The sequence below is a fragment of the Rhincodon typus genome, chromosome 13 (assembly GCF_021869965.1).
Source record: "Rhincodon typus isolate 14 chromosome 13, sRhiTyp1.1, whole genome shotgun sequence".
NCBI lineage: Eukaryota > Metazoa > Chordata > Chondrichthyes > Orectolobiformes > Rhincodontidae > Rhincodon > Rhincodon typus.
The window spans coordinates 34,044,288-34,188,466 of NC_063344.1; the positions used below are offsets into that span (position 1 = coordinate 34,044,288).

General features: G+C 40.4%; 3 protein-coding genes across 3 annotated transcripts; all 3 read left to right on the forward strand.

The window, feature by feature from the left end:
• Positions 1–10,550: 10,550 nt before the first annotated feature.
• On the forward strand, positions 10,551–23,494 carry polr2h (RNA polymerase II, I and III subunit H). Its single transcript, XM_020535594.2, has 5 exons — positions 10,551–10,775; positions 13,064–13,147; positions 14,043–14,136; positions 16,878–16,961; positions 23,086–23,494. The coding sequence occupies exons 1-5, from the start codon at positions 10,703–10,705 to the stop codon at positions 23,201–23,203; spliced, it is 453 nt and encodes a 150-aa protein (XP_020391183.1). The 5' UTR covers positions 10,551–10,702; the 3' UTR covers positions 23,204–23,494.
• Positions 23,495–24,901: 1,407 nt separating this feature from the next.
• Positions 24,902–97,946, forward strand: mfsd8l1 (major facilitator superfamily domain containing 8-like 1). Its single transcript, XM_048604380.1, has 13 exons — positions 24,902–25,199; positions 53,027–53,212; positions 58,767–58,829; positions 68,020–68,139; positions 70,651–70,730; positions 73,364–73,691; positions 78,080–78,153; positions 80,066–80,149; positions 80,897–81,026; positions 82,165–82,287; positions 86,229–86,359; positions 90,440–90,563; positions 97,608–97,946. The coding sequence occupies exons 1-12, from the start codon at positions 25,124–25,126 to the stop codon at positions 90,530–90,532; spliced, it is 1,488 nt and encodes a 495-aa protein (XP_048460337.1). The 5' UTR covers positions 24,902–25,123; the 3' UTR covers positions 90,533–90,563; positions 97,608–97,946.
• A 10,050-nt stretch (positions 97,947–107,996) lies between these two features.
• On the forward strand, positions 107,997–109,095 carry LOC109921599 (transmembrane epididymal protein 1A). Its single transcript, XM_020521624.2, has one exon. It carries the CDS (start codon positions 107,997–107,999, stop codon positions 108,900–108,902), a length of 906 nt encoding a protein of 301 aa, XP_020377213.1. The 3' UTR covers positions 108,903–109,095.
• The last annotated feature ends 35,084 nt before the right edge of the window (positions 109,096–144,179 follow it).

Sequence of the window (144,179 nt, forward strand, 5' to 3'; positions counted from 1 at the left end):
CCAGAGAATATTTGAAGCTTGGGTTGTGGATGAAGTTGTAGACTTGCTCTCCGAGCCAGTGTGTTTGATTGCAGATGTTTAGTCACCCTACTAGATAACATCGTCAGTGTGCCTCCAGTGAAGTGTTGGTGTTCTCTGCTGCCTGTTATTTATGTGCCTCAGTTTGCTGGGGTGGTTGGCATTACTTCCAGTTCTATTTTTCAGTGGGTTGTATATTGGGTCCAGTGCAATGTGTTTGTTGACGGAGTTATAGTTGGAATGCCAGGCCTCCAGGAATTCCCTGGCATGTCTCTGTTTGGTTTGTGCTAATATAGATGTGTTGTCCCACTCAAATTCGTGTCCTTCTTTGGTGAGAATTGCTCGTGTCTCTTGGTGGCTAGTTGGTGTTTGTGTATCCTTATTGTCAGTTTTCTTCCAGTTTGGCCTATGTAATGTTTCTCACAGTCCTTGCATGGTATTTTATATATCACATTAGTTTTATTGGTTTTGAGTATGGGATCCTTTACATTTGTCAGTAGCTGTTGCCGGGTGGTTGTTGGATTGTGAGCTACCCTGATACCTGGGGGTCAAGCAGTCTTGTGATCATCTCTGATATGTCTCTGATGTACAGTAGGGTGACTAGTGTGACCGGCTGTGTTGTGTCTTCTTGTTGTGGTCTGTCATGGAGGCAACGGCAGATTGTGCTTTTTAGTTATCCGTTCCAAACTCGGTGCAAGTGCTCCTGTTCGGCTTTAAGCACTTCCAGGTTGCTGCAGTGCGTTGTGGCCTGTTTGAATAATGTCCTGATGCAGGGTGTTGGGGTGGTTGCTGGAATAATTAAGTATCTGGTCCGTATGCGTGATCTTTCTGTATACGCTAGTCTGGAGTTCACCGTTGTTCTTACGTTCTACCATTATGTCTAGGAAGGATAGTCGGTATTGTTCTCTTCTTCTTTGTGAATTTTATGTCGGTGAGGATGCTGTTTGTTGTCAGTGGGTTTCTTCTAGTCTTGTGCGTTTGATTATCACAAAGGTGTCATTGACATAGCAGACTCTGAGTTTGGGTTGTGAAGTGGGGAATGCTGTTCATTCCAACCTTTGCATTACCTCTTCTGCAATCAGTCCTGATATTGGGGATCGCACTGTTGTTCCATTGATTTGTTTGAATAAACGGTTGTTAAAGATGAAGTGGGTTGTGAGGCACAGATCCAGCAGTTTCAGGGTCATGTCCTTGTTGATGCTGTCATGGGGCGCCTGCCTTCCTGATTCATCCGGCAGTGTGGCAATTGTCTCTTTGGCTAGGTCAATGGATGTAAATAGTGCTGTTATGTCAAAGGATATCATTATCTTGTCCTCTTCTATTCTGGTGCCCTTGATGACGTTGAGGAATTCTTGGGAGGAGTGGATGGAGTGGGTAGTGTTGTCAACTAGGTATTTCAGTCTCTTTTGTAGTTCTTTGGCTAATCTATATGTTGGCTTGCCTGTTAGTGAGACAATGGGTCTGACATCGACCCCTGGCTTGTGTACATTGAGGTGTACATAGAAGCGGAGTGTTCTGGATCATTCTGGCTTCATGTTTTGGTAGTCCGTCTTGCTGATGTTTCCTGAGTTGTGTAATTTCTTCAGGGTTGTTTTGATCCAGTTCTCTACCTGTGGTGTCGGCTCTATCACCATCCATTGGTAGGTGTCGGTAACTGCTAGAAGTGCATTAGCTTTCTCGAAGTACTGGGCTCTATTAAGGATTATTCTCATGCATCCTTTGTCTGCCGGTAAGATTACGATGTTTCTGTCTTTCTTGAGTCATTCCAGGGCTTTCGTCTCTTCTGTGTTGAATGTGTTCCACATTCCTTTTCTGCTCAGTGTTGGGACTATCGTCTGTCAGATGGTCTGTTGTATTTCCTCCGTGAGTCCATTGCTATGTAAATGACACCTTCGTGATGATTAAAGGCACAAGACTAGAATAAACCCACCAACAAATAAACAACATCCTCACTAGAATAAAATTCATAAAAGAAGAAGAGAACAATAACCGACTACCCTTCTTAGACATAATAGTAGCAGCAGTGTGTACTATCTACAAGATGCACTGCAGAAATTCACCAAAGATCCTCAGACAGCACCTTCCAAACCCACGACCACTTCCATCTGGTAGGACAAGGGCAGCAGATATATGGGAACACCACCACCTTCAAGTTCTCCTCCAAGTCACTCACCATCCTGACTTGTAAATATATCGCCATTCCTTCACTGTCGCTGGGTCAAAATCCTGGAATTCCCTCCCTAAGGGCATTGTGGGTCAAACCACAGCAGGAGGAATGCAGTGGTTCAAGAAGGCAGCTCAACACCACCTTCTCAAGGGCAACTAGGGATGGGCAAGAAATGCCAGCCAGCCAGTGACGCCCACATCCCACAAAATGAATAGAAAAAAGAATGGTAGAATATAAGAACAACGGGGAACTCCAGACTAGCATATACAGAAAGATCACACATACGGACCAGATACGCAATTACTCCAGCAACCATTCCATAAATGAAGCTGTATCAAGACGTTATTCAAATGAGCCACAACACACTGCAGCAACCCGGAAGTGCTTAAAGCCGAACAGGAGCACTTACACTGAGTTTTTAAAGGGAATGGATACTCAAAAAACACAATCCACTGTTACATTTGCGACAGACCACAACATGGCCAGACACACTAGTCACCCGACCATACATCCAAGACATATCAGAGATGACCACAAGACTACTCAGACCCCTAGGTATCAGGGTAGCCCACAAACCAACAACCACCCTGCGACAGCTACTGATGAACATGAAGGATCCCTTACCCACAACCAATAAAACTAATGTAATATATAAAATACCATGCAAGGACTGTGAGAAACATTACGTAGGCCAAACTGGAAGAAAACTGACAATAAGGATACACAAACACCAACTAGCCACCAAGAGACAAGACCAATTCTCATTGGTGTCAAAGAAGGACACGAATTTGAGTGGGACAACACATCCATAATAGCACAAGCTAAACAGAGACATGCCAGGGAATTCATGGAGGCCTGGCATTCCAACTACAACTCCATCAACAAACTCATTGAACTGGACCCGATATACAAATCACTGAAAAATAGAACAGGAAGTAATGCCAATCGCCCCAGCAAACCGAGGTATATAAATAACAAGCGGGACCCCAAAGCTTCACCAAATGCCTAGGAAAGCTAATGTCCTCTGTCCTGCACCATCTCCCCAAACACACATTCATCTTTTCTATCCTTCTATCCTTATACTGCATGACACAGAATAATGCAGAGATCACTAGCTTTGAAGTTCTACTTTTCAATTTTGTACCTAATTTTTCTTTATTGCTATGTCAATGATTCTCAGGCTTCTTGCATCCTCCCCTTTCCACTGTCTTGCATAATGTACTTTCAATTTTGACTACTGTTTGTCGAATTATTTAAGTCTATTCCCAGAGTTTAACCTGAATCCCCATGGCTTTGAACTTAATTATACCCACATTTTTTTGGAAGGCGATATTTACCACATCAAAGAAAATGAAGAACGTGGTCAATTTTGATCTTACCTGTGGAAGCGTAGGTCATTAATTACAACAAGGACCACAATATCTGGCTGTTCACCTTATTGTTCCTTGTGCCCTGCAGCCACTCTGTGACATGCTTGATGCTGGCATCCAGCAGGCAATATACCACAATGGAATGACATCTATAGCCAGAGAAGTACCCATTTGCTCACCTCACTCACAATCCCTTCCAGTGTTGCCCTTCGACAGTTTTTCCATCCTAGCCTGAGCAACTAGATCAGCCAAGGTGCCATTGCCTTGCCTCTCGAAAGGAATTGTCACTCTCAACACTTTATAATGCTGAAAAATGGTTTGCAGGTAAGATCCACTCTGGTGTTCCCTCACTATCTGCCTGGTCTCCTTCTTTTATTGATTTTGATTATTGCTATTCTGCATTGTTTTGTGTCAAATCAACTCAGACTCCTAGATATCTGTAAATCCTTACATGTATTGCTATTTTGTCATCCTATGTTTTCTCTGCACTAAATTTCATTTGTCAGTGTTCAAGATATCTTCCAATCAACCTGCTCAGAGACTGTATTACAAACCTTTGAGGCAGATGGGTCTTGAATCCAGGCCTCCTGGCTCAGAGATAGTGATCCTATTCTATCATTTATAGATTTTATCAAATCCATTCTACAATTTGTTAGCTGCTTCTTTCAATTCAACTCCACCTCCAAAACTGGAAGGAAAATATAGACCTGACAATGTTCCAATGAGTGTATAAATACAGGTAATTTATGTAAGTGTGGAAGAAAAATTTTACACCGCAAGGGTAGATGGGAGTTTAGGCCAAGACAGAAATTACATTGCAAGGATGGATGGGAATATAGGCCAAGACAGAAAAGGCAACCATGGGAGAAACTGATGGCATAGAGAAAGAATTTTAATTAGTGTAGCATGTGGGATTTTAATGAGCTTAGCAGAAGTTGGGAGGTAGTTACTCAGACAGTGTTATCACTATGTGCATGTTATCTTAGCTAGAGTTAGAGAAGGATCTTTTGATATATTGTCACTATACCAAGGTTTTAGGCTGAATTAGAGATGTCCCTTATATCCCCGTGGAGCCTAGTTATTGATAAGCTAGAGTTTCAATCAAACTGTAAGTCACTCCCTATGCCAGCTGCATGCCGAAGGTCATTTGAAGAAGCAATTATTAAGGCATCTGTAAGACAGCATTCCTGTTACGTCGAGCAGCGTCTGTTTTCTTTAAACTTACAATGAATGAATCAACAAACACAAGATGTCACGGGAACACCCTGCTCTAAAGTTAATGGTATAAATGAGATTGTTATACACTGTATTAGCAGAGTCCGGTGTCAGTGGAGATCGACACTCACAATCCTTGGTACCAAGTAAGAAAATAAACTGCTTCGAATGGGAGCTGGAGTCAAGTCTTATTATTAGTTAAGTAGAAATAAAAATTTTTACGACAGTAGGTGAGAAACAGTTGTAGCCTCTGCACTCAGTCTTGCAGTATATAATCCCTTCAGTGTGGAAGTAGGCCATTCAGCCCACTGAGTACACATCTACCCTTTGAACAGCATCCCAACCAGACACACCCCATCCGTGTAACCCTGCATTTCCCATGGCAAACCCACCAACCCAGCACACCCCTGGACACAATGGGCAATTTAGTATGGCCAATGCACCTTACCTGCACATCTTTGGACTGTGGAAGGAAACCCACGCAGAGAATGTGCAAACTCCACACAGACAATCACCCAAGAGTGGAATCGAATCCAGGTTCCCGGCAACGTGAGACACAGCTGAACAACTTCCTCATATTCTCTGATGTGGTGTTTCTCACCTTCCAAAAAATTTGGCTCATAACTAAGCAGTTCTAACCATTGAGCCACTGTACCACCCTCTGAAACAAACACACAGAACACTGGAGAAACTCAGCAAGTCTGGCAGCATCTGTACAGAAAGAAAAACAGAGTTAACATTTTGAGTCTGGTATGACTGCCCCACTCCTCATGCAAACTATATTTTCAGTTTTTCTTATTATTTACCCAATTGTTTTAATCCATTCCCAAAGTTTATCCCAAATCCCATACTTTGAGTTTAGTTATGAGCCAAATTTTTTTTGGAAGATGAAAAACACCACATCAAAGAATATGAAGAAGTTGGTCAGCTGTGATCTCCCCCCGCTCCCCGGTCTTAAGCCTTGTCGATGCTTAGTGTCAAGCAAATAATCCAAACTTGACAATCGATTACATTATAAACAATTCTGTTTCACACTAGTTCCTCTCTACTATATCTTTATAATCTTAACTTTTCAAGTGCTTTCCCTTTTTAATCTACTTCTGTCTATTTTAGAGTATAAAAATGGTTAAAAAGCAGTAACAAGGCTAGGCTGGATGAATTCTAATGTTGAAACACCAAATGAAATGGTTTTTTAAAAAAAAATTAACATTGCATCTTTCTTGCAATAGAACACTTTATAGGACTTCACAGTTTTGCCTCTAAATTGACTATGTGGTTTTGTATTTCCAAATCTTCACAGTACAGTGAATATTAGCATCATTATTTATAGATCAGTGACTCATAATCACTATTCAGTTTGTATTGGCAGATTGTGGAAATGGTATTGAATCTGTTGAAAAATTAACCATTGTAAGTAGCTTTGTTTGATCTGGCAAGTTCGTAGTTAAATAGACCCTCCAAAAAATCCAGCCAACTTCTCTGTTAATAAGTTACTGGCCTCAATGCTCCTGTATAGTTAAACCCAGAAAGATGTCCAGAGGTTGCAAACTTAAGTCAGTGCAGAAATTTTAAGTGTTTTGTACCAATGTTTCTTTGATCATTTACTATAGCCTATCTGTCTCTCCGTCTGAATCCATATCTGCTGAGGATAATAGCTCTATTCTGAAGTTACAGAGCCAGATGTGTAAATCTCTGCAATTGTTTGATGGTTCTCTTCAAATTATGACCAAATTTTCAGGTGCACAGGCAGCCACAATTACCAGTTGCAGTCTCAATCAGCAATTCCAGAAATCATTGCAGCCTGTCATGATGCACTTATTGTGAGCAAATAGTCATCACACATATGCACGGAACTGTGATGGGAAGATGCCAGATTGCAGAAGAGTGAACCTCTGGTAGGTCATGCTGACAGTGATATGTTATTTTATTAAGAAAACACTCAACGGCATTGATTCCCCTCCGGATCCTTCTTCTCCTCCCCTTCCGTCGGACTACATTCCTTCATCTAATCCCACGCTTGCTGTGTATTCACCATACCCTCTGACCTTTTGATGAAGAAATAAAGAGTTTACAGATGGATATTGATAGGCTAGGAGAATGGCCAGAATCTAGCAGATGGAGTTTAATGTGGATAAGTGCAAGGGTGTCCAAGTGGCCCAACAAATAAAAGGGCAAATTATTATTTAATTGGGAAGCACATTCAAAGTGCATCAGTGCAGAGGGATCTGGGTGTCCTTGTGTATGAACCACAGAAAGTGGGTATGCAGGTGCAGCATATAATAAGAAAAGCAAATGGAATCCCAGCAATTGCTGCAGAAGGACTAGATTATAAAAGTAAAGAAGTGTTGTTACAATTATATAAGAACACACTTGGAGTATTGTGTCCAGTTTTGGTCTTCTTACGTGAGGAAGGATGTGGTGGCACTGGAGACAGTTCAGAGGAGGTTCACCAAGTTGACTCCAGGGATGAAAGGACTGTCATACAAGGAGTGGTTGAATAGCTGCGGCTTCTTCTCACTGGAGTTCAAAAGAATGAGGGGGGATTTGATTGAGGTATATAAAATGCTAAAGGGGATTGATAAGGTGGATGTTGGATGGATGTTCCTTCTTGTGGGACAGTCTCGAACAATAAGTCATAGATATAGCGTGAGAGGAGGTAGGTTCAAGATTGAGATGGGGAGAAACTACTTCTCTCAGAGGGTTGTGAATCTGTGAAACTCATTGCTCCAGAGTGCAGTGAAGGCAGAATCAATCAACAGATTCAAGAAAAAAATAGAAATGTTTCTGATGAAAAGCGGGAGAAAGGGAACTGTGAAGCAGGCACGAAAGTGGCATTGAGACCAGGATAAGATCAGCCATGTTCATGTTAAATGGTGGAGCAGGCTTGAAGGGCTGAATTGCCTACTCGTACTCCTAATTCCTATGTTCCCCTCTCTGATGCTGAACGAACTGTGCTCAGCAAGGGACATACCCACGTTAATGAATTTCAGGCACAACATGGTGCTGAACTCTTCTTCTGTTGTCTTTGTCTCCGTGCCCATGACCTTGGACAGGAATCCTCTCTCAGCCACACAGACTCTTTCCCCTATCTCCAATGCACCCCCTCCACCTGGACTCCTCTGTCTGGTCTTTTGCAAGCTCTTCGTTTCTTCATTGAGAACTGCTGGTATGACATTGGCCACCTTAATTTCTCTAATCCCTTCACCCACTCTCATCTATCTCCTTCTGAACTTGCTGAACTCCGTTTTCTCAGGTCTTGTTATCAAACCTATCAATAACGGTTGAGTGGTTGTCATCTAACTAGTACCTGGCAGAGTGCCAACTCTCAGACATTTCCTCCTATCTCCCCCTGGATCATGACCCCACATTGATCATTGAACATCGGGCTGTAGTCTCCAGGACTATCACTGACCCCATCTCTTCCAGACATCTCCGCTCCACAGCTCCCAACTCATAGTCCCCCAGCCATGTACAACCCGCTTCTCAAAATCCACAATCAGGACTGCCCAGGCAGGCCCATCATTTCAGCCTGTTCTTACCCCACTGAACTTATTTCTTCATATTTTGACTCTATTTTTACCCTTCCTTGTTAAGTGTCTTTCAACTTTCATTCATGATTCCTCTGATGCTTTATGTTGGTTCTATAACGATGGTTCTAGCCACCTCTTCTTCACCATGGACGTTAAAGGCATTAGCAAAGCCATCCCCCATTAGGATGGTCTGAAGACTCTCCATTTTCTCCCTTGAAAAGAAGCTACTACCATCGTCCTTCACCTGGCTGAGCTTGTTCTCACTTTGAACAACTTTTCCTTTAACTCATCTGATTTTCTGCAAGTCAAAGGTGAATCTCATGGGTACCTGCATGGGTCTCGGATTTGCCCGTCTCTTTGTGTGGTGTTTGGAACCATTCCTTTTTCCAGTTGTACTCAGGCTCCCACTCACAATTCTTTCTCTGATGCATTGATGATGCCTTTGGTGCTGCTTCCTGCTCTTGTCCAGAATTAGAACAATTCATCAGTTTTACTTACAGTTCTGAAGAAAAGGCATAACCAGACTCAAAATGTTAACTCTATTTCTGTCCACAGATGCTGACAGTCCAGCTGAGTTTCTCCTGCATTCTCTGTGTTTATTTCAGATTTCCTTAATCCACAGTATTTTGCTTTTAGTGTTACTTTGTTAAGGCTGACGCTGTCAGAATCTTAGAAGTGAGAAATACCTCTTGCAGTATCCCACAAAGAGAGGACGTTTTTCTTGCTGTAGGAGAGACGGAGCATGGGTTGGCACTGATACCTGGAAAGGTAGTAGCAGCAGCATCTTGGTTGACACCAAGCACCCTTGCGTTGCATTTTGGGTCTGCAGGCACAATTCTCAGCCTGATAACTGGTAGAATGGCATTAACAAGATTGTACAACACCTCAGAAGCGACTAGGGAGAGGTTAGAAGCTACCAAATTTTGTAACCTAAGACAGCCTTCAGAGCAAAAACCTAGGCGTTCATCAAGGTAAAATGCTGACAGTTTGCTGACTGCCTCCTATTGGAGGAACTATTCATCTGCTGCATTGGCTCTCAAAGTTCCAGTATTAACTATTAACTATGTGAAGTTGGTACTAAGCATTAGGGCAGAGTTGGAGACCATTCCCACAAAAACCTGTAATCAAGCACTTTCATACTCCAAAAATTTTGCTTGAGGCTTTCAACTTTCATATCAGTCGCCAGCTCTTCAACTGTCAATGACACCTTTCACCACAGTCTCTAGGAGAAGTAGCGTATTTTCCACCTGCTCAGAACTTCCTCAATTCTTAGATACGGATTTCAGTGCTGGAGCTTTCATTTAGCTTTCAGTTGGTAATCACTTATCCCAGTGGAATGTGTCTGTACTGATACCCAAAACAGGAAAGGCAAACAACTCTGATTCTGTTTAGGCAAAGCCTGAAGCTGGAGAGCTGAAATTTTTCACCAGGAAAGACTTGAGGAGCAGTGGCAACAGTTTTTCCACTGACTCTTCAATTTGACAGCTCAGTGTGGTGAAGCTGGCAAGGAAACCAGTTATATTCATCATCTTATTACTTCATAGGATGTGAACATTGCCGTCAAGGCCAGCATTTATGGCCAGGCTAATTGCTTGAGAGCAGTCTGTGTGTTGTCAGCACACCCACAGTACAGAAGTTCTTGGATTAGCTACAGTGAAGAAACAGTGACATATTTCCTGGTTAGGATGGCGTGTGACTTGGAAGGGAAATTGTAGATTGTGATGTTCTCATACGTGCCTGTTGTCCTTGTCCTGGTGGGTCACAGGTAGAAGTTTTGGTCCAAAAAAACTTGGCAAGATGCAGTAGTACATCTTGTGGATGGTATACACTGCTTTTATTGCGTGTTGGTGGAGTGAGTGAATGTTGCAGGCGGTGGACAAATGTGGGTGGATGCTGCTTCCAGGAAGAATGCTAAGCTCAGCCTTGGATACCAGCAAAGTGGACTTGGAAGGCCCATTTGGTCCTGAAGGCCGCAGGAAGAGACAGCCCGTTAATTCATTTTCATGTATCCATAGCTGGCTAACAGACCCAGAGGGAGTTCCAAACAATTTATAAGTTTCAGATTTACAGTACCTGTCGTATTTTTCATATGTTTCCATCAATGTTTAAGAAACAGTTAAAAATGGAAAGACCTAAAAGAACTAAGCTTGTTTATTTACGTTCAGGAGAAAGAACCTTTCAGTCAACACCACGTTCTGAAATACAAAGCAGTGCCTTGATTAAAAATGGCGGAACTGCGGTCATATGCTCACACAGAGCTGCTGCCAGTCTGCTGGGAGGCAGGGCAGGTCTGCCAGTATCCCGGCATACTCCGAGAAATTCGTCGTGGCCTGTTTGGCAGTAGTTTGAAATTCTCTTGCTCGTGTTTGCTAGAAGTTAACAGTAATTTTGTTTGTACAAGGATGGCAGGAATTTTATTTGAGGATATCTTTGATGTGAAGGATATTGACCCGGAAGGTGTAAAGTTTGACAGAGGTAAGGGATAGAGATGAGCCCTGCTCCCTTTGCTTCCTGTGGTGCTCGAGTTGTCCAAATGAATGGGCTCAGGCAGCTCACCTGCAACATAGGGAAGGGAATAGAGTGATTCAGCTTTCGTCCTACACTTCTAACTAACATTTTTTGCAATCTTCCAGTGCTTCGTTTAATACTAGTATCTAGTTCATTGATTTGCTCCTACGACCAATTCCTGTAATGTTGTACATGTGTTTTCCTGCAATTGTGGAAAGTTGCAAAAGCCCCATTTCGGACGGAGCAAACCCAAACTGCTTCCACAGCAGGCAATAATTCGGATCAAATTTACACCTCCTGTTCTTACCCTTACATTTAATTTTTTATTTAACCTATTTTTCTAATCCAGCTGTTCAGGGATGTTATTACACCGACCGTTTATTCACATTTCTACATTCAGTACTCAGTCTCAACACGCATGTTCCCCCTTCCCCAGGCATGAATGTGGCTGGAATTGAATTCCCACAGCCTCGAAACAAATAAAAAAAAACTATCTTCTTTTGCATTTGGATTCCAATAATATTCCTCATGAAGAATGGTCTTTATTAATTAGATTTGTTTTTACTTACTGTAATTCAGCTTCTGCTATAGAAAATAGACACAGGACATGTACAGTTTCATTAAATTAGTGGAAACAGCTTCGAAAAACCTGCTTCACTCTTTTTAATAATTTTAAATTAATATTGTGTTGCATCAAATATGTGTTCTATCAAGCCAGTATCCAATTTTTAAATCTTTGTATTTCCTCATGGACATTAATGACTTGTTATCGCTTATATACAATGAACATTAGTACCTATTGCTTTATTTACAATATATCTTGTATACTAAAACTTAAATTTGCATTAACCTTTGCTTTTACCAATGCGCTGCTTTAATTAGCTGTGAAGCCATACTCTTACATCTTTCTGCTCTTCCTCAACAATGAAACAACTTCTGTTTGGAATATTACTATGTTTTTTAACCAGAGTGCATCACCTCACGCTTTGTGATTATCTGCCTCAACTCATCTGCATTTAAAATTCTCATTCATAACTTTGTTACCTTAGAATTTGATTACTGAGAAGGCTTCCTATTTGACTTCCCATATTCTGTCCTCTGTAGACTTGAAATCACTTCTGTTGCTTGTGGCCTAACTTGCACAGAATTCTTCTTTCACATCATCCTTGTCCTCGCTGACCTACTTTGTTTGCTGTTTCAGCAATGCCTTGATTTTTAAATTCACATCCTTCTTTTCAGATCCTTGGCCTACCCCTACTGAACACTGTAATTTTAGCCCTTTGTGATGTCTGCATTTCTTCATTTCTGGCCTCTTGAGCTTCCCTGATTTTAATCACTTCGTTTGTTGTTGCGCCTTATGTTCTGCTCTAGAGTTGTCTTACTAAATCTCTCTCAGCCTTCTATCTCTCATTTATCCTTTAGGATGCTTGCAAAACATGACTCTGACCAATCTTTTGATTGTCCAACTTACTGTCTCCTGATGTGGCTTAGTGTTAAATTTTGTTAATGCTGGAATGCTTTCCCATATTAAGAATGTTACCTAAATGCATGTTGTTGTGTTCTACCTGCCAATTTTTAGTACATTCCCCAATTTAATGACATTCCATAATATGTTCCTTTAGTCTGTTAAAAAAAATTCTATTTTTGAATTAATGTGCAAATGTGACACTCTTTTCTCTATTCCTATATCCAGTTCATTGATAAATGCAGTGAAGTTAAGTGAATCCACAGTTGTACCATGAAAAACACCACTACACCTTTCAACCATTCTGGTAAACTTCCCCAACTCCTACTGTTCTCCTCTTGACCAATTTTTTTAATCTTCTCCCCTCATTCAAAGCTCAATTATCTCCTTTAACATTCTTTCATGTGGCATCTTGTCAAATACTTCCTTAAAGTCTTTGTACACTGCACTAAATATACTGCACCTCCATGTATCCTCCCATGCTAAGTAATAATACATAAGGATTTTAAAATATGATGAACAAAATATACTCTTGCCTAAATTTGGCAGTTCTGCTTGAATTAATTTGTTGCACTTTGGGCTGGCTTGTATTTTGTGTATTTTTAATGAGGGAGAATATACTATAGTACAAAAAAATACATTAACTGACAATAAATATGCAATCTTAACAAGATATTACTCTTACAAAAAGAGTGTTTGATTGTGAATGATAGTTCTGATAAACTGATCAGTAAAATCAATATTTAGATACCTTTGGGCATATAATAGAACTTCTGTGTCATTTTTACAGTTTCTCGCTTACACTGTGAAAGCGAATCCTTTAAAATGGACCTGATTCTTGATGTAAATATACAGATTTACCCTGTTGAACTTGGTAAGAATTTCAATTAATACACATTTTTGTAGTTACTGTGTAATAAACTTCAGATTCAGTTACAATCCAGCTGAATCAACGTTGCTATTATGCACGAGTTTGCAAATGTGTATTTGACAATGTGACACCTGTAACACTGTAAAAGTAGCAAGACTGGGCAACTTTCAGTTATACTGTATGGTCTTTTTGCTTCTGCACATGGGCGTTTAAATGCATTTACATCAGGCTGTCATTACAAATAGAATTGTTAATTTTATAAAAAGATTAACAACATGTATTTGTAGTAATCGTGAAGACAATTTTATTTGTGATTACATTGGGATTCACACATCCAGCTGAGCTGTCGTCGGATTTGATAAAATTCAAACAGGTTACTCCAAAATTACCTTGGATAATTCTCTCCTTGGATTTTATGCATTGGGTTCAGTGGTATAATTTGATCATTAAGAGTGGCATGCTTGAATGTAATGAAAGTTTATTATATGAAATCTCATTTTACTTACATTGGTCTTGTGAAAATGATTAGTTTTTTAGAAGTTGAGAACCTCTGCTATAATAATGTAAGGACATTTAAAAATGCTTTGCTTGGCCAAGTGTTTTGATTTTATAACATTTATAGTATCCCTCAGATGTAATTTGACAGTTTGTACTTTTTTGATGTACATACGAGAACTGCATAGACTTAAGTAGAGAATATTAGTAAACTCATTTACACAGTTACACCGTTCTTGAAAGGAAGTAAAATAATTATACACTCGACAAAGGAAATGTGTTTTGAATTTATTCAAGTTTTGGATGGCATATAGAATAGACTACGGAATTTTTCAAGTTCTAAGACCCAATATTTATTACCCCATCGTATTGAAACTTTCTTTCTCTTAATGCTTTTCTTCAGGTGACAAATTTCGTCTTGTGATAGCAAGTACTCTTTATGAAGATGGAACGCCAGATGATGGAGAGTATAATCCCACAGATGACCGGCCATCGAGGTACTTTTAGAATAATAAACCTTACAGTACGTACAGAGGCCATTGTGACCATGCAAGTCCTATGAAACAGCTATCTACTAAGTTCTGCTGTTTTCTCATGGCCTTGCAGTCTTTAGCATTTCCAAGTATTTATTCCCTTTTTGAACATTGCCATTGAATTTTTGTTCATCATTCTTTCCAACAATGTATTCCACATCATTGTCAAGTCAAAAATCACATGACACCAGGTTATAGCCCAACGGGTTTAATTGAACATGCAAGCTTTTCGAGCATTGCCCCTTCCTCAGGTGTAAGGGGCAAGGATCCAAAACCTGTGTGTTCAATTACACCTGTTGGATTATAACCTGGTATCGCGTGATTTTTGACTTTGCCCAACACAGTTCAACAGCGGCACCTCCAGATCCCATCATTGTAACTCACTGAATAGAAACATTTTTGCTATTCTCACCTTTTTGGTGATGATGTTACATCTGTGTTTCCTGGTTACTGAACTATCTGCTATTGTGAATGGCTTATCCTTGTTTGCTGTTTCAAAACCCTTCATGATTTTGAACAGCTTGATTCCCTTGATTCTCATTGTTGCAAAGACAATAATCCCAGACAGTTGTCTATCCAGGCAGCTGAAGGTTCTCATCCATGGTACCATTCTTGTAAATCTCTACAACCTCTCCAAGGTGTTGAATTTCATCCCAGACCTTACAGATGTTTTTAATAAACCTGTTCAGACATGTTGTTACATACCTCTGGAGCATGTCAGAATTGAACCTAGGCCTCTTGGTTCAGAGGTAGGGACACTACCACTGAGCCTCCTAGAGTATAATACCCCAACTTGGGTACCTTACTCCAGCTGAGGCCCATCCAGCAATTTAGAAAGAGTTAATATCATTTCTTTGCCTTGTGTTTTAAACAAATACCAAAAGTTTTGTGAGGTCCAGCTAATAGAGACTTTATTTATAAGTGCATATTTGTGAGGCATTCTTGGAAAACTTCACCAAGGTCTCTTCCTAATGTGACGTCAGGTTGGAAATTTATAGTTTCAAATCTCCCACTTAATTATATTGTTTTACTTCTAGTCAAAGATCACTTGTGAGTGAGGAAATAATCAATGACATTACATATCCTTATCAATAAACAAGGCCACACATGCTTTACAGATTTTTTTTTTTCTGTTTGTAAGCCCCAGGTTGTTTGTTACCCCTGTGAGCCTAACAAGTCCTCCTGTCTGTTTCTTTATTCATCTGAGCTTGTTGACTCAAGTTGTGAAGGTTGTAAGTTTTACAACTAGAAATTCTTAGTTTGATGTCTTGGGACTGGTTACATATCCTATTACGCTGACAGTATTGGCTACATTACCATCATGCTTAGAGAGCATGCTTGTAGCTACATTTGGCTGCTCTAAGGTTATTAGTGCATGTTTAAATATATAATCTTACTTAATTATCTCATTGTCTCACTTCATTTGCTTTTGTACTCTGTGACTCTATTTGTAAAGCTGAGAATCCTGTTTTTTTTATTAACAGTATTAAAAAGTCATACAGCATGGAAAAAACAGGCTCTTTAGCCCAACTCGTCCATGCTGACCAGGTTTCCTAAACTGAACTAGTCTCATTTGCCTGCATTTAGTCCATATTCCTCAACTTTTCCTATCCATGTACCTGCCCAGATGTCCTTTAAATGTGGTAATTGTACCCACCTCTACCATTTCCTCTGGCGGCATGGTGGCTCAGTGGTTAGCACTGCTGCCTCGCAGCGCCAGGGACCCGGGTTCGATTCCACCCTCGGGCGACAGTCTGTGTGGAGTTTGCACATACTCTCCGTGTCTGCGTGGATTTCCTCCGGGTGATCCAGTTTCCTCCCACAGTCCAAATATGTGCAGGCTAGGTGGATTGGCCATGCTAAATTGCCTGTAGTGTTCAGGGATGTGTAGCTTAGATGGGTCATAAGGGGATGGGTCTGGGTGGGAAGCTCCAAGGGTCAGTGTGGACTTGTTGGGCCGAAGAGCCTGTTTCCACACTATAGGGATTCTGTGTCTAAATACGAACCACCCTCTGTGTGAACAAGTTGCCTCTCAGGTCTCTTTTAAATATTTCCCCTCTGAACATAAACCTATCCCCTCTAATTTTGGACTCCCCTACTCTGGGGAAAAAGACCCTGGCTATTCACCTTATCTCTGCCTCTCATGATTTGGTAAACCTCCATAAGGTCACCTGTCAACCTCGTATGGTCCAGGGAAAAAAGTCCCAGCCTAGTCTTATAATTCAAACTTTCCAACCTCGGTAACACCCTTGTAAATCTTTTTTGTACCCTTTCCATTTCAATAACATACTCCCTATAGCAAGGCAACTACCTACAAAGATTTCTGTATGCAAACTCTGTATATTTTTATTTCTGTACCCCCTTTAAAATTGCACAACGTTGAACCAGATCGGTCAATGGGAAGAAGGTGCTGGAGAACAGGTATCTAAGATTATTGTGATAAACATGGATTGTATCTGGTTCATTTTTGCCTACAATGCTGCAAAAGCTGTTTTGATCAGTTGATTGCTAAACCTTATCAATGCGCTAAACCTTATAAATGCTACTTACTCTGAATGATCAATTATGATTTCTATCATAAAATAATAGAATTTTGGATGTACTTAACTCACAATCATCTGGGTCTAATAAAGAGAGTAGATTCAGTTTCTGGGGATTTATTGTGTCATATTACTGAATTTTATTTATTTTCTATTTTCTAACAGGGCTGACCAATTTGAGTATGTGATGTATGGAAAGGTTTATAGAATAGAAGGTGATGAGAGTTCGACTGAAGCAGCCACCAGACTGTAAGTATCGAATGATGGGAACCAGAATAGAAACATAATATATAGGAGCAGAAGTAGGCCCACGAAGCCTGTTCTCCCATTCAGTATGATTATGGCTGATCATTGAACACGGTACCCAGTTTTCACTTTCTTCCCATATTCTTTGATCCCTTTAGTCCTAACAATTATATTTATATCTATCTTCAGTGTTTTGGCCTCAACAGTTTATGGTGGCAGAGCATTTTACAGGCTCACCACTCCCTTGGTGAAAAAAAGGTCAAAGAACAAAGAAAATTACAGCACAGGAACAGGCCCTTCGGCCCTCCGAGCCTGCCTATTTTCCAAGGATCTGTATCCCTCTGCTCCCTGCTCATTCATGTATCTGTCTAGATACATCTTAAATGACGCTATCACGCCCACCACTACCACCTCCGCTGGCAACGCGTTCCAGGCACCCACCACCCCCTGCGTAAAAAACTTTCCACACATATCTCCCTTAAACTTTTCTCCTCTCACCTTGAAATCGTGACCCCTAGTAATTGAGTCCCCCACTCTGGGAAAAAGCTTCTTGCTATCCACACTGTCTATACCTCTCATGATTTTGTAGACCTCAATCAGGTCCCCTCTCAACCTCCATCTTTCTAATGTAAATAATCCTAATCTACTCAACCTCTCTTCATAGCTAGCGCCCTCCATACCAGGCAACATCCTGGTGAACCACCTCTGCACCCTCTCCAAAGCATCCACATCCTTTTGGTAATGTGGCGACCAGAACTGTACGCAGTATTCCAAATGTGGTCGAACCAAAGTCCTATACAACTGTAACATGACCTGCCAACTCTTGTACTCAATACCCCGTCCGATGAATGAAAGCATGCTGTATGCCTTCTTGACCACTCTATCAACCTGTGTTGCCACCTTCAGGGTACAATGGACCTGAACACCCAGATCTGTCTGTGCATCAATTTTCCTCAGGGCTTTTCCATTTACCATATAGTTCGCTCTTGAATTGGATCTTCCAAAATGCATCACCTTGCATTTGCCTGGATTGAACTCCATCTGCCATTTCTCCACCCAACTCTCCAATCTATCTATATTCTGCTGCATTCTCCGACAGTCTCCTTCACTATCTGCTACTCCACCAATCTTAGTATCATCTGCAAACTTGCTAATCAGACCATCTATATCTTCCTCCAGATCATTTATGAATATCAAAAACAATAGTGGTCCCAACACGGATCCCTGTGGAACACCACTGGTCACAGTTCTCCATTTTGAGAAACTCCCTTCCACTACAACTCTCTGTCTCCTGTTGCCCAGCCAGTTCTCTATCCATCTAGCTAGTACACCCTGGACCCCATGCGACTTCACTATCTCCATCAGCCTACCATGGGGAACCTTATCAAACGCCTTACTGAAGTCCATGTATATGACATCTACAGCCCTTCCCTCATCTATCAACTTTGTCACTTCCTCAAAGAATTCTATCAAGTTGGTAAGATATGACCTTCTCTGCACAAAACCATGCTGCCTATCACTAATAAGCCCATTTTCTTCCAAATGTAAATGGATCATATCCCTCAGTATCTTCTCCAGCAGTTTCCCCACCACTGACGTCAGGATCACCGGTCTATAATTACCTGGATTATCCTTGCTACCCTTCTTAAACAAGGGGACAACATTAGCAATTCTCCAGTCCTTCGGGACCTCACCCGTGCTCAAGGATGCTGCAAAGATATCTGTTAAGGCCCCAGCTATTTCCTCTCTCGCTTCCCTCAGTAACCTGGGATAAATCCCATCCGGACCTGGGGACGTGTCCACCCTAATGCCTTTTAGAATACCCAACACTCCCCCCCCCCCCCCCCACCTTATGCCGACTTGACTTAGAGTAATCAAACATCTATCCCTAACCTCAACATCCGTCATGTCCCTCTCTTCAGTGAATACGGACGCAAAGTACTCATTAAGAATCTCACTCATTTTCTCTGACACCTCGCATAACTTCCCTCCTTTGTCCTTGAGTGGGCCAACCCTTTCTCTAGTTACCCTCTTGTTCCTTATGTATGAATAAAAGGCTTTGGGATTTTCCTTAACCCCGTTTGCTAAATTTCATGACCCCTTTTAGCCCTCTTAATTCCTCGTTTCAGATTGGTCCTACTTTCCCGATATTCTTCCAAAGCTTCGTCTGTTTTCAGTCGCCTAGACCTTATGTATGCTTTCTTTTTCCTCTTTGCTAGTCTCACAATTTCACCTGTCACCCATGGTTCCCTAATCTTGCCCTTTCTATCCCTCATTTTCACAGGGACATGTCTGTCCTGCACTCTGATCAACCTCTCTTTAAAAGCATCCCACATATCAAATGTGGATTTACCCTCAAACAGCTGCTCCCAATCCACTTTCCCCAGCTCCTGTTGAATTTTGCTATAGTTGGCCTTCCCCCAGTTCAGCACTCTTCCTTTAGGACCACTCTCGTCTTTGTCCATCAGTATTCTAAAACTTACGGAATTGTGATCACTATTCCCAAAGTAATCCCCTACTGAAACTTCAACCACGTGGCCGGGCTCATTCCCCAACACCAGGTCCAGTATGACCCCTTCCCGAGTTGGACTATTTACATACTGCTCTAGAAGACCCTCCTGGAAGCTCCTTACAAATTCTGCTCTATCTACACCCCTAACAGTAAGTGAATCCCAGTCAATGTTGGGAAAATTAAAATCTCCCATCACCACCACCCTGTTGCTCCTACATCTTTTCATAATCTGTCTACATATTTGTACCTTTATCTCATGCTCGCTGTTGGGAGGCCTGTAGTACAGCCCCAGGTCCTCCTCAGCTATGTCCTAAAAGGCCTACCCCTTATCCTTAGACCGTGACCTCTGGTTCTGGACTCCCCAGTCAGACACTGCATCCTTCCTCTGTCTACCCTGTGTACTCTTGTTGGAATTTCATAGGTTTCTATGAAATCCCCTCTCTCCCTGTGTGTTAGTCCTGCCATCCCAGGAATCAGTTAAGTAAACCTTCCTTGGAGTCCCTCAATAACCAGAATATTCTTCCTCAGATAAGGAGACCAAAACTGAACACCGTGTAGGTGATTTTATGTTTTATGTAAGTTTTATGTTTATTAACTGGTAAGTTGTATTACCTAAAAATAGATGTTGCACGTGGTCATGGAGATAATTTGGTAAAATCCTTTGATGCAATTATCATCCAAAATGTGGATTAGTATCAGGACAGAATGTAATTTCTAAAATTAGTCATTGTGTATTGCTGTTTGGATCAAATCTTTTCATTCCTTAATCTTCGTTTGCTGATGAGAAAGAAATCTGGGGTAAGTGATTACTACTAGAAAAGTGAGATTTTTAAAGACAAATGTACTCTCAATCAACCACTTTACTGCGAAAGTAGTTGATTTGTGATAAATAGGAAGATGTTAGAATAAACTTTGGAAATTGACACTTTATCCATATATTACATTACATTACCCATACATTGAGCAGCATGTTGGCTCAGTGGTTAGCACTGCTGCCTCACAACGCCAGGGACCCGGGTTCGATTCCACCCTCGGGCGACTGTCTGTGTGGAGTTAGCACATTCTCCCTGTGTCTGTGTGGATTTCCTCCGGGTGCTCTGGTTTCCTCCCACAGTCCAAAGTGTGCAGGCTAGGTGGATCAGCCATGCTAAATTGCCTGTAGTGTTCAGGCAATAGATTAGGTGGGTTACAGGGGGATGGGTCTGGGTGGGATGCTCTGAGGGTCAGTGTGGACTTATTGAGTTGAAGGGCCTGTTTCCACACTGTAGGGATTCTGTGATTACTGGCCAACCTAATAATTCTTATCCGTTGCAAGTTATTGGGAAGATGGTGGTGGCCTCCTGGAATTGCTGCAGTTCATGTATACCCTATTACTGTTGGATAAGGAATTTGAGGATCTTAGGTGCAGTGATGGTACAGCCCAAGTCTATAGAAGGTGATGCTGTAGTGATATTGTCACGACTAGTGATCCCAAGATCCAAATAGTGTTTTGGGTACTAGGGTTCAAATCCCACCACAACAGATTGTGGAATTTGAATTCAATAAAATCTGGAATTAGAAGTTGAACAATGGTCAAAAAATCATTGCCAATTACTATTAAAAACTCGTCTGGTTTACTAATGTCTTTTGTGTCCTTAGCTGTTCTGGCGTATGTGTGACTATAGACCCACAGGAATGTGGCTGACTCTTAATTGGCTAAGTCTCAAAATGCCATTCATACAAGTCATTCAATTATGTCAACTGCTTTAAAAAAAGGTCCTAAAAAAGGACCTATCAACCCTGCAAAATCCTCCTTATTAATATCTGGGGGTAAGTGATTAATTGGGAGAGCTGTCTTACGTACGAGTCAAGCAGAAGCCTAATATAGTCATACTCATGGAATCATAACTTACCCACAATGTCCCAGACAATACCTTTATGGGTGCAGACCTTTATGGGTATATCCTGTCCCAATAGCAGGACACACTCAGCAGAGATAACAGTACAGTGAGATACAGTTGGCTGTGCCTTTTTCCTGGGAGTCCTCAACATTATGTCCACACCCCATGAAACGTGAAGGCATGGTTAAACATGGGCAAGGAAGCTTACTGCAGATTACAACATACTCGAGGGATGCAAGTTGAACACCACTTCGATGAAGCACTAAGAGTGGTAAGGGCACAGTATGTACGTTGGCGGTATGGGGGTGTACTTTAATGTTTATCGGGTTGGAGTCCAACTTAAGCAAAGAAAGGTGGTTGTGGTTATTGGAGGTTAGTTGTCTTAGGTCGAGGATATCTCTGCAAGAGTTGCTCAGCCCAACCATGTTCAGCTGCTTCATCAGTGACCTTTCCTCAATCATAAGATCAGAAGTGGGAATGTTTGCTAATAATTGCACAGTGTTCAGCACCATTCGCAACTCCTTGGATGCTGAAGCAATCCATGTTCAAAAGCAGCAAGACTTGGACAATATCCAGCTTTGGGTTGACAAGTGGCAAGTAACATTACTTTTGCCATAAAAGTGCTCGACAATGACTATCTTTAGTAAGAGAATATCTAACCATTATTCCTTCATGTTCAGTGGCATTATTCTATTGCTGAATTCCCCCAGTATCAGCGTCCTGGTGGTTACTGTCAACCAGAAACTGAAGTGGACTAGTGATATAAATCCTGTGGCTTTAATAGCAGGTCAGAAATGAGGTATCTTGCAGCAAGTAACTCGCTTCCTGACTCACTAAAGCTTGTCCACCATGTACAAGGCACAAGCCAGACATGGGATAAGATGTGCTCACCACCTGACTGGATGAATGCAACTCCAACAACATTCAAGCTTGACACTATCCAAGACAAAGGAGCTTGATTGATTGGCGTTATGTCCATGAGCACTCCACCACCGATGCCCAATAGCAACCGTGAGAACCATATACAAGATGCACTGCAGCAACTGACTGAGACTTCTTACGCAGCACCATCTAAACCCACAACCACTGCCATCTAGAAGGACAAGGGCAGCAGATATGTGGGAATGCCACCACCTGCAAATTTCTCTTCAAACCACTCAACATGCAATTTGAAATATATTGCTGCCCCTTCAGCGTTGCTACTTAAAATCCCTCCCCAATTGTAATGTAGATGTACCCACACCAAATGGCCTGCAGCAGTTCGCAAAGTTAGCTCAATGCTACCTTCTTCTCAAAAGCAACTAAGGACGGGAAATAAATGCTGGCCAATCATGCAATGCCCACATTGTGTGATTTTTTTATTATTAAAGATAGCAGCGAACTCAGAGGCAATTGTTTGCCATTCATTTGCTGTCTTTCCCCTTCTAGATTTGGGTGTTGCATATTTTGCAGTTGTTGCTGATGAAGCCTTAATGAGTTCAGTGGTGCATCTTATGAATAGGACATGCTACAGTCACAGTACTCTGGTATGAAGATGGTGGTCATTTTGGCCATTAGATAAAAGTGCTAATCAACTGGCGATGGGTTCAATAAGATGTTTGCTTAAAATATTCCAATATTGGTACGTCAGCTTGGTGGTAAAAAAAATCCTGTTTGCTTTGAGACTGTTTGTTTTATTTAAAATTTTCGTGAAAATGTTGCAGAAATACTCATTGTGGATTTTCCCTCTTTTCAGATCAGCCTATGTATCATATGGAGGACTACTGATGAGGCTTCAAGGTGATGCAAATAACTTACATGGCTTTGAAGTAGATTCCAGAGTGTACCTGTTAATGAAGAAACTTGCTTTTTAAGATATATGGACAATAATGATGGCAATTCCAATGCTTTATCATTTGGAATCAAGTTTGTTTGTTGCTATATAATCAACAAGCATTTATTGCTCTACATTTCTAGTTTCCCCTGTTTTAAAGGAGATTATGTAAGAAAGTACCTAGCAAAGGAAAACCTTACCTCACTATATGGAACAAAAGAATATTTTATAAGCTTGCTATTAAATGAAGAAGTATCTATAGTACAAAATGGATGTAATGGTGATTGAATTTTTCATTGCAAATAAAAATGTGCTTGTGTTCAATGGTAAAGGCTTATTTTTATGCATTAGTATACCATAACCAATATTATAACCGGTTTTATTTTTCAACAAATTTGATTTGAGAAAAGGGATCAGTTGATTTAAATCAACTGTGGGGAGACAATGGACAAACTAGAATTTCTTAAGAATGCAAGGGGCAAACTGAAGACCCTGGTATTTGGTCATTTGAGCAGCAGAAATATAAGTGGGATTTTCACTGTGGGCTTTAGGACCATGCAGTAGCTTCAGCTGTGGGCTAGAAGCCACACTGCATGAGAAACAGTTATAGAAATTGTTCACTAGATTGCTTTTTGGATGTTAGAGGTTGTACTCTGAGAAAAGTTGTCTTAAAGGAGGAGTAAGGTAGGGAGGCAGAGTTTTGGGCATATGCAACTGAAAATACAATCACCAATGCTAAAGTGATCGTAACAGGGCACACTCAAGATACCAGAATTAGAGGAGTGCAGATGTCTTGGAGGAGATTCCATAGATGCAGAGAGGTGAGGCCATGAACGGGTTTAATACAAGAGCATTTTAAAAGCAAGGTAATGTTTGACAGGAAGCCAGTGTAACTCCGTGCGTGCCAAAAACAGAAATTGCTGGAGTAGCTCAGCAGGTATGGGAGCAGCTGTGGAGAGAAATCAGAGTTAATGTTTTGGGTTGAGTGACCATTCCTCAGAATGTTCTGTTTCTGTTTCTGATTTACAGCATCTGCAGTTCTTTTGGTTTTTAATTCAGGGAGTGCACTTGTCTGATAAGTGAGTCAGCATTAATGTGAGTTAGGACTGTGAAGCAATATTTTGAATGACCTGAATTATTTGGAAGGGAGAATGTTGAAGAGCATCCAGGAGTGTTTTGGCATAGTCAACCCTAGAGGTAACAAAAGTATGAACAATGATTTCAACAACACATAAACTACGAACAAGAGTAGGTCACTTGGCCCTACGGGTCTGCTCCAACATTCAATAACATGAGGCTGCTTTGATTTTAACCTCAATTCTGCATTCTGTAAATTCCTGATAATCTTTCATCCCCTGCGTGATTCTGCAAGCATCGCTATTCGATGAAGGGAATTCCAAAGATTGGTCAGTAATAAAATAGGAAGGTCGCAAGGTGGAGTTTTAATGTCCGCATCAGAAAAATAGTTACTGGTGAGGGATTCAAGGCAAAGCAAGCAGTGACCGCAAGTACCCGAGTGGAGTGGCTGGGTTTTGCAGCGGCCAGGTGAGAGTGGGCCGGCCAGGAGGTGCTGGGCGGTGCAGCATGGGAAAGGGGTCTGCAAGAATGGGGTACAGGTAGGAATGGGCGGGGTGCAGGTGGTGGGTGGAGACAGGGATTGATGGGTGGGGCCCTTAGTGGGGCAGGATGGGAAAGGGGTCTGTAAGAACGGCGTATAGGTAGGTATGGGCGGGGCGAATTTGGTGGGCGGGGCCTCAGCCGGGCACAGCTGTCTGAACGGTTGGTCGTCTGCTCGTGAGGCGAGGGGTCAGCGTCTCGCGGCCCACGTCGAGCCGTCAACTGGAGGCTGGTGCGGTTTATCCGTCCCGCTAAGAGAAGAGGGAGAATCTGCTGTGTACCACATTGTTCCCCCCGGAGTGGCTGGTAGCAGTAGAAGCAGCTAAAGCAACAAGAGCTGGCAATGGATCAGCGGACCAAGCGCAGGCTCACCAACATCACCATCGGTCTTCTCTTCCTTGTTAGCGGCATCGAGTACGGTAAGCGAGGAACAGATCCAGTCTCTCCATCCCGGCCTGCTACCGTCACATTCTTTCACAGAGGAGAGTTATTATGAATAAACACGAATGTCTGAGAAAGCTCTGAGAGGTCCCTTCTGTTTTCCAGTATGCTCCGATGTTGTTTACATTAGGTTTGTAACCTTACCTGGGTTAGAGGATAAAGTGAGATCCCACTCTGTAGATAATGTTTCCTCATTCAGATACTTCGTTTGTAATGCCATCCCATGGGTCCAGTAGCTGTGGTGTGACCACCGAGGACGAATGTATATTTTATTTTCACCGTTTACTAAAATGGACATTAATAGTTTCTTTTGGGGAGGGTGGAGGCTGACAAAAGTGGGAATTTAGAGCCTCCCACATCTTAGTGGACTGGAATACCAATCTGGTCTCTTAATTGCCTTGGCCACCTATTTGCCAATTTATCTTTCAGTGAAGACATTTGGATGAGCTATCAAGCATGAAAACACAAGTAAACTATGATGGCAGATGGGTCGAAATTGAATTTTTTAATCTATTGTAACATGCTAATAACTATATTCTTAAAAAAAGTGCTGTAAAAGCTCAGCACATCTGATAACAAGAAGCAGCGTTAATATTTCAATTCCAATCTGACTTCTTTGGAACATGGTATCATATCCTATTGTTAAACTTTAGAGACCCCTCTGTTCAGTAGTTAGATAGTGCAACTGTCATTTGAATCTCTTGTGGAAATATGAACAGCAAGTACAATGGTGCAACTGATTACACTTCCAGAAAGGGAAAAATTATTTAAAAACAAAAGTACTGGGAGACTTGTTTACTCTTAATAATTGCCTTTGGGGAATGAGTGTTTCTAGGGAAAAGAGCTTTTACTATTCTCAATGAGCTAGACCACATAATTAATATTAAGAATCTGAACTGTGCAGGCAGATCATACATCATCTATCATTGAGTCAGAGAGAGGCTACAGGAGGGAGATGAACATGAAACTGTTGAAATAAAAACAGAAAATGCTGCAGAAATTTGGTAGGCCTGGCAGCGTCTGTGGGGAGAAACGGTTTCAAGTCCAGGAAGAAAAGTTATATTGGACTTGGTTTGTTAACTTTTACTGTCTCTTCACAGATCCTGCCAAATCTGCTGATTTTCTCCAAGACATTATGTTTTTATTTCTGATTTCCAGCATCTGTAGTACTTTGCTTTAATTTGAGTATGATATTGTTGAAACTCACTGCAGATCTATGAGCACAATCAAGAGGGTGGCTTTAATCAGGTGCTGCCAATGATATGTAACATACATTAAATGGCATCAGTTAAATAGCATTATTGCATTGAGCATGAACATAATTTTCTAATTCAAAACAAGAATGTAGAATTGGATTAAATTGTCTGATTTTTCCCAGGCTACCTACAGTGGGATTCCAGACCCCAAGCATCAATAGCTAAACACCGCTCCCTCTTCTTACACAACGAGGTCTTACCCTGCCCCTCCCACAGCTTACTGACGGGTTGCAACCATTTTCAAACCTTGGAATGGAGTCACAGCGGGGAAATATATTAGGAGGCACTTATTCAGACATTCTCCAGATTTCAAATCCATCCCAAATGGTGAACCCCTTATGAAATATATTAATTTCATTCAGTAAAAATATTTCAAATTTAATACTTATTTATAAAATGTAAAGGAATATATTGAGATTTGTATGTATTTTATTTTGCATTTAAAAATGCTCTGGATGATCCATTTGGACTAACAGTTACAGGTATCTCTTGTATAATGTAGATTCTTGGTAATGGTATATCTTGTCACTTCTGAGGAAAGGTGACCTTGTCATAAAGTCATAGAGCATGGAAACAGATCCTTTCGTCCAACCAGTCCATGCTGACCATAATCCCAAACTAAACTAGTCCCACTTGCCTGCTCTTGGCCCATATCTCTTCAAACATTTCTTATTCATGTACTTAATCTAAATGTTTTCTAAACGCTGTAACTCTACCCGCGTCCTCCACTCCCTCTGGAAATTCATTCCACACATGAACCACTCTGTTTTTTAAAAAAAAAAAAGTTGCCCCTCATGTCTTTTTCAAAACTTACTCCTATCACCTTAAAAATATGCCCCCTAGTCTTGAAATCTTCCACCCTAGGGAAAAAGACACCTGCCATTTAACTCATCTATACCCCTTACGATTTTATAAACCTCTATTAGGTCACCCCTTAACCACCTCCGCTCCAGTGAAAGATGTCCCAACCTATCCAGCCTCTCCCTATAACTCAAACCCTCTGTTTATGGCAACATCCTGGTAAATCTTGTTGAACCTTCTCCAGCTTAATAATATCCTTCTTAAAACAAGGCAACCAGAACTGGAAACAGTACTCCAGAAGAGGCCTAACCAACATCCTATGAAACCTCAACCTAATGTCCCAACTCCTATACTCAAAAGTCTGAGCAAGAAGGCAACTGTGTTAAACGCCGTATTAACCATCTATATGTAATGCAGACTGAGCCCCAAGACCTTTCTGTTCTCTAACACTACCTAAGGCACTACTTTTAATTGTGTAAGGACTGCCTTTGTTTTACCAAAATGCAATACCTCGCATTTATCCAAATTGAACTTCATCTGCCACTGTTCAGCCCATTGATCCAATTGATCAAGATCTCTTTATAATCTTAGATAACCTTCTTCACAATCCACTATACCAACAATCTTGGTGTCATCTGCAAACTTACTAACCACGTCTTCTATATACTCATCTAAATCATTTCTGTAAATAACAAACAAAAATGGACCCAGCACTGAACCCTGTGCAATGCTGTTGGTCACAGGCCTCCAATCTGAAGAACAGCACTCCACCATCACTCTCTGTCTCCCATCATTAAGCCAATTTTGTATCATCTATCAATTGTCCTATAGGAGGGATGAATTGAAATGACTAGACAAGAAGTAATATTCCTTAGCAGCAAACTAATAAAAATGTAGAAAATTTACAGTTCAGAAGACCATTTGGTACATTGGACTGAATCTTACCAGAAATTGGCCAAATGTAATTTTTGTGAGTTTAATGGAGGATTTCTCTTTGAGTGGCTTATTGCGTATTCTTGTGCTATCATCAAACTCACCTAATGATCTATGAACTATGCCGGTATGGTGATCTTTTTCATGTAATCTCCTACTTGGAGGATGTACTTGCCTCTGTTGGGATATCCTAAAATCCCTAGCACTGGTCCTATGTTTGAAACCCAGCTGTGCACCTGGTCAATCAATGACAGTCTGGAATTGCCTTTTACAGGGCACATGATCAGAGAGCAACCTCAAACTGATGCTTCTCTGGGCACAGAGGTGGCGTGGCTGACATGTTATTGCACATACCAGTCCAAAGTCTCACACCTATCGCTGTTTAGAATCTGAGCCATGCAGCTCACTTGTCCTCTTACCGAACGTCCAGTGTGGTACAAATTCTTCTTGTCGTTCAACTTGGGTGTATTACATCCAGGTCCCTGAAATGTGATCCAGTGATACCCATGACTTGCTGTATCTTAGCCTCCTGACTGACAGCAGTCACCCCGCTTTGACTGAGAACTACTCCCCTGAGACTTGGAGACATAATCATTTGGTTGATGCATATGCACTGTCTTTGCGGTGTAGGCTGTTGGCACATGTTGTAGGTGTGTGATTGACAAAGCTTGGTGCCATACTGCAACAAGTCCACCTTCCTGACCGCTTCAGACAGCCATGACAAGTTTCCTGGCTTAGTATGTGCCCTAAACTCCAAGACAAGACAAAATAATTCCACAAGTGCATGACCTCAGTTATGACATGCTGCAGCTGTTCGTAGACTGCAAGGGTCTCCCAGTCTCAAAATGCTGCCTGTCTTTTACCAGGACCAGATCAGTTTATGGGACACGGCTGTGTGGCAGCTATCATTAGAAAGCCTATGCTCAGGAATCCACACCTCCACCATCACGGGTTTGAGTGGCTGGCAGAGGGGAGGACTGTGGCCATGGGGGTGACCAGAGGCAGGGGCTTGTTTTCCATTAGGGACCTGAGATCAAGGGTATTGCACGTAGCTCCTGATAACTGCAGATTGCGGCAGTTCACGGACACCCAGCCCAGTTGTTTACTTTGCAGCACTGTGGAGTACATGGACCATGTGTATATTAGTTGCAGGAGATTGCACCCCTTTTTTAGTTATTTGAAAAATCTTTTGTGTACTTTTTGTTGCATTTCAGCCCTACGCTTCTGATCTTTGGGCAATTAATGTGGAAGGGTGGGAACAGGTTGGAAGTTCTACTTGTGGTCTGCTCCTGGGCATGGCAAGGCTGGCTATTAACAGGTCCAGGCAACGGGCTGTGGAGGGGGTCGTAGCTGCCATGTGTCTGCCCCTCTTCCTATTTCATACCCGAGTGCCCTTGGATACGGAGCACAGGGTGTGATTAAGTGCTCTCGATGCCTTCAGAGAGAAGTGGACACCACGGTGATACAGTGCTTTATCTCCCGCTCCAACTCCATTTTGATTTAGCTCCTTCCCTCTCTCCTTACCTCTCCCTCACTTTTAATGGTTTGCATTGTCCATAATGGCCTTTGCTTGTAAGTACTTGAGCGGCTGCATGGGTGATTACTGGTGGTAGTTAAAAGAAAAATTGAGAAAAGAAATCATGGTGATTTTGGTTATGGGAAAGTTGCTCGGTTTGCATAATAACACTTCAGAGTATAAGAAAAAAGGATGCTGTCTTACTGGTGGTAGTTAAAAGGGAAAAAAGACAAGACAGAAACACTATGAACATTTAATCTCTGGCTGAGGTGGCATTCTGCTAAACTGCAAGGCAGTGATCCTGTGAACATCCAAGAAGGCACAAAGTGAGTGAATGCTAAGAGAGCAAGCATGCAACACTGTGAAGCACCGTGGTCTAATCCATGAGAGGACACACATGGCATCATGGCAGTAAAAGTATCAGTGGACTTTGAAGTGCAAACCTGTAATGTGAGAGGGTTGGAGATTTGCCCTGGTAATGTGGTGAGGCTGGTACATGGTGAATGCATGGATAGAGGGGTGGGGGTGGGAAGCTGCAGTGTGCGCAGTCACTGTCAATGGAGGGTGCCCGAGATGTTGCAACCTTCTGTCCAAGATGGAGGTCTGGCGGCAAGCTGGAGCCACCATTAACTGCTCTGACTTTCATGTTGCCATCTATCGTATAAGCCGACCTATTAATCAGATGAGATTAGGTTGTAATGATGTCCTAATTCATGCAACTAGGTCTATCATTGCTCAGTAGTGAGAATCTTGTCTTGCTGTTCAACACTTAGTTGGAAAATGGAGCTTTTTCTCTCAACACCATTAAGTTCCTCTCTGGCCATCTCATGGGATTTTTTTTCTCCGAACTTTTTTTGCCATGGTCCACGTCATTCGGGAGCTGGCAAGATTCTGCCCGTAGTGTTTACACTGGCTTAAAAAAATGATTACCCAGCCTAATTCCACTTAACCAGGATTGCCCATAGTCATGCAGTGTATGTTGTGATGCTGCTGTGTTTTGAGTGCTGTGCCCTGTGTTGTTTCTCTTGCAAAGAGGGGTTGCCATAGCGATGCTGAAATATCTCCTTTAGACAGACAATTGGTAAACAGTTTTTGAGATTTCCCTGGGTGTTTTATTTAGAAATGACGTGGAAAAAATCATGAGTGAGCAGGGTCAGGGCTCACACAGACCCAGGCAGGCTGTTAGTTTTGCTTTTCACTTAATGAGAAGGTTTCTGCTAGTTGGCTGTTGGACTAACAGCTAGAACTTTGTCTGCTGCTACAGTAAAAAGACAGCACACGAGAACAATATCTATTTTGCTGAATTGTATTTTTGCCAAAGGTATGTTTATGGGTATGCTGCCTATATAAACAGTTAATGATTAGTGGTTGAATAATACTTTATCTTGTTAAGTGTTTCAATAGAGTTAAAGTTATACTTTTTTTATTTTATCTGTATTGTAAGAATGAAGTGTGTTTTGATTAAAGCCTGGTGGTGGACCAATTAAATCATATCTGGAACACAGCACCTTGCACTTGTCTTTAAGTAAATATAAAAGTTAGGGGATAGGCTATCTCCTACAATACTTTGGCGGGGGAGTTGGATGGGGGCCTGGTCTGGTCCAGACCGTAACAATATTACAAGTATTTTTAAAAGTGCGAGAGATTTTTGTTCCCTACAATCGTTTCACACAATAAGTTCCACCCCCCCACAACCCTCTTTGGGGATGGAGTGGGGAAGGAAAACTTCTCCCTCTAATCTTTCCATCTATTATTTTTGGATAGCTGCCACAGTGTTATCGTCCTCTCTGCTAATGGAGATAACTCCTTTCTATCTACACTACTTAACCCCTTAATATTTTATATATCTTAATTTAGTCTCCCTGTCAGTCTCTTGTTAAGAAAGCATTGTCTATTCCAAAGAAAACCCCAGCCTCTCCAGTGTTTCTTAATAGCTAAAATTCTCAATGCTTGGAAAAACTGTTGTAAATTTTCACTTCTACCTGCTACAGTGTAATCAAATCCTATACTGTGGTGACTAGAATTGTATGTGGTACGCCAGCAGTGGTCTAGCTAGTGTTTTATGCAGTTGCATCATAACTTTCCCACTTTTGTACTTTTAGACCTTGGGAAATAAAGGAGAGTACTCTGTATGCTTTCTCAACCACCGTATCTACCTGTCCAGCTACCTTAAGGGCTCTATGTACATGCAGTCCAAGGTCCCCCTGTTCCTCCACACTTCTTGGTATTCAACCATTTATTGTGTAGTCTCCTGCCTCGTTGTCTTCCCAAAAAGTGTTACCTTGCATGTCTCTGGATTCCATTCACTTTGACATATTTCTGCCACCTGACAGTCTATTACAACTTTCTTACCCCTATCAATAATACCACCAAATTTTCACATCATTACTGAACCTGTTAATCATACCCCTGATAATTAAGTTCAAATCATTGATACGTCATAAGAAGCAAGGCATCACAGTACTTAGTCCTGAAAAATCTTATCGGAAACATCCTTTCAGTCACAAACACACCCAGTGGCCATTACAGTTTATTTCCTGCCATTATGCCAAGTTTGTATTCAGTTTGCTACTTCCCTGATTTGCAAGAGCTTTTACTCTTCTGAACTGTCTGCCATGGGGGACTTTATTGAAAACTTTGCTAAAATTCATGTTGATGAACTGTGCCACCATCAAAACCCCCCCTAATTATCTCCCCAATATATTCAACTGAGTTAGTTATTCATGATTTTCCATTGTCAAGTTCGTGTTCACTTTCCTTGATTAAGTTGTGGCTTTTTAAATGAAGATTTATACCCTCCTTTAGATTTTCCTTTCCTAATAATTTGCCCATGCAGATTAGGTTGACTTGATTTGTAATGATTTGATTTGTCTTTTTAAATAACAATATAACTTGTTCTTAAATGAGATTAATTTAATGTTATAATTTCCACCCATTATTATAATTATCCAGTAATGTTGCTTTAAATATATGACTTTAAATGTTACACAAATGCAGTCTTTAATGTAATAGGATTTTATTCAACTGTGGAGAATATTTTTATCGGTTTGGTAATGAGATGATAAAGGGAATAAATCCCGAAAAGATTTATGAAATCTTTATTCTGTTGGGAATGAATAGGTCTTTTTATATAAATGAATAGGTCTGTTGTTGAGTAAATATTTGTTCCATCACAGCCATGATCGTGAAGAATGGTGGAGCAGGCTTGAAGGGCCGTTTGGCCTCCTCCTGCTCCTATCTTCTATTTTTCTATGTTAGGTCATGTTTCTAAGAATTTAGAGCTGCTGATTTACAATGACTGAATAAGCCAAATTCTATTTTAATTAAAGGCGTTTTGGGATTTTTACTGGTTCATTGAGATAGAAGTTTGCAACTATGACCAATACTGTGTGGTAACTGGGAAGATGCCCTTTTTTACACATTGAGTCATAGTGTCATGCAGCATGGAAACAGACCCCTTGGTCCAACTTGTCCACTCCAACCAGACATCTCAATTTGACCTGGCCCTATTTGTCAGCATTTGACCCATATCCTCTAAACCCTTCCTGCTCATATACCTATCCAGATGCATTTTAAATGTTCTAATTGTACCTGCCTCCACCACTTTTTCTGGCTGCTCATTCCATTTATGTACCACCCTCTGCATGGAAAAAGTTACCCCTCAGGTCCCTTTTAAGATCTTTCCCCTCTCACCTTAAACCTATGCCTTCTAGTTTTGGACTCCCTTACCCTAGGAAAAATACCTTGTCTGTTCACCCTATTCATGCCCCTCAAGATTTTATAAACTTTGATAAGGTAACCCCTCAGCCTCCTATGCTCCAGGGAAAAAAAGTCCAAGTCTATTCAGCCTGTCTCTATTACTAAAACCCTCCAGTCCCAGCAACATCCTTGTAAATCTTTTTAACAATCTCTCGAGTTTAACATCCTCTTTCCTATAGATGAGTGACCAGAATTGTATGCAGTATTCTAAAAGTGGCCCCACCAACATCCTGTACATCCACAGCATGACGTCCAACTCCTATACTTATTGTTCTGAGCAATGAAAGCAAGCATGCCAAACACCTTCACTGCCCAGCTTACCTGCAACTCCACTTTGGAGGAAATATGCACCTGTATCTCTAGGTCGTTTTGTTTGGCAACACTGTCCGGGGCCCTACCATTAATTGTATAAGTCCTGCCCTGGTTTGCCTTACTAAAATGCAACACCTCACAGTTATCTAAATTAAACTCCATCGGGCCGTCCTCAGCCCATTGGCCCATCTGATCAATGTCCTATGGGGGTGGGTTTTGGTAGGGTGCTAGTTAGTGACAGCAAGTATTGCCATGGGGTAAGGGCAGTTTATGAAGGATAAGCAGCAAAGGAGACAGCAGGCCCCATCATAGCTGCTTCTGCCTTGCTGCATACAGAAGTTGACATTTTGGAGGGCTAGCATTCACATCCTGTGCAAAAATGTCAACTGTAAGTTAGCATGCCCAATCTGGAGCAAGATCTTCCAGCTCCAAAAAATTTTAGTTTGGGGGAAAAAAAAATCTTCAATTTCTCCCTAGGTGGAACTTAATAACTGTGCACTTAAATGCATCAGACTGGTTGGCTTCAGGAATTTGACAAGTTGAAAATGGCCTACTGGTCCACCCCTGCTCATTAACAAGATCCTAAAGGAGCTTAGCAGACCACTAATTGAAGGCAAATGGATTCCTGACAACTGCCTATTCCCACCTTTACTTTCTTTTCGGTGTCCTAAAGGCCCAGAACACTGACATTCTAATGGAAAATGCTATTTTCAAAGCATGCTTGTTCTTGTTCTAGCCCCCTTGGACAATTGAAAATCCTAGCCTTCAATTTTAAAAGCTTGTTTATTTGAGTAGAAATAAAATGACATTAAGACTTCAGCAAAGTAGGGTGGTGGATAATGCAGCGTATGTATCTGAAAAGGCAAGGTATTCAGGGTATTCAATCTAAGATTTTATTTGGTTGCCTAATTGGACTGCTCTGGAATTTTAAATTAGGAATTAATATTTTTAGTGTCTCACAAATGAATATTTCACACTTTATCATTTTTGTACCTTCCTTTCTGGCTAGCGGACAGCATAATAAACTGCTTTCAAAATACAGACAAACTAGCAGATTACAAAATATCATGTTAATTCTGTTTCAGAAATGTTGAAGTCTGTGCCTGATCTCAATCCACAGTAGAGTGAGATTTTTTAAAGAACAGAGTATGGCCGGTTGAGTCTTTGTTTATGCCCTGACCTCAACTTTGCATTACCTTTATAACTTATGATTGTTTAATTAATTTCACCATTTTGTTCTTTAAAGGCAAGCTCCAAGTTTGAAATGTTTACAAATTGATAAACAATCCTACAGTACTGAAGTCTGAGCAAATGCTTTCACCAAAAGAAAATTTATAATGCTGAATGGGAATCCATCATTGGTAGCATTTTTGTGTTACAAAAATGTTACGTCCCAAGGTTGGTTAAAATTATGTAGAAAGTCAAGAGTAGTGTTCCAGCAAAAAGTATTAGATTTCCAGTGTGTTTTAATGGTTTCTGTTTTCTCTCCAGTGTTCTTAATGGGAATTTGTGTTTAAGTTAAAAATGCCCGATTGATTTTCTGATTATGGTGACTAGTTGCCAGGATAAATCAAGGAAGTCCTAGAGATCTGCAGCACAGAGAAAGGACCTTAGGCTCAATGTGTCTTGCTGGTCAAAAATAACCACCTAAATCTCTTTTTCCAGCACTCGGTTCACAAGTGCTGGAGCCGAGCAATTGGCATCGCAAGTGACTATCTAAATATTTGTTAAATGTAATGTGGGTTTTTACCCTACTACCCTCGCAGACAGAGAGTTCCAGATTGCCACAACCCTCTGGGTGAAAAAGTTTTTCCTTGCATTTCCTCTAAACATTCTGCCCCTTGCCTTCAATCTCTGTCCCCTTGTCATTGATCACCGAGGCGAAAAGTTTCTTCCTCTCTACCCCTGATAATTTTATGTATCTCAATCATGTCCCTTCTCAATCTCCTCTGCTCTAAGGAAAACAACGACAGACTGTTCAATCTCTCTTCATAACTGAAACTCTCCAGCTCAGGCAACATCCTGGTAAATCTCCTCTGCTCCTGCTCCAGTGCTATAACTTCCCTCCATTTTTGATTCCGATTCCAGAACTGCACACAGTACTCTAGTTATGGCCTGACCAATGTTTTATACAAATCCAACACAATCTCTCCGCTCTTAAACTCTATGCCTTGACTAATAAAGGCAAATATATGATATACATTTTAATCACTTTATCCACCTGTCCTGACAACTTAAGGGAGCAGTATACATGCACATCAAGATTCCTCTGATCCTTGCTGCTTCCCACGGTCCTGTTTATCACATATTCCCTTGCCTTGTTTGTCTTGCCCAAGTGCATCACCCCACATTTATCTGGATTGAATTCTATTTGCCACTGTTCATCCCATCTATATCCGCTTGTAGTCTAAGGCTATCCTCCTCATTATTTACCACATTGGCCTCATCTACACACTGTATCACAGACCTTGCCCCTGATTTCAATACCCATATTGTGCCTCTCTCAACACCAACCCAAATAATTCACTTAGAGCCTATCTACATCCTCTGGCTCCATGCACAAATTACCCCTGTTGTCCTTAATGAGCCCTACATTTTCCTTGTTAACTTTTTACCCTTAATGTACGTTGAAATAACATAGGATTTTCCTCTATTTTTACCTGCCAGTATCCTTTTTGATATCCCTTTTTAGCTCTCCTAATCTCCCTTTTAAGTTCCCTGTTACACATCTTATACTCCTCTAAGGCTTCGTATCTTCTGAGCACTCAGTATCTACCATAAGCCTCCCCATGATCTCTTTATAAATTGCTGTATATCTCTTGATTTCCAGAGTTCACAAGATTTGATGATCCCACCCTTTCTCTTTATTGTAATATGTTGGCCTTGTACTCTCCATATTTCCTTCTTGATTCAACCCACTACTCTGAAACAGACTTACCTGAAAATATCTAGCCAAATCATACTTGATCTTCTTAAAATAAGCCTTTCCCCTGTTGAGAACTTTGATTTCAGGCCCATTCTCTTCCATAACAATCATGAATCTAATGAAGTTACGATTGCTATCTGTAAAATGCTCTCCCACTCATCCTTCAACCACTTACCCAAGTTTGTTATCTAAAATTAAGTTGAAGACCAGCTTGTGGGGCTTTCTATGTATTGGCTTAAAAACCTATTCCTATTTTATTTCAGAAAAATAAAAGTGTGGTGTACACTTTGTGATTTTCTGACCTGAGAGATTCAAGGCAAATTTTGGAGATGTAGTTTTAACTTTCATAAATTTCCTAGTCTGTTCATTGCTTTCTTGTTGGAGTTAGAAAATATTAATCGCACAATTGTCTTATAAATTCCTTCAATTACATCACTGTTTAAATGTGTTAACTTAACATTATTATTAATAAATTTGTGTAATGCTATTGAGTTATAGAACTGTTACTTTTGGTGTCTGGCTCATTACCAATCCACACTGAACCAACCCTAGTTTTCAATAATAAATGGGTCACTCATTTTTGGCTTAATTCAGAATATTATCATCTTTAGCCTGGCACTGGTTGCGTATAATAAATCCCATTATTTGTTGAGATTTTCTGCATTTTTAGCTTGATAAAAGATACAAGACTTCCTAACAAATTATTTTTATCTAAAAAATTTGATGTGAATTGTATTCTTCAATTTGATTTCGAGCCGACTAAATTACTGAATAACATGCTGCTATAAATATTGAGGAAAAGCATTATTTTGCAATAAGACTTAATATTGTCTGCACCTTGAAGGAATCCTTGATACCTTTGTTTTTGCTGGGTTTTTCTAGGAATTCATTGATATCTGAAATGTTAATGAAATAATGGAATGTGTTCTGGCAGCCAGGCATGGTTGGTTTTTTTTCCATCTGATATTCACTAATATTTTCATCTGACTGCTCATTGAAACTGTATGGTCAGCATGATTGGAACAATGAAAACATTTTTATTTTCAAAAGATCAGTTTTGTTGGTGAGCCAAGACTAATGTTTTATGGATGGCTCAATCAATATGTAAACATGCAACAACATCTCAGCTTTTAGTGATATTGAACATTAAAATATTATTTTGCACGGTTTTAATATATTGTGAAAATTATTTTCTATTGGATTTAATGTTAGAATATTCTGAATCACTGCCTCTTGCTTTTTAAATATGTTTTGAATGTACAAATTGGAGACGACCAGCAAAGTACAATACTATGCTCTGCAAAGCTAATGTTGCATTTTTGGTGTTTGGTATGGATGGTATAGCAGCAGACCACTTATAAATATTCACCAAAGTAGATAGAAAAAAAATTGAACAATTGAACATTAGGAATAAGAATGACTACTGTATAGGTGGCATGATAGCTCAGTGGTTAGTGCTGCTGCTTCATAGCACAGGGACCTGGGTTCAACTCCACCGTTGGGCAACTGTGTGGAGTTTGCATATTCTCCCTGTGTCTGTGTGGGTTTCCTCCCACAGTCCAAAGATGCACAGGTTAGGTGGATTGGCCGTGCTAAATTCCCCATAGTGCCCAGTGATGTATAGGCTAGGTAGAATAGTCATGGGAAAGTCAGTGTTACAGGGATAGGACCCACCTTGTGGGTCTGGGTGGGACGCTGTTTGAAGGGTTGGTGTGGGCCGAATGGCTTGCTCCCAAACTGTAGGGATTCTATGACTCTATATGACATTGAGCTTTAAACTGTACACCTTTGCACAGTACGTATTTATAAGTGTCGCAATTTCACCCGACTGACCATTGAATTTCCAAGTTAATAGCATTTATATTTTTAAAGCCACCGTCATGAGCTTTCATTAGTAACAACACTGTTATGTGATAAAAATGAAGTTACAAATAGCATTTTTAACCCGCAGAATAGTCATTCACGCTTTAAAGCTTCTGAAGGTGCAAAATTGTGTTAATCATTAACTATAACATTGACGTAATAAAGTAATACATTTATAAATGTGGAATGGTCTCCTCCAGTTAGGGTAAATATTAATAGCTGGTACCAAAACTGATCAGTTAAATTTTAAATGGAGATAATTTGGAATAGAAAATTTGAGTTTAAATGCCTATTTTGTCAAATCCCTATGTTTGAATACTTCAGATCTAATTGCTAGTCGATGAATGTTGGTGAAACAGGATCAAATAAATAAATTAAGTTCACTGTTGCATGCTTGTTTTAATGTAAGATGTTGTGTGGCAGGCACAGAGGAGTCATTGCAACTTGTATGGTACTGTAGTAAAGGTAGTGAGTGAGTTGGACTGTGAGTGGTGTCTCGTGTCAGCTCTAAAGTTGATACCAATTAGTTACAGATTTTGGAGAAATACCACAATACAGCTTTTTTATAAAGTAGCATCTGGATACTTTAATCAGTTTGTTGAGGGGTTTACACCATCACAATACCATCTTGAAGTCTTTTAAAGCTATCATTCTTAACTTACAAATAGTTTTGGTATGGAACCCCAATAAATTGTTGCACATGAAACTTCTATATTTCAATAAACTTCCAAAATATTTTCATAGATATTTGTTTTGATGAATGGGCCAAAGGTAATACTTTTCTTATTACGTATTATATACCTGTTATGAGCCAAACATTGCTACCTGTCTCTGCTTGCAATTTTTCTTTTGTTTCCAGTATGTTTTCTTTGCATGTAAGGGATAGAGAAGCTTTTGATCTGCTTGTCCTATTTTTCACTGTATCATGCCTTTCAATGTCTGTGCTCTTGTTTGCACACACTCTCTCGCTCTTTCTCTCTTCTCTTCCACACCCTTCTCACCTGTCTGTCCTCCCCACTTGCACTCTTGTTCATGCATTTTCTCTTCCTCTCACTGACCTGCTGTTTCTTACTCTTTCTTTCTCTCTTTTGGCCTGTTTACTTTTTTTTAGTTTCGTTCTCTATCTCCTCCTTTGATCCACTACAACAGATATTTTAACTGTGATTAATTATATGCAGGTAGTGGGCCTTAACTGGGGATATAAACACAAGTGAAAATGTGCTAATAAACCAGAATTGGAGTAGGTCTTGTATACCTAAAATGTGTAGCTCTGTAAATAAATATCAAAACGTATGAAGGTTGGCTCCAGTTGTATCTTTCACCAACTATCCTTCTGAGATACCACCTAGGAACAGAAGGTGGTTACATTGAGGTCAAGGTTGAAAACTAAGGAAATTAATTCTCAGATGGCAAACTGCCAGCTTAGTCATCAATTTGGTAACTGGCAAAAAGTAAGTGTAAATTGAAGGGTAACCCTAACAACTGGGAGAATGGAATGGATATGAGGATGTGGCCTTCCAAAAAGGAACAGAGTATGGCCTTAAGACTTGTTTCCATGAGAAGTAAAATCAGAAATAATGTAATTTGTGAGAGAAATGCCTGTTCGATAGTGATGAGGATTTGAGTTTTCTACTGGACCTCCTGAAAGAAAGTTCTGATGAAAATAATTTATCTGAAATGCTAAATCTGTTTCTCTCTCCCAAGGTGCTGCTGAATAATTGTAGTATTATTGTTTTTATGTCCATTTTCCTGCATTGATCATGCTTTGCTTTTGTATGTATGTTTGCAATTCTGAATTGTGCTCAGATGTTTCATTTGGACAGGCTGCTGATTCTAACTGGTTTAGGTTCTTGGAGAGGTTCTTGCCGAAAGTCCTGAAAACTCTGCAAAGGTCCAAAGAATAGAGGACGGAATTGCCAATTTTCTAAATGCTCCAGATACTAGGTGTAGGAGTCAATACAGTGAAAGGGTTAAATAGAAGCTGAATGAGAATGAAGCGCCTTTAGATTTGGCTATTGCAGCAGCAGACAGAGGTGAAACAGCAATAACGTGTGAATGAGTTGCAGGGATGACGTAGGAACAGTCAACAGGTGTGACTTGAAGTATCGATGTGATGAACTAGCTAAAGTGAAGAGTAAAGATTCTTGAAATGAAACATAGTAAAAAGAATTCTGAGGAACTAGGTAAAGATAATGATATATTGAATTAATTGTAATGTTCATAAGGAATTTTAATCTTATGAAGAATATATTAGATGTGGGTTTGTTTAATTACCTGGGTCCTGATCCTGTCATGGCAGAGATGGAATTTGAATTCAATAAAAATCTGGAATTAAAAGCCTAATTGATCGTTGGGGAAAAAAATCCCATCTGGCTCATTAATGTCCTTTAGGGAAGAAAACTGCCATCCTTAGCTGGTCTGGCCTACATGTGATTCCAGACCCATAGCAATGTGTTGACTCTTAACTGCCTCTGGGCAATTAGGGATGAGCAATAAATGCTGGCCCAGCCAGCGACTTTCACACGGCATGAATGAATAAACGAAAAAACGTTACGGAAGTGGCAAAGTAGATAGGTGCTGGAGTTGAGCATCATGTTTCTGATTAGCATTTTCTTTTGTTGTTATTAATGACTACTTCAGAGAGGTGTGACAACATGAACGTCATAATCATAAATACTCCACTTGAAAGTTCTTTTAGCAGTGGATTCTGAATGGGATCATGTGGCAGTTGATAAAAGGCTGCATAAGTCTTTATCTGATTAAGCAGAATTGGAATTTGGACTTGTACAGTTGTTACAAATCATTCAGTTTGGATAGTTGGCAGATATATTTCCTATCACTTGGTCTAAGAGCAGAATCTCGAAACACATTTGTGCTATGCAATATTCCTTCTGCTCTACAAGGTGCTTCAAATTGTTCCATCTTTTTCTGCACGTCTGAATGCTGTAATACCAGGGAACTGTGCTCTCCTCATCTTGGGGTCTTGGAGCAAAATTAAGAGAGACTGACGCATCATACAAGATAATCTGCGAAAGGAGCTAATTTTGGAGACTTTTTTCATTTGATTGTGCGACATAGATATTGCTGGTTCGACCAACATTTATTGCCTATCCTTAATTGCTCTTCAGGAGGTGGTCATGAACTGCTGTCTTGAACCTCTGCAGTCCATGTGGTGCTGTTGGGAGTTTTAGGGTTTTGACTCAGCAATTCTGTAAGAGAGCGTCATAGAAATGAAAGGGTCCCAATGAAGTAGTAAGTCAAATGATGGGAAGGCAGTTGTAAGATAGTTATTTCTCAATCATTTTGTCCTGATTTGGCAAAATATAATTGAATTATATTCTGTTTAACTGTAGTCAGTGAAAGACACTTGTGTCATGGAGCCATTCGGATTCAGTGCATGACTGTGTGTTAAGTGGAATCTGTCGTATGCCCTCAAGTCAAATAAGCAAGTAAAGGACATTGCTTTTACAGCCCAAGCTAAGGTAAACCCAGGCGAACAAATGTTAAATCACTTTGAAGCGAAGCCAACCTTTAGGTTTCAGGACAGGATAACATTTCAAATTGTAAACAAAAAAACAAAAGAACTGTAGATGCTGGAAATCTGAAACAAAAACAGAAATTGCTGGAAAATCTCAGCAGGTCTGGCAGCAGCTGTGGAGAGATAACATATTGGGTCCAGTAGGGTTCTGAAGAAGGGCCACTGGACCCAAAACGTTAACTCTGATTTCTGTCCACAGATGCTGCCAGACCTGCTGAGCTTTTCCAGCAACTTCTGTTTTTTGCCTTAATTTGGTTTATTTCCTAAATTAACTTGTTCAGAAGAGAAAATATTCCAGTATGTAGCTGGCATTGTTTTATAATTCAAAAGTAATTAGTTTTGCATGGTTATTTTGACCTTTATGTATTTTATTGTATCAAGTAATGGTATTTTGTAACCTCAATTTTAATATAGTTTCGTTAGTGATGAGGTGTAATTCTTGCTAATGTTATTCCAAATCTGTTTTTTTTTAAAGTAACATTAGTTAACTTAGTAATTTTTTTCAACAAATAGAAGTTTAGGTTGTAGACTTGCTGAGCCAGTGTGTTTGATTGCAGACGTTTCGTCATTGTGCTAGATAACATCGTCAGTGCGCCTCTGGTGAAGCATTGGTGTTCTGTTCTGCTTATTATTTATATACCTTGGTTTGCTGGGGTGGTTGGCATTACAACGGTTCTGTTTTTCAGTGATTTTGTGCATAGGACCCAGTTCAATGTGTTAGTTGATGAAGTTCCGGTTGGAAGGCCACACCTCCAGGAATTCCCTGGCATGTCTCTCTTTGGCTTGTGCTATTATGGATGTGTTGTCCCAGTCAAATTCATATCCTCCTTTATCCTTGTGTATTGAGACCAGTGAGAATTGGTCATGTCTCTTGGTGGCTGGTTAGTATTTGTGTATCCTTATTGTTAGTTTTCTTCCAGTTTGCCCTATGTAATGTTTCTCGCAGTCCTTGCATGATATTTTATATATTACATTAGTTTTATTGGTTGTGGGTATAGGATCCTTTACTGTCGTTAGTAGCAGTCGCAGGGTGGTTGTTGGTTTGTGGGCTACCCTGATGCCTCGGAGTTTGAGTGGTCTTGTGGTCATCTCTGATATGTCTGTGATGTACAGTAGGGTGACTAGTGTGTCTAGTCATGTTGTGTCGTCTTGTTGTGGTCTGCCACAGAGATAACAGCAAATTGTGTTTTTCGGGTATCCGTTCCTTTTAAAAACTCAGTGTAAGTGCTCCTGTCCTGCTTTGCACAATTCTGGGTTGCTGCAATGTGTTGTGGCTCATTTGAATAATGTCCTGATACAGCTCCATTTATGGATGTTGAGGTGGTTGCTGGAATTATTAAGTATCTGGTCCATATGTGTGGTCTTTCTGTATAATCCAGTCTGGAGTCCACCGTTGTTCTTACGTTCTACCATCGTGTCTGGGAAGTGTAGTCAGATATTGATCTCTTCTTCTTTTGTGAATGTTAGTCCAATGAGGATGTTGTTTATGTGTCAGTGGGTTTATTCTAGTCTTGTGTGTTTGATCATCATGAAGGTGTCATCTACATAGCAATGGACTCAGAGGAAATACAACAGACCATCCAACAGATGATAGTCCTAACACTGAGCAGAAAAGGTAAGTGGAACACATTCAACACAAGAGAAGAAAGCCCTGGAATGGCTCAAGAAAGACAGTAACATCATAATCTTACTGGTGGACAAAGTACCATGAAAATAATCCTTAATAGAGCCCAGTACATTGACAAAGCTAATGCACTACTAGCAGATACCAACACCTACGAACAGATGGCAATAGACCCAACACCACAGTTAGAGAACAGGATCAAAACAATCCGAAAGAAATTACACAACTGAGGAGGTATCAGCAAGACAGACTACTGAAAAATGATGCCACAGGGATCCAACACACCCTGCTTCTATGGACTCTCCAAGGTATACAAGTCAGAGATCCCCCTCAGACCTATTATCTTACTACCAGGCATGCCAACATACAGACTAGCCAAAGAACTACAACGGAAACTGAAATACCTAGTTGACAACTCTACCCACTCCATCCATTCCTCCCAAGAATTCCTCAATGTCATCAAGGGCAACATAATAGAAGAGGTCGAGATAATGATATCCTTCAACGTAACAGCACTATTTGCATCCATAAACATTGACATAGCCAAAGAGATAATTGCCACACTGCTGAATGAATCAGCAAGGCAGGCACCCTCTTTACCCAGAGATTGGTAAGCCTGGGGACTTCTCTGCCATAAAAAGCTGTTGAGGCCAAAGCATTGAATGTTTTCAAGAAGGAGTTAGCTATAGCCCTTAAGCTAAAGGGATCAAAGGGTATGGAGAGAAAGTGGGAACAGGATACTGAGTTTATGATCATCATGATCACGTTAAACGGCAGAGCAGGCTCAAAGGGCTGAATGGGCCTACTCTTGCTCCTGTTTTCAGTGTACCTAAAAGATGTTAATAGTTTTTGAAATTTTCAGAATGCTCAGACGTTGCAGTATTTGGGATAACGTTAAGCACAAGGGTGTGACCACCCTCTCTTGGCTAATGGCTCAGTGCACCTCCATGTTGATCAACGCTTGGAGAAAGCAATGATGCTGACAAGTATGCAGAATGTACTCTGGCTGGGGGGATTTTAGATTTCACCACCAAGAGTGGCTTGGAAACAGCACTACTGAATGAGCTGTTTGAGTGCTAAAGAGCATTGCTGCTCTACTGAGTCTATGGCAGGTGGTAAGGGAAACAAGAAAAGGGAAAAACATACTTGACCTCATTCTTAGGAATCTGCCTGCTACAGATTCAACTAACTTTGACAGTATTGATAAGAGACCTTGCAGCAATTAGGGCATGTCTTCACTTTGATAAGATCTTACGTCATGTTGTGTAGTGCTATCACCATGCTAAAGAGAACCAACTTTGAACAGGTCTAGCAACTCAAGACTGGATATTGATGAGTGACAGAATCATACCCCAGTACAAACTGCAGCTCATGGCCTAGCATAATTCCCACTGTATTATTACCATCAAGCCAAGGGATCAACCCTGGTTCAATGAAGAGTGCAGGAAGATATGCTAGGCCCAGTACCTGGCATACTTAAAAATGAGGTGCCACCTTGGTGAAACTGTAAAATGGGACTTTGCATGCCAAACAGCAGAAGTAACAAATGGTAGACAGAACTAAGAAATCCCACAACCAATGGATCAGATCTAAGCTGTGCAATCTGGCCACATTCAGTCATGAATAGTGGTGTATAATTTAAAAAAAACTCACTGCAGGAAGATGCTCCACAAATATCTCCGTTCTCAATGATGGAAGATCCCAACACATCAATACAAAAGGTAATGCTGAAGCATTCACAAAAAACATCAGCCAGAAGTGCCAAATGGGGATCCATCTCAGACTTCTCCACTGGTGTCGAGCAATTCAGATGCCAGTCTTAAGCTAATTTGATTTACTCCAAGTGGTTTCAAGAAATCATTGGAGGCACTGGATACTGCAAAGGCTATGGGCCCTAAAAAAATCCAGCAATAGTTCTGGAGACTTGTGCTTCAGAAATTGCTGCACCCTTAACCAAGCTATTCTAGTACAGCTACAACGCTGGCATCAATCTGACAATGTGGAAAATTGCCCCATGTATGTCCTGTACACAAAAAAGCAGGACAAATCCAACCTGGCCAATTCTGCCCACCAGCGTACTCTACACCATCAGTAAAGCAATAGAGGCTAGAAATCCTGCAGCAAGTAACTCGCCTCCTGACTCCCCAAAGCCTGTCTACCATCTACAAGGCACCTGTCATGAGTGTAATGAAATAATTGCCACTTACCTGGATGAGTGCAGCTCCAACAGCACTTGAGATGCTTGATACCATCCAGGACAAAGCAACCCGCTTGAATGGCATCTCATCCACAAATATCTACTCCCTCCACCGTCAATACTCAGTAGCAAAAGCAAGTATCGTCAATAAGATGCCCTGCAGAAATTCACCAAAGATCCTTAGACAGCATGTTCGAAATCCACGAACATTACCATGTGGTAGGACAAGGGCAGCAGATGTACCACAACTGTCTACAAGTTGTTGGGTTCTGGTTTGCAATCATTAATTTGTTGATTTAATTTTTCGTGATTCAAATCACCCCAGATGCCTGATTCTGACACTAGACTTATTTAAGAATGTGAAATGAAGAAAGCAGTAGACAGGTGTTTGTGGACAAAAGAATCTTTGTATTTCTTAAATATAAAAGGTAAGTAAGATACAAGAAATAGAGGCAAATGTAATAAACAGTGAAATTGACTCAATCAACTAAAAAAGAGGACAGTCATTAAATACAGTATTAAATTAAACACAGGTTAAACAATGATGGAAGCTAAACAGCCGTTTTAATCACAGAAACTTTAATTAGGCTTTCTGTCATTGGGGTCCCTGCACTGTCACTACCCACCTTCCCTTCCCTACTAGCTAGATTGGAAACTTGGGTCTCAAAAGTTCAAGCTCATCACGAGGGAAAAACGCGATTTTGAAGTACAGCTGGCTGTTCCCACTTGCCGTACCCAGTGCTTCAATGAAGACTTCGGACGGTGTAGGCCTTCAGTCTGGGTTGACTCCGCTGATATGGTAGGATGCAGTTTGGATTTATCGGGTAGCTACTTGGATTTCCTTATTGTGTGGTGGTTTTGCGGGTCGGTTTTCACCTCAGGATCTGTCTGAGGCATGGTGGCGTTGGTTGGGTTGGTGATTTTTGGAGGTTGTTGTTTTTTATGTCTGCTGGCAATGGTTGGTTGCTGTTGGCTTCCCTTGTGTGGAACAGGCCTGTGTTGGTAGGTTTCGGAATTGCTGTCAGGGTCCCTCTTCTGGAGATAGCTGTGCAGTTAGCTCTCGTGGAGTTTTGGAAGAGATCGGGGCCTGCAGTTATACTAATTACAGACCTCTTCACACCAAATCTGCACTTGCTGTTGTATTACTGGTGAAGTCAATTGGCTTCCCGTTAGTTAACAAGTATGTGTAAATGTATTTTGATTGAGGTTGAATGCGCGTTATCGTTCTGAATGAACATTGATTGAAGTTGAATGTCTAGGATCTGTATAGGTTCCTTAATGTCTAGGTTGCATAGCCCGAGGTGTAAAAGTTAGTTTCAGGCTGAAGTGTTGGGTTTGGTTTGTTGTTCTCTTAGAGTGAAGGTGTAAATTGGATTTTCAGGCTGAACAACGGTCCCAGACCGAAATCATTCTGGTTGTGTACGTATTTGTCAGATCATTATTGCCGTGTCTGCTTTTAGGGAGTTTGCCAAGCACACACTGCGTGCTATAGTTCCTGCATTGTTTGAGTCCCTGCACTTGAAATTCTTCATTAGAAATGAAGTTGTGTGGGGTATCTTGTGATCACGAAAAGCGCTGTATAATTCTTCTTACCAGAGAAAAGCTCTGTAATAATGCAGGGAAGAGGAAGCAGTCCTGTAATAGTGCAAAGTGCATATTGAGGCTGAAGCTTGAATAAATTAGACAAAGAAATGAAGGCTAAGATAGGCTTCAAACAAAACTAGAAGCAGAAGATCTCCTGTTAAATTTTGGTGGTTGCCAATAGGCCCAGGGCTAGACTAATAGAGGCGAGGCATGAGAATTAGATAATTGGAGAGAGTTGATAGTTCAGAATAAACTATCAAATCTTGGTTATGTGTTTGAATTTGTTTTGTAAAGTCCTTGCAGGTGGAACCTGTAAGTCTAGTTGCTAGGTGTTTTGAAGAGTGACTATTCATGCATGCTTTAGAATGAGGTCAACCACATCTGGAACAGTAATCTAGAGGTTTTTTTAAGCCCCGTTGATCACATATTCATAGAATTTCGATCCAAGGTAGCGGCAGGGTAGGTCTCCTCAGTCAGAGCTCATCTGCTCTGTCCACTTCTTTTCTTTTTCTCTTTTTGATTTTTCTCTTTTGTGTTTTCTTTCATCTTGGCCATGTCCTGAATTCCCAGCTTCAGTGCAGACCTGGCATGGTGATCTCTTGGCCTGTCATGGCAACCTCTTGGCCTGGTGTGGCTGTCTCCCAGCCCAGCATGGTGGCCGATTATTACCTCAGCACAGTGTTCTTCTGGCCCGGCGTGGCCTCAACATGAATGTCCAGCCTCAAGATGATTCCAGAGTGGTCTCCCAGCTGAGAGCCTTGTAGTGAAGCTCTGTGGTCTCAAATCAAGGCCCGGTGCGGATTGGAGGCTAGGAGCTGGTATGGACAGGGTTGGAAGTACTGTTATTCTGAACTCTTTACTTCTTTCTTTTTCTAATTTTTTCTTTCCGTAAGAATTTTGGATGTGAATGTAGGAGGTAGGGTTAGTAAGTTCGCATGACACCAAAATTGGTGGTGTGGACAGCAAAGAAGGTTACCTCCGAGTACAACGGGACCTTGATCAAATGGGCCAATGGGCTGAGGAGTGTCAGATGAAGTTTAATTCAGATAAATGTGAAGTGCTGCATTTTGGAAAGGCAAATCAGGGCAGGACTTAGACACTTAATGGTGAGGTTCTGGGGAGTGTTGCTGAGCAAAGAGACCTTGGAGTGAGCTGCATAGTTCCTTGAAAGTAGAGTCGCAGGTAGTTAGGATAGTGAAGGTGGTGTTTGGTATGCTTGCCTTTATTAGTCAGTGCATTAAGTATAAGAGTTGGGAGGTCATGTTGTGGCTGTTCAGGACATTGGTCAGGCCACTTTTGGAATACTGCATTCAGTTATGGTCTCCCTGTTACAGGAAGGATGTGGTGAAACTTCAACAGGTTCAGAAAAGATTTATAAGGACATTGCCAGGGTTGGAGGGCTTGATTTGTCGGGAGAAGCTGAATTGGCTGGGGCTATTTTCCTTGGAGCGTCAGAGGCTGAGGGTTGACATTATAGAAGTTTATAAAATCATGAGGGGCGTGATGGGGTGAATGGCTCTGGTCTCTTCCTCAGAGTAGGGGAGTCCAAAACTAGAGGGCATAGCTTTATGGTGAGAGCGGAAGGATTTAAAAGGGACCTAAGGAGCAACTTTTTCACACAGAGGATGGTACATGTATGGAATAAGCTGCCAGAGGAAGTGGAGGAGGCTGGTACAATTACAACATTTAAAAGGCATCTGGATGGGTATATGAATAGGATAGAGGGATATGGGCCAAATGCTGGCAAATGGGACTAGATTTATTTAGGTTATCTGGTTGACATGGATGAGTTGGACTGAAGGGACTGTTTCCATGCTGTACAGCTCTATGACTCTAATTTGTACTTAAGAATCTGTTCCTGGGTGCCTTTGTACCTAAGATAGCATTGTAAGTGGCCACTTGTAAACTTCTCACTGCACGCAAATGAGTGCATGTGACAATAAGCTAGAGTCAACACAGTGTGGAACTGGAGGAACACAGCAGGTCAGGCAGCATCGGAGGAACAGGAAAGTCGATTTCCTGTTCTGATGAAGGGTCTCAACCGAAATGTCGACTTTCCTGTTCCTCTGCCTGACCTGCTATGTTCCTCCAGCTGCACACCATGTTGACTCTGACTCCAGCATCTACAGTTCTTGCTATCTCTGATTGACAATAAAGCTAATTATAATTATAATTCAATTGCTAAAAGGCTGCCTTTCTGCAGGACAGTACATCTCTAAGAGCAGTGGTTCTTAAGCCGCCTAAAGAGGTAGCAGCTGCAGTAGGAAAACTAGATGTAAAATATTATATCTGTAACTTGAGCAACACTTTCAGCATGTGATTTTTTTTTAGTAAAATTAGTTCTGCTTAAAACAGCTTGTGTTTAAATAAAAGCAAATCCGGCAACATCTTATTAGTACCAACAGGAAAACTTTCAGGCACTTTCATGAAACTAGCTGATGATTTCTTAAGGGGTGGTGCTGCAGAATTTGAGAAGTATTAATTAGATGAGGGTAAAATTTAAACTGAAAGCAAAAATATGTTGGAAATCACAGCGGGTCAGGCAGCATCTGTGGAGAGGGAGCAAGCTCACGTTTCGAGTCTAGATGACTCTTCATCGGAGCTGATGTGAAGTGATATAAAATTTAAAACTGGGAGGTAGGCATAGGTGGTATAACAGAGTTCAGATTGGTTCTGTTGATTTGTGGAATTGTTTAGCTCTATCACTTGCTGTTTGGCACAAGAGTAGTCTTGTGTTGTACCTTCAACAGTTTGATACCACATTTTTAGGTTTACCTGATGCTACTCCTGCCCTGCTGTCCTGCAGTCTTTGAACCAGGATCGATCTTCTGACCAGATGGTAATGGTAGAGTGGGGAATATGCTGGGCCATGAGATCACTGATTGTGCTGGAGTACAATTCTGCTGCTGCTGATGATCCTTTTCACCTCATGGGTGTCCGGTCTTGAGACATTAGATATGTTTGACATCTATCCCATTTTACATGGTGGTCATGCTGCACAACATAAGCATCCTAAATGTGAAGCAGTGAGCTTGCCATCCTCATTATTTCCTCCAGTAGTGTTCAATGTTGAGGCATACTGATTCATCTTGAGGGGTTGTATATGATAATTAGCAGGAGGTTTCCTTGCCCGTATTTGACCTGAAGCCATGAGACTTCATGTGGTCTGGAGTTGTCCTTTAGCTTATGATCCAAGATGACATAAATGTTGTCTTTGGCTCTGTTGGTGTAATGGTCAGCAGTCAGTGAAGTCAGTGGCTATGACTCTTCAAAAAAGTTGAGTGATTATATTTTATAGACCATTTCAAATCATATGTAGTTAATTGTTCCTCTGAGATAATAAGTTCTTTGAAAAAGTTATTACAAGTTAACCTTGTTGGTTTGAAACAGATGCTGGTGATAATGGAAACGTCTAAAATTAGTCTGGTGGATGCATATCAGTGACTGTTTTACACAAGATATGTGACTACAAAGGAGTTCCTCAGGGCTCTAGAAGAGAGGTTTTGCATATTTATTGCTTTGTGCAGAATATGTTTTTATTGATTTAATACTTTTAAATGTTAGTTGTGAAAGTATGAACAGTTTATAATCTCTTATTTAAAGAGAGCAAAGGATCCTGTTGATGTCGTGCAGTTGGAGGACATTAACTGCTCCATTGAATAGACACTGAAAATGTCTCTTTGTGTTAAGAGGTTAGACTTGTAATATGTAACTCTAAATAAATGCTGATTAAAGATTTGCTCCAGTTCCAGTTCACAAACTGTTTTTGTGGAATTTAAAGTCCACTTTGTAATTGTGTGTGACTCTGTCTCTCCCTTTTAACTTTTTTACTCTTGCTACGTCTCTCCGAGCCTGTCTGATATTTGAAGTGATTCTTCTCTTTTACTTGCCCACTACCGTACAGATGTTATTGTTTTCTTTGATTCACGAACTCTGTTATCCATTTGCTCTTATTTTCCTCTTTCACTTTCCCTTGGGCCCCCTTTCCACATGCATGCATGTCCTGACTTTATCTACTTAACTTGGGACTTTGTCACCCATCTACCCTTCTTTCTCCTCCCCAGCACCCTCCATGCTGTTTTTCTGATATTCTGTCCATAACCTGTCTGCCTGCTCAGATTTGCCTAGTACTCTTTCTTGTTGTTCTCTTTCTTGCCTCATCTCATGCACATCTGGCTACTTTTCCTCGGTGTTGTAAGGAAGGGTCACTGGACCAGAAACGTTAACTCTTTTCTTCAGTTTTTTTCTTCACAGATGCTGCCAGACTTGCTGAGCTTTTCCAGCAACTTGTGTTTTTGTGGCTACTCTCTTGCACCTCTTTGCCCTCTTATCCATTTGTGCATGCTATCTTTAGCAATTCACCGTCTTAGATTTAAACAAAAAATGTTCGAAGTTGCAATTTGAAGAACAATTGGTTGAACTCAATCAGACTTGTCTGCAAAGGGACAGACCTTCACAATGCACCATATATGTATATTATGTATAACTTATTGAAATTATAAGGTTTAACAGAAGCAACATTATTGGAGATGCAATGGTTTTGAATTTAGAATTTATATGACTGTAGCGATAACGTAATCAGTTGTAATCCGTGTTATGACCCCATTTTTTTTCCTTGTCTCACTTCTCTTTTGACCGATAAAAGATTTTGAACTTTAAAATCAGATGTTGCATTGCCGATTTACTTGACTGTGTATTCAATATGTACCTGGCTGTGTGCAGTCTTCCAAAAAATAAGCTAGACAGACATTCTTGCATTCAACACTTAACGGAATTTTATTGCTAAAACCAAGTTGTCTAAAAGATATTTATAAATGTCAAAGATATACAAATATGTCCTACCTTACACTAGTATCCCACTAATATTCACAAACACTCATGCTCTTGAGCATGTAAATTATAACAATTTACATAATTTTGGATGCTAATTTTGGCTGAGGAAGATAAAATGCAAATAAAAGGCAGTTTTAGAAAAAACTCTAATTGTGGAAGTTTGGTGTATTCTCCTTTTTCCCTGGAAAGTGGCATTGAGTTGAAATTTGTCTTTAAAATTTGCTGGTTGTTGTGGGGCAGATTTCAGTCTGGTTTTTCAAGCCACAGTCTGGGCTTAAAGCTCTGAGAGAATTTTCAGAGTGAGATGGGGGTTATATGTAACAACAATTAACATCTGAAGGAACCATCCTCCATCTTGATGAGATTGGAAGGAACTGTTCTCATCTCCTGATGTGTCATTATTTCTCTGAGTCTTCGTAGAAGTTGACTGTTGCCTTGCAGGTGTAAGTAAGCAGTTACTTGAAGCCGGTGTCCTTTGTTTAATAAGAAGTACGCTTTTTGAAAAGTTCTCTGTATAACTAATGATAAAATTGCAATACAACCAAAGAACCACGGATGCTGGAAATCAAATAAAATTACAATTCTATGTTTAATATGCAAATCTTCATGACATGAGTTATAATTTAAGGTGCAATTAAACTTTTTTTTAAACCTTTGTTTCAGCTGTAATACTTCCAACAATCTGGGCATATCTTCAGACTCTTCATGCTGAACCTTATTTTCTCGGTTTGGGACTATCTGCATTCAGTTTTAGTGGGTTGATTGCAAGTCCCATCTTTGGACGTGTATCAGACAGCACACGGAAGACAAAAGCTATCATATTATTTGCTAATTTATTTGAAATTGCTGGTAAGTTGATATTACTCGCTCCTTTTGTACAAAGCTGGGGATTGATCCCTGACACAAGGGGCTGTTTTCCAGAAACAGGTAGAGTGTAATAGAGGGGAAAGAGCATGGGAGCCAACATCGGGAATATTTTTCCCACATCTAGCCTGTCCAGTCTCATCAGGTTTTTGTAGGTTTCTATGAAATCCCCCCCTTATACTTCTAAATTCCAGTGAGTACAAGCCCAGTCGATCCAGTCTTTCTTCATAGATCAGTCCTGCCATTCCAGAATCAGTCTGGTGAACCTTTGCTAGACTCCCTCAATAGCAAGAATGCCCTTCCTAAGACTAGAAGACCAAAACTGCACACAGTACTCAAGGTGTGGCTGCATCAAGGCCCTGTACAACTGCAACAACTCCCCCAACTCCTCCATATTCTGATCTCTAGATACCACATGCAGAAATTAGGTGTGTGATAGAAGCACTTCAACAAATCTTATTCACAAGAGCATGCATAAGAATCTCCCTAGAGCATAAGAACATAAGAACTAGGAGCAGGAGTAGGCCGTCCGGCCCTTCGAGCCTGCTCCACCATTCAATAAGATCATGGCTGATCTTTTCGTGGACTCAGATCCACTTACCCGCGTTCTCACCATATCCCTTAGTTCCTTTATTGTTCAAAAAAAATCTACCTTTTTTTAGAAACGTTTACTGAAGTAGCGTCAACTACTTCACTGGACAAGAAATTCCATAGATTAACAACCCTCTGGGTGAAGAAATTCCTTCTCAATTCAGTCCTAAATCTGCTCCCTCTAATCTTGAGTGTATACCCTCTTGTCCTAGCTTCACCTGCCAGTGGAAACATCCTCTCTACTTCTATCTTGTCTATTCCCTTCATAATTTTATATGTTTCTCCTTTGCACCCCCTCCAGTGCCATTACAATACTGTGCATGCTCCTGGTGTCAGCAAATGCAGCCTTTTAAGATCTGAACCTGGACCCAACCTGCCAACTGCTAGCTTTTCCAAGGTGGGAAGTTAAATATTTTATTGAGATGTACAGCCTCTGACCTTAATCAGTTTTTGAGGTTTTACAATGGTGGCCAGGTTTATCAGGTCTGAAGAAGCTTGACAGCTGAAGTAAGATAAGAACAAATTTGTGGAAAGGTTAAGTATTTTCTTAGGATTGCTTGTGGAAGAGGAGCACTGGGACTGCTAACCTCCCTGGCTCCCATGCTCTTTCCCCTCTATTACACTCTAACTGTTTCTGGAAAACAGCCCATTGTGTCAGAGATCAATCCCCAGCTTTCTGCATCTGATCCACTGCTCTGGAGTGTTTTCTGACTGACTGGAAGCCAAGCCTGTCATCCAGGCAGGGAGGCAAACTGTGGAGTTGAAGTTCCATTGTACGCAATTTTAATATTTAATCTTTAATCATACTTTGTGAATCTAGATCTTTTGACTCTGCAAGATCACCAAACTCTGCATTCCTGTCCATAGATGTTGCCAGAACTGTGGTGTTTCCAGCACTTACTGTTTTTAATTAAGCCAAAAATACACTTCTAGTTAGTAAATAAGAACAAAGAACAGTACAGCATAGGAACAAGCCCTTCAGCCCACGAAGACTGCATTGATACTTGATGCCTTTCTAAACTTAAAAGCCTTTAGCCTCTGCTGAATCCATATTCCTCTATTCCCTGCCTATTAATTTATCTGCCAAGATGTCACTTAAATGTTGCTATTGTATCTGCCTCTACCACTTCCTCTGGTGTGCATTCCAGTCACCTACCACCCTTTGTGTACAAAAAAAAGTTTCTTCTTCTATCTACTTTAAACTTACCCCCTTTTACCTATGTTTCCTAGTAACTGATATTTCTACCTGGGAAAAAGACTCCGACTATTCATGCCTCTCACAATTTTATAAACTTCTATCAGGTTGCCATCATCCTTTATTCAAAAGAAAACAAACCAAGTTTGTTCAATCTCTCCTCATAGTTAATACTGTCTAAACTAGGCAACATCCTGGAAAAACATTTTGGTACCCTTTCCAAAGCCTCCACGTTCTTCTGATAGTGTGGTGACCAGAACTGTACACAATATTCCAAATGTGGCCTAACTAAAGTTCTGTACAGCACCAACATGATTTGCCACTTTTTAATACTCTGTGCCCTGACTGATGGAGGCAAGTATGCTATATGCCTTCTTGACCATCTTATCCACTTGTTTGGCCACTTTCATAGAGTCATACAGCCTGGAACAGACCCTTCGGTTTCAGAGAACTATGGACGTGTACATGTAGATCTCTCTATGTTGATGCTACTAAGGGTTTTGCCATTTACTGTATACTTCCCTCCTGCATTAGATCTTCCAAAATGCATCACTTTTTGCATTTGTCCGGATTAAACTCCATCATTGTTCTGCCCAAGTCTCCAGCCTATCAATAAGCTGTCATATCCTCTGACAATCCTCCTCACTATCCACAGCTCCCCCAATCTTTGTGTCTTCCGCAAACTTAATAACCAGACCATCTATATTCTCCTTCAAGTCATATATCTATATATTAAACACCAACAGGGATTCCAGTGCTAATCACTATGGAACACCACTGGTCACAGATGTCTAGTCAGAAAAACACCCTTCCACTACTACTGTGTCTTCAATGACCAAGTCAGTTCTGTATCCATCTTACCAGCTTACTGCGGATCCCATGTGAACTTCACCTTTTGTATCAGCCTGCCGTGAGAGACCTTGTCAAAGGCCTTGCTAAAATCCATATTGACAACATCTGCTGCCCTGCCCTCATTGAGCATCTTTGTCACTTTCTCAATAAATTCAAACAAGTTTGTGAGACACAGCATTCCCTGCGCAAGCAAAAACAGAAATTGCAGGTCTGGCAGCATCTGTGGAGAGAAATCAAAGTTAATATTTTGGGTCGTGTGACCCTTCCTCAGAATTTCCCCACACAATACCATGCTGCCTATCGCTAATAAGTCCATGTTTTTCCAAATGTAAGTAAATCCTATCCCTAAGAATCTTCTCGAGTACTCTCCGCACTCTTGACATAAGGCTAACTGGCCTGTAATTTCCTGGATTATCTCTGTAGCCCTTCTTAAACAAAAGAACAATTTTGGCTATTTGCCAGTCCTCTGGAACGTCTCCTGTGACAAAAGAGGATACAAAGATTTTGTGCAAGACCCCAGTAATTTCTTAATCTGCCTCCCTCAGCATTCTAGGGTAGGTCCCATCAGGGGCTGGGACATGTCTGCCTTAATGTTTTCAAAACACCCAACACCATTCCTTTTTTGTATCGACGCACCCTAGAATATCAATATACCCCTGCTGAGGGTCACAGTTCACCATGACCTTCTCCTTTGCGAATACCAATGCAAAGTATTTGTTAAAGACCTCACCCACTCTCTTCAGCTGCCTGCATAAATTTTCTCCTTTGTCCTTGAGTGGGCCTACACTTTCCCTATCTATACCTCTTGCTTCTTATATATACATAAAGTGCACTGGGTTTTTCCATAATCTTGTTTGCGAAAGACATGTCATGGCCCCTTTTAGCCCTCCTAATTTCCTGTTTGAGTTATTTCCCGCTATGAATCTCAGAATCTTTACAGTGTGGAAGCAGGCCATTTGGCCCATTGTGTCCACACTGGCCCTCCTAAGAGTATCCCACACAGACCCATTCCCCCTACCCTATCCCTGCATTTCCCATACTTAGCCTGAACACCCCTGGACACCATAGGCAATTTAGTATGGCCAATCCACCTCAACTACACATCTTTGGTCTGGGAAGCATCCGGAGGAAACCTACGCAGACACTGGGAGAATGTATGGATTTTGCACAGACACTCGCCTGAGGCTGGAATCGAACCTGGGTCCCTGGCGCTGTGAAGCAGCAGTGCTAACCACTGAGACATCATGCCACCTCATGATACTAAGACACAAATATCTTTGTATTCTTCAAGGGCTCTGTCCGTTTTCAGTTTCCTTTACCTTATGTATGCCTCCCTTTTCTTTTAGACTCAATTTTTCTTGTCATCCAAGGTTCCTAAATGTTGCCATCCTTATCCTTCAATTTCACAGGAACTTACCGGTCCTGTACTCTAATCAACTGGCCTTTAAAAGATTCCCACATACTAGATGTAGATTTACCCCTAAACAGCTGGCCCCAATCTACATTCCCCAGTTCCTGCCTAATATTGTGATAGTTAGCCTTCCCCCAGTTTAGTACTTTCACCCGAGACGACTCTTATCCTCATTCATAAGTAACTTAAAACGTACAGAATTATTGTCACTGTTTCCGGAATGCTGTCTCGCTGAAACTTTGATCACGTGATTGGGCTCATTGCCCAATACCAGGTCTCATTCGGCCCGTAGCTGGACTATTTACATACTGTTTCAAAAAACCATCCTGGACACAGCTAACAGATTTCCCCCAATCCAAGCTCCTGCACTAGCGAGTCCCAGTCAATACACTGCACATTGAAATCACGCAACACAGCAACCCTGTTGTTTTTACATTTTCCCATAATCTGCCCACATATCTGTTCCTTTATCACCTGCTGGCTGTTGGGATGCTTTTATAGTAAAGTCCCATCAAAGTGATGGCACCCTTCCTATTCCTGAGCTCTACCCAAATGCCCTTGCTGGATGAGCCCTCCAAAGTATATTCTCTCAGTATAGCTGTGAAATTCTCCCTAATCAGTTATGCAACTCCCCTACCTCTTTTACACCACCTCTATCTCGTCTGAAACATCTAAATCCCAAATTTTAAACTGCCAGTCTTGTCCTTCTCTCACCCAATTCTTTGTAATAGATAAAACATCATTGTTATACATATTAATCCAAGCTCTAAGTTCAACTGCTTTACCTGTCGTACGCCTTGCATTAAAACAAGTACACCTCAGACTGCTCATCCTGCTGTTGTTCAGTAACTGCTCCCTATCTCTTCTTCCTCTTAGTCTTACTATCCTTAGTCTCTGACTCCTCCTTGGTCATTTTACTCGCTTAACCTATTGCTGTGTTTCCCATCTCTCTGCCACACGAGTTTAAACCTTGCAGAATGACGCTAGCAAGCTTCTCTGCCAGGATATTGGTGCCCCTCCAGTTTAGATGCGACCCAACCTTTTTGTAGAGGTCCCACACACGTTGGAAGACATCCCGATGATCCACACACCTGAAATCCTCCCTCCTGTACCCGCTTCTTACTTATGTATTTTAACTGTACTATTCTGAGTTGTTTCCTTTTCCTAGCCTCATTAACATGTAGCGCAGGAAGTAATCCCAAGATTACAGCCCTAGAGGTCCTGCTTTTCACCTGAAAGAGAATGACTTATGAACAATTTGGTTGACATTTTTCTTCCGAATGGATGTAGTTTAGGACTGGTCTTGTGTTGACAATGCTGAAAAAATTCCGCTCCAAACATTTCCTTGCTCATTTCTCTTTCTATAGCTAACTTAAATAAAGTATATATCTGGTATTGTCTTAACATTTGATGAAAACAATTTTGATGAATTGTAATTCAGGAAAAAATATTAATTGTTTTGGAATTAAAATAACTGACTTTGTTTTTAGGCAACTTTATGTACTTCATGGGATATTCAAAATGGTTACTACTTAGTAGTCGACTTGTAGCAGGTAAGTTGAATTACCAACAGCTGTATCACTGTGGAAAGAAACTTTCCTTCGTCTTTCTTTACTTTCTTGCTTTGAATTATATTCAATCATTTTATTTAATGGCACTTCTGAAGATGTCTCCTGAACTTTCTCCTGTTTTGGAGGCAGTACTAACCCTTTACTGTGCTGTTGTGGAGGTTTGTGCTTCTGTTAACAGCGATAAAAATAATATTTTGGCCGTAAAGCTCTGCTGCAATTGATTCACTATAAATCACACTGAAAGAATTGAACTTATCTTAGTGTTCAAACAAGTAAGTTATAACATTTATAAAGAACTATTGGAATTAACTTGCTAGAATGCTGGAACCTCTGGAGGATAACAGGGACATTGGTGATGTGTGCATTGGATTAAATATTGGATAGGAGGAAGTCTGATGATTCTTATTGAATGAGTCATGGGCTGATTAGGTACCCTTTAAACTTTTAAATCTTCAGAAACAAAAGTGTTGGCAAAAGCATCATTGGCACACAGACATAGAGAACTAATGTTCTGGAAATAGCAGGTATTCTTGGGGATGATAATGGACTTGAACTTAGCTCAGAGTTGAACAAAGTTTGAACATAGTTGAATTCAGCCTGAATAAGTCAACACAAATGATGGAATTGGTCCATGAAATTGAGTTTCCTGGAAATGGGGAATATTAATAAGTATACAGTATAAAATAAGTCTTTGATGTATTCTCACAATTTAATTGGGAGGAGTGTGCCAACAATCATGCTTCATTGTACCACAAGATGTCAAAAAATGGATGAAACTCAGTTATACCACCAAGACCTCATTTTGTCTGTTTGACTGACTGCTCTTCAGGGGAAAATCAATTCACACAAACACCAACAAAAAATTTATTCTATTTATCGTAGCACATTTAATTTTAAAAAACTGCAGAGAAAACAAAGGATTCCTAATCCACTACTGTGCAAATTGAATTATACCTCTTGAAAACCACAAATATCCACACACTCCTTCACAATTAAGACATGGTTTGACATATAGGGTGGAAAAAGCATATGGATAGGGGAAGCAAAATTCCAAAGATCAAGAGTCTGGATCTTGAGGGTGGGTTAAGTTATCCCTTCAGCTTTTTTATTTCAGCAGTTTTGACACTGTTATCTCTGAAGTGAAGGTTGTTTTTCACTTTGATGGTTGATCTGGTGGGGTGTGTTCTTTTGTCAGAATTCCTTTTTTCTTAGTTCTTGTATTTTTTTTTCCAAGGAGAGAGGGGGAGAGAGATGTGTTCACCTGGCAGGCTCTATGTCCTTGGCTGCCTTTGCACTTGGAGATTTGTAACAAACTGTAACTCAGCCAATCAGCGATTTGTGGTCAGGCAAAATATCCTCAACTCAAAGTCTCTCAGAGCCACTCTGTCTCAAAGTATCCATGTTATTTCTTCAACAAGTAACATTCACTTATACAATTGAAAAAGTGCACCACCTATGTCATTTTGCAAAACTCTTCAGGTATTTCAGCTGTACAGCAGACAAACTTGGTTTATAATCCTAAAAAAACTAATTATATAGTGGTTATGTTACAGGAGGGACCTCATGAGACTGAAATAGAGAAAAAAGGCTACTGATATGATACTAGGCATAAGGCACCTGAACTGTAAGAAGAAACAACAAAACTGAGTTTGTCAGTAGTCAAGAGTAGAATGAATGGGAAACACTAGAGAAACTGTTTACCTCAGTTCTATGAATAGTAATGAAGGACTAGTGGTTAAAGTTTAAGAGGCAAAATAACAAACAGATCACATTTAGCTTGGGATAAACTGCTCAGTGTGGCAATTGAAACAGACAATTGTAATATTTTTAAGAGGTTGTGAGATATTGTATTATGATTCTCTTCACAAACTCCCTCACAGATGCTCTGTTTACTATACCGCATTTCCATTCACTCAATTATAAAACCGTGTTTTTGTAATACATTTTACTGTTACAAGATAAACTAAATTAAACATCCCTTCCAATCCATTACTGGTTCTTTTACACCTTTAAAATCTTATTGGCCGCAAGCTGCAAGCAGTGTTTAGACCTGTTTCTGTATCAAAGATACCCCTGAATAAGTGTTAATACTGTAACCTACTGAGTACAATGCCTTCCACCAACGCGTCTTCATAACTCATTTAAAACAATGCAAAGATTATAATATTAATTAGCCCCATGGTAACCATCTTTTGGGATGTGAATCAGTTGCAGGACATCTATCAATTTCTTCCACTAGCATGTCCCTACAGTCTGCTGCTCTTTATCCCTTTGAAATTTTCTTATACATTACCTATTTCTATAAACATTGCACTACCTAGTCCTAACTTTTACTTAGGACAGCCTTCTTATACTAACATATGGATTTATACTTTTTAAATGCACATTAAATCGGGCCGCTACCCCCTTTAAGAAACTTACTATCCAAACAGCGCTTCCATGAAACTGCATGAATGAATGTATAAGAACTGTCTAAACCAACAATCATAAATGAAATCTCACAACCCAGCTGTGGGACATTAGTTTAATATCCTCTATACTTTTGTTTAGTACAAGTATAATTTCTCACTTATTTAGATCATATCATATAGGTCTAGTGTTTTTACTAACATTACTAACTTTAAAGACAAAAGGACTAACCCCTCTTAATTGTGCAAATTCAGACCAGAAAGACATTTTAATCCCATTTAGCAAGTGCTTAAACTACCTCCTGCTTCCCCAGGACAGATGTTGACAACATAGTGTTAAAATTTTAACTCATTTAAACAATAAAAAGTTTACACAAAGTGACAAAAATAAAAAAAATGATTTTTTTCATGTTCTTATTACCTCTTATATTAACAGGCATCCCTCTTTGAGGATCTCAGATAATTTCTTGCAGAAAACGCCTTTTTTTAAAAAGAAATTTGACACTGGTGACTTGTGTCAATTCATTTTATTTTGAATCTCTTCTTTGGAACATTTCCTTTATGCTAGCAGGCCAATTTTCAACTTTCCCTCAGCAGTACTCTTTGCCAAATGTACATTGTTCTAAAGACAGTGGGTATCCCTGTAATGTTTTATGGACGAACATTTCTCAGATTGTTCCTTGTATATGACTTTCTTTTAAGTATTGGATAAATATATCTTTATCTCTAAAGCTTCTCCTTGCACCAGCTAACATATAGTGTCATATACTAACATATATAACATTTAGTGCCAGGTTTTTTTTTGTTGGCACCTCAGATCAACAGACAACATTTATTATTTTTCCCACCCGGAGTGTGATGAACCCTGCCATACCTCAATAACTACCTGGAAGATTGGCAGGTGAAGCATTGTTAAAAAGGACTAGCTTCAAATCTTCTGGGTCACCCAGGACTGGAAATGTGTGTTTTTCTGAATTTAACGTTTTACTTGTTCTCAAGATTTCCTCCAAAGTAACATATTTCATTATAGTACTCAGATCCAGCAAGTTGTCGTTGACACAGCCAGTTTAACTGTCTGACAAATGCCTTGACTGTTTTTTTTACCTGAGTGCAAAATCATGTTTCTGTGAGGATCTTGATTGATTTATTGTCACATTCACTGAAATACAGTGAAAAGCTTTGTTTATGGGTGGTACAGACAAATCACAGCAAGCAAAGATGTACAGATCAAAAAAACTTAGAGGCATACAGGTTACATGCAGCTTAAATTTTTGAGGCCAGAGTCCATTCAACAGTCTCATAACAGCTGGAAAGAAGTTGTTCCTGAACCTGCTGGTGCGTGTGTTCAAGCTTCTGTATCTTCTGCCTGATGGAATAGTTGTAGGAGGACATTACCGGGGAGCGATGGGTCTTTGCCCATAGGATAGAATCACAGAATCTCTATAGTGTGGAAACAGGCCCTTCGGCTCAACAAGTCCACACCAAACCTCAGAGCATTCCACCCAGACCCGTCCCCTTGTAACCCACCTAATCTATACATCCCTGAACACTACGGAAAATTTAACATGGCCAATCCACCTAACCTGCACATCTTTGGACTGTGGGAGGAAACCGGAGCACCCGGAGGAAACCCACGCAGACACTGGGAGAATGTGCAAACTCCACACAGACAGTCGCCCGAGGCTGGAATCGAACCCAGGTCCCTGGCGCTGAGAGGCAGCAGTGCTAACCACAGAGGCACCATGCCGATCACCTTTCTGTGGCAGTGGGCCATGTGAATAGAGTCTGTGGATAGAAGATTGGCTTCAGTGATGGTCTGGGCTGTGCACACCACCTTCTGTAGTTTCTTATGGCCCTGGCCAGAGTATTTGTCATACCAGGCCGTTATGCACCCAGACAGTATGCTTTCACTGGTGCATCTGTAGAAGTTGGTGAGGGTCCTTGTAGACATGCCAAATTTTCTGAGCCGCCTGAGGAAGAAGAGGCGTTGTTGGGCCTTCTTGACTGTTGCATTTACGTGAAAAGTCCAGGACAAGTCGTTGGTTATCGTCAGTCTGAGGAACTTGATGCTGTTCACTCTCAACCTCAGTTCCATTGATGTGGATGGGGGGGTGTTTTCTCCTTTCTTTCTGAAATTGATGGTCAGTTCTTTAGTTTTGATGACGTTGAGAGACAGATTGTTTTCAATGCACCACGTCACCAAACCCTCTGTTTCCCTTCTGTATTTTGACTCATCATTGTTAGATATCCAACCCGACCTGGCCCGGTTTATTAGGATGCGACTTACATTTTCCTAGTAATACTGTTTATTTTAAATTACTCATGACTTATTATGCTTAATGTTTAATCCTATATGTTTAAAGGTCACAAAGCCTGATTTCCAATGCATTCCCTTTTTTTAAATCTATAACGCATTGCTCAAATTCCATAAAACTACCTTGCAGCGAGTTATCAATATACGTCATAAAGGCGCTTGCCTTTTCTGTCCATGATACCAGTTTCTGGGTCTGCTTTAAGCTGAATGCAACTTAGGTCCAGCTTGTTGAAACCAACTGAGAAGTACTGTACTTTTGCTTCATTTCACAGCTTGTTTTCTATATCATCCTTTTAAACAGTTTCAAAAATACTTCAGTCTGAAACTTTTCTCCCTGCAAAAATGTAGCTTTTACCCTGACTTATATTCCCAAGACTATGTTGCTTAAAGTGCTAAAAAGATATTCAAGGTCACTTTTCCGGCAGTGGAGAATCTACTCTGATATCCTGATCACCAAGGTTTTTTTTTGAAACCCTGAGCCATTAATCTGACTTTGGCCTGAAATATCAAATCAGGAAACACTTCTGCTGTGCATGTCTGTTTGTCTGGTAAGGCTGGCTGTCCTCTATCTGGAACCTCTGTGTATATCAAATTCTTTCCAGCTTCGAACTCTTTGTTTGGCATCCTTTATCAAATGATCTTCTAATGCGCTTGTAGCTGCTAAAATCTGTCTTTTGTGAGCCCATCTCCTCCTTGCAGTATTTCTGATTTGTTTCATAGTTCTTGTGTTTGTCAAACTATGACCTCTGCTGGATGACCCTTCTTGTTCTGGGCTGCCCCTACAAGATCTCCCACTTCCATGATCAGAATTCCTTTTCCTTGTGCAGGTTTTCAATATTTACGTTAAATTCCAGGCCCACTTTCAGAACTTGAACAGTGCTTCTGGCCTTACACATCTTTACCACATTTTGCTAATGTATGGATCTTATCTCTGTTCCTCAACTTGCATATTTAGTCAATGTTTGCATTTATGCATGGCATTCCAAATTTGCACATGAGACAAAGCTTAGTGAGAGGGTGGGCTATGAGGATGATGCAGGGATGCTAAAGTGTGATTTAGACAAGCTGAGTGGGTGGGCACATGTATGGCAGATGCAGTGTAATGTGGATAAATGTGAAGTTATCCAGTTTAGTAGTAAAAACTGGAAGGCGGATTATTATCTGGTTCTAAATTGAGAGAGGCACTCTACCATGAGACCTGGATGTCCTCATATACCAGTGCTGAAGATAAGCATGCAGGTGAAGCAGGAGGTGAAGAAGCCAGACTATATGTTGGCCTGAATAGCGAGAGAATTAGAGTTTAGGAGCTGGGGTATCTTACTGTAATTACACAGTGCCTTGGTGAGATTACACTTGGAATATTCCATGTAGTTTTGGTTTCCTTTTCTGAGGAAGGATGTTCTTGCTATAGAAGGAATGCATTGAAGGTTTATCAGACTGATTCCTGGGATGGCAGGACTGATATGAGGAGAGATTAAATTGGTTAGGATTATATTTGCTGGAGTTCAGAAGAATGAGCAGGGACATTATAAAAACCTACAGCAGACAGGGCAGATGCAGGAAGGATGTTCCTGATGGCGGAAAGTGTCCAGAACTAGGTCAGAGTTTAAGGATACAAGGTAAACCGTTAAGGACTGAGATGAGGAGAAATGTCTTCACCCAGAGTTATGAGCCTCTGCTTTCTGTGGGAGTGAATTTCAATCGAAATCAAAATCTTGTATTATTTCAAGAAGGAATTGGATATTGCTCTTGGGGGTAAAAGGATCAAAGTATATGGAGGAAAAGTAGAAACAAGCTATTGAGTTAGATATTTGGCCATGATCAAAATAAATGGCAGAGCAGGCTCAAAAGACTTACTTCCACTAATATTTTCCATGCTTTGCAGTTCTCTCAATAATAGTGCCATTGCTCTATCACTGGCTTCTTCTGGAATATATGTGACTTTGTTGCCTCTGAGGCAAGTAGCCTTTACCTGCCAAAAATCTAGTCTTTGAATTGTCTAACAAATGTGTTTGTGAATTACATGGTCATCACTTTCTTTGACTTGTTCAGAATCTGTGTATTCAGTGCCATTTTTCCTTGATGAATGCACCCTAACAATTTGGTTACCATGCTGTAAAATTACTGTTTTCCATCACAACCTTAAACTTATCAGACCTTTCTACTCTTTCTTCTTGTTAGTAAAATGCTATTTCCCCAGTTTAAAATTTATTATGATGGTCACAAATGATGTTGGAAAGCACATTAAACTTTCTCTGAAAGCTCTTTTCCTTCTGTGCAGGACATTGAAGTGCTCAGAAAAGACAGAGCTAATTGTACTCCCTTCCCAAGCTGTGAAGGAGTTTTTGGATTTCTCCCAAAAACCAATTGATATGGACTGCAGTCCCCATCCATTTGCAGTGAGTTCTTCACATGAACTGCCTGTATTGGGACAGATGTTAGTTTACTACTCATTTTGTCTGCTAAGATTTAATGAGGCATCTCATCTATTGTCCAGTGATATCTTTGACACAGTCAGTTACTGAAAAGACTTACTGCTGCCATATTTGTTGTCATAAAGTTTGTATTTCCTCACACATCTCTAAGTTAATAATTGACAAATTTCTTCTCCCCTGCCATCCCATTGTCAGTTAGGAATTTAGCTTGTGCCCTCAGTCTGGACCTTGTCCATTTCTCCATTCTTACGTCCACTGTTATTCTTTTCACAATGTGTTACTGTAAACTGACTAAATCTATTGTTATGCATGGGGTAGCAAGCTGGAAATCGAGCCCTGCTATACTCTGAATGATCACAAAAGTTTAAGACTTTTTTAAAAACTGCAAAATTCCTGAATTCACAACTTTTCGACCCACATTGACTGAAAGCACACACTAAGTTTAAATTTGTAACAAGAATTACTTCTAATATTCCAAATAATAGATTTCAGCTACAGGTAGACAACGATGAGCTGTTGATATATACTTCTAGTTAAAAGTCTGATCATTTTATAAAATCCCCCTGCACATACATACAGACAGATAGATGCACCAAAACAATTTGGTGTCATGGATGTTGGGGGGAAATCTGTGCAGGCGTTTTAATGGTCCCTGTCTGTAGGGTTTGCTGAGATGATCCTTTTGGCATGTCAGGAGCTGCTGCTCCATGACCTTGCTTCTCCAGATAGTTTCACTTGCTTGCAGGAGACACTAGTTCATACATATAAAGTCTCTGCATTATTGGTTTCGATTGTGTAAAATGTAAGTCTGCTGACTTCTCAAGAACAATTGCATTGTCATGTTCCATGAAAAAGCCATTGAGCCTTTTTCATAACCTGCGCAACAAAAAGGGTATTTCAGTTTACATTGTCTTTGATGAAGTGTTTACCCCAGCTATTTTGCAGATATCACCACTATTTTAGTGATTTCAGCATGTCGTTATCCCTGAACATGAATCAGATGGAGCTCTCAAATTTGCTAATTTTGCTTTCATTTTTATCATTTAACAGGTCTAGATAATATTTTCACCAATGCATTCCGTACAATGCAAATGTGCATTCGCTGTGTGTTATAATGCAATTGAATGAGTCTGTGACCAAAACATTCATTACTGGGCTGAGGCATTGTGTGACTTGTACAGCACAATTCCTTCTGTGTGAGCAGTATTATCATCTTCTCCTTCTGAACTATACATGTCATGCATAATTTCAAAAAAAAAAAATTGTTATTCTATTTTAGGACAGTTAATTACATGATGGAATTTTGTGTCGTACTTAAAACACCTGTTGACCATACACAGGCATTCATGGGGTTCATTCTTCTGTTATATTTTGACAGTTCATGTCATCTGTTACAGTTACCAGAGATAACTCCATTGTCACTTTTAATTGTGATTCTCCTTTTGCATTGACCCTTTCAGCTTGTTCTAGTGGTCTTGCATTCTTGCTATCATTGAATCCTCCATTCTTTGGGTTGCTGCTGAATATCTTAGTTAAACTATGAAGATGGCTGGAATAAATTATTCCTAGAACCTTTGAAGGCCTAGTGCAAAAGCATGTTTGTTTAAAAATTTAACTGCAGTTAATACTAGGAGTCTGTGTTTAATACCTTAGAAGCCAACAATTCAAAGGAAAGGACTGAATGAGAAATTTACAAATAGTTTTTTTTAACGTATCTACAATCTGAAATATTTTCTGATCGACCTGTTCAGAGACATTATTTGACATCTCTGGAGCAGATGGGACTTGAACCTGGGTCTCCTGGTCTAGACATAGGGATGCTGCCATTGCACCAGAAAAACCTCACCTCTGGAGTCTTGCAGCTCCTTCTACACCTCAATCCTCCCCATTCCCTCTTTTTTTTGCCCAGTCAATCAATTAATTACCTAAATTAAATCACCTGCTCATCTACTTGCTGTATTAACATTAAGTATTTTACTTGTCATCTGAAAAGATATGTACTTATCACTTTACAGGTATAGGTACAGGTGCAGGTGCATGCATTTTTGGATACCTTACTCGATCAACAACAACAGAAGAACGGGCGACAGTATTTGCTGTTGTCATGGCTGCACGACAGGCTGGGCTTCTGGTTGGTAAGTCAGTTTTAATGTATTGATCGTGGAGATGCCAAGACATTGAAAACCTATTTCCTTTTCAATGAAGAAGTTCTGCTGTCTTAACTAGAACTGCAAACTAAGTTGTCTTATGACACACCTATCCAAGTCTTGGATATAGACTCTCCTCTAATTCAGTTTATTTGGATTGAATTCCTTGTATGAATTCTGGAAATGCCCCTTTTAGTCATAGTTGATACGCTTCACTGTCAAAATTGCTGGAAGTGGAGTTGCAAAAATCACATTCCGAACCCAACCATTCAGTTATTTGTGTTTTCATGATTCATTGTTATGAGATCATAGAATCATAGAATCCCTACAGTGTGGAAACAGGCCCTTCGGCTCAACAAGTCCACACTGACCCTCCGAACATCCCACACAGACCCATGCCCCTAATGTACACATCCCTGAACACAATGGGCAACTTAGCATGGCCAATCCACCTAGTTTGCACATCTTTGGACTGTGGGAGGAAACTGGAGCACCCAGAGGAAACGCAAGCAGACATGGGGAGAATGTGCAAACTCCACACAGACAGCCGCCCAAGGGTGGAATTGAACCCAGGTTCCTGGTGCTGTGAGGCAGCAGTGCTAACTAGGGAGCACCGTGCCGCTCACTCTTGATTAAACCTTTGGGTTAGTATGACAGGAACTAGTATTATTTGAATTACCTGAGTACCAGAAAGGATTTCCGTTTTAAAAAAAAAACACCCAATGCACTTGGCAATGTGTGACACATTAAGTGTGGTGGGACTCTGATGGGGCAGCATCTGAGATCAAGTGACTGTTAAATAACCGATGAAAATCATTTTTTTGCCATATCAGTGCCACCAGATGGCATGCTGCTTTAATTAACTGGAGTGCAGCTAAATTCTTAGTAAGGAATAAGTAATTTAAAGGACAAGAGATTCTTCCTAAAGGAGAAGAAAATGAAAGAAGCTCTCACTTTTTAATGAATTGATAGCAGTAATCTTTAAATTCCCTATTGAATCACACTTGTGACTAAGTTGGATCTGCCACTTGAGCTGAACTGAGCAACAAAACATGATGGATTTTCAAAGCTACACACTTCAGATCACTGTTAACAGTTGTGTGGTAAACTTTGAAATTGACTTTGAAATGAACTTGAAATGAGCCATAGAAACATTCACCAGATCCACCGATCATAACAATGGAGCAAGGTACACTACTCATAGCCAACCTGAGAAATTGATAATATGACCCACTGTAGCAATTTAATGAACTGTTTGGTTTGTTATTGTAGGAGACTGCAGCTGAGGAGTTTATTCAAATTCCATTCCACCTCCCCCAACAACCCAATGAATATTTACATCATAGTTTTTCTTTTACATCTTCCTTCCTTTCTCCCCCAACATCCCATTCCCCCCCAGACAACACCCTGCTCAGCTTAGCTCTTTCTCAACTTCAAGACTTATGGAGTAGTACATAGAACATGGAACAGTGCAGCACAGTACAGGCCCTTTGGCCCACGATGTTGTGCTGAACTTTTACCCTAAACCTAAGGTCTATCTAACCTCCACCCCTACCTTGTACTATCATCCATATGCCTGTCTAATAGCCACTTAAATGCCCCTAATGAGGCCGGCTTCACTACCCTCTCCGGCAATGCATTCCACGCCCCTACCACTCCCTGAGTAAAGAACCTACCTCTGACGTCTCCCCTATATCTACCTCCACTCACTTTAAAACTACGCCCCCTCGTAATAGCTACCTCCACCCGAGGAAAAAGCCTCTGGCTGTCCACTCTATCTATAACTCTGATCATTTTGTACACCTATGTACTATGGAAGCAAAGCAAAACTGAAGTCATTGAGCGTCAATAGGAAGAACCTCCGGCCATCAGGAGACACATACAACATTGGTAATGCTTGTTGGATTCCATTAATTGTTGTCCCAGGATATAATTGTAAGACTTCATTAAGGCAGCAATATTTTGCTCAATTTTAACTAATTCATTGAAGACCTTCTCTCTGTCATAATGTCAAAGTTGAAATTGTTCAGAATCTACAGCTTTTGCTTAGCTGTAGTCACAACTCTAATAATGAAACTGGCTATGGAGGCTTCAGGAGGAATTGGATAACATTTAGGCTGCTGGGCAGTAAGTAGAACTCCTGTCATTAGTGCAGGATAATGATCACCTTAAACAAGAGAGAGGTTAGCCAGGGAATTGCGCTCTAGAGGTAAATGCTTTTTGTTTTTCAGTGCTTTGAAGATAAGGGTCAGCAATTCTTTTTTAAAATAACATTGGTCAGATCTTGCAATTTAAGCTAAAGGCACAAGCAAGCCAGCTGATGTGATAATTTCTGAAGTGTTTACAAGTTTAAAGTTTTCAATGCTGATGGCGAGGGGGCCACAAAGATGTCCATTCAGAACGAAACAATCTATTGACTATCGAAACAATTTAAATATTAAAAACTATTTGTGTATATTATGTTTATATTTAAACATGTTTTTCTGCCATTTCCTTTAGGGCCAGGATTTAATCTCTTCCTGAGGCTTTGTAACTTCAAACTGGGACCATTTGAAGTAAATAAATACACTTCACCTGGGGTAAGAATTGCTCTGTTCATCTTTTAAACATTTTTTTAAAAGTTATAACATTTATTGTACAGAATATAGTAACAGTAGCATATTCATGTTTTAGTCTCAAGAGGTTACAAATCATAGACATATAAAGATACTAGCTATCCCCAATTCATTTTGCCTAATCAAGATTTTCATGTGCTTTTCTCTTTAGTACAGTTATGGTGTTTCCAATTTTTTTAGCTTAATGTTATTTTCAGGGAGTTTTATGAAGAGTTTGTACCTAGGCCCATGGTGATCGTTCTTACGAAATCTTCTGTTTACCTTTTTAATTATTGCATTTGTAGCTACGTTAATGTCACATTTACAGAATAGCCACGTACTACATGTGCTTCAACCAGATGACAATGTCTGAAAGCCAAAAGGGAACAATCTTGAATGGAGTGAAGGGAGACTATGATCAGTCAGGGGTTGCTGCAACACTTAGTCAAAGGCATTGTCCAATTTTTGTCAAGGGGATTGGACACAGCCAGGCACTTGGTGCGACTAGGACCTAGCAATCTGTGACCTTGCAGACCAAGGATTGGCCCGTAGTTACTCCTACAAGTGAAATTCAACCAGTCCTGGGATGACGGGTAAGTTGGTGAGTTGTGAAGACATCAGACTGGGGACTGGGCTGTGATCAGAGGGGTTGTCCTCACAGGTCAGTCATGGGGAGCCTTGGTCAGTCCTGCAGGTCTCAACAGTAAACATCAAGGGGGGTTATCAGCAATGATAGTGTAGTGGTGAATGGGAAACTCAATTCTGGGAGTTTTTTGAACCCCAAGATATACTGTACTAAGTAGGCCAGAAATTTTTAAGGGGAGGTGATGGTCTAATGGTATTATTGCTGGACTGTTAATCCAGAGACCCAGACAACGTTCTGGAGTCTTGGGTTCAATTCCCACTACGGCAGATGTTGGAATTTGAATTCAATAATAAAAAATCTGGAATTAAGAGTCTAAAGATGATCATGCAACCATTGTCGATTGTCAGAAAAATCCATCTGGTTCACTAATGTCCTTTAGGAAAGGAAACTGCCATCCTTACCTGGTCTGGCCTACATGTGACTCCAGACCCACACCAATATGGTTGACTTTTAACCGCCCTCTGGGCAATTAGGGATGGACAATAAATGCTGGCCTAGCCAGTGAAGCCCTCATCTTGTCAATGAATAAAGAAACAAATTTGTGATTTCATTATAAGAAAGGAATACATCTGAATGCTTTACAGTTCAGGAGAAAAGTATTTTAATTAAGATTTCAAACCTACAGTTGCTGATGATAGAGAAAAGAGGGCCAAGAAATGTCAGTATTAGAGGCATATAGAGTATGTACAAGGACATAAGATAGAAACATATAATTTTTAACCAGTAAAGTACAGAATGGATAGCCAGTTGAGTTTACTGAGGAAATTAATGGTGAAATTATAATAGTTTCTTGTAGGCAAAGGCAAGCACTGTAACATTTTCTCAATGAGTTGAAGCTTATATGTGCTTAATTCAAGTTTTGACAATGGAAGAAAGATATGATTGATTGAAATTTTGTATGTTGTAGAAAGTTATTTTAGAATGGAGTCGATGCAAGGAAGTAAGTTGTGTGTGAGGTTGAGTTAGCTAAGTTATGCTACTTAAGATTTTGAAGTCAGAGTTGCTGAATGAGAGTTGAAATGGATGGCTAGTTCAGCTTGAGGAAAATTTGGATTATCTAATTCTGAATATTCAAGAGACCTTCCACTGACCTCGTTTGGCCAGTGGAAGAAGCAGCAAAGCATAATTGGGTTCTACCAACATGTACAAAAACAAAAATTGTTGGCGAAACTCAGCAGGTCTGGCAGCATCTGTGTGGGGGTAAACAGATTTAATGTTTCAAATGTTTCTAGGTACTATTGTCAAAGAAAGCACGTAGATGATTGAATGTACTGTTTGCCAAGAAAGAGACATTAGGTTATATTGGAGGTGACTGTGAAAGCAAGGAGAAGCACCAGCCAAAATTCAATGGGTTTCTAGCTACTACCAGATAAGTGAAACCAACTAAGGGCAGCACCACTGAAATGGGCAACAAAGGATTGACTTTGTATGATCAGCTGTGCCTAGGACTAGGGACAGGGGCAGGATGATGTACCATGGTACAGAAGATACTATTTGCAGACTTGGTTAGGTTATGAACTACAGATGTAAAGAAGACAAAATTTAAGATTTTATGAATGCTTAACAATAAACGGTAAATGTCTAGAATTCTGAACATGTTGAAGCATCAATTTTTCCTGCAAACATATTAGGATGGTGTACCACTTATAAATTGCAAGAAAGCATATGCAAAGATATTTTCGCTCCATGAAATTTCACAGAATTTAAAGATATTCAGAATTAACAACGCACAGAAGTTTCTTGGCCCAACAGGTTTATTTGAATTCACAAGCTTTCGGAGAGCTGCTTCTTTATCAGGTGAAGGAGCCTGATGAAGCAGCTCACCGAAAGCTTGTGATTTCAAATAAACCTGTTGGACTGTAACCTGGTGTCCTGTGACTTCTGACTTTGCCCACCCCAGTCCAACACCGGCACCTCCACATCAGAACTTTCTTGCACATCCTAATTTTTTTTTTGTTTCATTTTGTTACAGCTATTCATGTGTCTTATGTGGATCATTCTTCAAGTGATAATAATTTTTATGTATTATGATCTTCCATTGGTTACCAAAAACAATTCTCAAAGAACGGTAATTGAGGAGGAGGAAGAACCTTTGGTTCATGGTGATGTGAACCATGAAGCTGCCGAGAACAATCAGTATGGTAGCATTAATGAACATGAAAAATTGTGTGTTCAACCAACTGATGAACTGGATGGTGAAAATAGCAGAGTGGATGAATATCAATATATCCCTAATGGACACATTGATGAAAATTACAAAATGAATGATAATCCTTTCCACAATTTTAGTGCCACTAAAGGTGGGTATTCGCAAATTGGTTCTTGTAAAATGCTTGTACAGTTCTGCACATACAACTCATTTATGGTTCGATGAACCTTTTGTCTATGGAAACTCAATTTATCAGTGTTTAACAAAACCTAAACATCCTTATTGAACATCATTTATTTCAGAAGCGTTTTTACTGTGGATTATCTGTGCATTCTGCTTATAGGCTGCCATTTTTCTTTAAAAAATTGCACTTGATTTTTATCAGGTTTTCAAACTAAGGCAAACTTTTTCCAATATCAGGGTGGGAGGAAAGTAATGGGGAGCCGAGTCAAGAATGGCTTTGCCACCGTTGGGGGTTTTGAAATCAATGGGAAAATCCAGGGCTAAATGTCTCATCATATTCCAGATTTTGTATCCTAAGCAAAAAGTGCAAGATTTAATAATTATATAAATAATTTAATCTATTTCTGTTTATATCATCTTTTTTCCTCTCCTTTTCTCTCTTCTGCCTATTATTTGTCCTAACAATACCATGCAAGTTCTGTGGCACCAAAACGATTTCTTTTTATAGTTTTGTAATGCCTCAGTTGAGAACACATTCTCATGTTATCCTATAATGAACGTCTTCTTAAACTCAATGGAAGTAATAACCAAAATTCTGTTCTGTTGTCCTGGATGTGTAGGCACTTGCATGCAACATCCACAGGCTTTTCAGCCTGTTAGCTTGCAAATATAGTGGTATGGCATTTTCCCAAAATCTTGCTTTGCATAAATTCCTGCTGCAGTAGAGACCTGCTTACTGGACATAATTTGGAGCTTATATCTGGCTTATGTCTTAGTTTGTATAGCTCAGTATTACTCTGAAATGTATAATAAAATTCCTTTTATTAACAAACTGAAAATAAAGTAAGAACAAGTTGTTTGTTTCAAAGTTATGCAATTGCGAAAATATTGGGCCTTTAATTGCAGGTAGGGTAAGAAACGTTTCAACACTTGGTGCTGATGCAAATTGGTTGCAAATACAGGAAGGTAGATTATTATCTGAATGGTGGTAGGAAAAGATGAGATGCAATGAGACCTGCGTGTCATGGTGGGACAATCACTGAAGGTTGACATGCAAGTGCAGCAGGCAGTGAGGAAAATGAATGGCATGCTGGCTTCATAGCAAGTGGATTTAAGTATTGGAGTAAGGATGTCTTGCTGCAGTTATACAGGGCCTTGGTGAGGCCACACCTTGAGTATTGTGTGCAGCTTTGGTCTCGTAGTCTGAGTAAGGACATTCTTGCTATTGAGGGAATCCAGCGAAAATTCACCAGACCGATTCCTGGGAAGGCAGGACTGACATATGAGGAAAGACTAGATTGACTGGGCTTATATTCACTAGAATTTATAAGGATAAGGGAGATTCTCATAGAAACATCTAAAATCCTGATGGGATTGGACAGGCTAGGTGCGGGAAGAATGTTCCCGATGTTGGGGAAGTCTGGAACTAGGGGTCACAGTCTAGGAATAAGGAGTAAGTCATTCAGGACTAAGATGAAGAACAATTTCTTTCCTCAGAGTTGCGAACCTGTGGAATTCTCTCCCACAGGGAGCTATTGGGGCCAGTTCATGAGATATATTCAAGAGAGACCTAGACGTGGCCCTTGTGGCTAAAGGGCTCAAGGGGTGTATGGGGAAAGGGTGGGAATGGGATGCTGAGATTGTATGATCAGCCGAGATTGTATGATCAGCCATGATTGTATTGAATGGTGGTGCAGGCTCAATGGGCTGAATGGCCTACTCCTGCACCTATTTTCTATGTTTCAAAATACTTATAACTGTAAATAGTGTATGAATATAAACATTTCACAATGAGAAAGCTGAGACTTTCCCCAAAATTTTAAAATACTTCGTGTAGCATTGTGTTTTGATTATTTTATTTCAGCTTCGGTTACCATATTAGCACAATGATTTTAAAAAAAATCAGTGTCACACAACTAACGAGGATGTATTAAACAAACCTAAAATGCTGTTAAATCTTTAATTAGTTAGAAGATTTTAATTGATTAATATGTATAGATAAATCCCCGAATTTCTTTCAAGTCACTGTCCTGAGAGAATGAGAGATTTTACCAGTGTACAGAAGAGGTGACATTTTAGGTCAGACAATGCACATTTGGTGTGAGGTCTTGTTTAGAATCTGTTTGTGTTTTGGTTTGGAGTCTGATTGGTTTTATTTCTTAAGTAGGAATTTATAAAATGCCACATTGACTGTCTATAAATTGTATGTTTTTTTGAACAAAGTAAAATGTATCAGCAAATACAAATTCACCCCGTAGATTTGTTTGTGTGTGTGTGTGTGTGTGTGTATGTGGGGGGGGGGGGGGGAGGTGAAGGATGGGAGAGTGTGTGTGTAGAGGGGTGGGTGAGAGAGAGAGAAAGTGAGTGTGTAAGGGAGAGAGAAAGTGTATAATGTGGTGGGGTCACCTGTCATGTGACATGAGCCCAAGGCCATCCTCATGGGTACGGAACTTGGCTGCTTGCTTGGCGACCCTGCATTGTCGTGTATCCCAAAGTCCGCCTTGGATGACATTTACCCGAACATCCAAGGCCAAATATCCTTGACTGCTGAAGTGATGAAGCTTTAGCGCTGATGAAAAGTCATCTAGACTTGACGCTAGCTTGCAGTCTCTCCATGGATGCTGTCCGACCCACTGTAATCTCGAGCATTTGTTGTTTTCAATACACATTCCAGCATCTGCAGTAATTTGCTCTTAACCTTTACGTGGGTTGGCACAATACAATGTGCTATGAATGAAAAAAGAATACTGTTTAACAGAGTAGACATAATTTAAAATTTCCTTTTTCACTCTTTTGCTTTCTAATTTACTTGGGTCTAGCCCTTATTTCTTGCTGTTTAAATGCAACTCTGTCTCTCACAATATAAGCAGTTTCTTTGTTAAAATTGTTGGTTCTCTAACTGAGTTAGGTATATCGAAAAATAATTTAGTTTGGTTCTCAACATTTGTAATTTGGCAATTAGATTATTGCATTGGGAGTTCTTTGCTTACTCTAAATGTATGCTTGCATGGTATATAAAAATGATAACTTTGTGAAGAGCTACCAAGACCATTAAGAGGCAATTAAATAACTTCAGCCCAGTTAGTCCTAAAGGGTATACATCAAAGTTATATCTTTATTTCCCAGGTAAACTGGTTTAGCTATTTGCAAATATATTTGCCTTCCTTCAGATGTAAGATTAACACTAAAATGAGAAATCTCTTTTTATTCATTTTTGTATGTTAAGCATCTCAGTTGATTGTAGCCAGAGTCATTATTAAAAAGAGAGATTTTTCAGTTTCCCTAATGTCCATTGAAAATATGGAAAGAATTACATTATTATCCTAGAATGTGATTGGATAAGCTAAAACATTTTTTTGGTGTAGACTTAGTCTTTAGACTTAATGGTGCTTAATTGTACTTGTTTTATTCTTTATGGTAATTTGTTATATTCTATTGTCTTTGGGATCCTGTTGGCAGTCTCAATGCACCACCTTGTGGCAAAATTTTTCTAACTATGTGGTGAGAAATCTCCTCATTATGAATAAATAAATGATGACCATTAGTAGCAAATTTATTTTAAATTTTTTAAATTTTTGACAAAATAAAGGCATCTCATTACTTTTTTAAAGAAAATGGTATATTATCATTTAAAGTCAATTCTCAGGATATTTGCTTTAAGAATTGCACCTTATCAAATGAAAAAATACTCAATCATCTTAGCCACATAAATGAACATTGTTGTCTCCAGACTGGCCAGATAAAGTAACAGATGTGATTCAATGATTAGCTTCTTAATTCTGTCCTCATTATATGAAGTCTTATGCTGAATGATACGGCTGCAATGTTCTGAAATTCCGCCTGAGTAAAATATATTTAAAAATAAATTTCTTTAGAAGAATGCATTATTGGTTTACTTTTTACTTGGCTACAGGAACATGGAGCGAAAACAATATTTTTTTAAATTCATTTGAGATGTGGGTGTCGCTGGCTGACTGGCCAGCATTTTTAATGTTTTTCCCTAGTTGAGAAGGTTGTGGTGAGCTGCCTTCTTGAACCACTGCAGTTCATGTGCTGGAGGTAGAAGTCCATGTACTGTAGGCACTGCCTTTTATAACCTATTTGTTGGATTCAATAAAACTCTGAATTCAACCATAAAATTTATTTGAAAAACTAGTTAAGGCTCGTTCCCACCTTCCCTGCCTGAGCAAAAATTTGGTGAAGCCTATTTGTTATGGAATTCACTTCATCTTTCGTTTCTTTGAACTTATTGCCCAAATGGTGAAAATAAAAATATTTATTCCAATGTTTCCTATAATTGAAAATTTAATTTGTTTTAAATTTAGTTTATAATTAGTATGGTGTTTTCCATTTCAGAGTACCTACGAGAGGAGGTTGTGGTTGTTCTTACTGCACAGTTCATTACACTATTCAATCAAACTGCTTTAGAGGTATGCAAGTAGATTTGACTCCAGCCTCTTGATTTGGATACAACCGATTTTATTAAGTTTAATGTGACATTTGCCTTTCAAAGCTCTGCTTAGCATTGATGGATTACTCTACACGTTTCTTTATTGGTTGCTTTCGAAAGAAGATGTAGCTCAATTATTGATAATGAAGATGTTGCTGAACTGAATTTAATTCTCCGCACTTGTATTTATTAGCTACCTGTAATCAATCACTTGTTCGTTAACTTTAGAAATAGTTAATTTTAATTCCATAAAGCAATTTGATATGTGAGTCAATAGCTAGCGTTATTTTGACAGTTCCAAGAGTTTTGTTGCTGCTGGCGTTACATTAAAGGAGTGTTCTTGCAAAGGGCAGTGTGTACTTCTTGCCCTGTCCCAAAAGTTAATTTTAAACATCCTGTGTGCATTGTAAAAGTAAATCTGGCTTTTTTCTGTAAAACAACCATGCATTTGGTACATCTGTGAAACTTTTATACTATATTTTAGGTGCAATATTGCAGATGCTGTTCTAACCTTGCACCACATAAAAATCCATTTATGTCAGTTAGATTATGCACTCCTGTCCTTCTGGGCACCAATACGAAACTGATACTTTACTGGAAGCAGGAGACCTGTCTTACCTGTGGAACAGATGAAAGAAATCGTATCTTTCATTGCTTTGAGATTGTTATGTGTGAATGATCCCAAAGTAATAACATAAAAATAGTTTTTAATGTAGGAAACAAAATTCTTCAACTGGTTTGTCCACCTTGGTAAACTTCAAGGTTATTACCTCACCACTCCAATTAGATTGTTGCTGCTTATTTTCCCATGTTAGTGTTTAGTCAGTTTTGCTGTGCTTTTGTGTCGGCATTGGCTCACAATATACTTAAGAGACTACCATTGTGTGTTACTGAATGATTAATTCACTGCAAAGTTATCCAAATATTTTTAATTTAATTACTAAATTAGTAATTGAAATAAAACACTTCCAATCCCTATACTGTAATGAAAGGTGTGCTTTTTATGTATTTGGGTGTTGGTCCAGTTTTTAGAAAGGGCTTGAAAAGATCAGTTTTTCCAGAACCATGATTTTGAAACAAAATGGGTTAATAGAAGTTTGTTTATATTGTGGGTCTGTATGATAGAGAAAAATCCATTACATTTGCAGAGTCAAGGATGAGCACTTCTCTTTTTAGTTTTAGTCCACAAGTTTTCAGGAGTTTCAAGGAAATCTGACTGGAGTCAGAAGCAAATATAATTCCTCCTGCAAAAAGATGATTGTTCAGGGCAGGTCAGGAAATATTTTTCTTTAGGTCAAAGTGTACATTCTGTGAAGCTTCCAGACCAGAAGTGTTTGGATAGAATTCCACATATTATTAAAAGATCGAGAAAGTCTCTCTCGCAATTGGGCAGTTAAAGGAAAAGGCCTGACAGCTCTCAGGACCGGAACTGAGAAGAATCAGTTAAATCAAATTGATATATTTGAAAGGAAAGGAGACATTTTGGATTTTTGAAAATCTGTAATACGATGGTATTGCAAGTAGCTGGGATTTTGTCCTGTGTTTTGAAATCTTTCAAGTGGTGTTATATGTAAATAGCTTGGTTTTATTTATTTTTATTTCTGTTGTATAATAAACTTCAATTTTGTTTTTAAAACCAAATCAACAGCCTTGTGCGCTCATGTTACAACGAAAGACTGCCATGTTAAATCAAAAGAAAATATGATCTATCAGGCCAAATTTAATTCCAGAATCTGACTTGTCCAGCGGTAACATCAGCTGGGATCCTAACAATACACAACAATTTGGAACTTTTCAGGACAGCTGTTTTGAAGTTTTGTGTGTCTCAGCTCACCTTTTGGAACAAAATATGGTGAAGACGTTTAAGTTAACGTGCTGAATTTTAATTTCAGACAATGGTTACTCCTATTACACAGAAGTATTTCCACTTTGGGGAATTGGAGAACAGTTTGATGTACTGTATATGTGGAGTAGAAGTGAGTAATAATTTATGTCATGATGAAATATGGTGGACATTGCCATTGTTAATCGATTGTTAATAGTAATTTTGACAGTATATTTTGGGTGATCCGGCTGTAGAGAAAAGAGAAATAATTCCTTGGAAAAGAAGGCCTGATACCATCTAATACTTTGTCAAACAGAACATTTGTTAAATCTACCTGGAATTGATTTAAGTATGTATATGAGAGTGCTACCTTCTTAAATCAGAATTTGCACGCTCAATGCAATCTTGGATGTAATCAATTTCTTCATTACTTAGAACTTTATCTAACTCTCGTGTTCTAATTTGGTCTTTACACATAAATTGAAAGACTGAAATACTTGCAATGAGTGATAATAATGTCATTTTTATTTTTTAATTTTAATTGTTTTTAAGATTAAAAATTATCCAATAATTCAAGTTAAGCAGCATAACAATAAAATGGAATTTCAATGTTTAAAATTATTTGAATTATATGGCATCTGGATTAAACAACTTTGAATTAAGATTATGATTCTATAAAGTCCTTGATAGCAGTAGTTACATTCTTTGTGAATCATATCTGAACTAATTTACATTATCATTATCATCATTGTTTGGATGCTTAACTTAAATGTTGGTAAAAGAAACAAAACTCCAATCTAAATGCAGGTATTGTCTAATTGTGGCATTTAATATTGGACCATATTAGCAATGTAGAATTATTTTCTGGCATCACATTCTAACTTTTTGTATTTTATAGGTGATAGTTGGATTCTTTCTTGTGAGATGGTTAAGCACTAAGTTTGCTGATCGAGTAATCCTGGCAGTGGGTCTTCTTATATGCAATATTTCTTGTATTTGGTGTTTAATTTTCCTGGCAAATCCAAAAGGTAAGAATTTTGTTACATTTATTTATTTTTATTACTTTCCCTTAGGTTTAATATAAAGCATTCCTTATGCAAATATAATTTCTGGAATAGAAAGATATAATTTCTTAGAGAAATTATACTTCCTCCAAGTTGGTTAACAGTATACTTATTGGGTGATTGACATCTAGAATCAATAGTATTTACATATCGATTAATTAATTTTGCATAGCCCTTACAATTGAAGTGAATTCAAACAAGATGAAATGAGTGCTTCTGTTCTGCATGATGTTGAACAGGTAGGTCACAGAATAAACTTCAATGATGTATCCAATGATTTTGCATGTATAATTATTTTAAATAGTGAAAATGTCTAACCATTTTTACTGACTTGTTTTGATTTTAAACATCCATGATGAGTCCATATAGGTGCTAGCTCTGTTTTGCTGATATTAAACGCAATGGTAAACTTAAAACAGTTATGTATTATGACTGTGTATTTAAACTCATGACCTTGACGTAGATGGTGAGACTGTACTCCAGATCCGTAGCTCTTTTGTAGAAATGAATTCTCCCTTGGAAAAAGATCAGGATCATCAGATATTGATTCCTGCTTGCTGCACATGTGGCAGTGCAGCTCCTGGAGCAGTACCTTTTACCATGGGATGTGGATGTCGCTCGCTGGATGAACATTTATTGCCAATCCTTACTTGCCCCTGATCTGAGTGGCTTGCTAGGATATTTTAAGAGTCACCCACATTGCAGTGGGCCTGGAGTCTCACATAAGCCACAGTAGATTTATTTCCCTAAAGAACACTGATGAACCAGGTGGGTTTTTATGACAACAGTGATTTACATGGTTGACATCAAGCTAGTTTTTAATTTTTTTAAAAATTGAATTCACATTTCTGCCATTGTGGGATTTGAAGCCTTGTCCCCAGAGCATTAGCCTATCCTCTAGATTGCTAATTCAATGATATTACCAGTGCATCACATTGTCCATAAAGTTGCAGGTCTTTTAGCCACCACTCCAGCTGCTTTACTGTTCATACTGGACACCAAATTCAAATAAATTGCACTTTATTGGGGTCAGTTATGTGTAAATGTTTTTTACTTGCATTGTTTTAAAAGTGTAAACCTGTTGTCTTTTGTCTTTTTGCAGGGAGTTTTGCCATGTTGCTAACAGAATTTGTGGTGGGTGTGTTTCTCCAAATTCTGGGGTTGCCATTTGTTGCAGTTTCTCAAGTATCTTTGTTTTCAAAAGTTACAGCAGAGAAAACGCAAGGTCAGTGGGTGCGGTTTCTCTTCCCCACTCCCAGTTTTTGTGATGAGTTCATATATTGGCATTGGTTTTATTGTATTCTGTTTCTCACAAAGCATGACATAGCGTTTTTAGAATACCTAATGTATTGTAGGTCTGGGAATTATGTTTTTGCATCTTTTGATGAAGGTTCATGATAATATTGTCACCATTTTGAAGCTTGAGTTTTAACATGGACAGATCTGTGTATTGCTTTAAGTTTGATTTGTATTTCAATATGGTCTGTGTTAAGGGGCAATTATAGTTTTAGTTTCATTTTTAATTTTTTGCTAAATGGTGCAGACATGGTTGAAGTTTGTTGATGCACATATTTTTAATAATGTTATCCCTCACTGGGGTATAGTGCTGGAAATGAGAGCTCATTAAAAATTAAAGATTTTAATGAAGTATGCAAAAGTTACCCAATTTACCTGCCTTGTTAGACCCAGTCTGATAGAAAAAAAAATAGACCAGGTTTCTATACTTAATAAGAAGTACTATTTAGTACAAGTAATTAGATTCTAGCTACAGGTAAACAACTAAGAATGGTTGATATATAACCCTGCTAGTTAAAACTCTAACCCCATAAGATCTAGGAATACAGTGAGGCTATTTGGTCCATCGAGTCTGTTGTGCCATTTGATCATGATTGATATAGTTCTCAAACCCATTCTCCTGCCTTCTCCCTGTAACCTTTGATTGTCTTACCAATCAAGAATCTATCTGTCTGTCTTAAGTACGCTCAATGACTTGGCCTCCACAGCCCTCTGCAGCAATGAATTCACAGATTCATCACCCTCTGGCTGAAGAAATTCCTCCTATCTCAGTTCTAAAGTGTCATCCCTTCACTCTGAGGCAGTGCTATTGGGTCTCTTACTAGTGAAGACATCTTATCCATGTCCACTCTATCCAGGCCTATCAGTATTCTGTAAGTTTCAATCAGATCACCCGTCATCCTACTAAATTCCTTCAAGTATATACCCCTTTCAAGTTTCACAATATTCTTTGCTACAGCAAAGAGACCAGAATTGAACGCAGTTTGGTATGTCCTGTATAGGTGCAACATGACCTCCCAACTCTAATGCTCAATGCACTGACCAATAAAGGCAAGCATGCCAAATGCTGCCTCCACTATTCTATCTATTCTATCTCCACTTTCAAGGAATTATGAAAGTGCATTCCAAGGTCTCTTTGTTTGGCAACATTCCCCAGGACCTTACCATTAAGTATATACCTCCTGCCCTGATTTGCCTTTACAAAATGCAGCACTTTACATTTATCTTAATTAAACTTCATCTGCCACTCCTCAGTCCACCGGCCCATCTGATCAAGGTCCCGATGTACTCTGACATAATCTTCTTGGCTTTCCATTACACCACCACTTTTTGTCATCTGCAAACGTACTAACCGTAGCTCCTGCATTCACATCCAAATCATTTATATAAATGACAAAAAGCAGTGGACCTGCACTGATCCTTGTGGCACACCACTGGTCACAAGCCCCCAGTCTGAAAAGCAACCCTTCCACCATTCCCCTCTGTCTCCTACCTTCGAGCCAGTTATGCATCCAAATGGCTAGTTCTCCCAGTCTTCCATGTGATCTAACCTCGTTAACCAGTCTACCATGCGGAACCTTGTCAAACGCCTTACTGAAATCTATATAGACCATGTCCAATGCTCTGCCTTCATTGTTCCTCTTTGTCACTTCCTGAAAAAACTCAGTTCGGTTACTGAGACACTATTTCATACACACAATCATAGAAAGTCAATACCAGCCAGAAATGTATACAAGTTCAGTCAGAATGAAAAGTTGATGTTAGTTTGTCAGCCTTCAAAAAGTAAGGCTGTGGAATATGTTCTGAGTGGCTTAGAAGGAAACTCCAGAAGCAGCAAACTGCTGGAAGCTAGGTATGGGAAACCCTTGTGTTTTCCCTACAACTGTTTAGAAGTCTTTAAGAATGAAGTTTTTCCGAAACCATCTAAAGCCATAATAACTAAACAAGATACTTTAAAGTGGAGACCCAGCCTTAACCCATCGCTGAGATTTAAGTAAGAGAGATTTAAGGTTTTTCTTGAGGGTGAAAGAATTGTAATGTCTCTTCTGGTATTTGTATTAAGACCATTACAAATATTTCTTCAATGATGTAATTCTATTTTTTCTTTTATGTGCAGTAAACTTTGATTTTTATTGTTAAAAGTAAATTGACAGCTTCTTAATATATTCAGTGACTGGCTACTATTTTATGCAAGGCAAGTTTCACTTTGGGATCTGACTTTCCCAGTCTTACCATCAGCTGGGATCATAATAACTACATAATTTTATCACCAATTATTTCAAAAATCTTTTAACATTATTAAATGCACATTCTTAAAGTTTAGTGCTAATAATGTAATTTTGAACTTGTAAACTACAATGTCATTTCACTAATTAGACAAAGGAAAGCCACATAAGTGCAAAGTAATGTCATCAGCATTAGGGCTGCTTGCTGAGGATTCCAAGGGGATAATCTCATTCCCAACTCTTATCTAAGTGAGCTAGCCCATGCCAGAGGACCGCAGGACCAGTATGATCAGGCTTGGCCTGTTCTGATATAGAAACATTGTTTCAGTATAGCTGTTTTAAATAATTCAGAAAATGTTTTGTTAACTATGCAGCTAACACAGAATTCTGGATGTTGTCTATTAATAGTTTGAGGAAGGGAACACTTTTTTTCTTTGTATCTTTCTGTTATATAGCCTTTACGTATGCTGTTCCATTTTGATATTGTGCATAAGTCTTTATAATAGAGGTGAATCAGAAGCAGGAGGAAGAGAAAATGATGAGGCACAGAGGGTAAGATTGTGTTCAAGACTAGTCAACCCTCAAGAGTTATACTTAAAGAAGCAGCAGTTTAGTGAGGAAATGTGGAAGGATCTGTGTACCTTTTTGCAAATTGACCTCCAAGCATCCTCACAAATGCAAACCAGAGATTTCTTGACATTTAAACTTCGCATAGAAGTGGTTTTGTTGCATGCAAAGGCATGTCAACCATGTATAATTGCAGCAAATGCATTCACTCTGATTGAGCTTATCCTTGGTACCTATCAACTGTTCTTAAATGGATCCTAGTGCTTGTAACATGGTGATACCTGAGGTCTTTTGAAATTTGAATTTGCAGGCCCAGGGTAATTGACTTGCAGGTCTATATTTTCCTACTATTACATTCCACTTTGACTTCATACATCACTTTCCACAACTCCTGTGGCGTTATAAGGGTAATAAACGAAGGAATACAAAGGCCCAGGGAAATACATAGACATTCACGCTGAGGTTGTTAAACTTCCATAGTAACATTCCTCTACAAAATGGCTACCTAATTCCAGCATACAATCCAAACATGCTCCTTATTTTTGTTACAATCACATAACGGTTAAATATCTAATTTGCCACTTTCTTCTTCAAATTGTGTGCTGTCTTTCTGGCCCATTTGTTCCAGTGTCTCTGTTATCCCTTCAAATTTATATTTCTGGATGCAGGTACTCTATCCCTTTTCTCCTTATCACTGATGTGAAGTCTGGCTTTTACCCAATAGTAAGGATGTTCCCCAAATCCGCGCCTATTCAAGGTTTATAGGCTGGGGATATTGCTTAATCGGCTTTGTAAATGTAAATTTACAGCAGTGCTACAACCTGATGTGTCCTGTATGGCCCATTGGCTTTAAATACTTTAACTTTTCTCAGGGCTATCTTTTCTTTACTTTAAGTGTAAAAGCAGGCCCCATCAATAAATTGCAACTCGACCATGCTTTCCCAAACTCTTAAAATACAGGTTTTAATTTTTAACTAATGTGGTATTTCTAAAATAATGCAAACTTTGTTTGAGAATATAGTTTACATTCCTGTTATATATGGATGAGTAACTCCAAGTGCATCCTTTCCCTTTGCAGGGTTCAGTCAAGGATTCCGTCGTTCAATTGGAGGACTTGCCACAATATTAGGTCCCATGTGGGCAGGAGGCTTAACTAATAACCTTTACATAATGTTGGGAGTCATGATGGGTCTTCTGACACTTCTGACTGTAAGTTCAATTGAATTATGAATCAGTTAATAGTTCTTGATATCATTTGTGGTTTGTAAATTGGAAAATCGGCTGCCAAATTATATAAAATTTCTTTTTTCTTCACCAATCTCAATAGTTGCGTAAATTATGACTGACGGGAAAAAAGATACTCTGGTTCATGCAGCTTGCCTCACTGAAGTCAAATACTTTGTGCATCATAACATTAAGACTTCACATTTGCTTCAAATCTATTATGTTGCATTGCACTTTGAAATATCAGAGCCAATTCACTTCTGTGCTTGCGCAATTTTTCTGTGCTCAACAAAAAGCAGCTGAGTGTTTTGTAATCCCTTCCTTTGGTTTGGGGTTGTGAGTGCAACTTGAGAATCCCTGCTGCAGTCAATGTACCAAATAATAAAATTTGGACTTTTCTGCTCCATTAAGATCAACTATTTGTTCAGTCATCAGAGAATCACATGGATTCATTTCTATCTGTAATAGTACAGACTGATTAATTTTTGACAAATAACGGAGGTCAGAGTAAACTTTTCATCATATTTTTAATCGTCAACTTTTCTGGTTTTAGTAACGGATCGAAGAGTGCATAAACTAACTCATTTACATCTATTCTGTTAAAAGTTAGAAAGCTATATCACAGACTGTTCAAAAACAGCCTGATATTGCCATGCTCTCAAAAGTCACATTTTCCTGCATACATCCAGCACTCCTCGATCAACTGTTCCTGTATATGTCCTATTCTTGTGGGAGTACATACCCACTAAAATGGTGGCACAATGCTGAACATTCACTGCTCCTCACTGTACACAGTTTTGCTATCTGCATACTCACAAGGTCAAACCCAGATCCCCCTTCACGGCCCCAGGGAATCGCATAGTTGTAGAATCATAGAACCTTCACAGTGTGGAAACAGGCCATTCGGCCCAACAAATCCACACGGACCCTCCGAAGAGCATCCCACCCAGACCCAGCCCCCTACCCTATCCCTATAAAGCTGCATTTCTCTTGGCTAATACACCTAACCTACACATCCCTGAACACCGTGGGCAATTTAGTATGGCCAATCCACCTCACTTGCATATTTTTAGACTGTGGGAGGAAACCGGAGCACCTGGTGGAAACCCACGCAGACAGGGAGAACGTGCAAACTCCACACAGACAGTCACCAAGGTTGGAATTGAACCCGGGTCTCTGGCACTGTGAGGCAGCAGTGCTAACCACTGAGTCCCCATGCCACACAGGAAATGTGGAGAATTTCCATAATAGTGGAATTTGTGTTTTTCTGTCATTCGCAAGAGGTACAGACCCCAATTCTCTGTGGAATACAATATACTGTTGGGAGGGAGTGATCCTGAAAGATTCAAGATTGATGCAGGACGCCATCAAGTTTTGTAACAATAGGTCAAATATAGTCAAGGGAACCGTCTACACCTCCAGGTTCTTCCAAAAAGACTCTGTAGGCCTTCTGCTTTTTCCTTGAACAGAACCAGACTGGACTTGTTCTCACATTGCTCTTTTTGACTCTACTCATGTCGTCAAATAAAAGGTGCTGCCATGGGAGCTCATTTGGGTCCCAGTTAGACTGAAAATTATTTTTAAGCTGTGCCTGCCATTTTGTGAGATATATGGAGTTGTTTTTGTTTCAGTCCTACACCAGTCTGCTCCATTGTCATTATCCAGAGCATTGATGACTGTTTCCTATTCTCACATTCATCTGGAATATTGGATCAACTTTGCCTTTATATGCAATGCTTCCCTCACTATCACAAGATCCATTACCAATTCAGTTGAGTCAGTTGATAGCCAGTCTCAGTGTGAACAGACTTCCACAGGTATCTTTCTGTAAGTTCTCTCCCATTTCCTATTTCTTCAGTTCTTTTACATCTTTTCTATACCTTCAATACCAGTGCTTCTGATATATCTTCCTTTATCCTCAAACAAGGATTTTCTTGCTTGACAGAACTTTTGAATTCATCTGTTTCCCATCATTCTCGTTTTCTCCCAGAATTTAAATAGGGCTGCAGTTGTCCACGCCTTCCATCCAACCAGATTCCATATTCAATAGATCATCTTCCACCACTTCCAGTGCAACAGCATCCCCTGTTTCCCTTCCCTCCTTTTCCTTTCTTTCAGCATTCTGAAGGGACCATTCCTTCCACAGTACCTGAATCCACTCCTAAATCAACCCATGGCATATTCCCACACAAGTGCAGGAGTTGCAAACTTGCCTGTTTCATCTTCTCCCCATATTTCAGGACTGCACCCACTCCAGGTGAAACAGTGCTTTACTTTTGCTTGCAATTTGATGTATTGTAGCTACTGTGCATGACAGGAACTCCTTTATGCTTTTCAGAACATCTCTATTTAGTCTGCAAGCATGACCCCCCCAACCTGCCATTTTAATTCTCCACCCCAATCTGTCCCTGACCCCTTCTGCTGTTGGTTTGCTACACTGTTTCAATGGAGTTCAATGTTCACTTGAGGAACGGGAGCTTCACAGGCTTCTGCTCCAACATTTCACTCAACAATTTTCGATCATAATTTCTGCTGTATTTTTTTCAGATGGCATATGTTTATGGTTCCACTGTTTTGACTTAAACTGTGACTTATGTGTCCTATTTTAGTTTGCGCTATCTCCCTTTGTTACTTCATTATTCTTGCCTTCCCTGCTTTCAAAGGCCATTTTTTTTTCTTTTTGTCCCTTCTCCCATCCCTTTCATTGCCTCTGTATTCCTAAAGCCTGTTATACTTTTAATCTTTTCCAGTCCCAGATTTCCCAGAAATATTAACTCTGTTTTTCTTTACTTACTTTCTGACCAGCTGAGTTCACTATTTACTGTTTATATTTCTGGGAATCAAAATTATTTGATTGCTACTTACTGCCCTGCCTTAGCTGTAAGGCCACAGAATGTATTCTGATTAGGAGTCCTCTTGTCCATCACCACAAATAGTTCAGCTACATTCTCCTGACCAAAATGGCTGAGTCTTGAAGGACATATCTAACAAACCGGGCCTGCACACAACTCCATTTCAGCATTGCAAGGAGTTCTTAGTTGTTGTGGAGGCAAAGAATCTTCTTTCCAATGAGAGCACTGTCCACAGTGGTGTGTGACTGTGTCAAATGGCATAGGTCCAGAATAGATCTAGCAACTCAAAAACTATATATTTGTGTGGTACTTTGCACAATCAGAAGCAGAATTATATTCATCGTAGTCTGCAGTTTCAGGCCTGGCATGTAGAAGAGCATTCCAAAGAAGAATCATTTTGGTCTCAAAACATCTACTCTGTTTCTCTCTCCACAGGTGCTGCCAGACTTGCTGAATTTCTCATGCACTTACAGTTTTATTTCCGAACTCCAGTATCTGCAATACTTAGCTTTTATATTAGTGCAGAAAGCGTTTCAGGTGCAGTACCAGGTGTACTTAATAATAAACAGCCAATCTAGTGAAGTTAAGATACATGTTAAAACATGGAAACAGCAAATGGCGATAAACAATCCCACATTAAAATTCTGCAGTCCTACCGCATCCAGTTATGAATGGTTGTAGCCAGTAGACAACCAATGGAAAGAGGATGCTATGCGAACATCTCCATCCTCAATGTGAAAACCCAGCACATGCATTCAACCAAGGCTGAAGCATTTACAGCTATTTTCAGCCAGAAACGTCAGGTGATAACTGAAATTGGTCTCCTCCTGAAGTTTCTACCATCACAGATGTTGTTCTTCATCTCTTCACAACCATGATATCAGGAAGCACCTGAATACACTGGATACCACAAAGACTCTGAGCTTCACCAACATTCAAACAGTAGCACCGAAGGCTTGTGCGATAGGACTAGTGTGGTTGTAACCAAACTGTACAGGATGGTTATTACTGAAAAAGAGTCGTACCAATGTGAAGCGTTAATTCTGTTTCCAACTCCATAAATGCTGCCAAACCTGAGTTTCTACAACATTCTCGGTTTGTTTTTTTTTAAATACTAAGTTTGACTGAACTGTTAATCATCTTTATGCGTATGGTACTCTTACAATTTACATAACAATGAACTGAGTTAATCCAACCATATTTTCTATTTTAGATAATGATGGTATTATCATACAGCTATTTGGTTGAAACTCCCCCGACCTTGACTTCATCTGTGACAGGGAGAAATGTGGATGATGATTGCTGAAAGTGCACATGAAATCCAGAAAAACTACAAGGTACAGTGACATGAAGAACTTTTTGATTGTGCAAAATACATCTAGTTCCAAAGGTAACACAAGAAACTACAGGACCAGAAAGGCTATTTTTGCCCATTTGCTATGTCTGAGTTCAAAAACAATGTACTGTATTATCTATACCTCAGTTATTTATTTCTCTGGCCAGATGCCTATTTATTTTCAAAGTGAGCATAAATCATTCTGTGCAGCCTTTTTGTGTGAAGGTTATGCTTGATCTGTCAAAACATCTTACCTCTTCTAAACTTCATCCTATGCCCCCTTGTTCTGATTCTTGGAGTCTCTCCTGTCATCCATTTTTGTTTCTCCTTACAAATATAACTACAATAATACCTCATTGACTAAATTAAAGGTAGAAGGCCAACTTAATTCTGAGATTTCACTAGGTGAATTATATACGTTACAGCAAAACTGTTTTGTAAACTGTGCAGACATTTCACCTCACAGCCAAGGAACTTTCAAATGTTTTAATAATAACTAATGTACTTTGGGTGGAATACTTCATTGTCTGTCACCACAAGTGGCTCAGTAGCACCACCACAGACCAAGCTGCTAGACTGGGTTTGCGGCAGGTGGTGAGGAAAAACCTCTGTTGACCTCGGGCTCCTCAGACTCCTCAAACAAGTCTGTCCACGAACCATGGCAGTACCCATAGGGTAAACATGACAGAGTTATTGTGGAGACAAAGTACTGTCCTCAAACTGAGGTACTGTCCATCGTGTTGTGTGGCACTGTCACAATGCTAAGTGGACCAGACATCAGACAGATTTAGCAACTCAAAGTTGGTGAAGCCACAACACTGGAGTACTTGCTTACTGAACAGTGGAACTATTATCCAGGGCTAAGTGATCCTACAACTGTGAGGGATTGGATCTGAGCTCTGCAGTCCTGCCATGTCCAGCTATGAATGGTAATAGACCATTAAACAACAAACAGGAGGCAGTCGCTGCACCTATATCTCTACCTGTAATGCTGAAGGAACTCATTGATGAAAAAGATGAGCCTGAAGTATTATAATCGCTGAGTTGATGATCTACCTTGGCTTCCTCCTGAGCTTCACCACATATTGCAGGACATCCTTTAGTCAATTTGATTCACTCTATTTGATATCAAGAAACAGCAGAAGGCACTTGATCCTGACTACATTCCAGCAATGGTACTGAACACTTTCTACTTCAAGTCAAGCTGCTCCAGTGCAGCTGCAACACTGCCATCTACCTGACAGCGTGGAAACTTGCTGAGGTATATTCTATCCGCAACAAGCAGGTCAAATGCAATTTACTGAATTACTGCCCTAAAAGTCTACTTACAGTCAAGTAAATGATGGAAGGAGCTGTCAACAGTGCCATCAAAGGAATAATCTGCTCATTCATACTTAGTTTGAGTCCCACCAGGGCCACACAGCTTCTGAGATAACAGGTGTAGAGCTGGATGAACACAGCAGGCCGAGCAGGAAGCTGACGTTTCGGGCCTAAACCCTCCACACAGCTTCTGATGTCATTACAATTATGGCTCAAACCCAGGACAAAAGAGCTGAACTGCAGGCAAACGATGAGAGCGATTGCCCTCAACATCAATTGTTTCAACCCCAGGGCTTCCCTGGAGGAGTTCTCAGGGGAGTGTCCTCGGCCCAACCATTTTCAGCTGCTTATCAATGACCTTCACTCTACTATTAAATCAGAAAATAGGAGCGTTCACATTTTTTATACTTTGTTAGCCCCTTTCATGTCTCCTCAGATACTGAAGTAACCTATGTGTAAGTGCAGCAAGACCTGGACAACATGCAGGCTGATAAATGGTAACTAACATTTATGCCACGCAAGTGCTAGTCTATAACCATCTCCATCAAGAGATATTCTAACATTGTTCTTAACATTCAATGTGATTACCCCACTATCAACTACCTGGAGGTTACCATTGACCAAAACCCAAACTGGATCAGCGTTATGAAATGCTGTTACAACAACAGGTATGAGGCTAGGAATTCTGCGGCAAGTGAGTTAGCTTCCTCTGTCTCACCAATGCCATTTCACCCACAAAGTACGTCAGGAGCTCTCTGCTTGCCTGATGGGTGCAGCTCCAAAAGCACTTGGGAACCTCAACACTATGCAGGACATCATCTCCTTCATCATCAGTGCACAGTGGCAGCAGTGTTTGCCATCTACAAAGTGTACTGTAGTAATTTACTAAGGCTCCTACAAAAGCATATTCCAAATCTGTGACCTCTGCTAGCTAGAGGATAAGGGTAGCAGATACATGGGAACACCAAGTTTCACACCATCCTGACTTGCAATTGTATCGCCACTCTTTCGCTATTATTGGGTCAAAATCCTGGAGCTCCCATCTTAATGGCACTGTTGGTGTACTAACACCGCAAGGACATTAACAGTTCGAGAAGACAGCTCACTAACACCTTTTTCAATGGTAGCTAGGGATGGGCAATAAGTGCTGGCCTTGCCAGCACTGCCCATGTTCCATGAACCTCATACAATTCTTAAATATTAAAGACAGAAGCAGAGCTTCTGTAAATCCATCCCAATATAAAAGCTTTATGCTCCTCATTAATAGCTTTGGTGTGACCAGAATTTTAACTAAGATCTGCTAATTGTGTGTGTCTGTTAGCCACAATTTATCCTTGAATGTCAAAGGAAAGGAAATCGATTGAGCTGTGATTACTGCTCATTCTGTGGAAATACCCAGTAAAAGTGTGCCTGTTAGCAAAATTAATTCAAGTGCCTTAAGATGCTGTTCAAAACCATTTATTTGCAAGTCAAGAATTATGCATTAATCTTGTGTAATTTATCAGGACACTTCAGTATGCCATTTTATATATTTGAAATTGATCCTATGGAGGAAAACGTAAAATAAACTTACTAGAACAGCCTGAAACAATTGAATTTGTTTTCACTGGACTGTGCAGAATGAGACTTGAAGCATATAGGGAGTATTTCATCGCAATAAAACTGGAATCAATGTGGTTTAACTGAACCTCTAACTTTCTTGATCACAATAACTTGGATTAATATTTATGCACACTATCTATAGCTAGACCTTAATCTTTTTTATGTAAGAAATATCTTACTTTTTAATTTACTTGTGAGACATGGGTATCACTGGCTGGACCAACGTTTATTGCTGGTATTGCTGGGTATCTTTGAGAAAATAGTGGGAAGCTGCCTACTAGAACTGCTAGGTCCTTGTGTTATAGATAGACCCACAATGCCATTAGGGAGGGAATTCCAGGATTATGATCCAGTGACAGTGGAGGAATGGTGATGTATTTCCAAGCCAGGGTGGTAAATGGCTTGGTGGGAACTTGCAGGTGGTGGTGTTCCTATGTATCTGGTGCCTTTGCCCTTCATAGAATAGAATTGGTTGTGGGTTTGAATGTTTTTAAAAGGATCTTTCCGAGTTCCTGTAGTACATCTTCAACCTTTTCTTTTGCACTGATGTGTTGGTTTCTCTCCATTATTGAGGATGAGGATATTTGTGGAGGGAGTCACCTCCTCCAGTGAATTGTTTGATTGTTTGCCAGGACTGCAGAGCTTAGATCATTGTGGGATCACTCAGCTCTGTTTATCACTGCTTATGCTGTTCGGCATTGATGCTGCTTATGGCATGCCCTCCTGAACTCTTTATTGAACCCCTGGGGTTGATCTCTGGCTTGATGGTAATGATGAGGTGGGGGATATGCTGGACCATGAGTTTGCAGATTGTCTTGGAGTACAATTCTGCTGCTGATGGCCCACAGTGTCTCATGGATGCACAGTCTTAAGTTGATAGATCTATTTGAAGTCTGTCCCATTTAGCATCGCAATAGTGCCACATCACAGCATAAGCTATTGTCAATGTGAAGGCAGGCTTTCATCTCCACAAGGACCATGTGGCGATCACTGTTACAATATTGTCCTGAACAGATGCATCTGTAGCAGGTAGATTGATGAGGATGAGGTCAAGCATGGTTTTTCCCTCTTCTTGGTTCCCTTCCTAGACTGCTGCTAGACTGGGCAGCAATGTCCTATAGGATCCGATCAGCTCAGTCAGTAGGGCTGCTCCCGAACCACGCTTGGTAGTGTTCATTGAAATCCCCTCAGAGTACATTCTGCACCCTTACCACTCTGTGTATCCTTCAAGTGTTGCTCAACATCAGCTGAGGGAAGACTGTACATTGTAATCAGCAGAAAATTTCCTTGTCCATGTTTGAATTAATGCCATGAGATCTCCGTGAGGTCTGGACTCAACGTTGAGGACTCGCTGGGCCCCAACCTCCCAACTATACCAACTGTGCCACAAGCTGTGCTGGCTTGTCCTGCTGGTGGGACAGGACTTTTCCAAGGATGGTAATGATGGTGTCTGGGGCACTGTAAAGTATAATTCCATGAGTATGACCATGTCAGGCTATTACTTGATTAATCTATAAACCTGCTGTCCCAATTTTGGCACTAGATATTCGTAAGGAGGACTTTACAGGATTGATAGGCCTATGTTTGCCATTGTCATTTCTGGTGCCTAGTTGATGCCAAGTGATTCGTCTGGTTTCATTTCATTTTTGAGACTTTATAGCAATTGTTACAACTGATACTTGGAACAGTATTTATTCTGCCATTAAATACGTAAGCCCTAATATTTAAACCATTGCACAATTAAGGAACTTGTTTCTGTTCAGCTTAAGTCAGGGGAATGGAAGAATGAATTGAATGGGGAAAGAGAAATGACTGATGTTGTAAACTCGATAGCGCCTCTGCCTCTGAAAGAATTGGCTAGTGGAATGTGTTGAGTGATGGGTGTAGGAAAGTAACAGTTGAAGTCATTTCTAGGCAACTAATAGTCTGATCGATGTTAGAAATCTAAATGTTACTTTGCTTTCTTATTTATAATTAAACATCAATAATATCTGTTGCCTGAATGTACTTGAAGTTAATTGCATGCATCATTTTTAATGTAAGAATTTTATTTATTCAGGGTTGTAGGCTTGTGATTCCATTAAACGTTTATATATTTTGTGTTGTCAAATTTAGATTTCCTATTGTAGATTTTCTTGTTTTATTGTTTTGTCCTCCAATATAAATGAAAGAATGTTAACACTATAACTTAATTTACAAAGTCCATGAAATTATAGTAGTAACTTCCCAATTTCCAAGCACTGACTTTATACGGTATTTGGCAACTGAAAATGGTAAGGAAATCTCGGACGTTTTACTCCTCCCATCCTCCACGGCTACTGCTTCCTCCTCCTCCTTTTCCATTCCTTCCCCCCAGCCTGTCACTACTCCAGCATATCCAAAGCCTGTGGTTGAAATTCTTAAGTGTTAATGCATGATGTGTACTTTATAATTTTCACCACAGGCTGCCAAAGGTGTTTCATATCATGTATGTAATCTAGAAAAAATATTTCAAGCCCATTGAGACTAATGTAGGATGACTCCATAATGCAATGAATGAACAGTCAACTTTTTTGTGTGCTGATGGCTAAGGGGTGAATGTCAGCCAGACATAAGAAACATTGCCTGTTCTTTGAATACTGTTGTAAAATCTTGAATGATCATGTGAACCGCCAGTACAGTTCAACAGTTCCATCAATGAATGAAATCTCAAACAATACATCAATACAGCAGTAATATTGGACTACATAATTTAGTTCAGAAAATGAATACCTTACATGAACAATATTGGAGATCAATGTTTTTTCATACATCATACAATATTGTCATTATAAAACCATTAATCTCTCCCATTAGTTAAGGAGTACTTTGAATGCCTATAGGTTTTCTAAAGTCACTCTCAAAATATCAGGGAACCAATAAAAAAAGCTTACAATTTCCCCCAGTGAAATGATATGTTGGAAGGGGCTTGATTCATGGAAATTCATGGAGTTCAGGTGCATGGTTCTCTGAAAGTGGAGTCACAGGTAGACAGGGCAATGAAGAAGGCTTTTGGTACACAAGTTGGGAAGTAATGTTGCAGTTGTACAGGACATTGGTGAGGTCACACTTGGAGTATTGTGTTCAGTTTTAGTAACCTTGCTATAGGAAGGATGTTATTAAACTGGAAAGAGTGCAAAAGAAACTTAAAGAATGTCGCCAGGATACAAGGGATTGAGTTATAGGCAGAGGTTGGACAGGTTAGGACTTTTTTCTTTAGAACATAGGAGACTGATAGAAGTGCATAAGATCATGAAAGGTATTGATAGGGTGAATGCAGTCAGTCTTTTTCCCAGGGTTGGGGAATCGAGGACTAGAGTGCATCAGTTTAAAGTAAGAGGGGAAAGAATAAATGGAAACCTGAGGGGCAACGTTTTTACACAGAGGGTGGTATGCATATGGAATGAGCTGCCAGCGGAAGTGGTTGAGGTGGGTACATTAACAACATTTAGAAGGCATCTGGATGGGCACATGGATAGGAAAGGTTTAGAAGGATATAGGCCAAATGCGGGGAATTGGGTTTAGCATGGATGGACATGTTGGTCGGCATGGACCAGTTTGGGCCGAAGGGCCTGTTGCCGTGCTGTAGGACTCTATGACTATAAGAGTTTTCTGTAGTTACCTGTGAGTTATCAAAGTCTGTCTCACTTCCCTAACATGATTGTTATCTCTCAATACCAGAACCCCTCAGCAGTGAAATATGAAGCATGGGAAATGCTTCATATTTCAGCATCATATATTGCTGGCCTTCAAGCTGCTATATGGATGTTCCTCAGAAAATTGGCAGCAGCACATGTCAACTACCCTGTAAAAAGTATATGTGTTACTGAAAAAGAAATACAATCTATTATTCAGAACAATGAAGATTGCGATAAATGCAGTAATAGTATCCTCGGATTCAGTTATAAACCATTTGGGCTTTGTTTCTGCTTCATCATCTGAAACATTTAATTAAATTAGTGCTTTGTAGTTTGTTCTGTAGCCTTCATCATTCTTTGTTGTGCATTCATGTTCTATTTCCAATACAGTGTTGATTCTTCTTTTTAATGAAATTCCTTTTTAACAATATATTTGCAAAAAAGTGATCCTTTTGTTTTGATTCCAGATCTCAAGTCACTGTTGCTGTTGTGAGACTTCAAGCATCGTCTTATATGCACATTTATTGCCATATTTACTGTGAACACTTCTGAGTCTATTTTTTGTACATTTTGGCAACTGTGAAAATGAACTGATATTCTTTTGCTGTAAAAAGATATTAGATAAACAATAGAGAGATAATATAAAATGTGAACAAATGAATGCAGTGTATTCCTATTTGTTCCAATTCCATATTAATATTTAGATAAGTGTACACATTGTAAAGATTATATTTTAAATTACAAACTGTTGTGTGTACATTTGCTAATAAATCACTGTTAAATAAATTGAATTTTGGAGATAAAAACATTTGTTGCATTGTCAAATAATGTTATAAAAGCAAATATGATTGTGATGTATATCACAATATGTTGGAGCCTAGTTTTGCTGTGTTAAAACTACTGACATTTGAGTTAATTTACAGTATTTTTAAGAATTAAAATTCACAGTGTCAGCTTTAAATATTGAGAAGCACCAAATGCCTCAATTTTAATTTCCTTGCCCATTAGAAGCCAGGTTGGGGTGAGTAGAGTTAATATGGTATAGAGGACTTCCTGTGCTTGCCTGATCAGGGGAAATTTTAAATTTCAGAAATGAGCCTTTAGAGGAGTCTCTCAGCATTAGGTCCTGTGTCCATTAGATCTTGAAAATGCTGCCCTTTAAGTTTCTGCAAGTTCCCTCCTGCCATCAATAGGCTGTAACTCCTGGGATTGAAGGTCAGTTGGTTTGTGAATGTGGAATGAGGCCGAGGGAGGTAAAATCTCACTGCAGCTTGACCTTCAAGTTTGTTGCTGACCATGGTTTCTCTTATGCACTGATCTGGCCAACGTTCAAGCTCATTTTGAAAGACTATAAACATTCGGACAGTAATTTTGAAATTGTTCCTGCGGGCTGAGTGAGGAATAGAAAATAACAACTGAATTTTCACCTTTTTTTTTCAATTTTCTAATGTTATGATCTTTTCTATTATTCCAGTTTTTTGATTTGATCCTTCAATTTTTGTAATATTGGTAGATAGGTGAGTAGCTTGCCTGTCAACTTTTCTGTTTTTCAGCAGTATGTATACTGCCAACATTCAAGTCATATATTGCTCATGTACTGTTGATCACCTGAATGCCACAAGAATGCTGTGTGATGGTTTTAACTTTAAAATTAGTGATAGGTCATTCTAAGGTTTTGTCAGGTCACATTTCTTTCCACAACTGATAGTGATTATATGGAAATCTCTTCACTAAAAAACTGTTGTAGTTAGGTCAGTTGAAAATTTCAGAACTAAGATTGATATATTTCAATGAGAAAAAGTTAGTAAGCAACATGGAACTGAGATGAATAATTAGAGTCGATATATAAATTTGCAATGATGGCATTCAATATTGGAGCAGGCTTGAGAAATTGGATGGCCCACTGATTGAGATCCCATCACGGCAGAAAGTGGAATTTGTATCAATTGAAGATTTCAAGTTAATAGTCTAATGATGACCTTGAAACCATTGTCAATTGTCGTAAGAACCCATCTAGTTCACTAATATTTTTTAAGGAAGGAAATTGCAATCCTTACCTGGTCTGGTCTGCATGTTATTCCCATAGCAATATGGTAGACTTACATGATTCTGGTGGTCCATCTAGTTTCATTTCTTTCTTTAGACTCTGTAGCTTGATTGGCCATTTCAGAGGGCAATTAAAAGTCAACCATGTAGCCATCCCAGATAAAGATGGCAATCCTCACCTGTATCCTGTATTCTTCTGCACAGCTATCCAGCAGTAAGTATTCAAAGCATAGAACTACCTGGACTACTCGAGATCTATGAAAACTGTTCTGGAATATATTCAAGGTTAAGTTAGATGCATAATATAAGTTAGTTAAGTTAGATCTCCAAAGGAGTTGAGAATTATGGGGTGCAAGCAGAAACTAAAGGTCAGGCCACAGCAAGACCAATATTGATCTTATTGAAAGACACAGCAGGTTCAAGAAGCAATGTCTATACTTGCTTTTACTCCTTATGTTCTCACTGTATTTGAAGATGTAAATCAGATAAGATTTTAACAAAATTTAATTGCATTGCGTTACTTTAAAAATACATTGAAACTTAAGGGTAACTGTGTCTGGTGAAATTGCGCACGGACCTAAGATCATGCATTAAATTAATCCTTAATCGGGATGTTCTAAACATAGACTAATGACAAAAGTGAAACAATCTATGTTTATAATGTTCATTTAAATTACAAACTAGTAATGGAAAACTTGATTAGAATACCACACTAGTGATAATAGTATAACAGTGTCCTGCTCATGGGCTTTTTTTTTAAAACTTCGGAACACATAAGCATTTTCTTGTTACTCAGTGTTGTGAATCTTTGGAATTTTCTATCCTAAATGACTGAGCTTCCACAATCTCTGAGATTATAATCAGAAATTTCAGTGGCATAAATAGTTATGGAGATGAAAGGCACTGAACTGCTCAAATCGCCCATTATCATATTAAATGTCAGACCAGGCTTGATGGGTTGAATGGACTATGTCTCTTCCTACATTCCTGTTAGTGCACATGGATTTGCCTGTAATGTCTCAGTGATTTTATGAAACTAAAATTAGGAAGCTGCAGACCAGCAATGGGAAGCTTGGGGTGGGAATGTGGCAAAAGATAGGCACCAACAGAAAAGAAGATATCCTTAGCAAGAGTGTACAGAGAATAGGCTACCTCCGGATGTTGGAGCAGCAGTGTCATCAAAGACAGTCTCTCTCTCAAGACGGACAATCACATCTTTGTTTCATGATGGTGTATGGATTGAGTTGCTTTTGCTTTTGGATTCATGGTTACCTGATGATTGTAGTGATTGTTACAAGGTCAGTCAGGTGGATCTCAGAATATGAGTTACTTGATTCGACCAGATTAACAGCCCCATCAGGGAGCTCTGGCTGACAGATAATAACTGGAGTGTCAGAGGTTCTGTTCATTCTGAGAGCTGGTTCTGAGGAAACCAAACAATCGTCAAATAGTAGGCGCGTATAAATAAAAGGTGATTTGATCTCAGGATACCGGCCTTTATGGAGTTATTTCAGTGATAACAAGAGAAAAAGATATGCTCCTGTAGAAGTTCACTTGCAACAGTCATCTTTGAATTGGGGTAAGCATTTCTGGCATCATGCCATTATTTGGGAAATTTGTCTGATTTGATCCTGCCGTCAAAGACTGGGCTCTGTGTGGAAAGAATGTTATTTTTTAGGGCAAACGACATTGGGGCAGATGAAAGGCAACAAGTAATTGTCCTGATAGCTTGTGGACCCACAGTCTTTTCAGTTATTAGGAGCCAAATATTTCCTGAGGCAGCAGATACTAAAACCTTTCAAGTGTTGATGGATTTAGTTAAGGAATATTACAATCCCAAGCCGCCTCTAATTCTGAGATGTTTTCGGTTTTATTCAGCAGTTCAAGAACTAGGGGAATCTGTCAGGATTTTTGACAAGATTAAGACAACTGGCAGACGCATGTGACTTTAGTTTAACCCTTAATGAGATGCTGAGAGACTGTTTGTTTGATATGTGGGATTAATAATGTAACCATGCAAAAGCACCTACCAGCTGAAGCCCAACTGGACTTCAAACAGACACTACAACTGGCTTTGTCATTAGTAAATGCGGCAAGTGGAGCATATGAGTTGCAGAGTATTCTGATGGGAGTGGGCACCCTTGCCAGGCTGACTGAGCTGGGGAACACCACTTGTGTGAAGGCAGTTGCATAGCCATGCTCAGGACGTATCCGATACAGAGGGACTCTAGGTCAGCCCACAGCAAAACTCCAAAACAAAGCCAAGTCTTGGCCAAATGGTTAATATTTTCTTCAGGATTCAGACCATTGTAGCAAGCCATTGTAGTTGCTGCTGGTATGTGGACTTGAGACAGCAAAAGAGTCCCACTAAGCCTGAACTGAGGAAGAGAACTCATAGGCTAGTATCCAGGAGTGTGCACACTCTGGAAAATCCACTTACATCTGGCTTGGAACAGTTAAATTGTTTAGCAACATCCAAATCAGAATCAATCAAAATAAAATCTGCTTAAATGGTCACCCAATTCTAATGGAGGTTGATAATGGTGTGGTTGTATTAGTGATTGCAGAACTAGTCTTTAACGAAATTTGCTCTGGACTCCAACCCTTAAGACTTTGGCTAGACTGAAAACCTATACTGGGGAACCATTACAGATTAAGGATACAATTTCAGTTCCAGTTTTGTATGAGAAGCAGCTTGTTCAGTTACCACTGATTGTAAGCCTGATGGGGTGGAATTGGTTGAGAAAGATTCACCTTGATTGGTTCTACATTTTTCATTAGAAAATGGCAATCTGAGTGAAGTCGTAATTAAATACTCAGAAGCCTATCAGGAGGATCTAGGGACTATGAAAGGAACCAAGGCCACCTTGCATGTTGATCAGGAACCAATTCTATGATTCTGCAAGGGCTGAGCAGTGCCATTTGCCTTCTGTGCAAAAGTAGAGGCAGCAATCAGGATGCTGGAAAGTGAAGGAACATTAAACAGTCCAGTTTGTGGAATGGACAGCATCAGTCGTACTGATCGAAAAGCCTGACAGGTCAGTTCACCTTTAAGGGGATTTTAAACAAATGGTAAACCACTTCTCACTGCTGGCTAAATACCCAATTCCTTGCATAGAGGACTTGTATGCAAAGCTGGGGGAGGGGCTAGGCGTGGTGACTGTCCTTCATGGAGCTGACATAAGCCATGTGTATCTTCAGTTGCAATTAGGTGAGGATTCCCAGAAGTATGCTACAATTACTATCCATAAGGGTTTGTGCCACTATACAAGACTGCCATTTGGGGCATTGCCAGCCTGTGCTATTTTTCAGCAGATGATAGAGAACATTTTACACAGTCTACCCCAGGTCGCCATTTATCTGGATTACATGTTAATAACAGGGGACACCACTAAAGTGCACTTAGAAAATTTGGACATAGATCTTAGACATTTCTCCCAGGCAGGTGTATGCCTTAGAAGGGACAAATGTGTGTTTCAAGCACCCAAGTGACCTACTTGGGCTAGAGAGTTGACAAGACCAGGTTACACCCATTGGAAGATAAAGTGAGAGCGATCAAAGGCGCCCTGGCTCCCACGTTTTTGCTGGAGCTTAGGTCTTTCTTTGGATTGGTCAATTATTATTATTATTATTATTACTGAAAGTTCATATGTAATCTGGCCTCCATCATGGCACCCTTACACCTGCTATTGAAAAAGGAAATGGTCTCATAAACAAGATGTAACCTTTAGCGAAATGAAGAAGTAGCTATCATCGTCAAAGATGTTCGCACACTATGATACCAAGTGAGATCTGGTGCTGACGTGCAATGCCTCCCTATATGCTATCGGAGTAGTGTTGGCTCACAGATGGCCCAATGGAGAGGAACGCCCAATAGCGTACTCTTCCTGGACTTTGGCTGATGAGGAGTGCAAGTATGCCCAGATAGAGAAGAAAGGTTTGGCAGCCATCTTTGGTGTGAGAATGTTCCAATAATACCTTTGCAGACAAATTTGTAATTGTAATAGACCTCAAACCCCTGCTAGGGCTACTGAAAGAGGACAAGGCCGTGTTGCCCATAGCTTTAGGCCTAATTCATCGGTGGGCTCTCATTCTAAGTGAGTACAATTACAAGTTGGAACGTCGTCCAGGAGGCCAAATAGTAAATGTGGATGTTTTGAGCTGCCTCCCACTGGCAGATACACCACCAGTAGTGCTGCTACTAGAAGACTCCATTCAGGTTTTAAACTTTCTAGACCCCCTTCTGGTCACTGCTGACAATATCGGACTGTGGACGCAAAAAGATCCAGTCCTGGCAAAACTAAAACAGCTGGGTGATGGAGAAACAAAACCAGAATTAAAACCTTTCTGGGCCCAGTGAGACCAGATCACCGTAGATAAGAGTATTTATTTTGGTGAGCAAGAATATATATCTCAAGCAAAGGTCACTGACAAATATTGGCTGAATTCCGCCAGGGTCATCCAGGAGTCTCCACACTGAGGATGTTGGTAAGAAGTTATGTCTGGTGGCCAGGACTGAATGCAGACCAAGCTGCGTTGGTGGGCTAGTGCCCAGAGTGCCAGCAAGCACAAAAAGTACCGCTAGCAACTAGCATTTGTGGGAATGGCTGGGTATCGACCTGGTTACACGTTGACTGTGCAGGTCTTTCCATGGGCTCAATGTTCTTGGTCATTGTGGACATCCACTCAGTGGGTGGACATCATAGAGTTCATTCATCAAACATGGGATTGACAATAGAAGAGCTGCGAGCACTTTTTACAATACACAAGCTCCTGGAAGTGTTGGTCACAGACAATGGGCCAGCAGGGAATTTGAGTATTTCCTAAAGTTGAATGGAATTTGTCATGTAAGGACAACTCCATACCATCCATCATCCAGTGTTCTGGCAGAAAAAGCAGTCCAAACTTTGAAGGCAGACTTAAAGAAACAGCCCACAGTTTCACTCGATAGCAAACTGTCCCAGTTCCGATTTGATTATCAGACACCCATCATGCAAATCCAGGAGTAGCTCCAGCAGAACTGCTAATGGGGAGAAGACCCCACACCAGGTTAAATCTGATCTTCCCGGCTTGTGGGGGGAAGGTGAAACAACATCAGGAATGCCAATGTCGGACACCAGACTCCTCTAAGCAAGAGAGAGACAGTATACTTCAGGGGATGAAGTTTGGAGCCGAAACCATGGAAATGGCCCTGAATGGGTAAGAGGAATGGTCGACGTGAAGTCAGGTCCCGTGACGTACAACGTTTGGATAGGTGAGGCAATCCTGATCAAAGATATGGACCACACGAAAGCCACAAACTCGTAAATGGGGCAGCAGCAAAACATACCTGGCCCCTCAGATCATTCGGGGAGGTTGTCAGAACCAGTGGGTTCTCCCCCTCCGTCTAGTGTCAAAGAAACCTCAGTCTGAGATGGACATGATGGATGTCACTGCCTCGCCACCTTTACTGCTTGAAGAAGAGGATAAATTTCTTCCGAGACAGTCTGGGCACAGGAGGCAGGAAATGGTCTGGTGCACGCTGCCATAACTGAGGCTGAGTCGGACGAACTGGACCCAGTGCAAAAATGCCCCAGGAGAGGCTACAATAAAAAGAACATGCCTACCGCCTCGGACGTGGAGCAGGGAGGGATGTAGTGACTGTTTAAAAAAAAGTCAGCCAGGTGGACCTGGCAAGATGAGTTTCTTGATTGGGGCTGTTAATCTGATTGAATCAGGGAGCCTTGGCTGGAATAATATAAACAGGATATAAACAGGCGTGTCAGAGCTTCTGTTTACTCTGAGAGCTGGCTCTGAGGAAGCTAAGCTGGACCAGTGTCAAGTACTATGCACGTGTAAATGAATGGTGTCTTGGTGATGGGATACTGGCCTCTGTGGAATTATTTCAATCACTGTTTTAGTGAAGGTCAGGTTGGGCTTTAAATTCTACCTCCATTTCATTCCAGGAGCTCACTGGAGACCTGGCATCTCTCAAGCATTGCATCAATGTTATGACTGCCTTTAGCAGGGCCAGCCAATCCACTATCACATTGATATAGTCAGTCAATTTGAGAGCCATCAACTTTGAGACTATTGTTAGAACCCCCAAAGTGATAGGCTGCACAGGTGACCATTCAGACTCTATCAATTATTTAGTGCCTTCCTTCATTAATAGGAAGGACTTCCATTCTATTAATGTGTAACTGGTCTATGACCACCACCAATAGATCTTGCAGGAGTATGCTGAGTACTCTAGATGCACTCACAGCGCCCATTTATTGAGGTACTTCCAGGTTCCTCAGTTTTTCACTCCTACCACTCCAACTCGAAATTTCAGGTTAGATTCTTGGCATCCAGGACTGCCCAACAAAGACATAGCTACTGACTCTGGTGAGGAACGTATTGATGAGAGTGAAGCAGAAATACAATACTAGCCACATGACAACTTGAACCACCATCGAGCACACCATTACATTCCTGAAAATTAAATTCGGTACCTGGATAATTCCATTGGGGCATTTCAATGTGATTCTAGATTCAGTGGTTTACAGTGCACTGTGATGAAATGAATGACAGTACCTGGAAAGCCATGAGGGGCTACGAGGAAGATGTAATGATATAGCTACTAAGAAATCTTGGGAGCTGCTTATAGACACAGGGCTTGAATGACTCTTTCCACATCCTCCTTTCAGTCCATCTTTTCGCCCTCCAGTGTTGCTTTTAATTGTTTGAAATCCTGATTCCTGTTCCAGGAGTCATCCAATTTTCCTTCGGGCAGGTTGTGATATTCCTGCACTTCCAGGAAGCCTCCAACAATAGGTGGAAATGTTGCCAAAATGAATAACACCTTTAGTACAAATACTGACATACAGAGTCAACTGTAGCTGTGCAGGCAGGTTGTCAAGCTGACCTGACCACGGCTCGCCATCTCCACTTTCAACATCAGAACTTGTTTGGTTGGGCAGAGGTCTCCTTCTGCAGATGAGGACCTCCGTCCTTTATTTAGTAGCCTTAAATGAAGCTATTTTCCTTTCCACCAGAGCTGCCCAACTATCATTGTCTCTTTTGAAGGGTAAGTAAAATGATTTACTGACCTTTGGACTTCCCAGCAGGGTAATGGTTGGTTAAATATTTGTGATTAATCGCATCTATGTGTTCAGTGATAGTAGGAACTGCAGATGCTGGAGAATCCGAGACAACAAGGTGCAGGGCTGGATGAACACAGCAGGCCAAGCAGCATTGTTAAGTTTCAACAGCCCTTGTTATTCCAAAGCAGTTCTTCTCACTGTTATAATTAAGACCCTCTTCAATGCATTAACAGTAAAATGCTTTTGTAAATATACAATTGAAAATATTTAAAAGTTGCTTCTGAATGTCTAGAGGAGGTGGCACATTCCTTTTGTATAATTTACAGGTATTAAGATGTGGATACACTCTCAAACAGGTTCTGCGCCAGCTGATACTAGATCTAAATAAATCAACTTTGCCCACAACTAATCATCCCAAATCCAGGAAAAACAGCGCCCTTTTAATTTACAAAACAGACCTAGATAATTTACAACACCAGCAGAGGCTTCTCCAGAGCCCACAGCGGCACACCTCACCTTCCGCGAGTATGAGGGTTAGATATTATGTTGCTGGGTGGAGTCTCAGTCGTAGTAAAAGACATTGAGACCACAAACATTGATCATACTCAGCCCGTTAATTTCCAGGACGTCTAGGCAGAAAATCTTGTAGCCTGCTTCCTAACATGTTGTGCCATTCCCAAGACAGAATCGGTTGCAATTAATTTTGGTCAATCTGCTCGTGGATGTTATTGATACACCCGGTGACAGGTGCGTCTTGAGAACTCACCTCTTCTGGCTCAGTGAGGATACTATCTCTGTGGCCAAACCGTAAAGACCTTCCTGTCCCATTACTGTCACAGAACAGATTGTAGTTATTTTAATCAACCTGTTTATGACACCGCTCAAATAGGTGTGACTTGAACCCAGGTCTCCGGACTCAGAGGTATGGACACTATCAGAGAGTCACAAAAACCCCAGCATCAGTTGTAGACAACAAGGTGCAGAGCTGGATGAACACAGCAGGCCAAGCAGCATCATAAGAGTTCCTACTCTCTCAGCATCAGTTGTAGAATGACTTTCAGCACCTGTTTCAGCCAGTGTGGTCTCTCCTTTAAGAGGTACAGGGCGATTCTTGGCTGCAAGCTGCCCTCATTGAAGTCGGCAGATAACACACACAGTTTGCATTGTACGTACAGCCTGTAGCTGAAGGTTCCTGTCCAGTGTGATCCCACATCGGCATTGCCACACCCGTTTCCAGGCTGTGTGCAATGTTGCGGCTAAGACCTTAACCACAGAGTTACGATAGGGTTTAGCAATAAGAATATTTTGATGTTGTTTTCCAGGGTGTGCTAATTTGGGGGTGGGGCGGGGGGGGCGGTGTGTGGTGGGGGAACCTGTTCACAGAACCTCACAAGAATCGAGTTTCAAAACAATACACTTGAGACAAGAACACATGTCAGCAGTTTTACAGGTGCCCCGTGTCATAAGTGTGTGTGTGTGTAGGATGGGGAGTTTTTAAAACATGCTATCAGTTTGTTTATTTGCGCACTGAGCCCGGTTAAAACTCATTCAATTTCCACTTCATGGCGGGGGTGACCTTTTTAAAAGTTGACAGCTCTCGAAACAGGTGCTTGAATAAAGGGAAGCTGGAAAGGCGTTCCCAGGAAATTGTTTTAAAAAAAAGCCTGCCTTTCAGTATGTGGTTTGACAGGTTCAGCACAGCAGGATTTCTTCATTCAGGCAACAAAGCACCTCAGCTCTAACATGGGCACCTTTATTGGTCACATCTCGCCGGGTCTGGCTTTCCTTTCCTTTGGGATTCTCTACGCCTTCAAGTTTTCTCTGATGGTGCTCCGGCGTGAGGAGATCCAACTTGTCTCTCGCTCTCGGCCGCCTGGATTGCGGAGTTGTTTAAAGCGGATTCCGGTTGAAGGGGTGATGAAGATCGTGTACGGTACCCTGGCGGTCATGGCAGAATTCTTTTATCCACCCGGAGTGTACAAACTGATTATTTATAACAAAGAGAAGCCCGACTACCCGTTTATCCACCCCAATGAGTGGCAGCATGTCACCATGTATTCCTATTTCGCCCTGAGTGGTTGGATGGATATTATCAGCCAGGCTTGCCTGCCGAGACGTCTATTCCTGTTGGAAAACATAGCCATCACCCTGGCGTTTTACATCGAAGCCCTGCTCCTTTACTCTCACATGCACGGCAAGGAGAGAGTAGAGAACTCAGTGCACACCTTGCTGCTGCTCGCCTGCTTTCTGGTCTGTCTGATCCTGACTGTTGAGATTTGGCGACCAAATGATCACGTCCTTTGGTTCACCAAGACCTGCTTGGTGATGACCCAGGGGACCTGGCTCCTGCACGCCGCCTTCATCCTCTACATGCCGTTCACCGGGAAACCCTGGAAGAGCGACGATATGGCCAACCTCATGTTTGTCACCAACTTTTTCTGTTGGCACGTCGCACTGAACATTATCTTGGTGCTGGCCATCTTCTCACTCACCGCCCTGTGGCACCGCCGCTGTGGCCCTGCTTTCCAGGAGGTCAAGAGGCAGGTCAGTTTCCACCTGAAGAGTGCGGATGGCAGAGGCCTCCCTTCCGAATATACCAAACTCCAATCTGAAGAGGAGGAGACGCAATTGCTCCAAGAATGCCCTTAGCGTCCTGGGTTCGGCGGGAGCGCAATGTGTCTGATCCACATCGCGCCTCTCGCTTAAATCTCATCATTACCTTCAGCCAAGACTCAGACAGGGTTTGTTAGTCTCTCCATTTCTTTAAACTACGCAGGCCAGACAGGTAAGAAAGCCACCAATGATGTGCACGTTACAGCTTTTATCACCGATATTTTTGAGTCGTTTGTCTTTATTATTAATGTTTAAAGGAGTTTCTCAGCTGCTCTTGAAAAAAATAGTATTTGCGTATTTATACTGCGACCTGGTTAGCATTATGGTGCTTTTCAGACTGAATGTTTAACATCTACCATGGTGGCTGACTTTATTATTCATTACCACACAATTCTAGTTACCTGAGTTGAATATCCCTTCTCTTTAAGAATAATTCAAATTTAGAAATTTTTATTTTTCTCCCTTTGATAATTTTGCCCATACCCTCTTGTCACCCAGAGATATTGAGTGTGTTTTTTTTGTGGATATTTAAATGGGTGCTGGTGAGTTGGCAGCTCGTTTTACTGTCCACTTGATTTATTTCTCTATTAAAATCAATAGGGCCAAAACGAGCTGCCGATTTTTATTTATTCATCCACGAGATGTGGTCATTGATGGCCAGATCAGCATTTGTTGCCCATCCCTAAATGTCCAGACTTCAATCACATTGCTGTGGGTCTAGAGTCACATGTAGGTCAGACCAGGTGAAGACAGCAGATGTCTTTCCCCAAAGGCCATTAGTGAACCAGATGAGGTTTACTTACAATCAGCAACAATTTCATGGTTATCATTAGCTTCCTAATTCCAGAATTTTTAAAAAATTGAATTCAATGTCCGCCATCTGGCATGATGGAATTTAAACCCTGGTCCCCAGAAATGAATCTGGTTCTCTGGATTAATAGTTTAACGATCTTACCACTAAGCCATCACCTCCCCTGCTAATACCTATTTTGTACAATTATCCAGGATGAATTTATATTGCACTGCCTCTTTCCACAGGCAGCATTTACCTCCTTTTACCATAAGCAAGCGATATCTCTCCATGGTGGTCTGGACTGAGCTTTTCTAATTCAGTTGGAGAGAGATAGGGTGGAATTCGCAGCATTGATATTTCCACCATCAAAAGGTCACAAGTGGGATGTTCATTAACGATTCCATCATGCAGCATTCCCAACTTCCTTGAATGCTGAAGCAGTCCATGCTCGCATGCAGCAAGAGTAGTATTCAGGCAAGTACTGAAACGGGGTGAGTAATTCATCCCAGACAAATACCAGGCAATGATTGTCCTCATCAAGACAATTTCTTTTGACATTTAAAGGCATTACCATCTCTGAATCCCCTACCACTAACATTCTCAACTTTATCATTGATCGGAAAAATAACTAAGCCAGCCACATGAATAAGGTGGTGCTACAAGAGCAGGCCAGATGCTAGGAATGCTGTGGCAGGTAACTCATTTCCTGCTTTCCCACTGCCTGATCACCGTTTACAAGGTACAAGCTGGGAGTGTGATGGAATACTCTCCAGTTGGTTGGATCTGTGCAGCTCCATTAACAAGGAGATTGACACCCCATCCACCACCTTCTAGCATTCACTTCCTTCACCACCATTGTATGACGACAGTGATAATTGTGCGCACCACCTTCAAGATCCACTGCAGCAACTTGCCAGGGCTCCTTTGACAACACCTTCCAAACTTGTGACCTCTACCAGCTGGAAGGAGAAGGGCAGCTGAAACATGGGAATACCAACACCATCTGCAAGTTACCCCTAAGCCACACCCTTCTGACTTGAAACTATGTCATCATTCCTTCATTGGCACAAAGTCAAAATCATAAACTCTTCCCCCCAGCTACCCCTATAGGTATATGGACCCCTATGGAGTGCAGCAGTTCAAGAATGCATCTCACCAGCACATTCTTAAAGACAATAACGCATGTTTTGTCAATGATGCCCACATCCCAAGAACAGTTTATTTAAAAAGGTTAAATATTCCCCTTCTAACACGGAGGAATACTCCTAACATTGTTTTGTTGAAATCAACAAACTCAATAAGATTAAAAATGGTACATGGATTCTATTAGTCCTCCTGCCTTATATTCTCTTTGGAGAAGTTTGTTGAACCATTTAGGAACTTATGAAAGCAATGTAACTCTGTGACACTCAATGCCTCTATATCAGCAACAAGATAGTGATATAGGTTTATTGTCACAAGTCAGAAGTCTGACAGATTACAATGCAATTGCTTGGATGGTCCAACAACACTCAAGAATCTTTATACAATTCAGGTCAAAGCAGCCTATTGATATAGCACCTTATCCGCTGGCATAAACATCGCTGCCTCTGCCATTAAAGCACCATGGCTGCAGAAGGATGTGCTGCACAAACTCACCAAGGCACCTTGGTAGCACCTCACAAACCTACAAACTTCACTACTTAGAAGGATGGGGGCAATAGGTGTGATTGAGCAGGGTCACCTTCAAGATCCCTTCCAAGTCACAGACCGTTCTGATATTGCCAGATATCACTATTGTTTCATCATTGCTGTGTCAAAATCTTGGAATGTCTTACTAGGCGACACCCTTTGACATTTCAAGGCATTACCATCACTAAATTCTGTACCATCAACATACTCAACATTATCATGGGTAAGGAACTTAACTGGATCAGCCATATAAATAAGATGTCTACAAAAACAAATCAGAGACTGGGAATTCTGTGACAGGTATGTCACTTTGTGTCTCCTCACTGCCTATCTACTATTTACAAGGCATGACTCAGGATCTGAAGGAATACTTTGGGGACATTTTCAGCACCTAGAGTGCAATCACTTAAGAAGAAGACCCAACATCCCTTTCTCAAACATGCCTTGGGATCTATAACACATGCTAGATTTACCAATAATGCCCACATTGTGACAATTAATTACATAAAACTAGAAAATGTATAATTTATTCTGTTGTTGAAATTAATCTGTGGTTTAGAGGAATTCAATAAAGAGATGTGGAAAATTGGCCATTTGATTTTCTATCCTGAACTTCTAAAATGTAATGGGTTATATTCTTAACGCACTATTTTTACCTGAATTGAACTGAAGTATGAAAGAAAATCAGTAATTGATTACATCAGATTGTTAAAATCAATCACTGTGAAGAATATTGTACATGACTTGCAGGAAGATGTAAAAGTTTATAAGTTTCAAATATGTGCAATGATTGTGATACAGTTCTACCAAAGTTTGGGTAATAGTTGCTTTAGTATTCCTTTGCAAGTTAACATTGTTGTTATTTTAGCATTGTTAAAACTCCAAGTCACATAAAAATGATCAGATTTCATTTAATTTTGCTTGGTTGAAGTGTTTGGATAGAAATAGTTACTTTGCTAAGTAATACTAGGGTTGATGTTCCGAAGTCCCTTGGGACAGCTGTTTGTGTTAAAAGTCTGTATGTAAACGCAACTTGTTGTTGTTAACTGTGTGCTACTAGTATGCTTCTGTCCTATCAGCCAAATCAGCCAGTCCTCTTATTGTACAAAAATCATGGAAGACACTCTCAGAATTTTATGATATGACCTATCATATGTTAATGCTCCATTTTACATTTAAAAATCGAATTATTCTTAAATTTAATTAGGAAAACAAAAATAATGAAACCAGATTATTTTTTTTATAATTATTGCCAACTGATTTATGGGACTTGGCTTAAAATGAGCTGACTGTCCTTCTACTGATGGTGTATGTATTTAAATTTGGCTTTACAATGTTTATGCTAATTTCCAGTATAAAATCAATTAATTGAAAACGTGACCATTTCAATCAAGCCACTGAAGCCTATCAATGCTAATGCTGAAAAACATTGTGTCAAATCAAGACTAACACACAAAGCAAAAATAATTACCTGTAGTTTAAAATGTGCCTCACCTGGATGTGAGAGTCTTCTCAAGTCTGTAGATTTTGTTTGGGATCAAATTTTATTCAATATTCTGTGTTCATTGAAAACTTTAAGCACTATTATGCAGCTGTACTTCTGAATATGAATTATACTTCAGCATATATGAACCTGCACAGCCAGAGAGAGACAAATTGCTCAATCACACCATTTGCTAAATATTAGAACCTGTATCAAAAAGGCACCATTATACAGTGCAACTCACCCATACAAACATGTTAAGTACAGGCAGGTTCAAAGTGCTCTCCAAATATGGCAAATGAGATAGCCTTATGTGATGAATGTTTTGATGGCTTACTCACCTGTACAAATGAAATGTGATCACATAACTGCTTCTTGGCCTTTAGAATACATTGGATTTTTTTTTCTAATAATATGTTCAGTGGCAATGCACATGAATATATAATTTTAAAATTGACTGGCATTGGAATTTAACTGGCTAACTTTCCTTTCTGAGTGTAGAAGCTTGATGATCTATCATGCTGGTGCACTGTGGAAATTTACAGATAATTAAATATGACATATTTGGTCTTGAAATATCCTACGTTTGTGTATGGAAGTAAGTGCAGCATGAATAAAATTAATTGTCTATGCAATGAGGTAACATACTGCAAGTCATTACTATTTGAAAATTATAGTGCATAATCAGGAAGACAGGAAGTTGGATATTAGAGGTTCCATATGTTTTATTTTCCTAGCCTTCCATGTTTTCACATATGCTTTTTCACTTGATAGAATGGTGCAGGAAAGACAATTTGATTGTGGAGGGATCATCATTGTATGGTCATGGTATGTTCCTTCCTCCCATCATCATAATAATATACAGAAACAGGCATGGGAGAGGCATCTCTTCCCTAGGGATCAATTTGATAATGAAAAGTCGCAAGCTGATAATGTCCTTGAGCTGCAGTGACATTTTAAGGTAGTGTTAGGGAGGATTTCATATGCCAATCCCAACAATGACTGGGAACTATGGACCTGCCACCTGCTGGCCCCTATTTTATTCCCACTAGAATTGAGTGGGTCAGTTGTGTGAAATGCTGATGAAACCCAGCAGTCAATATCCTTAATACCTTAGGCTCTATGAGGTTCAATGGATCATCACCCATTTTGATCAGTCCTCTGAAACTTTCTGGCCAGAGTAATAAATCAACTCCATTAAACGGCATTTCTGCAGAGATTAAAAGTTAGAGCACCAAAATCATGCATGAACAAAAAGACACTATAAGCATGTGTAGAACTCGGAGAGTATAGCACTAAATGATATTACAGTTGAGATTCTGCAATGGTTGATACATGTAACAGTGGCAATATAGGAAATTAAAAACTGTAGGATTTTCTTTAAATACATATTTCATTTTGTTTCATTTTTGAGTGAAAACATCTTTGCACCTCAGAAAAGTTCAACTTTTTGTTCACTGAAAGTATTTGTTAAAAATATTAATTGTAAGAATGCACTGTGTGATAAAACAATAGCAATTTCATAAATCACTTGATACAGGCATGATTTAAAGAATATTTGACACTGTACAATAAAATATTATAAGTTATGATTTCTAAAATAAAATATTTGACAACCTCTAATCATGCGTATGCTTAATGTTTGTAAAGACCTCAGATTCTTAATGGCCAGCCATGGACTTTAATCAATCTGTTCAGATATATTATGACACACCTCTGGGGCAGTTGGGATTTGAATCTTGACTTCCTGGCCCAGAGGTAGAGATACTACCACTGCGTCACAAGAGCCCACTGAAAGGAAATAATTGCAATTAAACTGTAACAATATGCTTATTTTAGTTTGGATTGCACCCAGGCCACTCAGCTCCTGAGCTCATTGTAGCTTTGCTTCCAACATGGACAACAGAACTGAATTCCAGTGGTGAGGTAAATGTGGCATCAAGGATCTTAAATAAAAGTGGAATCAATGGGAATCAGGGAACTCTCTTCTAGTTGTAGCCTTACCTAGCATAAAGGTATATGGTTATAGTTATTGCACACTAATTATTTCAGTCCCAGGACATCATGGCAGAAGTTCCACAGGGTAGTGTCCCTTGCCCAAACATCTCCAGTGGCTAATCACTGACTATCTCTGCATCCTAAGATCAGAAAGATGATGTTGACTGGTGATTGCACAATGTTTAGTACCATCTGCAGCTCTTCAGGTACTGAATCCATATCCAAATGCAGCAAGACCTGGATGATACCTCAGGCTTGGATTGCTATATGGAAAGTCAAATTTGTGCCATACAAGTGCTAGGTAGTGGCCACTTCAAACAAGACAGAATTTAACTATCTCTTCTTGACATTCAATAGAATAACTATCACTGAATCCCCCAGTAAGAGAATCTTTAGTATCTCAATTGAGCAGAAACTGAACTAGAAGACTTTATAAGTTCTGTGGCTACAAGAGCAGATCAGAGGTTTAGAATTCTGTGACTTGTAACTCACCTCCTAACTCCTCGAAGACTGTCCACTGTTTAAAATACACAAGTCAGAAGTGTTATGGAATATTTCTCACTTCTCTGGGTGGGTGCAGCTCCAATAAAAGCAAAATATTGAAGCCACTGGAAATCTGAAACAATCACTGAGAACGCTGGGCAAATTCAGCACGTCACGCTGCATCTAGAAACACAGTAACGTAGGAACAGGAGTAGTTCCATCATTCAATGAGATAGTTGCTAATCTGTGACCTAACCTTTGGCCCTTAACACTTCATACCTTTGCTTAACAAAAATTTATCTGTCTGAGATTTAAAACAAACAATTGATCCTGTATCCACTGCTTTTTGTGGAAGGAGTTCCATATATCTCCCATCTTTGAGTGTAGAAGTGCTATCTAATATCTCTCCTGAACTGTCTGGCCTTAATTCTCAGACTCTGCCCCCTAGTTCTAGAATTTCCATCCAGTGGTAATGGTTTATCTTTATTTAATCTGTTTTTTTCCTGTTAATACCTTGGAGACTTCAGTCACATCACTCTTTAACCTATTAAATTCTAGAGAAAAGAGACAAAAACAGAATTAATGTTTCAAGTATGACCCTTTTTCAGAGATGTGTCCTGCTCCAATAACATTCAAGAAGCTTTACACCATCCAGGACAAAGCACCCACTTAACTGACACCCTATTCACCAACTTCCACATTGATTTCTTCACTACCAATCTATAAGATGCACTGACAGCACCTTCCAAACTTACAACCTCTACTACCTAGAAAGGTAAGCAGGCACAAGGGAACACCATCATCTACAACTTTCCCTCTAAGGGAAACCTCACACACCATCCTGACTTGGAATTATATCACCGTTCCTTCACGGTTGCTGTGTCAATTTTCACTAACTTCTTTCCTAATAGCATTGTGAACGTACCGACACCTCAAGCACTGCAGCTGTTGAAGAAGTTAGCTCATAACCAACTTTTCAAGGGCTCACATCACATGAATGAATTAAAACAATCTAGTTTATGCCTATTCTTCAATGGAGAGTAAATTATGGTCATCTAAATTCCTCATTGTCTATTTCTCCATTGGTCAGTTTTGTTAAAGTTGATGCAAATGTGTTATTTACTAAACAAAGTGTTTACGTCTGAGTACTTAATTCCATTCTGCTTTGTCTGGAATGGACTGTGTATTTTTATGTTGATTTCAGCTTAAACTATATTGGACAAATAGGTCCTTTCATGTAAAGACTGATGTATGTTGAGCACTAAAGATATATTAAATGTTTTGTGAGTAAATGTGTTATTTTACCTTCTAGAGACATCTTACTCTACTTTTTTAAAATGTGCATTAGTGAAAGAAAATCACACTAGTCCATTTCTTAACAGATTTTAAACAACAGTTTTAATACAGCAGGAATGTCACATTCAGAAAATCAGTGGACAGCGTGCAAAGATAATATAAAGGATTAGCTTCTGTGCTCTTTAAGTTTTGTTGTTTTATGCTATATTGCTGAGAATTAGTATCTGGCTTTCATTAATAATAGCTATATTTATTTGTAAATTTTTATTCATTTATAAGCTATTAGCATCACAACCTAGGCTAGCATTTATTGTCCATCCCTAATTGTCCTTTGAGATGGTGATGTTGAGGTGTCATCTTGAACTACTAGAGTTCTTGTAGTGAGGTAATACTCACAATATAGTTACAAAGAGACTCCTAGGATTTTGACCAGCAACAGGTAACAAATCTTTAGAATCCCTACAATGTGGAAACAGGACAACAAGTCCATGCTGACCGTTTGAAGAACATCCCTCTCAGGCCCATACCTTATCCCTGCATTTCCCATGGCTAATGCACCTAATCTACATATCCCTGAACACTGTGGGCAATTTAGCATGGCCAATCCATCTAACTCACACATCTTTGGACTCTGGGAGGAAACCAGCGCACTCAGCAGAAGCTCACTCTGACACGGGGAGAATGTGCAAATTCCACACAGACAGTCACCTGAGGGTGGAATCAAACCCAGGTCCATGGCGCTGTGAGGCAGCAGTGATAACCACTGAGCCACCATGCTGCCCATGGTGGCACTATATTTTCTAGTTAAGATTGTGTGTGATTCCAAGGGTTGGTGTTCTCATGAGAATGCTGCTCTAGTTCTTCAAGACAATAAAAGTTGCTGGTTTGGAAAGTGCTCTTAAAGATCCTTGGTGCGTTGAACTTGTACATCTTGTAACCCATAGTGTATAGTGGTAGAGGGAATTAATGTTTAATGTGGAGGATAGGGTGTCTAACAAATGGGCTGCTTTATCCTGAATGGTGTCATGTTCTTCCCAAATGTGGTTGGAGCTGCACTCACTGATGCAAGTGGGAAATACTCCATCACATTCTTGTCTTGCACCTTGGAGACAGAGGAGAGGCTTTGTGAATATAGGAAGTAATGTACTCATAGCAGAATTCCAAGCTGCTCATTTAGGAACAATCCTTTATAGATCAATTAAGAGAAAGCCAATATGGATTTATTAAAGGCAAATTGTGTTTTAGTAACTTAATTGAGTGAAAGATGATTTTGTTGATTGTTACAAAAAATGTTGGTATCTTGATACATAATAGGATTATCAAAAAAGTTGAAACTGATTGACAAAAGGGACAGTACTAGTTAGAATATGAAATTTACGAAATGTTAAGAAATAGAGAGAAACATAGAAACATACGAAATAGTTGCAGGACTAGGCCATTCAGCCCTTCAAGCCTACTCTGCCATTCAATATGACCATGGCTGATCATCCAACTCAGCACCCTGTTCTCACTTTCTCCCCATATTCTTTGATCCTTTAGCCATAAGAACTGTATGAAATGCCTTGTTGAACACATTCAGTGTTGGTCCCAACTGTTTTCTGTGGCAGAGAATTCCACAGTCTCACCACTCTCTGGTCGAAGAAATCTCTTTTTATCTCAATCCTAAATGGCCAACCCTGTATCCTTAGACTGTGATCCCGAGTTCTGGATTTCCCAGTCATCGGAAAGATCCTTCCTGTATTTACATTGTTTAGTCCTATCAGAACATTATAGATTTTTTTCAAATATGTCCTCATTCTTCTAAAGTCCAGTGAGTATAGTCCTAACTAATCCAATCTCTCTTCATACATCAGTCCTGCCACCCCAGGAATCAGTCAGGCACCCCTTTGTTGTACTCCCCTCATAGCCAGAATAGGCTTCAAAAAGGCCCAGATAAACAAATGGAATCAGCAGACATATGAATGATGAACTTTAGAATAGAGAAGGATGAAGTGATACATTTTCAAAAGAAAAATGAGAACGTACAGTGTAAAATAAGGGAAACAACTTGAAAGAACATTTGAGCACAAATTGTTGAAATTTGTAGCTAGGTGAATAAGTAGTTAAAAATGCATACGGGATTCTTGTCTTTACAAATATTAAACATATATATATATATATATATAATATGTAGAGACAGGTCAGGATTTTACTGGTAGCAGCTAAACACTGATGCCGAGATTGAAGGCAGGCAATAGAGCTGGATGTGCAGAAAGTGGTGTTATGAATGTGATATTATCAGGGCCAGTCAATTAATGACCTGCATCTTGGGAAGACAGCATGTTGGGTGACGTAAGGTGGAAGATATTTTGGGTCAGTTAACACTGACATTATCTTTATAAGGCAGCTAGCAATACCTGTCCATGCAATAGACCCAAGAGAACAGTCAACAAGATGTGGCAAAAGCAAAATTTGCTGTAATGTCTGAAGGTAGCTCAGGGACCCCTTCACAATTCATTAATGACTTCTTGAGTTACTTCAGGTGTAGATTTTTGGGAGTTTAGGTGACTGAGAGGTAATCTCATTGAAACATGTGAAAGGCAATCTAATTGAAACACACAATATTCGTCAGGGTAGATCGTTAGAGTTTGTTTATGTTATCTGGGGTATTTAAAATGCAGGGCATGGTCTCAGGATGACAGTCAATCCATTTAGGATTGAGAGGAGGAGAAATTTATTCCCTTGAAAGATTGTGAAACTTCAGAATTTTCCACTCCAGATGGTTGATGGACAGTGGTTACCATTGACATAAGTGATATGTGACTGTGTGTGTGTTCAATGGATGAGTAACAATGGGAATTTATGCACTGAGAACAGAAGAGTGGACTCAATGCAAGGAAATGACCAAGAATCAGAGAAATTATGGTGCTGCATGGCACAGGGAAATAGAGACAGGCAAGGCAATGTGGGTTGTGGAGCTGTGGAGCCCTGAGGGACTGAGGTAAACATTGATGGCAATCACAAAGCCGAGTACCCATGTGTCCATCATTCACCACATACAACCTCAGGTGGCCAGTAGGCAGAAGGACATGTTTGAAAACGCATTGTCCTCTCATTATTCTTCTCTCTTTTACAGGCCATCAGCAAGGTCAGCCAGAGGCCAAGCCTATGTGACAGCACTCCACGTCTGAGGAGGAGGATAAGGAGATCTCAGAGGGTGCACCATCACATTATTCCCCTACACTTCCTGCTAAGCGTGCATCCTCTTGTGCCACAGGGTAGTCATGCCTGCTTAACCATGAGGTCACAGTCTGTTGGACACAGCACAGATGCACCTAGGCAGCTGGTGGAGGCTATGACAGTTGAGGTCTCACACACACTTTGATGATTATGGGAGAGCCTGATGATACTCAGCTTCAGGCTGAGGACAAGTCTCTGGAGTCATCAGGTGGCAGAGCTGGATTGCAGTGTGAGGTTTTTAACATTTGGTAGAGGTTTTGTAATGGAGGAATCAATCCAAACCATATATGTAGCCATGATTGTGGTGTGCATGCAAATGGCACCCTCCACTGAGCGAATGACAACCCCCAAGGAATGACAGCTCACTGGATGCCAGAGATGAAAACAATTTCCACCGCTGTGGAACAATAGTATTATTTACCAATAATAGAAGGGGACAAGGTTCCTTGTGTCATTGCCTGGTGTTTGGAGACAGATTAGCAGAAACACTGCATGTCCTGTTAGAACAACAAGAAGTTGACATCCAGGTCCCACTGCTCCTGCACCGCTTTAATATTGTATCCTTTTTTTGACTGTCTGTCCTTAAGTGTCCTGCCAAAAATGAATCACTTCACACTTCTCTGCTTTAAATTTAATCTGTCTCTTGTCCACTTATGCCACTAGCCTATGTCCTGTAGAAGTTTATCACTGTCCTGCTTACACCTAAAACACTTCAAAGTTTTGTGGTCATCTACAAATTTTCAAAGCACGTCCAAGTCTAGGTAATTGAAATCTGGAAAAGCAAAAGGTCCTAACACTGACCCAAGGGGAATCTATTCATTCCTCGAGGCCTGAATCACACATTTATCTCTAATTGATCTCCTCAGATATAAAAAATAGTGCAGTTATCTATTTCAACGTCTCAGGCATTGGTTGCCTACCATTTCCCATGGTTTCAGATCCTCTTCTATCATGGCTCAGTGAGAATGCCTCTGCTGTTCAAGCAAGCTCATATTTTGTTCTAGACTGCTACTGCCAACGTCTACACAGTATCATCTACTTGCCCAAGCCACACAATCTATCACAATGGCTGTCACCTACAAGTCTTCCATCAAGCCTCCACACTGTTATAGTTGATAATGCTCCACTGTTCCTCTGCATTCTTGAAACAATATAAAAAAAACTGGTGAAGTCACAATTAATTGGACCATTTAACAGGTGTAATTTTGTCTTGTTTTGCTGTAGCAAGAAGTCCACCCACCAATCCAGCTGCCTTTGTTACTAGCAACTTGCAATGTTACCATATTGAGCTGCCCTCCTGACACCTTCCACAGCCGCTTAACTATGCATTTAGCTTCTCAGCCATTCTCCAAAACCCTGAGGAAATCACAGACATAGAGGACAAAAGCAAAGCAGTCATGATAAACTTTTCTGAAACGTAACTCGACCATTAATTAGAATATTTTGTCCAAGGCTGAGCACCAGAGCTTAGAAAGTATGTGGAGGCTCTAGATAAACTGCAGAGTACACTTACGAGAATTGTTCCAGGACTAAGGAACTACAATGGCAGGGATATATTGAAAAAGTTGATGCTATTCTCTTAGAGAAGAGAAAGTCATAGAGTCACACAGCACGGAAACAGACCTTTCGGTCCAACTCATTCATGTGAACCAGATATCCCAATCTGACCTAGTCCCATTTGCCAGCATTTGGCCCGTATCCCTCTAAACTCTCCTTTTCATATACCCATCCAGATTCATTTTAAATGTTGTAATTGTACCAGCCTCCACCACTTCCTCTGGCAGCTCATTCCATGCATGCGCCACCCTCTGCGTTAAAATATTAGCCCTCAGGTCCTTTTTAAAACTTTCTCCTCTCACCTTAAACCTATACCCTCTGGTTTTAGGCTCCCTAAATCTAGGAAAAAGACCTTGGCTAGTCACCCTATCCATGCCTCTCATGATTTTATAAACCTCAATAAGGTCACCCCTCAGTCTCCAGGGAAAATGGTCCCAGCCTATCCAGCCTCTCCCTACAGCTCAAACCCTCCAACCCCAGCAACATCCTTGTAAATCTGTCCCCCATTCTCTCAAGTTTAACAACATCCTTCCTACAGAAGGGCAATCAGAATTGTACACAGTACTCTAAACATAGCCTAACCAATGACCTGTACAGCCACAACATGATGTCCCAACTCCTATACTCAATGTTCTGACCAATGAAAGCAAGTGTGCCAAAAGCCCTCTTCACCACCCTGTCCATCTGTGACTCCACCTTCAAGGAACTATGCACCTGCATGCCTCGGTCTCTATTTAGTACCAATCCAAAGGGCCCTACCATTAACTGTATACGTCCTGCCCTGGTTTGCCTTACCAAAATGGAAAACCTCACATTTATTTAAATTAAACCCCATCTGCCACTCCCTAGTCCATTAGCTCATCTGGTCAAAGTCCCTTTGTACTCTGAGATAATCTTAACTGTCCACTGCACACGAATGTTGATGTCATTTGCAAACTTACTGACCATGCCTCCTATTTTCATATCCAAATCATTTATATAAATGACGAAATGCAGTGGATCCAGGACTGACTCTTATGATTGGCAAAAGAACCAAATGTAATATGATGAAAGCCTTTCAACTCAGAGAATGGGTGAGGTCTGGAATGCACACTTTAATTGTGGTAGAAGCAGCTTCAGTTATATCTTTCCAAAGGGAATTTCGCACAAGGGCTCAAAAATAGTACTCTATGGAAAGGGTGGGGTAATAAGACAAATTAAATTGTTCTTACTCAATGGACCAAATGACCTCTTTCTATATAGCAATAAAGGTAAAGGTAAAGTCACTATAGTCCCAGAGGACCATACGGCTGCTTCTCATTAGAGAGAGAGATGACTCAAGTGAGTTTAACTTGAAGGCCACCACGCCTCAGGCAATGATAGGGGTTGAGAAGGACAGACCTTCATGGTCAGCTCAGTCCCCTGCAACAGGTGGATTAGTAAGGATGAAGTGAAGTCAGCTATTCGCTCTTGTTGCTTCTCTCACTACCTGCTGCAGTTATCCAATATCAGTGTCACTGTGTCACTCTTAGGGATGGGCTTAGAAATCCCCTACACAGAGTACATTCTGTGTCTGTTTAACTGAAATATTTGAAACGTTCCAATCTTCTTCAACTCTGAAGAGAGAAAAAGATTTAAACTTGAAATACTCTTTTGAAGTACAAGTTCAATTTTAACCTGACATGGGAGCAGTGTGTAGATGGGACAAAAACGAATGATACACTTGGAGGATCAGTATGGAGGGAGGCCAGCTGCTTTTAACAAATATGATCTAATTATATGTTATGTTATAAATGTTATGGCACAGAAGGAGGCAATTTCTCTTACTGAGCCTGAGCTATCCAATTAGTCACGTGTTCCTGCTTTTTCACCATAACCCGGTAATTATTTTCTTTAAGAATTTATTCAATTTCCTTTTGAAAGTAACTATTGAATTGGCTTCAATCTCTCAGTCAGGATGTAGTACATGCCAGATCAAAACAGCATTTTATTTCACATAATGCCTCTGATGCAATAAAATATCTCAAATGACTTCACAAGAGCTTTAGAAAATAATATATGAGACTGAGTTGTAAAAATAAACATTGCAGCAGATTGTCAAGAGCTTGATCAAAGAACTAGGTTTTACAGAATCTCTTAAGTGAGGAAACATTCATCCAGGGCTTAATTACTTCTAGATACAACTATTTCAATGACAGGAGGAGGAAACTTCACAAATACCCCTTGGTTAATGATGAGCAAGCTCAGCATATCAGTACAAAAGATAAGGCTGAAGATTTGCTAACAACCTTCAGCTGGTAAAGTTCCGAGTGGATGATCCATCTCTGCCTCCTCCAGAAGTCTCCAAATTCCAGGAGCTAGTTTTCAGCTAATTTAATTCATTTCCCATTATACCATGAAATCCAGTCAAAAGGTGGCAGAGACATCACTGAGAGGAATTCTGGGAGATGACACTGCAGTCACTGTGACCAGTCATAATGTCTCGGAGGAAATGGTATCAAGGAGTGGTTAAACCTGAAACACTATGTTAGTGTTTCCTGCCTCCTCTAACCAAAAACAAAAGCACTGAGTCGTGTTGAGGCAAGGTAAGATTATTATCTTTTTTAAGTGTAAAAGGGCGAAGATGGCAGTTAGGGCGGTGGTATGCTCCTCCTGTCAGATGTGGGAAAACAGGGAGCAGTCTAGTGTCCCTGACAACTACATCTGCAGGAAGTGTGACCAGCTGCAGCTCCTCACAGACCATGTGGTTCAGTTGGAGAAGCAGCTGGACCCACTGCATACAGGGGACAGAGGGAGAGATAGATTCTAGCTTTAGGGAGGTGGTCACGCGACAGGTCCAGGCAGATAGGAGGGTGACTGCCAGGAGATGTAGGCAGGTAGTTCGGTAGTCTCCTGTGCCTATTCCCCTTTCAAACAGCTATACCGTTTGGATACTGTTGCGGGGTGATAGCCTCTCAGGAGATAGTACTAGCAGTAGCCAGACCTGTGGCACCACAACTGGTTCTACTTTAGAGCAGCGTGTAGCAAAGTCTAGGTGAGTTATAGTAGTAGGTGACTCAATAGTCAGGGGCCCAGATAGGCGTTTCTGTGGCTGTGAATGAGAGGCTAGGATGGTGTGTTGCCTCTCTGGTGCCAGGGTCCTTGATGTCTGAGTGGACATCCTGAAGCAGGAGGGAAAAGAGCCAGAAGTCATTGTCCACATTGACACAAATGATGTCGGTAGGAAGAAGGAAGAGGACCTGTGAGGACATTTCAGGGAGTTAGGTAGGGAGCTAAAATGCAGGACTACCGGAGTAGTAATCTTAGGAATACTGCCTGTGCCATGGGCTGGTGAGGCTAGGAACAGAGCGACAGTACAGTTGAATACGTGGCTACAGAGCTGGTGTAAGAGGGAGGGCTTTAGATACATGGATCATTGGGATGTCTTCTGGGGAAGGTGTGACTTGTAAAAGAAGGACAAGTTGCACCTGAACTGGAGGGGCACCAATATCCTGGGTGGGAGGTTTGCTAGAGCTCTTCTGGAGGGTTTAAACTAGTGTGGGAACTGGAATACTAGGCCAATGCTAGGCAGGGACTGGGGACAAAAGTGTGACAAAGATATGCATAGTGCAGAGTAAGAGCAGGCAGAGGAAAGTCGCGGGTCTCAGAGGGACTGGAGGACCGGAGTGCATTTACTTCAATGCAAGAAGCATAGCAGGTAAGTCAGATGAACTAAGAGCATAGATTACTGCATGGAATTATGATGTTATTGCCATTACAGAGACTGGAGGGGCAGTACTGGCGGCTTAACATTCCTGGATACCACTGTTTTAGACGGGACAGAAAGGGAAACAAAAGGGTTGGGGGAGTTGCACTTCTGATTAGCGATCACCACACAGTTGTGTTGAGAGAGGAGCAGAGTAATTGTTATAGGTTTCAACTTTCCTCTTATTGACTGGGATTCCCTTAGAGCCAGGGCCTCGGATGGAGAGTAATTTGCAAGATGTGTCCAGGAGGGCTTTTTGAGGCAGTATGCTGACAATCCAACCAGAGAGGAGGCCATAACAGACTTGGTCCAAGGGAAAGAGCCAGGACAGGTGATTGATGTTTCAGTAGGGGAGCGTTTTGGGCTTAGTGACCATAACTCCATAAGATTTCGAGTAGTCATGGAAAAGGACACAAGTGGCCCTCAGGTGAGGGTGCTGAATTGGGCAAGAGCCAATTACACCCAAATTAGACAGGAACTGGAGAATGTGGATTGGAAGCAGTTATCTGACAGTAAGTCTACCTCTGGCATGTGGGAGGTTTTTAAAGACCAATTGACTAAAGCGCAGGACATGCATGTCCCTGCAAAACTAAAGGATAGGAATGGCAGGATTCAGGAACCATGGATGACAAGGGAAATTGTAAGGCTATGTCAAAAGAGAAAGGGAAGCATACAACAAGGAACTTAAATGTGCAATTAAGAAGCCAAAATGGGCCATGAAATGTCTGAAGCAAACAGGGTCAAGGAGAATCCCAAGGCTTTTTATGTATATGTTAGGAGAAAGAGGGTAATAAGGAAAAGAGTAGGCCCACTCAAAGAGGGACGTTATACGTAGAGCCACAGGAAATGGGGGAGATCCTGAATGAGTACTTTGTATCAGTTTTCACAAGGAGAAGGACATGATTAATGGTGAGGTCAGGGATGAGTGTGTGAATACTCTGGAGAATGTCAACATATTGAAAGAGGAAGTTTTGGGAATCCTGAATTGCATTAAGATAGACAAATCCCCAGGACCAGATGGGATCTACTCCAGGTTTCTCAGAGAGGCAAGGCAGGAAAGAGCTGGGGCATTGGCAGATATCTTCACATCCTCGTTGACCACAGATGGGGTTTCAGAGGACTGGAGATTAGTGAATGTTGTTCCCTTTTTTAAGAAAGGATGCAGGGATAATCCAGAATCTATAGGCCGGTGAGCTTGATGTCTGTGGTGGGGAAGCTCTTGGAGAAGATACTGAGGGACAAGATATATGCGCATTTGGAGGAAAATGGACTAGTTAGTGACAGGTAGCATTGTTTTGTCCAGGGAAAGTCATGCCTCACCAACCTGATTGAATTTTTTTAAAGAGGGAATGAGGATGATTGATGTAGGAAGGGCTGTGGATCTAGTTTATATGGACTTTAGTAACGCATTTGGTAAAGTCCCACATGGCAGGTTGGTACAAAAACTAAAATCACAAGGGATTTAGGGTGGCCTGGCTAGATGGATAGAAAACTGGCTTGGTCATAGAAGACAAAGGGTAGTGGTGGAGGGATGTTTTTCAGAATAGAGACCGGTATCTAGTGGTCCTCCAAAGGGATCAGTCTTAGGTCCTTTTGTTTGTAATATATATAAATGATCTGGAGGAAAATGTGGATGGTCTGATAAGCAAGTTTGCAGATGACGTGAAGATTGGTGGAGTTGCTGATAGTGCTGATGATTGTGAAAGGATACAATGGGATATAGATAGATTGGCGACTTGGACACAGCAATGGCAGATGGAGTTTAATCCAGACAAATGCGAGGTGATACATTTTGGAGGATCAAATTTAGGTGTCAATTATATTGTTAATGGCAGAACCCTTAGGAAGACTAACATCAGATGGATCTGGGTGTGCAGGTCCAGGTAGCCAAGGTGATTAAGAAGGCATATGGCATGCTTGCCTTCATTGCCTGGGGTGTGGTGTACACAAGTTGGCAAACCATGTTGCAGCTATATAAAACCCTTGTTAGGCCACATTTGGAGTGTTGTGTGCAGTTTTGGTCACCACACTACCAGAAGGATGTGGAAGCTTTGGAAGAGAGTACAGAGAAGGTTCACCAGGATGTTGCCTGGTCTCCAGGGCATTGACTATGAGGACAGGTTAAAAAGACTAGGACTGTTTTCACTGAAAAGATGGCGGCTGAGAGCCGACCTGAGAGAGGTCCACAAAATTATCAGAGACAAAGATAGGGTGGATAGTGAGAGGCTTTTTCCCAAGGTTGAAGTTTCAGTTACAAGGGGACACAGGTTCAAGGCCAGAGGTGGAAAGTTTAAGGGAGATGTGCGAAGGAAGTTTTTCACACAGAGAGTGGTAGCAGCTTGGAATGCACTACCAGAAGAGGTGGTGGAAGCAGGCACATTGAAAACATTTAAGAGGCACCTAGATGGGTACACGAATGGGGAGGGAATAGAGGGATATGCATCGAAAAATAGCAGGTTTGTTTTTAGATTAATTAGGGCATGATGGTTGGCACAGGCTTGGAGGGCCAAAGAGCCTGTTCCTGTGTTGTACTTTTCATTTGTTCATTTGTTCATTTGAAATGGTTGGAGGCACTGGATACTGCAAAGGCTATGGTCCCTACTAATATTCTAGCAGTAGTACTGAAGACTTGTGCTCCAGAACTCCATCTGCCATTTCTGTGCCCAAGTTGCCAATCTATCTACATCCTGTTGTATACTTTCACAATCGTTGGCACTGACATCTACCCAACAATGTGGAAATTGTCCAGGTATGCCCCATACACAAAAGTGGGATAAATCTAATGTGGCCACTTACCACCCTATTTATCTTTTCTCAATCATCAGTAATGTGATGGAAGGCATCAACAACAGTTTTTTTAGGTGGCACCTTTTTAGTAATAACCTGCTCGCTGACACCAGATTTAGCTTCCACCATGGCACTCAAACTCTTATCTCATTACAGCCTTGGTTCAAACATGGACAAAAGAGCTGAATTCTAGAGGTGAGGTGAGAGTGACTGCCCTGACATCAAGGCTGCGTTTGGACAAACATGGCATTAATGTGCACCAGCTAAACTGGAATTAGTGGGAATCAAGGGAACTCTCTTTGCTGGTTAGAGTCACAAGAGTACAAAGGAAAATGGTTGTGTTTAATAGAGGTTGTCACCTTAGTTCCAGGACTTCACTGTAGGAGTTCCTCAGGGTAGTGTCCTAGGCCCAATCATCTGTGATCTTTAGTTGCTTTGTGATAAGGTTAGAAGTGGGGATGTTCGCTGATTATTGCACAATGTTCAACGCCATTTACAGATCTTCAGATGCTGAAGCAGTTCACCAACAAATATAACAAGACCGAGACAATAGCCAAGCTTAGGCTGACAAATCACAAATAATATTTGCATCACACATTGTCAGGCAATGAAGAGAATCTGTGAAAAGAATCTAACACTAATGGCATTAATATCACTGAATCCCCACTCTCCAGCTAAAAGCTGGACTGGATTAGCTTCATGAAGACTGTGGCGACAAGAGCAGAAGCCTGTCCAATGCGTATAAAGCACAGAACACTCACTGTTTGCCTGTATAGGTGCAGCTCCAATAAAACTCAAGATCTTTGATACTATCAAACACAAAGTCGTCCACTTGATTGGCACCACTCCAAAACTTTCACTCCTTCCACTGCTGTTGCACAATGTGTACCAATATGCAATTCAGAAATTCACCAAGGCACTTTAAACAGCACCATCCAAACCCACAGCCATTATCCTGCACACGCCTATGTCTCCCTGTTAGTTGTAAAAACAGAAAGTGCTGGAGTGCTGAATTCAAACTTCCAAAGAAAAGTCATACTGAACTCGAAACGTTGATGTCTTTTCTCTTTCCACAGATGCTGTCAGCCCTTTCCAGACCTTTCCAATTTTATCTTTCAGATTTCCTGTATCTGCATTATTTTGCTTTAATTTTATGACAACCTGTGCAATTCAAAAGAACGACGGCAGCAGATACATGGAACATCAGCAACTGCATGTTCCTCTCCAAGTCACTCACCATTTGGCCTTGGAAATATTTCACCATTCTTTATTGCTAGGAAATTCTGAGATTTACACTCCTGTGCATACATCCAACTGAATAGTAGGCAATGTTGAATGTTAGGAACATAAGGTGTTGGGTTGAGTCAATGCCCTGCAGGAATGGTGCCTCTCCTCTCCTGTGAGTGCAAGGACCCGGTCTTCATACTGGGTGAGGACACAGATCTTGGGCACCACTCCACCTATACAGCATAACTCTGTCCTGTTAGGAGATGTCTTCTCCTGCAATGACATAAAGCGGACAAATGAGTAAGATGTAAATGGGTGTTATGGCTGTTAGTGTATGTGGAGGACAGATACTGAGGTGTTCTGAGGGATTGAGGAAGCAATGCAGAGGGGATGTATAGTTAGTGATGTGGAATGATGGAGGTAACAAGAGTGAGTGAGGCACAGTGCTGTATGCAACATGGGGAGTGTCAGAGCATTAGCTTTGGTGAGAAGTGTGTGCAACGGCATAGATAGAGTGTGAGGTAGCAGAGAGACAAATTTGGCAATTAGCTTGGTGGAAAAGAAAAATAGGGAAGCTAGGTGCTAGGAAAGTGACAGGCATGGACAGTGTCCCTCGCTGAGCACTCAGATCCTGTGAAGACCAACTGGTGGAGGTATTCACTGACATCTTCAACCTCTCCCTCCTACAACCTGAAGTCCCCACCTGCTTCAAGAAGACCACCATCTTCCCAGTGCCCAAGAAAACACATGCAATGTGCATTAATGACTACCGCCCAATAGCTCTGACTTCACCTTCTTGTGGCACTGCAGCTTAGCCCTTCTACCCTCAAGACAGCACTGACCTGGGTGGGGAGCTAGCTGGCAAGGTGTGGTGTCGCAGTTTCCTCTGCCAGTCCTCCAGGAAGAGGACGATCCTCCTACACACCATTCCTTCTTCCACAGTTTCCTTGTCCCTGTTGGAGAACCACAGTGCTGGCTTCCCCTTCTCAACATCTCTTCAAAGTCCCTGACGGTGAGTGGGTTAAGTGCTAGTGCTCCTCCAGGTGCACAGTGGGCTTTCAGAGATGGCGCGGATGAAAGGGATGTTGCTCTTTGAGCAGATATCTGGTGGGTGGAGAATTAGTATGGACACGGTGCTTGGCAAGATGGGGCAGAAATCGGACACAGTACTTGCTATCAGGGTGACAGTGACCATTAATGCAGCAGGTTTGGTGAGATACAGCAATCTAACTGGCTCAGCCTCACAGTGAGAATCACTCCACTAAATGCGACAAGTCTTGCACAGAGTCAAAACCTGTAAGATTCAGCCCAAAGTGAGTTCCACAGCTCACAGTCTAGCTACATGTAAGGATAGCCACCAAAGTAGAAACAATAAATATGAGGGATGTTCAAAAAACCAGAATTATATGAATGTAAATGTTGGACATTTGTAGAGCTAGAAGATAATACAAAGATAACAAGGAGTGAAGGCTTGGATGGATTTTAAACCAAGGAATCAGATTTCCAAAAGATAATTTTTTTCTCTCGTCATTTCTATTGCTTTTTTATACCAATTAGCATAAGTCTGAGTCCTTTGGTTACCAATTCTTTTGTCACTAGAGGTAGTTTTCTCTTATTTGTTCTATCAAAACTCTTTATGAGATTTAACAACACTGTCAAATTTCCCCATAAATGTCTCAGTGTAAGAGAGCAGGTTGACCATCTTTTTCGCACTGATTGTTGTTGGAAAGATGTTAACATCTGAGAGCAGGCTGGAATAGGTGGACCATACAATTCGCCATTACCCAAGGGCCCTGATATAAGATATGCTAACATCAGAAGGGAAGACAAGCTGAAAGATTCCTTACAGGGCCTGGACCTCCTGGTCCCCAAGAAACTATTCCAAAAATTAAGAACTAGCTGAACTTTTTCCCACAGCTGTGTTGCCATCTGCTGCATATTTCTGGTAGATGTTCAACCAGGTTTCAACAACAGTTGCACTAAAGATAGCATTATGACACCAATTACATAATTTAGCTAAGATATTTCCACTTCCTTTAAGCCTCACCCAGCTGTAGTGGAAGTCTCTGTGTCTTCTAGGGAAGCTAGGTGCTAGGAAAGCGACAGGCATGGACAGTGTCCCTGGCTGAGCACTCAGATCCTGTGCGGACTAACAGGCGGAGGTATTCACTGACATCTTCAACCTCTCCCTCCTACAAGGTAAAGCCCCCACCTGCTTCAAGAAGACCACCATCTTCCCACTACCCAAGAAAACACATGCAATGTGCATTAATGACTATCGCCGAATAGCTCTGACTTCAATTATCATGAAGTGTTTCGAGATGCTGGTCATGGCCCACATCAACTCCAGTTTCCCAGTCTGCCTCGATTTCCTATAATTTGCCTACCAACGTAACAGGTCCACAGTGGATGCCATTTCCCTAGCCCTGCACTCATCCCTGGAACATCTGGATTACAAAGACACCTACGTCAGACCCTTGCTCGTTTACAACAGCTCCACCTTCAACACCATTATCTTCTCCAGACTCCATGACCTTGGTCTCAGCTTCGCCCTCTGCAATTGATCCTCAGCTTCCTGACCCACAGGCTGCAATCAGTGAGGATAGATAACTGCACCTCCACCACAATAACACTCAACACTGGAGCCCCGCAAGGATGCGTCCTCAGCCCCCTACTCCCTGTACATCTATGACTGCATTACCAAATTCTGAATGAATGCCATCTACAAGTTCACTGACGACAACACTTTAGTAGGACAGATATCTAACAACAACGAGTCAAAATACAGAAGGGACATAGAGGGCTTGGTGATGTAGTGCAATGAAAACAATCTGTCTCTCAACGTCAGCAAAGCTAAAGATTCAGAAAGAAAGAAGGAGAACACGCTCACACCTACACCAATGGAACTGAGATTGAGAGGGTGAAGAGCATCAAGTTCCTTAGAGTGACGATAACCGACGACCTGTCCTAGACTTTTCACGTAAATATGACAGTCAAGAAGGCACAACAAATTTGGCATGTCTATAAGGTCCCTCACCAACTTCTACAGATGCACTATGGAAAGCATACTGTCTGGGTGCATAACGGCCTGGTCCGGCAAATATTCTGCTTAGGGCTGTAAGAAATTACAGAAGGTGGTGTGCACAGCCCAGACCATCACGGAAGCCAACCTTCCATCCATGGACTCCATTTACACAGCTCGCTGTCGCAGTAAGGTGGCCAACATCATCAAAGACCCACTACATCCTGATAATGACTCCTACAATCTCTTCCATCAGGCAGAAGATACAGAAGCCTGAACACACGCACGAGTAGGTTCAGGAACAGATTCTTTCTGGCTATTATCAGACTGTTGAATGGACTCTAGCCTCAAACAATGTAAGCTGCATTTAACCTGTATGCCTCTAAGTCTTTTTGATCTGTACATCCTTTGCTTGCAGTGACCTGTCTGTACTGCTCATAAACAAAGCTTTTCACTGAATTTCAGTACACGTGACAATAAATCAATCAATCAATCAACCCTTAATCAAGGAAGATAAATTGTTAATGAGTGGAAATGGAAACATCTTAAACCAGTAAATCACCTTGCATAATTTTATTCATTCCCACACTATTCCCGCCAATTGGGATGGGTTAAAATTGACCCTTCAGGGTTTGAGTGAAGATTCGTAGCTCGGGTGCTGGTTGTAGATGCTGGTGTGTTCGCTGAACTGGGAGATTTGATAGCAGATGTTTTGTCCACTTATGAGGTGATATCCTCATTAAGAGCTCTGCAGCACTGAGGATGTCACATAGTAAGGGGATAAAACGTCTGCTGTCAAACCTCCACATTGACGAACACACCAACATCTACAATTGACCCTTATCATTGTGTATTATAAACAATTATACACTAATCAAGGCTACATAGCGAATAACATCCAAACACCCATGCCTTATAAAACCAGTTTTACTGCTTTGGGATGGGCAGGCCCCCATTCTTTAGTATAAAGCATTACAGTCGTGCTTGTTTATTCTGTAGCTTTACTTGTTTCTCCTTCAAAAGAGATTCACCTCAGATTAAAAAAAGGAAAGAAAATGCTGGAAGTACTCAAAAGGAATTACTCAGCAGTCTGACATCATTAGCAGAGAAAGAAACAATTAATGACCATTTAAGGGCATCATCATCCTGCTGCTGGTACTAACCATGTCACAGGGAGGGCTGCAGCTGTGCAGGCAGCATGAGAAGCAAGTGATGGTGTGCTTGCTGACTGCTGCGGTATCGTTCAGTCAAAGGCACTCAGTGACTGATTGAGGCACGCTGCATGGGGAAAGGGCTGGGATGGGCTCATTGAAAGCCGCCACCACCCCCCCCCTCCCCCATTCCATCCTTGCTGAGGACTCCCATGCCCTCACAAACCCCAGCCTCTGACCCTCTTGGCCCCATCAGTCACCTGTACCTAGGGTTCAGCTTTGTTCCAAGAATTCAGGTGTGTGGAATACTGTCACAGCCACCATCGCTCTCGTACTGCTAAATGCTGTCAGCCTTTGAATTTTCAGCAGCTCTCCGCATGTGAGACGTCCACACTCTGGATCCTTAAACATTGGAGAAGGCCTGTCAATGATCTAAGAGCCTCAAGGTTGAGTGAGATCTCTAAGAGAGGCAATATGCAATTATCTCTGGCTGTGTAGCCAATGGCTGACATTCCAATGCCTCACCAAAATCCTGATTACTACCTTTGTTTCTCCCTCTCTACACATAATTCCTGACCTGGACTTACTTCTCAGCATCTGCTTTAATTTCAGATTTCCAGTATCTGCTATATTTTGATTTTTGCATCACTTCAGATTAGCTGTGATGAGATTACTTTAAATTATGAAATTTCCTCTTGAGCATACCTGATTTTAGTTGTTCTAACATTCGGGGTCATGCCTGTCAGGGATCTGAAATTTTCTCTTCAAAAATCTCAATATCTCTTCTTTTATGATGCTCCTTAAAATGTATTTCTTTGATTACACTGTTCTCTATTTTACTTTATGGAGGCCATGTCAAATTTTACTTCCTAGACATTTGCAAGAAGGACATTGCAGAGATGTTTTTTCATTTATGGATCAAATGTAGGCATCTCTGGCTGAGCCAGTATTTACTACCTGTTCCTAGATGCCCTCGCATTGAGCTGCCTTCTTGAACCACTGCTGTCCTGTCTGTATAGGTATACCTGTATTGCCATAAGGAAGGGAGTTACAGCATTTTGTAACAATAGTGAAGAAACGGTGATTTGATACAAAGTTAAGACGGTGTGTGTGTGTCCCCAGTTAGCAGGAACGTGAAAGTGGTGGTATTTCCATTCATCTACTGCCCTTGACCTTTTAGGTGGTAGTGTTGGTGGGTTTGGGAAGGTGTTGTCAGAAGAAGCTACTGTCGTGCATCTTGCAGATAACATATAGTGTTCTCACTGTGCATTGTGTGGTGAGGGGAATGAAAGTGGAGGGTGGTAGATAAGCTGCCAATCAAAGAACTGTTTTCTCCTGGATGGCATCAGCTTATTGAGTGTAGTTGAAGCTGCATTCATTCAGACAAATAGATTATTCTGTTGCGAATGGTGTTGAATGTTGTACGATCGTCAGGGAACATCCCCACTTCTGACTTTATGATAGCGGGAAGGTGATTGAGGAGCATTTATACCAATGTCCTTAGGCTGACACTATTAACCTGTACAATCACAACCTTCTTCCTCTGTGCCAGGTATGACTCTACCAGCAGAATATTTTCCCTCTGATTTCCTTGGATTCTGAGTTTGCTAGGGATCCTTGATGCCATCATCAGTCAAATGCTACCTTGAGGTGAAGGGCAGTCACTTTCACTTTACTTCTAGTATTTAGCTGTTTTATTCATGTTTGAACCAATGCTGTAATGAGATCAGGAGCTGAGTGGTCCTGGTGGAACCCAAACTGGGCATCACCGCACAAGTTATTGCTGAGCAGGTGCTCCTTGAGGGCATTGAACTTAACTCTTTCATTCACCCTGCAAAACAATCGAGAATAAACTGATGCAAAAGTAATTGGCTGAATTAGTTTTGCCCTAGTTTTTGCGGACAGCACAAGGCTGGCAGTTTTCCACATTGATGGGTGTATGCCAGTATTCTAGCTGCACTGAAACAGTTTGGCTAAAGGCACAGGTCTTTAGTACAATTAGGGGTTCATAGAGTCATACAGCACGGAAACAGACTCTTCGGTTCAACCAGTCCATTCCGAACATAATCCCAAACTAAACTAGTCCCACTTACCTGCTCCTGACCCTATCTCTCCAGACATTTCCTATTCATATATCCATCCAAATGTCTTTTAAATGTTGTAATTGTACCCCCATCCACCACTTTCTCAGGAAGTTCATTCCACATGGGAACCACGCTCTGCGTAAAAAAAATTGCCTTTCATGTCTTTTTTAAATCTCTCTCCTCTCACCTTAAAAATGTGTCCACTAGTCTTAAAATTCCCCAAATTGGGGAAAACACAACTACCATCAATCCTAACTATACCTCTCATTATTTTATAAACTTTTATCAGGTCATCTTTCAACCTCCTATGCTCCAGTGAGAAAAGTCCCAACCTATCCAGCCATTCCTTATACTGTGTTAGGGCCTACATCATTTTACAGGGTTCAGTGCCTTCAGTCATTTCTTGATATAAGGTGGAGTGAATAAAACTGATCGAAGATAGGCATCCATAATGCTGGCGACTTCAGGAGGAGTTCAGATGGATCATCAAAGGGGATGTTTATGGCTCCTCCACTTCCTGTTTATTATTTCATTGTTCATCCCCATTCAGAACTGATGTGGCAGGGCTACAGAGCTAAGCTCTGTTCATTTTATTCCATTAAAGACTCTAAATTTAAGTTGTTGCAAATACCAAAATTAAACTCCATATTTATTTGAAAAGATTATGTTTTCATATCAATAAATCACATAATTTGTTTCGATAGTCTTTGACAACGTTCACCTAGGTTTGCAGAAATTCTGAAAAGTTCCTTGGACAGCATCTTCTGAACACACGATCACTTCCATTTAGAAGGACGAGAGCAGCAGACACTTGGGGAACACCATCACCTGCAAGTTCCCCTCCAAGCCACCCACCATCCTGACTTGGAAATATGTCAACAATCCTTCAATGTCGCTGGGTCAAAATTTTGTAAATCCATCGCTAAGGGCACTGTGGGTCTACCTATAGCACATGGATGATTGCAGTTCAAGAAGGCAGCTCATCACCATGTTCTCAAGAGAAACTAGAGCTGCAATAAAGATACAACATGCATTTATTAATGCTCTATTTTAGTGCATCATATATATACTCACTCCAGGTTGAATGTGGAGGACTCCAATCAGATGAAGTGGAGCTGCAAGAATCCAAGGGAACAGGTAATCAATCCTTTTCTAATGATGGCACCATTTTCAAGCTGTTCTTAGATGAGGGCACCTGGGCAGCTACTTGAACCCAGCAATAATCAAAATGATATTTAAATCTGGGACGTATAACGTGATTAGGAACCTGAGGCAACTTTTGGGATAACCACAGGAACAGCCACAGAAAAGTAGAAAGAAATAGGAAGACTGACATTTCACTTCTGCCATCCCATTCATGTTTAAAGCCATGGAATAAGATTTACTTGAGCTAATTGTTTCTAATGAGAAATATTTGGTGATTAAATGTACAATAACAAATTGTAGTTTGTGAATTGTTACAAAGTCCAAGAAAATATGTGAAAGATAAAGAGCTGTGATTCTTTCAAAATGCAACATTGAAGAAGTATTTCCTGTTCTGAAGAAATTAGAATGTCTCCTCAAGGTGTTGAATGAGGTTATCATGGATTAATTTATGAAAAAATCAATTATACTGATTCTTTTGCTATTATGTTGCCGTCCAAGTGCCATCAACCAAGGGCATTTTAAAGTACTGAGTAGCTTTAGAAATGCGTAAATGCAGCCTTCAGATACAAACTGCATATCCTTTTTTACTTCATTGTACAAAACAATCTAGTATTCTCAGAGGAATGCTTGTGATTAATAAGTAACTGAAATTAGTGAGCTGCACTAGCAATTTGTATTGTCTGCAAAAGACCAATGAACTAAAGTCAAAGTTTAACAATGGCTGACTGCTGGTCCAAATCAAAGAGTGGGAAACTCAATATCTCTGCAAGATGTTAGATAGGAAAACAAAATATAAAATCAAGCTATTACTGGGAGGCAGGAAAACCAGGTTTTAAACTGGTGCAGATTGAAATTATTGGATTTGGCAAGACTTTTCCTTTTTGGAATTAAAGTAAGGCAATAAGCTTGTTGGATGGTATCATACCAGTTTCCAGGGAGGGTTATCTGAGTCATCAGGCAAAAGTCCAGAAATACACATTCTAGCAATAATTTAGTTTCAACCAACATAAAACCCAGACACCTCCTTGCTGACTCTCCTTAATGTAGATTTAAAAACTCTTTTGCAAAAGTATAAAACAAATTTATAACTAAATCAAACAAAAATAAAGCTATCCATTATGGCATTGCAATTTGAGAAAACTAGAGGTATACATTGAATATAATGAACTAATTGTTTATAACACCCGTTTGCCTCATTATGTTTTCCTCGTTCATCTATTTTATACTTGTCAGATTAATCCTCAATCCCTTTTCTGCAAATGTGAAAGAAAAGTGTTTGTTCAATCTGCAGTGTGAACATTGCATTCAGAAGAAAATGCAATGTCGTAAGGTACTTTGTAACAATATACAAGAATTTTGAGAGGGATTTTCCTGTACGAAGTAATCTGTGATCATAAGAGGCAAGTAAACTAAAATGTGCATTGAAAAGACAGCAAATTTTAGAAATCAGAACACCCAAGAAAGCTAATATGGCAACAGAGGCATCTTTCAAAGTTTCATATTGTTTGAAGAACAAGGCTACATTTATCGATGGTGCAGTCGAAGGGCATGATTATTCTGATGGCTCAGTCCTTGTTCCGTGATTTCAGAAGCAACACTTAAATAATGTCTGCTATTTCAGATGTGCAGTTAGGAGCAATGGCAAGAAGGGTATCTGTATTATCAGCCAATGAGAGAGCAGTTGGAGAGAGGAGTTTAATTGAATGTAACATTTTGAATTGGTAGATACAAGTGATACTGCCCAGGTGACAGAATTTGTTTGAATAGTGATTGTAAGCTTCACTATTAAAGAGGAACTCTTGACTTTGTTGCCTCTGAAATCCACACCCAGAGCGGTTGGTATGTGCAATAGAGTGCAGAATTATTCAACAACAAAGGATATGCTATTGGAGAAGCTAGTGACAATAAGAAACAATGCCACGCCAACAAGGATCTGGTATCATGCCAATTCCACTGCAATGTGCAAAGCAGACCCAATTTTCCTCCCTTCTTGAACTACCACTGTTTCATTCAGCAGGAAATTTGTGCCAAAGTAATTGCCTTTTATCACATTATGGCTTCTGCTATTAATCCAATTCATGCAAAATCCAAAGAACACTGAAGTTTCTGGTAATTGCATCTATCATTTTAGTATTCTTTTGCTGTACACTGAATCCAATTGGTTCAGAAGAAGAAAACTACGATTTATTTCACTTTTATCAGAAATCAAACTTTTGTGGAATCAAGAAAGAAAATATACTGTGTGGCTGCTTGATTTGTCACATTTAGCAAATATGACAGAAATTGAATGTCCTGTACTGCAACTACCAAGGCAAGCAAAACAGTTGATGATGTAATTAGTACAGTGATAGTGCAGTGAGAGCTTTCAAGTCAACATTTTACTTCTGTGTGCAAAACGGGTAGAAAATGAAGCTGCTGGACATTGACAAGTATTGTTCTTTCTTGACCAGGCTTATCCAAGAGTTCAGTGACAGATTTAATGATTTTGAGCAGTTGCAGCCCTATGTGATGTTTACTTCAAGCCCCTTCTTGGAAGTGGAGTCAAATACATTTCTGAACAAATTAGTATGCTGTTTGACCTTGATTATGTCTCTTTGGAAATGGAGATTGTCAGCCTTCAAATGCCCTTCAGTTGTAATCAAGGAAATTTGCTACAACTTTCTGAAATCTCACAGATATGAAAATTATAATAACATCTGCAAAGCAGCAATGAAAGCGTTTTCCCTATTTGGCTCTACCTGTCTTTTTAAATCTAGCTTTTCCGAAATGAGCTTCATTGAATTCAAATTTTGGACAAATTTTGACTGACACGAATTTGAATAAATCCATGAAAGTTGCACTCTCAGGGTGTACCCCAGCTTATGTAGCTGGTGGGCAGCTTGAAATAAAGGCAATAATCAATTTTCCCTCATTTTAAAAATATATTCTTGTAATTCAATTGTTATGACTAAATATATATCCATATCAATTCATATGTTTCCCATGTATGGTTTAGTAGCTTCTAATGTTTTTCATTAATCAGAAGTAGCTCTCATTAAATAAAACTGGCATAGTGGCATTGACACTGGTTGAGTAATCTAGGGACCCATGTAATTCTCTGATGACTCAGGTTGAATTTCATCACTCCAGGAAGTGGATCTGAATTTTTTTAAAAATCTGGAACTGCAAGTCTACTAAGACTATTGTCAACTTGACAAATGGATAAGAAGATTTCAAGGAAACAGGACAAAGAATATTTATTTCATGCGCAAATTTGGAGAGGGAGCCTTAACATTGTACAGTTTAAAACTCACTCCAGTGTGTTACATAACACCTTCAAGCTTTATACAGATTATATCATGCATATTACAATTTCCACACATTAATATCCATATGTCCCATACTGCCTTGTTTGCCATGGTATTTCATAGGCATTGTCTATTCTTTCACCCAAGGGTTCTGATGGTATTGCTTCTATGCTACTTGCCTTGACTGTCTGAATACTTTGTTCATCATTCATTTGTATTCTGTACGTTTGAAGTTCCCACATGCTTTGCTAGCTTTACTTATTACTGACTGTTTGGTGAAAGCTTTACAAAATAACTAACAACACATTCAATGACCATGAAACCATTAACAATTGTCATAAAAATTCATCTGGTTCACTAATGCCCTTTAGAGAAGGCAATTTGTCATCCTTACTTGGTCTGGACCCACTGCAATGTAGTTTGAATCTAAGCTAGCTTTTAAAGTAGCCTAACAAGACACTCAGTTGTATCAAGCTGCTAAACAGTCTAAAAAGAAAGGAATGGAACCTGATGGATCAGCTGGCACTGAGTGGCCTAGCTCACCACTACAGACTGAGCTGGTTGAGTCCTAAAATGCATAATTGGTAGATTGAGTCTGCGTCAGGTCAAGGAACCGAAAAAAGGGAAAAACCACTTGCCCTTATCCCAGTAATTTATCTACTGTATATTCATCAGTCTATGATAGTATTGGTAGGATTGACCGTTGCACAGACTGGTGAAGCTATAATGCAGGATTAGTTGTGTGTCAAACAGCAGAAGCAGCAAGTGATAGGCAGGTTTAAGCCATTCCACAGCCAACATATCAGTTCTAAGCTTTGTGGTCCTGTCGCATTCAGTTGTGAGTGGTGGTGGACAATAAAATAATGCGCTGAAAGAATGTGTTCCATTTATATCTGCATTGTCAATGATGGGATGCTTTACTGACTGAGCTATCTGGGCTCAAAGATATTTTCTCATTACCCTGTTCAGAGAAGCTATTACACACCTTTGGAGCAAGTGCAATTTGAACACACAGGCTGTGTGGTTCAGAGGTAGGGACACTACATCTAAAAATGTGAATAGATATTTTCAAATCAACCTGTACATGCGATGTTATTACACTCCTCTGGTGAAGGTGGGACTTGAATCTAGGACTCCTGGATCAGAGATATGAGAACTACCACTGTGCCACAAGGGCCCTACTGCCAGCAGTCCTGAGGGCACTCTGTACTGGGAAACCATTCGAGATGTTGTGCTAATATCTCCAAATTGGGGACAGAACTGAGCCCTTCAATTCCAAACTGAGAGCAGATATTTCTGAATCAGCTTGTTCAGAGATGTTAATATACGCCTCTGGAGCAGGTAGGACTTGAACCTGGCCACCTGGCTCAGAGGTAGGGACACTACCACTGCACCTCAAGATCCCCTGTAAAACCTTGTATTTTGCTTCTTTTTTATATCTGGAAGCGTCACATACAACCAAATAGCTTCTCTCCTATTCTCAAATCACCCATGGTGTTTTGCACCTGTTACACACCACCACTAAAATCACCCTGGTTTCTGACTGCTGAAACTATGTCCAGTGCCCGGCAATGTTAAAAATCTAAAAGTTTGTTTTAAAATCAACCTCCCCAGATGTGTTACAAAACATCTCTGGAGCAGGTGGGACTTGAACTGAAGCCTCCTGGCGTGGAGGTGGGGGCACTACCACTGTACCACAATAGCCCATGAGTAAAGTGAATGTGATAACCACTACACTACAGAATGGGAACTTTAGATATTTCTAACCAACCTGTTTCGATGTGTTATGACACACCTCTGCAGCAGATGGGACTTGAAGCTGGCCCTCCTAGCTCAGAGGCAGGGACACTACTCATTGCACCATAAGAGCTCCTGATCAAACCTTGAATTTTCTTTTTCTTTTCTTATATCTGGAAACGTTATCAAACACAACTGAATGGCTTCCTTCCCACCGCCAAATCATTTGTTATACTTTCCACCTATTATCCACCACCACTAAAATCACCCATGTTTCCAGGTACTCAGACTGTGTGCAACATCCGACAAAGGCAAAAATCTTGAACCTAGCTAAATAATAAGTTCACAACACCTGCTTGCCTCATTACCTTTAACTCCCAGGTATATAGCATCCTATTGATAGAATAATGTGCAACCAATGAGGCAAGAAGGAAAATGTGCACTCTTGTTACTGTCTTCTCCAGCACTTAGTGTTCCTCTGCTTGGCCTTGTGTTCTTCTCCCATTCCTGCTGTATATCAAGGGGTATCCCTGGCAAGTCTTTCTCGTGCTGACTGAAATGGCTTCATATCAGGTAAAATAACAGAACACAAATTCTTTTTTGGTGATGTCCTTTGATCCAGAGTACATTTTGATTGAGCGTTGGTGAAGTCTTTGAGAAAGCCTCCAAATATTTTTCAAACTCCAACAGTGAGTAGAAGAAATTTTGAAGTAATTATCAAAATTATTAGCAATGATTAGTTGACAATTTGATGGTCATTGGAGAGATTGTTCAGTAACGTGCTAATTTCCAATTTTATGTGCAGCAACCTTAATTGGTGCTAGAAACAAGTGATTTATTTTCTTTTTTTATGAAATATAAGCATCCCTGGCGAGACCAGCATATATTGACTATCAATCCTTTCCCTTCAAAAGGTGATGATGAGCTGGTCCCATGAATGATTGCAGTCCACTTGGTGTAGGTACACCAAAAGTGCGGTTGGGATGGAGTACTAAGATTTTGATTCAGTAACAATACAGGAACATTGATTACAGATCTATCTCAGAATGGTCCATGTCTTGAAGGGGAACTTGTAGGTAGTGTGGTACAATGTAACTACTGCCCTTGCCCACCTCAGTGGCAGAGGTTATAGATTTGGAAAATGTAATTGGAGGAAGATGGTGATTTGCTGCAGTGAATCTTGTGTGTTGTACAAACTACTGCCATTGTGTGCTAGCAGTTTGCTAGTATAGGGCATGCACATGACTTTATCCTGAATAGTATCAAGCTTTTTGTTGCAGCTGCATTCATCCAGTCAATTGGACAGTGTTCCAACAGACTCCAGACATCTGACTTGTAAATGGTGGATAGCTTTGGAGAGCCAAGGGGTCAGTTACTCGTGCAGAACTTTCAGCCTCTGTAGCCACTATATTTATATATCTGGTCCTGTTCAGTTCCTGTTCAAAAGGTTGATAGTGGGAGATTCAGAAATGGTAATGTTGAATTTCAAAGATGAAATGTTTATTTCCTGGTAAATGTATGGTGCAAATTCCATTTGCATCTACCAGATCAAGTCTGAAAGTTGCCCGTGTCTTGCTACCTGTTGACATGATTGCTTTAGTATCTCCAAAACCATGAATGGTACTATCTCATTGCTCAATGATGGCTTTAATGTTACTCCAGGGAGATAGGGGAAATGGGAGAAAATCTATGCCTACCTGCTGGAAATGGCATTTTGCCTTTACTGCTCAGAAATGGCTCACAAAACAACAACATGCTCCTTCTTAGTAAGATTAGATTAAAAATGGATTTACTACACTCTCAACATCAAACAATAGCTGATAACTATTTCTGCGCATGTTATGTCAGGAAGGAGAAAACACTCAAATGAATTGTTACAGTGATGTCCTCTCCTTGTCATGTTTGTCAACCAAAGTGGTTTTGATTCTAATTAGAATTCAAGGAAGAATGTCTCTAACACTGTAAATCTCCATCTGCCTAACAATGGACTCAAGTCACAAGGTTTTGTGACACATGGAACAATCTTATTTAATTGGCCGAACACCTCGGGTAACTCGTCAGATTGTCCTGAGGAAAATGGTACTGATATTCCCATTTCAAAAGACTACAGTGGTTTTACAATATCTTTGTGCAAAAAGTTATTAAAAATATAAAGCAGGGTAGATTTCTTTTGAATCAGAGATAGTAGGAACTGCAGATACTGGAGAATCCGAGACAACAAGGTGCAGGGCTGGATGAACACAGCAGGCCAAGCAGCATCATAGGAGCTAGATTTCTTTTGAGGTTAGTCTTCAATAAATGCAAAGTCTGTACCTATTGCCCACTGTCATCTGAAATATCACTGAGTGGAACCTAATAACGAATGCCATGCAAAATTTTCCATCTTACTTATGACTAGAGCTGATTGCAGCAAAGTTAACTGAACCATCAATAAATAAGCAGCTATCTTCCACACATAACACGTAGTACATAGCTGACGTTTCGGGCCTAGACCCTTCATCAGAAATGGGGGAGGGGAAGGGGGTTCTGAAATAAATAATCGCCTTAACCTCTTCACCCCTCTCACCCACTCCAACCTCTCCCCCGCAGAACGTGCAGCCCTCCGCTCCCTCCGCTCCAATCCCAACCTCACCATAAAACCCGCGGAC

What these genes read in the sequence shown, in the direction of transcription:
- mfsd8l1 (XM_048604380.1), top strand. Translation starts at nt 25,124, where the DNA reads ATGGATCAGCGGACCAAGCGCAGGCTCACCAACATCACCATCGGTCTT. An exon ending in TAATTTATTTGAAATTGCTG is followed by an intron (nt 53,213 to 58,766) that starts GTAAGTTGATAT and finishes CTTTGTTTTTAG; the next exon opens with GCAACTTTATGTACTTCATG. An exon ending in ATAAATACACTTCACCTGGG is followed by an intron (nt 70,731 to 73,363) that starts GTAAGAATTGCT and finishes ATTTTGTTACAG; the next exon opens with CTATTCATGTGTCTTATGTG.
- LOC109921599 (XM_020521624.2), top strand. Translation starts at nt 107,997, where the DNA reads ATGGGCACCTTTATTGGTCACATCTCGCCGGGTCTGGCTTTCCTTTCC.
- polr2h (XM_020535594.2), top strand. Translation starts at nt 10,703, where the DNA reads ATGGCAGGAATTTTATTTGAGGATATCTTTGATGTGAAGGATATTGAC. An exon ending in AGGTGTAAAGTTTGACAGAG is followed by an intron (nt 10,776 to 13,063) that starts GTAAGGGATAGA and finishes TCATTTTTACAG; the next exon opens with TTTCTCGCTTACACTGTGAA. An exon ending in ACAGATGACCGGCCATCGAG is followed by an intron (nt 14,137 to 16,877) that starts GTACTTTTAGAA and finishes ATTTTCTAACAG; the next exon opens with GGCTGACCAATTTGAGTATG.